Source organism: Gymnogyps californianus, chromosome 15, assembly GCF_018139145.2.
Source record: "Gymnogyps californianus isolate 813 chromosome 15, ASM1813914v2, whole genome shotgun sequence".
In the NCBI taxonomy this organism is placed as follows: Eukaryota; Metazoa; Chordata; class Aves; order Accipitriformes; family Cathartidae; genus Gymnogyps; species Gymnogyps californianus.
In genome coordinates this window covers 14,639,799-14,783,977 of record NC_059485.1, presented here as the reverse complement: position 1 = coordinate 14,783,977, position 144,179 = coordinate 14,639,799, and the positions used below count along the sequence as shown (strand labels likewise).

General features: G+C 38.2%; 2 long non-coding RNA genes across 2 annotated transcripts; both read left to right on the top strand.

Annotated features, from left to right (window-relative positions):
- The first annotated feature begins 965 nt into the window (after window positions 1-965).
- Window positions 966-4,401, top strand: LOC127022493 (uncharacterized). Its single transcript, XR_007767352.1, has 3 exons — window positions 966-1,078; window positions 1,985-2,097; window positions 3,871-4,401. It is a non-coding gene; the product is annotated as an uncharacterized LOC127022493 (long non-coding RNA).
- Window positions 4,402-38,194: 33,793 nt separating this feature from the next.
- On the top strand, window positions 38,195-125,054 carry LOC127022411 (uncharacterized). The gene is made up of 3 exons (XR_007767338.1): window positions 38,195-38,405; window positions 115,263-115,379; window positions 124,551-125,054. It is a non-coding gene; the product is annotated as an uncharacterized LOC127022411 (long non-coding RNA).
- Window positions 125,055-144,179: the final 19,125 nt, after the last annotated feature.

The window sequence follows — 144,179 nt, the reverse complement described above, 5'->3', positions numbered from 1 at the left end:
CTTTAAGAGCTTCTTTGCTCCAGGGTTGAATTCCTATAATCTAAGCTGTGCATACACGACTATATACCAAGATCAGTATCTTTTGAGTAAACTGCTTTCTTGTCATTAAGACTTGACATTTCTGTTCATTGTGGCTGCCTCACTGCAATAAACTTTCCCTGGAGGATATACAAACTCTATTTTCAGACATGAATACCAGGAAGGAGCTGCATATGAAATAGGGAGAAGAAATCATTCTTGTTCACAGATGATGACTGGAGAGGAACACAAGTTACTGACATCTGCTGCACATTTTCAGACAAGAGGGGATACAGAAATCAGAGAAACAAGATGGACTGTTAAGTTTTTGATCTCGTGTAGTCCCTCACTGATGTGGGTTCATTTTCCTATGGAAAATTCTCTTAGGTTTTGTATAGTCGAGTTTTAAATGTCTCAAGTAATAGGGCATTTGACACTTTCATTGTGAGATTGTACTAGAGCCAGTATATTTCACCAGTAGGTAGTCTCCTAATATTCTATAAAAAAAAAAAAATTGGAAAAGAAAAATTTTCTTTATGGAGAAATACTAATGAAATACTGCCACTGCAGAAACTGAGCCTATAAAGATCCTGCAAGAAAAATGAATGGCAAAACTCCAGAGACAGAAAAAAGATAAAATTCAAAATGGCAAACAATGGAAGAAGAGAGTCCTTTAACGAGAACAAATCTAAATTGCTTGAACTTCATTGTGTAAAAGGTCTCAATTTCTGAAACCTGTTTTTTTTTCACCATCATCTCTTAATCACAGTGAAAACGTTCCTTGAATAACTGACATCATTTATAAGCGGATATCATTCATTGTTGCTGATGATACTCTCATCATTAAAATTGCTATTTATATATATATGTGCATGGTTTTAATATTAAAAAAACCTGTGAACTGCAAGGTCTAAGTTGTAATTTACTTTTTTTACTTCCAGTTGAATGAGAATATGCATAATTATCACTCAGAATTCCCACACCAAAAAAAAACCCCTAAGACCAGCAAACGCCACCAACAAAAATCCTTCAAATTGCCTTTCTGGAAAAGAAGAGTTAGGTAGGTTATCAATGTGATTTCACACTGCCCTCTAACCTTTCCTCATTTATTTTAATTCCCTCTAAGTTGTAGTTACACCTTTATCTATACCCTATGGTTGTCAGGGATGTTGAAGCTATATTTGCTTTCCCATGGCCATATCCTTGATCCTGGCTACTGGGGACAGAAAGTGGGTATTTGCTTCTCTGTCCAGCAGAGATTACTTTTGCATGAGAGGAAGTAAAATAATCAAGTTTCCTCCTTTTTATGCTTGGATCTTCCACACAGTATCTCAGGGCATTCTCTTTCCAAGTTATTTAGAATGAAGCAAGCTGTTGCTATTTTAGTAAAAACACTATAAGAATTTTCGTTCTTACTTTTCTTTTTAAAACTCTTGAAAGTTCAGAGCTCTGATGACTTTTTTTTCATATAATAATTTCAAAATAATGATAATAATTTGGTTTAATTTTGTATTGATCTTTGCTAAACTAAGGAATAGCTGAAGAGGTTACGATCTCCAAATTATTTGAAATATATTTTTAGTTAATCTTCATTACTGTAACTCTTTGCAATGGCACAGTAAGAAAAATACGCTCTGAGGAAGGTAGAGCTCAGAAGTGGCAATAACTGCTCATGCTGTGCGTAGTGTTCTTTCAATTAGCAATCCTTGTAAGTAAGTTTTCATCTACTATAGAATATCATATTAATTGAGAGAGGATTGTCCCATGAACCACTTAGATATAGTAAAACTTTGTTATGCATTCTTCTGCATTAACTCTTTCTCTCAGTACTGACTGAAGCCTGCTCATCTAAAAATGTCAAAAAAAGGTGTAAGGGGGAGCATTATGGACTCAAGTGTCAAAGTGGAAATCCTGACATTTTCCATTGACTGCTGTCCGTCTGAACGTTTTGCTTTTGTACACGCAGAAATGCCTTCACAGGGCTGAGCATCTTGGAGACTGAGGCAGCCAGGTCTGAATGGAGCAGACATTTCTCCAGCTGAGCCTCCCAAAGGACTCCTCCTGGGTGGTATCACCAGTGTAAGTGTCCACTCCTCCCTATCACTTAGTATTTAAAAGCAAATCAAAATAGATGCTATTTTCTTTAAAAACATGATACGAAATGTCTTCAATGGCTCCTTCTTTTTATGTTGTAGCATTAGAATAAATTTACCCTAAGTGTAGGATGTCTGAAAATTTGCATTTATGAAAACTCAGGCTTTTATAATAAGCATAGTCTTCCTACCCAAAGTTATGGCATTGCACATTGAGAATCAAAGTTTATGTCATGTCTTTACCAAGTGAATGACAGTGTCCAGCAAAATTAGAGCAAGCATACCTCACCTTGTCAAACCTCCCTGGCTTCTGAAAGTGCAGTGAGATGAAAAGGACTTAGATGTGTCTGATTACAAACTGTTCTTCCTGAAAATACATTTAGGTTAGTAGAGATGAAAACAAACAAACAAAAACACTCGAGCACTTTTCCCACATGCTTCAGATATCTGTGGTAGAACTTAGAAGGCTCAGAAGGGATGTCTGAAGCCAGAGCAGTACAATTTAGTGTGACCTGCCAGCTTGGTAATCGAAGACTGACTATTCCTGCTCTCCATCTGCTTCCATTCAGATTCTGCATGGAGCCAGTTATGACTGTTGCTTGTATTGAGGTGCAGTGATATCTCTCTCTGGAAATAATTCCTCTTCTTTTCAAAGGTGCTAAGTGAACAAGTCAACACTGTCTCACTCAGGCGTATGAAGGACTCCAGTTATAAAAGGAGGGATAGATGTCTCAGTTGTAACCCACTTGCTCAGTTAACAGCCTCCTTGGAGGCTGTGTTTCAAAATAAGCACACCCATCGGTGCAATTCCTCTAGACTGTTGCCACAAGAGTCTTGATCCAGCTTTTTTACCTGGAGGGGACAATGTGCTGTCAACACTGCCTTTGGTTATCTGATTCTTCCGCTCATTGTCTCCTGAAGAAGCCTCACCTGTCTCTCCTACAAATGATGCGCAGCATTTCTAATGCCAGTAACATTGGGAATCCTCGCACAGACAAGTCGCTAGCTTCATTCCGTGTAGCTCAAAATAGGTCTAAATCAAAGTGATGTTTGAATTGCCAGTGAGAGCCTGACTTTGCTCAGCTTTCAATGCTACTAACATCAGTGAAGCTGAATCAATGTTAGTGGTGGGAAAATGATGAAAAAAAGGTCCCCTAGTGACTTAGGTCTCTTGGGATATCTGTTGCCCCGGGCAGAGCAGCTGCTTGTGCTGTGTGCTCCTCTCCTGCATCTTGTGCGCTCCTGATTGTTAGTGATGGCTGGAAGACTCTTGGCCAGGTCTTTTGCAGGTGCTGCGGTGGGGGCTGATTTAAGCCTCTTTCAGGGATAGACCATTAACTCCTTTGTCCCCCGAATTTGTGTTTCTGATGCAGCCTTGCCTGGCCCTCACATTTGAAACAGCACTTCACAATTGGCTCTTGTTTGGGTGATATTGATCAGCTCACTTTAGCTGTCAGTCTTTTAATTAAAACCATGAAAAAGGGGATCATCAAATAATTCTGCGTTCCCTGTGCATGTTAAAACCCTAAGATGTAATATAAGAAGATATGTGGGGATAGGGGCTGATTGAAACAAGACCTTACTAAAGGTGCAGATTAGTGAAAAAGAACAGATCATGGTTACAAAATAAAAATGGTAATAAAACAGATAAGATTATTGGGGTAAAGTTACTTATTTGGATTCTTTGATCTTGGAAAGTAATACAGTGAAATATTCTAACATAAACTCCTATTTTTCTTTTTAAATATTTATTTTTCAGAGCCCTGTAAAAATAGCACTCTCCTTTTCAGAAAGGATTTGGTATAATCACAGAGTGTTTGCAGTTACGATTAAGGTACGTGTTGTACTTGCTGCCAATTAGTGTAATTGATGTGAAAGTCTGAGTACATCTTAAGAGGACAGGATTTCCCCACCTGAATTGAGCCTTCTTCAAAGACCAGGAGGAACAGCGTGTGTGGAAGAGGGAAGGAGGAAGCAGGAAGCTTGAGTACAACAGAAAGCCCCTGTCTCTAATGGCACCTGAACCCAGACAGAACTGGATCTTGGGGTGGAAGTTGATACCAGGGAGCTAGAAACCAGCTTCATCATTTTGAATTTCTTTTAAACTTTATTTTTTTAATCTAATCTGCTAATTGACCTCATCTGTTCCCCTAATAGGAACAAGCTTTGCATCAGAATGTTGACTCAAATGTTTAAACTTAGTACGATTTAAATTGAATGTAGTGTGGGCCCTGATTCAGGGCAGTTTCTGTTTCTCCTGATGTCACTGCAGCGTCACAGAAAGGAGAGGAAGGTGACAAGTTTAACCCGTTATGCAATAGCTGCTGCTTTGAATACTTTTTTTGCAAATATAGAAGTAGCTGAGATGTGATTCACTCCTATAGGATTGTAAACACAGCTTGCTTGGCTTCTAGATAGTTGAAGCTGTCAGTTTAGCTTTTCTTGACATAAAGGAAGGGTTAATTTGGGGAAAATTTATTTCTCCTCAAGCTTCTTTCAAGAGTGAGCTGCATTCAGAGGTACATGTGCATACTCTTGCCTAAGCCCCTGCTGTGTTGTGCTCTCAAGGACAGATCCAAGTTTAGGAGAGCAGTGGCACTGCCAAAACTGACAGGCTGCAGCCAGGTGCCAGCTCTGCAGCTCGTATCCTCCCTGTGCAGGGCTCCACGGAGCCGCACTGGCATCGGCACTGAAAAGAACCTCTTAGCTTCGACTTTTGGCTAGGGTGAAGATTTTTGCAGCAGCTGCCAAGCAAAGCAGAGCAAGAGGAGAAGAAGTTAGGAAATCATGACCAGCAAACAGATGGGGGAGGAGAATGGGGAATTTCATGCTCTGATGGCTCATTTGGCCGTCTTCATTTTGGGCTGCTCTTTGGTACTGTGTATTTGCCCACTCCTGGCTTGAAGTGCACATATTTAAAATGCGCTCCCATTTAAAAAAGGGAGACAGGAGAAAGAAAGGAGGGGAAAATGAATCGCTTTAAAGAAATTCAAACATTTGAAATTGTAAAATGCCAAACAGTGACCGAGTGTTGCTCCCTTGCAGTATCAGACAATTCCTTTACGCAGTGACATTTTAGATTCCCTGTTTTTATTTGGCTCAGTTCTGCTTGAAACTGTAACCCTTTAGGAATTTTCTCTAGTAAACTCCCATTCAAACCACTGGGGATTTCAACAATCTGTTGGCACAGTCTTTCACCACATTTTCGAGTTATTTATAGATTAGATCTTGCATCACTGAAATATTTCTACCATATTGTTCAAGATAAAGCCAGTAAATTCAATATGCCATTGTGTATCCCCTGACTTGCCTCCAAGGCCTTGTTTTTCACAGAGTAAAAAAATACTTTATAGAAGAGTGGGAGCTGTCTGACTGTGAAATGGGCTTGAATAATAACACCAGGCTCTCAGCTGAAATTTTATACTCTAGATGAATCATCAAGTGCTCATTAAACACCTATCTACTGTAGGAATAGATAACAAATCTTTCTCTTGATGTTACCCTTAGGATCTGGACAAAAAATAATTTTATAGTGGAACGTGAAAATGGCAAACTTGACCAAACCATCAGCAGTAGTTTCACTTCCATTTGATTCTAACCTGAGAAACACATGCCTTTTGATATTATAATAGCACTAACATAAGAGCACTCATTATCCTTAGAAGACCTGGTAGTGAAGCACGGAAAGGGCTGTGTCATATTCCATCCTCCTTGGACAAATTGTCTTTTGGCTCAGATATCAAAAGAGCATCTCTTCACATCAAAATACTAAAGGGCATCAGGGCACATCATGAAACCAAAGAAACCATGCAGCCTTTTCTAAGACCCTCTTTATTTCAGTTTGCATCTTTCTCCTGTAAACTGAATTTCGTGGCATTCAATTCTTATTTTGAATAAGAAATAGCTATAAGGACTGTGATTATGAATAGGTTTTATCTTCTACAACCCCATTTTAGGAATGACAGCTGTGGATCAGGCTAAATACTTTGATCTAGTTCTTTACTACATTCTTTATATGGCATCGGTTTTCTTTACAAGTAACAGTTTTCCTGTGCTGTGCAATGACTTGTCTGATGCCACAGTGGAAGCTCTGCCATGCTATCACTGAATTTAATTCCCTCTTCCTAGTGTTATATGACCCCATATTTGCCCGTGTTCAAAACGTGCTTGGTAATGGCTACAGTAATTCTGTTCATACTGCAATCTCATTGTATTTCAATCACATTTTATTTTAACCCAAGTTTAACTTGTTGCTGCAAGGCTGTATACTGTTTAATATAACAAATCTTCAATTTTATATTTGCACAAATATTTGATTTTTAATGTTTTCATAGCCTAGTTTAACTGCAGTCTCAGCAAATAAAACTTTCAGATCTACAAAACCATGTACCATAACAGTCATGTGTTGTTTCTAAATGATTTGCTGTTGTTTTTTTTCATTCCCCATTTAAATGAGAAGCCACCAGGAACAGTTTTTAGCCCTGTCATTACTTAATCTTAATTGCAATATCTATTAATTTAGATTGTGTTAGTGCTTTAACGATATGAGAGTCAGTAAAAGGCTATTGTTCATTAGCCATAAAAATGCTGTGTGTTTGAGTTCTGTTGCTTTTCTTTTTAAATCTACTTCATGTCAGTTTTGTTAGCTGTAGAATACTGTAAGGATGAATGAGGTAAAGATATTTTAATTCATAGCAAATTAAGATATCTCTAAAGCGATCTTAGTGGAATCATTAATTTGCTACGATCAAAAGTCTCTCAATTAAAGCTGCTTTTACATTTCTTCAGCATTCTGTGATTAACTATTAAAAAGGTGAACTTAGTTTTAAGCCTCTTTGGCAGTTCATGTTTTGTTTACTGGACAAATCTTCCTGTCAAGTTTGTGTTTGTATTCCCATGGCTGACACATCCTTTTGGATAAAAAGGCAGACACTGGGTGAAGAAGGTGGCCAGATAACTTGTCGACAAGTGACCTGTCCTGTGTTGCATCTGCTATTACTTTGCAGTGTGGCATCTTTTCTGTGCAGGTGAAGTTCAGCTGGGGCAAAATGGCTGTTAAAAGCATATGACTGGCAGAGGCCAAGAAAGCCCGGAGGTGTGTGAGTATGTGGATTCTTACTTTAATTTGGGAGAGCTGTGGTTTGCACATGTCACGTTCAAGGGAGAACAGAGAAGGAACGATGAAGGAATGATTGACGTGACATGACTGCAAATACAAGTTACAAACCCCTCAACTTTTACACACTGACTGGTAGGTCTCTCCACACAACACTATTTGAGTTTGATCTCCCGCTAACCTAATGTTAATTTTACCCTGAAAAAATGTAATATGTGAATCCAGTAAGTATTGGTAACCCTGAAGCTTGCTTAACTTCGTAAAATATTCAAGACGTGTCAGATCCAAATTGGGCAGTAGACATTTTTTATTGAACTGTATGGATTTCAAATACTTGATAAAAAGTTCTGCTTCAATGCAATAAATACAAAGAATTAGTGGTGGAGGCCTACATTTTATGTGAATAATGGCGGTTTACTACCAACTTGCTTTTGTTGAATACAAGGCGAATACAAGGCCAAAAAAGGAAGCAGAGAGGAAGGAGTTGTGGCTGCAATGAGCGATGATACTTGTGAGATGTTAAAATTGCAGAATTGACAGGCAGCCCCACTGTCTTCCTCACTTTGTGCTTCATCCTAGAAAAAGTGCTAAAGCTTATCTTTATTTAAAGCTGTTCAGTCCTGTGTGTAATTTGCAAGACCTTGAGGTAGTGAGGAAAAAGAGAAATGGAGAGGGTTTTCTGTAGGATGAGGGGGTGGGAGGCAGCTTGCTTTTCCCCGCTCGGTTTGTATAAGGGAAAACGAGTTACAAAGAGCAGTTTTGCATCACAGAGGATATCCCATTCCTGTTTGGTCCTCTTGACCTAGAAAAGAGAGGCAAACGGCTTATTTTTCCAGATTTCTATTTGATGTCTGGAAGGAAAATCAGACTGTAAAGTAAGTTAAGGTTGTTAATGTCCCCCATACTAATCCTTTTGAGCTGCTTAACAATGTGCACTCTACCGTCAACAATGTTACACTGCTGCCTTTGGAAATTCTTTGAATTACTCTTCTGTTTTACTACGGTAATAAGATCTTCTGAATCATAATACAATTTATAATATTAAAAACAAGAGAGATAATTTAGGTTCTGATGAAAATGTGCATTATGTTATTTTAAACTAAAAAAGAGAAAGTACTTAGGAGTCAAGACATATATTCTCGTTCACGTGGTGCAGCCTCTTAATGAATTACTTGTCTTTTTTAGATAGGTTCCATTATGGCCTGGATATCAGATCCAATAATATGTTTGTACTAAGAACAAGATGTTATTTTCATTTATATGAGTACTCCAAAAATCATTCTTTTAGATGATAATAATAACTATGATGACACTTCCCATTTAAAGAGAGCACTTTGTGTTTTCAAAGTGCTGTGCAAGCATTAACAAACGGGTCAGATCCCGTAAACTCTTGTCAAGTAAACAGCTGATGGCAGTGGAACATCCTCTGTGAGGGGTTGCAGGAAACAGATCCGTTACGTGGATGTATCCATGGCTTCTTGAGTCCCTGTCCTCTCGGATCTTAGCTCATCTTTTCAAATGAGGATGATATGACAGAAGTCATTTACCTGCTTCCCGTTGTTAACGTGGAGTGTATTACTTGATAAAGTCTGGACCTGTCTAGAAGACAAACTGTGTCAGACACCCTTTTATATTCTGTCATGATAGGGTAGAGTTCACTGGTAAAGGAAAATACTTGACGCGGGAGCCTTCCAGGGAACTATTCGGGTTCCTAAAGGCATGCAGTACTGATGCAATCTGGAAAGACACCTAAGTTGTTTCTATGTAAAAAAAAAACCAAACCAAAAAACCCAGCCAAACAAACCAAAAAAAACCAGAAAAAGGAGGTGGGGGTGCTGGCCTAATGTGTCTACTGACTAGTCAGTATTCTGACTCTGAGAAAGAGGACCCTAGAAGACAACTATTTCAATCACTAGAGACCATATCTTTGTAATCTCTTTATTCTGACACCTGAAGTAACTGAGTTCAGCTGCCAGGCATCACTTGATGTAAAAACAAACAAACAAACAAACCACTTTCATCTTTCTGTTCTTCTCTTGATAGTCCTGGGTATAAGGCTGTCAAATAAATAAGAAACCCCAGCTGATTGCTACATGTTGTCTGCACGTCTCCATCTTCTATTCACAGGACCACTGGCAGCTCCTTCTTTTTGCCATTACGTCATCTTCAATTCTTTTTGCAGAGGGTGAATGCATTGACGGTTCTCAGATCCTGCTTATAACTGATGAAACTGATCATTTAAAAATAGACTATGTTGGCCCTACTTTTTAGTGTTTTTACAAAGTGAAGGTAGGTATGGAGTAATGTAGTGCTACCCCCCCCCCCCCCCCCCCAAAATTCAAAACAGCAAAATAAAGGATTGTAAAAGAGAAAAAACTACATTATCATTAATTGTGACTGTGAGATTATACATTATGTTTGTGACTATGAGCATTTCCTGTTGTTATAGAATAACAAAATAAAATAAATGACTTGTCCAGATAGCTCTGTGATAAAGCCTTTGGAAATATTTCAAAGGAAGCTTGGTAACAAAGGAAACATGACTTTTAGCGTCTCTGGTTTGACTAGAGACTAGTGCTGAGATTTAGCTGAAAATATTTGATTTTCCCAGACTATTAAGTCCACTGACGAAAAAAGAAACACCAATACAAGTGGTGGAATCAGTTACACAGTCTTTTAAAAATGTTTTTATGCTAAAAAGATAAGATCTAATTGCAACAGGTTTTGATGTTAATTTAATGTACCTCTTTAACGCTGTGAAGAAAATTTCCATTCTAAAACTCAGGATTACTTTGTGTTTTATGAAAAGGTACACAAACTATAATTCATTCTTCTCTACAAGTGGCAGAGAAAATTTACTTGAGTTTGGGTAGTTTAACTGTCAAATTTGAATGAGTTTATTTGTGCAAAAAGTATTTGTAGCCTCTGTTGTAAAGGTTAGTGGTAATGCCTACTCTAAGTGAACTGATAAATAAAACAAGGTGCAAGAATCTCCTCAGCAAAGCTTAAAATTGAACTTTTATACTGACTAACTGGTGGCTGTTCTAGGGGATGTTCTTGAATGGCTGTTCGAAAGGAATCTTAAGAAAAATTTGTGCAAATCATTGGGTTTCTTTCATGAGGAAGGTCATACCAAGTGAGATAGAGACTTCACATTGTCCTTTATTTGTGCTTTCCCTGAAAAATGGAGTACTTTTATATTTCAGGCCTAGTTTCTTAATTGATGCAACTTTCCTAATGCCTTTATAATAGACAGTAGGAAAGGAAACCCAATCAGTGGAGAGCTCTTAATCACATGCATATATTACACTCCACAGGATTTTTCCAGCTCATTTAATAGATTCCTGATGCCCCAGTAATTCTGTCTTTCAAATAGTGCTTCTTTTAATCAGCTGTTAAGTAAAACTCCAAACATTCCTCAATCATTTCACATCAAAGGTAAGTAAAGAGGTCAGGAAAACAGGTGAGTGATGATTTGTTAAAATATGAACGGTTTAAAAGAACAAATTATTATGTCGATAAGTAAGGAATCAATACATAATTCCATCAACTTGCTACTGAAATGGTCTACAAAAATGTATAGTACAGTGCAATTGCATGTGGCAAATCAATCTTCTGTAACTAAACTTTTCTGAAAGAAGCTTAACAGTTTTGTTACTATTTTGTTATATACACTGATGTATGGGGATAAGATTTGCTACTAGATTGATTTGAGCAAAATATTTATTTTTATTTAACAATATGCCTTAGATATGTGTGTTGATCTCTTGAGTAAGAAACAGTATCAAATCTTCAGCAGCATGGATTTTTCACAGCCAACGTTCATTTTTTTAATATTTTTTGAAGGTGGACTTGCAGTTGCAGAAATATTGATCATGCACCTTCATTGAAATCCACAGGGCCAGGAATACACCGGTGTTACCATCCACTTGCCCTGGGGATCTCTTCTGTTTGGTGACTGCATTTCAAGAGGTATGAAATACTGTATTCCACATTACTCCGTAGTGAGAAAGACTATACAGCGAAACCTGGTTAAACAAGTTAAACACAAACTCACTGTGGGCAACTAAACATACGTATGACAGTCACTTAGTGACAACCCAATTTCAGCCACACCTACTAACTCCTGCTTTTTGCTTTCAGCCAGTGAGGGGGTAATACAGACTTTGCTTTCGTTGACCAGGTCATCCCCACCATATAGTTGCCATGACAAGTGGTGTTAAGTTTTAGTGACCATTTTCATTTGTACTGTTTTGATTCCCGTGATTCCTTGCACAATTATGAAAACAGATTCAGATTTCTCTTTCTTGTAGATTGGAATATTCAGGATAGCAACAAGTACGCACAAAACAGAACTGTTGCTTGAATTTTAAATTAAGATTTCTTGTGTTGTGCTGATGAGAACTGTTAGACTGGTGCTCTGCAAAATGTCAGGCTGTATGCAAGTAGGTAGTAGCACAGGTGCCCCAGAGGCTACAGTATCGTCATCAGGTGGTTTGGGCTAACTAAAATTTGTTGTGGAGCTGTTAAGTTCTCCCCATTTGTATCTGTTTATAATTGCTTTTATGCAAAACTTGTCTTTAACTTCTGCCAGCCTGATTGCTTAACTTTACAGTAGTCCTGTCGTGCTCGTTTACCACTGCCATCAAACCTCAAATCAGAAGGGATCCGTCTTTTCCTGATGTGCTCCTTAGACACCCAGAGAAACTTTTTGCATGGATCTTTCAAGTCCTGATGTATTGGTGGGAATCCCAGTGACTGAACCTTCTAGAGCATGTGTTGGCAGTAAGAGCTCCTCGTTTTCAGAGCCCTCATTCTGGAGACTTCCTTCTGCTCACGGCTATTTCCTTTCCTGTTAAATTATATGCAAACAAACTGAGAAAACAAAGCAGACTTGTGAATACAAACAGTGGACCCCCCCATGCAGGTTGATAGCTCTCTTGTAAGGATAACGCACTACAGAAAAACAACAGAGTAAATGACACAGACAATGAAAACGAAGCAGTTAATCACCTTCAGTGTGCCCTTCACCAAAGGCAAAACCCTACCCTCCACCTTTGTGTACTGCCATCTACTATACAAACAAACAAAACAAAAATCTAATTGTCTGAACTCATGCTGAGTCTTTCCAGTGCTACAGTCGCGGGAATGTTCGGTTGAAACAGTCTTTTCCCTGGCAGGTTCATTTGTCAAAACCAGAATGTGTTGTAAAACATTTTGATAAGTTCTGGTGAAATGTGGATAGGTCTCTCAAAAATCCATTCATCAGGTAACTGGTGAGATGCTCTGGAGGCATCTTAGGTTACTGTTGGTGGGGTATATAAGGGCAGGGAGTCAGAGATAAGCATTTGGGAGGAGGTAGCATTCCTAGGTAGCGGTGGGCTAGGGGAGGGATAAAGGATAAGTTATGGATTGTCTGTCTGTCTGTCTGCAAGAGCAAGTTAGATGCCTGGAAATAAATAGCTGGAAGCTTTCGGTTGGCTTAGTGCCAAATATTATGATAATTTTTTAAGTGATTTCAAACTTTTCTTTCACAGAAAATTCTAAAATGTAATTCTTTCTCTTGTAAAGCTCAGTTTAAAAGAGAAGAAAACAGCTTCTGAGAATTGGAAAATGTGTGTTCATGAACAGAGCTTTTGTTACAATATGTTGCTGAATTTCAGATGTTTGAAATGCTGCATTTTAGAGGTAATTCCCTGATTCCAAACACCTGTTTGTACCAGAATGTTTTTATTTTCTTTTTCTGAACCATCCTGGTTTTCGAAGATGAAAAGAGTGTGTCTGGTGTGTAAAACGCTTTGATTTATCAGAGGTAAGGCATGTTGTTAGCAGAGATAAAGGACCTTGTTTACAAGGTGTCTATATCCTTAGAAAAAAGGAGTTTCCAATAATTGAATAAGATGTCCTGAATGTATAGATTAAACTAGAAGGCCAACAGCAAACATGATGAACTTCAAAAGAACAGCTTCTCATCTCTCTGGGGACCTTCATTAACGAGTCACCAGATAGGCAATTACTGTACAGTTCTTGTAATGACCAGGATCAGACACAAGCAATCAGCACAGTAGGCAGCAAGAAAGCAAGCAGAAAAAACCTGTGAAAATATGCCATTAAATCTTAATTATTCTTCAAAAGAAAACAAGCACGACTAGGGGGCAAATAACTGTAAGGGATATACAGAACTGTATCAAAACCTGCTGGCTCAGGGCAATGATATTTAGTTATTAGCAGCATCAACGTTTGTTTAAAGCTAAGCACTATGTTCACAGACCATTCAGAGGTATATTTTCCACCTGTTTGTTAAAAGCCTGAGTAAGAGCTAGTCTTTGCTACCACAGGATTGTTCCTCAAATTAAGACACCCCCCCCCATTATTTTGACCTCTATTCTAATAGCCTCTAGAAACCACAACAAAGCCGAGGGCCCCAGCCGGACATACAGACAGTGAAAGACAGCTTTTCCCAGAAGAATGACTTCAATTGGTAAAGGAGGACAGGCCATTATGGGAGAATAAGAGAGGTCATCAGGGCTGCGCAGCATCACCAGGTCTGCTGAAGTCGCATCCCAGTGTCGTAGCCACTTCAACATCCTACGAGTATTTGTATGCAGCAGATTTAGTACGGGTCCATGGGGCTTATTTACCAGTGAACACTCCGCAGAGCCTGAGTTGCCTAAGTGGTTTCTTTGCAGCTAAGCGGTCCTGTTGAGCTCACCGGAATTCTCTGGGGAAATCCTTTGATGATTATGGGAATCTGAGTTTCCTGAAGAGTTTCTTCCCATCCTTCTTTGTAAGAAATAATTATGAACTTATAAATAAGATAAGCCCCATACACATACTGTTATTGGGGAGGAGGAGTACTCAGAAAAGGAGTTATTGCACAGTAACTCCTGTACCAGAAAGTCCCATGTCTTTCGTCTGCCCTGAATTGCCTTTTAAAACGAAATCTTATGCAGTGGGCAACAAAGATCATCCTCATCACTGCCTTGCAGCAAACAATTTCCTTTTTTTTGTCTCTGTCCTCCAAACTGTCTTCATACGAGTAAACTCACTTTGGTCTGTCTTCAAAGGCATAAGTAGTCTAGTACAGTGTGGATTTATTACTTGACCATCCTCACACAGTATGTGAGCCACCTGTGCATCTTTTTTTTTGTGTAAGTTGTTTCAACCTTTCAAAAATTAAAGCTGTTTAGGATGAAGAGGACAAAAAAGCAAAACCAAAAATTGTCCCACTGTTAGCATAAGGTTCACCTGTCTGAAGTCCAAAGTACTCCAAGGTTGAGGTTTGGGAAATGGACTTGGACTCATTTCTGCTTCTTGCAAAACATATCAGCAAGAAAGATGGTAGAAAACCTAACAAAGGAGTAATGGTACTTCTCATGGCTATACAGAATTGATCTGTTTATTTGGTAAGTGCACGTACGTTCTATGAAATTTACTGTCTGCCTCCACACCTAGGGATATTTGACTTTAAAATTGATAACTCACTTAGGATAACCTTCCTTCACAGAAGTACATTGAGGAAGTTACTTATTTGCACAGTATTGTGGATTTAGCTCCAGAGTATTGTATGAGTAATTGTCTAATGACTTTTTCCTGAGTGTGTTTTTCATAGTGCACCATATTTTCCCTGCAGAAAGAATAATTATGTAAATAACTATTATCAGAATATAGCATGCAGCTAAAAAGTGTAAGATGCCTTGTATGATCATATATTTGTATAATAAGTCTGGCTCTGTAAAAGATAAAAGTGAATATTGCAGCTGTGGTAGTTTATCTATATCTATTTCTGTGCACTTATCACCTGAAGTATTTTAACAAGATTTAAAGATTTGTTATATCTGATATAGGCTATTCAATGTGGGAAATTACCCAAAGGAAATAGTAACATTTTGCATTCAGAGCTCCCAAATATGGGGGCTGAAACTGGTGACGCATCAGTGCTTTTGATTTCAGTGTTGACTGTCACAATGATATTCCCTCAGTAAGGATTCCTTTAGTTTTCTTGAGAAATCAAACAAGATAACAGGAATAATTAATCTGTTGTGCTTTTTAGCATTACTGATCCCTAAAGCACTAAAAAAAAATAATTTCCTAATCTTTCATCTTTTTGTATTCTAAATCGCTGTTTAACTTCATTCTTTAAAACAATATTTAGTTATCAGTCTAGAGTATGTGGTATGTCCTCAAGTTAGTTTGGAGGAAGAAGGATGCATTTGCCAGTGTTCTGCTTTCATCAGCAACTAATATGAAAAAAAAAAACCTTGAGATAACATGTGACAATAGAACAGTTCAGTCAACTTACAAAACCGAAGTTCATCCTACTGTAATGTACTTCAAAATACCTTGCTGGACATAAATCAAACTTGTTCCTAAAAAATTTTGATCAGCATGCTCTATTGAAGCCGTTTTAGGATGTCTGGGTTTGTTTTCAGTAAAACTAGATTACAAAATAAGAAATTTAATTTAGTAGCTATTCTTGCTAAATACATTTATCAGTTATTTTGAGCATAACTATTGAGCCAAATAGATGTCGTAGACTAAATCTCAATTCTAAACATTAATTTTTCTAAATAGGAACTCACGGTACTTTCCTGGATCCTGAACTTTTATGATTTGATAGTATAATTATGTAGTAGTCACAGATTTTATTCTCTTCCTTTTTCCCCTCCCCCAGCACGCCTTTAAAATATCTCTTGCTACTCTTGCTTTTTCTAAAGCAGCCAAAAGTGGCAGTTGAAACTAACCTGCATAATTCCCTGCTGATTCAGATTGAGCCAGATGATTGCGGTGTCCTGTGGGCTACTTAATGAGCAGTCTGTCATGCAGCCACACCATGTTTATGAGTCAGACTCTCGTGAGTTCTCATCTGGTTTTGGCATGGATTGCTGATGCTTCTTGAATGACCCTACCCATCTGAAAAGTGAAAATAATGATATACATGAATACTTACTTGGTTGTTATCTAATGCCTTGGCAATGGTTTATAAGCTGCACTTCTGCGGTAGCGGAAATAGGATAAATTGCATGCAACCTCAGAACATCATTCACAGCAAGTCTCATCTACAGTAAGCCTGAAACATAGCTTCTCTACATAATTCTTCTGTACTAAGCAAAACCTAATCAATAGATTTGCACGATATTCCTGTCTTCCTTTAGCACGTGCAACATTTTATTGAGTTCTCCATGAATCTAACCTGGATTAATCAATATAAATAAACAGGTATTCATAGGGCGGTCATGTTTCTGATGGCAAAAAACAACTGAAACCTCTCACTGGCCTTCTTTGACTGCCAACCCCGCCCCTTCACATGGCTCTCCATATGTTACTCTGGTTGGCTATAGGAAACGTCTGAATCATGAAGTACCTGAACACATTTACCAAAATTACATCTGGAAAGCACATTGAGTACATACAAAGATGATGTCCATGAAAAAATAGATTTATAGTAGCTGTAGACACACTACTGCATATCCAAACCTGTAAATGTTATTTCATATTCTGTGTGGGTCTATGGAACAATGAGGGCAAGTGACTTGCCAAGGTCACCTAATGAACTCTCACAGTTGACATTAAAATTCAGGAACTCATGGCTCCCTACATCTATATTCAGTTTATCATCAGTGCTATCCGTTAATTGTTATACAGTCTTTATTTTTGCATCAGTGTGCTCTATTTCAGCAATCAATATTGACTATCCTGACTATGCTTCATTTCTGTGTGAGGTTAACAGGTATTTATTGCCAGCTATCATGAGACTGTGACGTGAGTTCATGACCTAAGCAGAGAGGTCCTCTATGGCAAGACATTTTCTTTCCAGGTCTTCCTTTTTGTTACTTTGTATTTTTTTTTCTTTGCTTTCCTTTTCACCCTTTTCTATTTTTCTTGACAACTTTGATGTCAATTGGGCTGACAGGTCAAAGTGAGCAATAGCCTTTCCTTGTCTTCAGATGAAGCATGTCACCTATGTAATATTCTTAGATGGTGGTGTGACCTGGAGCAAATCTCAGTTCACTCCCAAATGAAGACCTTTGGCATTATGTTAAAACTGATCAATAAGTTTGTCTTGAAGTATATATTATTCAGAAGATAGTTTTTACTATTTAACTTCGATGGCTTTATTTGTTTCATTGTTAATGTTAACTTCTTATTTTTTCACGTTTTTTGTCAGACTCTCTTTTGATGTTTGCTTTCTGCTTATGTGTCAGTACCTGAGTTCCGACAAGTTTCAGATCATGGTAAAGGGCTGGGTTTTTTTGTTATTGTTTGGTGAGGTTTTTTTGACTGAAGATTTTGCGCAGGGCACGATGCATGATAAAGGTATATGTTGCTGCAGCAGTCTGACCGTGCATATATACTTTCGAAAGCAATTGAAATATCAAGCTGTATCAAACTGTAAGAGAAATCTAATGAGGGAAAAGGAGGACATGCGCAAGGTAACTGCATAACAGTGTTGCTTTGTTTATGAAATCTCAGTTTAAATGTAAAATTAGTAGGTAACCTCCAGATGGATACCTACTAAAAGCCAGAGCCTTTAAAAATAGCTAGAAATTCTTTAAATATCCAACTTGAGTTATTTTAAAGGTGTTTTATTTCTACTGGGATATATTCTTAGCAAATCAAATCCTTTAAAGAGTTCTGACAATATGGTTTGTAGAAATGGAAGTAGTTGAAAAAAACAGGCTAAAAGCTCTTGATTCTTGCAAATGCTGGTGCCTCTTCTGGCAGCAACTCACTGTTAGGTGCTTCCCTCATGAGAGAGTTGAACATGTGTACATGATATAATGATAGGATTTAGAATATTTTCAATAAACTTACTGTATCATGTATGTGAACTAATGATTAAATTATACCTTTGCAGACTAGCAATGATACCAACTCTTTCCCAAAAGAACAAATTCTGTCAAGATACAAAGGAGCTTGTGTGTAATTCCCTTTAGTCTTAATAGCAGTTAATCTACGTGAATGGACACTCTGGGGAATATATTTCTTACTGTTGTGGTATTTTTTTTTCCGAAGAATAGTAAAATGTAAGTTTGAAAAATCAGTTTAGGGAAGTTTTTCAACTAATTATTCTATTCCACTGGTTTCTTATTGTCATATTGAAGTTTCATGGTTCATTCAATGACTTCCTCAGTTTTGTGCCCAGTGTCTTTTAGCATGATGTGCTGTGCCCAGCCTTTCTAGGTTTAACAGCTATTCCGCCCTTGGAGAGAGTCTTGGATTAGCCAAGTTTACACAGCAGCGTAAGAGTGTGCTGGGTGTCTCCAAGTCTTCTCTCTGGGAGCTGTCAACAGACAACTCCCTTAATAGAAGGAACAGCAAAAATAAGAAACACAACAGCATGATGAACAGGCTGCATGTTTAAATAATATCTTACCTCATGTTTGATTTTTCCCCTAGAAGTTCAAAAAGAGTTAATTGCTGTGCATTTTGTACTGTGCATGTGTGTTTTATTTTGGAGATGCAGTGAAGTCTAGTTTGGCTGGCTCCTCAAAATACTTCATGGATTTCTTCCACTCCCTGGACAGGAGGAGAGTTTTTGCCTGTTTGTATTCTGCTCAATCTCAGCCTGGCAAACCATCCTAACTTTACCACAACTAATGGGGCAAGTAATTATTGTTTTTAACAGCTTGTTTGCCAGGAGATGTCTTATCTAGATTCATCTAAATTATTCCCTTTTAACTGCCTTTTCCTAAACCAACCCACAGAGCAAATTAAGTTTTTGATTGTAAATATTCCCATGACCTGGTCTAACCACAAAGTATTATTGGATTAATGAGGATCGTTCCCATGTCCTTCATTTCTGTTTACATCATTAGAAGTATATAAGTAGCAGATAAAGAAAAAAAAATCTAGTGCATTCTGTCTGAAAGTATTTAAATTTAATTTAGAAGATTAAGCGTACCTGTTTCAACAGCAGAAAGCATTTTGTAGTAGTGAATTGTTAGCAATAGCTAGAGAAAGACCAAAGGAAACATTTTTACTTGATTCACAATAAATAATTTTGCCTTACTGCTAGTTTTCTTCTTGAAATATAAGCCAGAGATATATTTCATCATTAACCTTTTGAACCGGACCAAGTATAATTGGCAATTCTCCTGCAACATCCATTTGTCTGTATTATGCCGTTCCTTTTATAGAAGAAATAATTGTCATTTTTTCTGTGTACAGTTTTTGTCAGCCAACTTTTGTAAAGGATCAGAAATTTTATAAAGCCCCAAATGATATCCTATTCCATCTAGGTTTGCCTAACAACAATTTATGGTTGTATATAAAAGTATTTCAATATGTTCAATATGAAAGAGGAGTACAATTGAGAAATTCTGTTTAGCAGATTGGATTCTTACCCTTGTCTCTGGCAACAAGGTTCTTCGAGATGCTTGTGCTACCTCTTACCATACCATAACACACAACAGAGGCTTGAAAGTTGTGCTATGAGATACACCTATCTTGTCTGAAATCACCTACTGTCAGTAATAATGCCCTTTGTTTACTGAAGAGCTAATCAAAAATTTGGCCAACTGTAACTGGAATTGCCTTTTAATATCTTAGCTGTCAACTCACAAGTATGCCTTTTTGACAGTATATTTTCAGGAATATATATGACATAGTAACAGATAACAGAACAGCCTTAACATCTGGAGACGAGACTAGCTTCAATCAAAATGAAGGATGATATGTTTCAGTACTTTTATGACGAGTGGGAGAAGATTTCAGAGAAGGGCTACACTAAGAGTTTTAATGGTCTTTACTTACTGAATCAGTATCTTTTTTTCCCTGTTGGTTGCTTGCTGATTGCTGAATATTTGCCCTTTGCCCCTAATCATTATTTAATACATTAAAAAATACACCATCAGGGACATCATTTTTATTTCTTCTATTAGTTATGCTTCTGCTGAGTGCACTGTTCACTAGTGGGTACTAGCATGCTGTTTTACAGTAGAAATGACACAAAAGGGGCACACATTTTCATTAGAAATGCAATTATCAGGCTGGTGGTTGATGGTTTACTGCTCCTTTGGCCCACAATTTATTATGTAAGACAGAAACTGGAGTAATATGTTTTGATACATCTGCTTCAGTCCAGCAAACTTTTAAAATCCATGGGTGTTCTGCCCTTGACCTCCTCCTGAGCTGAATATAGAGTACTTAACTGGTGGACTATCACTGGCATCTTGAGATCTACAGATAAAAGCCATTAGAGTGGAACTGGATATTATCACTTTTGGCTTTGCTTTCATTGCACAGTGAAATACTCTTTTGGTAGTATATCTGCCCACTTTTGACTTCTCAGATCTCTGAATTAAATCCAGGCTAAATGGTTAGTCCTGGAAAGCAGCTGTTATAAAGACACTGTATCAGTGGCCTCTGAACTTTACCATTTTTTCTTAAAAACCTGGAGTGAAGTGACTTAGTGGCCCATAAATCTATCAGTTCGAGAACCCTAAATCTTCATATAGTTTCTTTTGAGATTTCAGATTATTTCCCAAAAGAGGGTATATGCATCCAAAAGATAAAATGCTATGTCATCGCAGTTTCAGTGATTGCATCAACAGGCACGCTTTGTATTGGATGGGTGTGGAGACTAGACAGTTTCTGCTCTGACCCACTAGAAGTGATGCCTATCCAAGCGTTGTGGCTTAACCCCAGTAGGCAGCTAAGAACCACACAGCCATTTGCTCACTCCCCGCAGTGGGATGGAGAAGAGAATTGGAAGGGTAAAAGTGTGAAAACTCGTGGGCTGAGATAAAGACAGCTTAATAAGTAAAAAAAGGAAGCAAAGAAAAACAAAACCAAGAAAAACAAGTGAGGCAGAAAAACCAATTACTCACCACCAGCTGACCAATGCCCAGCCAGTCCCTGAGCAATGGCAGCCCTGGCAAATTTGCCCTCCTCCCAGTTTTTAATGCAGAGCATGACGTTATATGGTATGGAATATCCCTTTGGTCAGTTTAGGTCAGCTGCGTCAGCACTGTCCCCTCTCAACTTGTGCACCCCCACCTGCTTGCTGGTGTGGCAGTGTGAGAAACAGAAAAGGCCTTGACACTGTGTAAGCACTGTTCAGCAATAACTAAAACATCCCTATGTTATCAGGGCTGTTTTGGTCACAAATCCAAAACATAGCTCCATGTGAGCTACTATGAAGAAAATTTATTCTATCCCAGCCAAAACCAGTACAATCTTCATCCCGTATTCCGTACCATTTACATCATGCTTGGGTTCCATGCTATCCAATACATCCTCCTTGCCTACCACTTCCCTTAGTCTTTGAGCCACCCCTGTAAAACGTCCATAAAATGTCCATTGAGTTCATTTACTCCATGATTTTGGGCTCCATCTGTTATGGTGGTCACTCAGGACAGGAGAGGTGGTGTGTTGTGTGGAGTTAATGGACACTAAAGCCAGCTCAGGTTGGGTCACTGCTGCATTTGCACTGCTTCTTGTGAGGCTTACCCTCCAAGGGTTCTGGTGGAACTCCTCACCTCAACCCTGCTTTGGCATGGACTTATCCATGGACCACAGTCCCTTAGGGGAGTACCTGCTCCAGTGTGGACTCATCCACAGCCACAGTCACTTCGAGGTGTACCTTCTCTGGTGTGGCCTTATCTACAGCCACAGACACGTTGAGGATACCACGAAACGCGAGTCTCAGTTTACAGTGGCCTGCTGCTTCTTTCTCCTGGAGAAGTGGGAAGGCAGGAAGGAAAGGAAAGTTTTATTTTCTGTGTTTTTTGTCAGATGTCCTTTCCTTAGTAAGGAAAGTAAGTGTTCAGAAATTGAATTAGCTCATCAGTTACAACAGTTCTGTTTAATCCATGAGAATAGTTGGATGGTGGTATAATGCTAATATAACATAGTGCTGTACTACAAAAAATAAGCTTCCTATTTAGTACACTGTTGTATGGAAAAGAAAGAGTTTTCTCAAAGATTTTAACTGTCTGAACAAATCAGGACTTGATGTGTGAATCCAGGTTGTTGGCCTTGATATGCATCTGACTTAAAATGCCAGTGGGATGTGAGAATAAATATTTTTTATCCATCCAATTATGTCCCTTTTTTGCTTTAAAGCTGTAACTTGAATCTGTTAGGAATTAATTTCTTACATTAATAGAAACAGACTTTCAGCATTTTTATGACCCTCTTTTCAGAGGACTTTGTGTTTTGTAAATCAGATTACTTCTGCCTAGTATTATTAGAGAAATCAGAACATTAAGATTTAATATCAATTTTAAACTGATTAGATTAGGAATTTTAGATTCTTAACTTTTGATGACTCATTGCAATAAACTTCCATTCTCCTGCCTTGTGGAATTCCAACCTTTTAAAAGGGTCTGAAATTAAACCTCTAGACATTAAAGCATTGGTTTGGCCAATATGGCACAGAAAGTCGATGGCCAGATTGAGAAAAGAAATTATAATCTCACTTGTCATCTTCAAACTACTTCATCATTGTTAGAAAGCAGTTAGTGTTTCAAAAATATTCTGTCAAATTTCTAACACAGGAAGAAACGAGAAAACAAGACATTATCTTAATATCTTCAAATAAGGATAGGGACACAGGCTATTTTTTTGTTAAAATATGTCGTTTTGTGTTATTGTTGATTTCAGTTGTATCTGTACGAGAGTGATACAGATACATTAAGATTATTAATCCAATAGGCATCCTACTGTACTACATGCCTGCAAACAATTAATGTTTTATGCAAATGTAAATATGCAAGCAGAAGTACCAGGCTGTGTGCTTCTCTGCCTCCTAGGATAACCCTGTGCTCCTCAGCTGGCACTTACTATCTAAAATGCTATGACAATTTCTCGTTGTGTTACGTGACAAAGGCAGAAAGAATACTTTCAGAAAACGCATTAGAAGACCTTTTTCAATATGTTTGGTTCCAAGACAGCATTAACTCCACTGAATAGTGAAAGTAATAGGGATCACTCAGCCTGCCTTAAGGCCATGACAAAACTATAATCTGTTTGTTGATAATTCTGCAGCCCTGTGAAGCGTTCTCATTTGCTCCATAAATTGTACTGAAGAAGAGCCTTTTTTGGAATAACAATATACTAATTTCTCTATGTTTAAATAGGGTGTAAGTAGTTAAAATAGAAAACAGCCTAAATACAATAGCTTCTTAGGATATTGCACACCCATCAAAGTAAACTGGAACCCAACAGATCAATAGTTAAATACCATTAAAAACAGTTTTGAGAAAAAATCATAATTGACTTTGCCATATGCTTCATTTTCTTACTACACTATCTTCAGAGTGAAACACAATCACTGTTCATAGAGAAGCTAATTATCCACTGTCAGTTAAGCCCTCAATAACTGATCTCTTGACAGCTGGTAATAAGTCCCAAACCCCATTGCAAATTGCATTAAAATACATGTTTATCCACTGGAGAAAGATGGGGAGCACAGCTCATACGTTCACCAAACACTACAGCTAGCAACGATTGCCTTCTTCAAGATAGCTTTCCTTGCACGTTTCACTTCAATTTTGGATTTTCCTCTTTTGTGACTACTTAAGGCTTGCACATTTCAAATCCCAAATGGTGAAAACATAGCTTTGGCTTTTGAATTCTGTCTTCAGTGAATGTATGAAACTACGCTTAGACAACCTGGTGATTTTTGCCTAAACATCTGTTTAAAGTTGCCTTTTTATATAGTTTCACTGAGAAACTACAGGTGTCGACTAAATTTTGCATTTGTTAAAGCAGGTAACAAAGGATGTAGGAAATGGGAGAAGAACTAATTTGAAAGTCCAATAGTATCCTGGTATCAACTCTTCCAGGTTCTAAAACTGTTCCATCTCTAAGGTTTAGACCACAAAGAAGCAATCTATTTCCCAGATGAGCTCTATTTCACCTCCCAACTTTGTTTTCCTCATGCTTTGATCTGCCCTGAGGGCCAGTATATACTGGTCTTAAAGCTTTTTGCAATGTAACTACTGTAAGAACTACTTTGTAGATGAAGATTTGAAAGTCAAAACTCATTTAGCTTTGTTCCATTACCACAAAAAAACCCAAACCAAAAAGCTAGTGAGTGACAGCGAGAGGAAAACAGAAATATGATGAAAAGGTTTTTATGGCTGTTCTTGAATATAAATAAATATACAGTAATAGTGCTTGATTTGGGAGAACAAGAAGGACAAAATCATGTTACTTTAATTAAATAAAATCGTGATAAAATTAAAAGAACAGAATAAATTCCATGCAAGTTCTAAATGGCAGGTGAATGTGACAAGTCTTGGCCGACTTTCTGGTGACTGACTGTATCTGTTCCTGCAGTAATGAATTCTCTTAATAAATACACACTGCTGAAAGGGTTCCTCATTGTTACCTTTCCAATCTTGGCTCAGACAGTTTTCCTCATTGTGTGATCTAAAGACCAATCTACTGCCCAATTCTGTAACAGCTCAGTAGAAAATTTACCATTCAACTTCAAAGGCTGAAGAATCTAAATTTCTTTATCCCCTAATTTGTTCTTTTATAAAATTTGTTCTAATATTTCACAGGGATAGTGTGAATTGAATTAATTAATAGGTACAAAGTATATTTGTATCTTTGCATTAAAAGACCTGCTCCGTATCTATCTTGTTCTCCATCACAGAAGTATTTAAGGACTTTGACATTATTATACACAAAGGAGGAAATTAAAATGTTTCTAGTGATTGTTCCTCCTTGTTAGGCAACCCCATTTTTCAGTGCTTTCGGTTAGTGATAAAGACTGTTGTATAGCAGTGAATCAGTAGGTGACTGGTGTAGCCTTTTCTTTTAATTGTCACTGTCCCCACTATAGATAAATCGAATCTTTTTTCTTTTTTTTTTTTTTTTAGCGCTTAAGAAAGGAATTGCCATGTAAATGGAAGAGTCTTTAGTTCACTTCCTTTTTTTTTTTTCCCCTCATCACACTGGCATGCGCATCCATCTATCACTGTTGTAATGTGCTTTTGAGGTGTAAAAGGCTATTTAGTACATCTTCTTAGTAACTACCTCTGCATAATAGGAGCACCAGAATTGAGAGTACTTTTCATTCTCTGAACAACTGGAATACTTCTAAGTAGATGAATAAATGAGTTCTGTAAGCAAGAACATCAGGAGACTCAGATAAGATAGCGATATTATGAGAACCAAGAGAAAATAATTCTCTTAATGCTCCTTTTATATTTGTTTAATGAAACTATAGGTTCTGATGACTCTAGCTATTCAAGATATTTTTAAATACTTGCTTTCATGTTTTTTACATACCCCAAACTCACATGCTTTCTTGCCTTTGTACCAAGTGCTGTGCTGATTGTCAAGATAGTCGCAACGTAACTCCTACCATCTTGAAAGGTAATATCAAAATAATTGTGTCAGTTAAGTACTGGCTTAACAATTTTGTCCTTAAGGTCCAGAGAGTTTCTGATAATTCCTCTGGAGCAGCATATGCTTCTATGTAAGATCAAGTGGGTTATCTAATCTTTTCCTTTCCTTGTCTGATCCAAGACAAATTTTGCTGTGCGTCTGGATATTTTTGTGGAGTGCTCTGTGTGTTCAAATGACAGATCTGTGATCTTTCTGTAAAAATTACAACCTATGAAATCAAATGTCTGTGGTGAAGATTTTAATCTTGTGCACTGGGACATAAGTAACGTCTGTCACTCTATCAGCATAAATGCCTACGTTGCAAAGATTGTGCTGACTCATTACACAGATGTATCTATGCACCGAATGGCAGGCAGCTGTGCTCTTTGAATATGGTGCCAGAAACAGTAGGAAGGGGAAAGGAGGGGCGGAAGATAGCCCTCCCATCACATTGTGTAGGATATGGGATCTGAACATTTAGTTATATGCCTAAGTATTTAGTATTTTGCTAAGTAAGTGAGCTCTTCCACCCTGTTCTTCTCTTAGGATCCATTTAAGAGGAATGCTATGTCTAGAAGGAAACACGTTTTATTCCTGAGAAAAGAAGTGCAGCCTTACAGTAATATGCACTTTTCATTTTGCAAGTATAGTGCTGTTTTTCAATGTTTGGGATATAAGAGAGAGAAGTCCTAGGCAAAGAAAACCAAATTCTTTAAAATACACATTGCTGTGATCCCATTCTTCCACAACTGCATATTCCCCCTTTCTAGCCAAATTCCTTTAATGTATTTTAGTGGTTTGTATAGTTCCTACTGCTGTTTTATCAAAATGGTGATCACTTACTGAGAGATGAGACTTGCTCAGCCAAGAGGAGAGCCTATGTGCCCATTCTTGATGTGGCCTGCCCAGCTGGGTGGCTATGAGTAGCACCCTTCTGTGCTTAAGTTACAGAAAGAAAAGGACCAACTTTAGAAAGACTGGAACTGCCCAGGTGTACTCAAGAATTTAGTGCAGGGTGATGTGACTGCCACCTCCAAATCTAGTTATCTTGAAGTTCATCTGATCCTGCAACTTCCCAAATCCTAATCCAGTAATGCTACCTGGATCTGTTTGTCCAGCCACAAAGGAAGATTACTCTGCTTCACTGTTTTACTTTCATTCCTATACACTTAAGTGCACAGAGGTTGAACCCATTTCAGTGAAAAACACACTTGGTTTAAACTACACGCTTGTGGCCAGTGCTTCGGTAGTAATATCTTACATTTTATAAAATTTCTTTCATCTGGAAGGTTTTGAAAGCTGCCTACATCATGAAGGCTGCAAATTATTTGTAAACAAGACCTTACTACTTGCAAACTTAGATGTTGTTTTGTAAAGTAAGATAGATTGAATTATTACAGTCAAATCCTTAATGTTACTCTTGTTTACAGCACACTTCCCTTAACAATAAATCTCCAAGCCCGTGGGCATTTTCAATTACTGCATCTTCCTTGCTTAGTGAAGGAACTCATAAACCTCTCTTTCTGTCATACCATTTTGAAAGATCTTTGTATGTAACAAAGACTGTGTTGTCTGACAATGCTTATATTAAGAAAGATTTATTAAAAAGATAACTTGTGTGGTTCACCTGTCTTTGCCTGTGACCATGAGAAAGAAGGGATACACAGATTACTACAGGAAACTTGGACCTTCCTTCAAAATTTATTCCTATGCCATGTGAAAAATGGGTAGGAAATACAGTGGAACTAAATCTTTAAAATTTATTTAAGATTTTTGTGATGTATAAAAGAATTATTCTTGGTATAAACTCTTTCAAATGTACAGCACCAGACTTCTCAGGAGTTCAGGTTTTGTGAATTTTAGAGAAACCAGAAGATGCAGCTGTAAAGGCATAGATATCTCTCCCACAGAGGATTTTATGGCATTATTTGAAAAGGTATCATGTTTACATAGTTTCTTGACCTACACAGATGGCAGAGGAAGATTCACTCTCATTTACAGATGTAAAAATGAGGTGTGTGCAGGAATAAAATTCAAATTTCCCAACTGGCCTTCTTTTCTATTCACATGTAGAAAAACCATGGAAAATGTAGGAATCACAGCTGACAATCCTAACAGTTTGTCCTTATAATCTGTGTCTCTTTTCATTATAGATGAAAATTGTAAGAGGTATGGTGTGTTTTGAATAGAAATCATCATTATCTACTCACCACCAGTGAGTTAACAGAAAAAAGTGGGGGGAAAAAAACCCCCACAAACCCAAAACCTAAGTACTGAGAAACATCATGGTCCAAGTTTTCTGAACACAGATAGCTAAAAGTAATTTCTGAAATTTGTGCTTAGAAGTATACATCGATACAGTAAATAGACTGAGTTGCTAGTGGAAACTGGCAATGTTCATCATTTCTGAAAATTGGTCCAGCTACCTAAATGTCTGTTAGAAAACTAATTTTAGGAATGATAGTTGGAAACCGTTGATGAATATTGCCAGTGTCATATTTAACTGTTAAACAAGTAATAGCATATAATCTTTTATGCCTCAGTGTAAAAATATTCCTTAAAATAAATAACAATAAAAATATATGAAGCATACAACTCTATCACAAAATAACTGTAATCCCATTTTGTAACAGTAATGAATATACTGCAGCAAGCTTCATTGATTAAAAACTTTGTGCCAAGTTTGTTTCCTGTTTATCAAATGGGATGTAAAATGCAGACTACCTTTCTATATGGTGTATTAATATGTAAGCTTTACTTCTGGAAAGAAGTCCGCATTCCTTTATCAGTTTGAGCTTCAGGTTTAAATGCCTCCAGCTCTCAAAAGTTTAATCTGGGTCACCGGCAGGCCTCCGACTGCTGGGAGTAGAGAGAAAACAGAGCAAAAGGCAGGAGGTCTGCTCTCACCCACCATGCACTCATTTGAAGAGTGAGCAAGCTCTGGCACGGTATGTTGATCACAGAAAATAGGGCTCAGGAGGCCACAAAGTCCATTCCTCTGACTTAGGACAGAGGGAGAACTGTGTCGATAGCTGTATCTGTTCTCTTCTTTGCCATCCCAGTTTCAGTGTTACTGGATAAAAAGCCTTTCATTTATATTTGGCTTGCTTTGGCATATTGTTGTATTTTCCAAAATCTAATGTGTTGTGAGATTTGCCATGTACGTTTCATATATTGACCCCTATAATACTGCAGGTATTTAGTGTCATAAAGTGATACTAGAAAGAAATGACACATCAGAGTAAAGAATTATAGTATTCTGTCATCACTGAGAAAGGAATAGTGTTTGTTTTGCTGAAGTTAAAAAAATAGAAAAGTTAATATAAAAAATTCTGGAATCTGTGGAAATGGTAATATTAACAGTTACATCTGCAGTAATACACATGCACTTCTGCCATGTGGAACTATAGGACTTTCTTGTGCACAAGTAATGTCGTTAGCTTGCTTTTAAAGATTTGACTAACACGAATGCTTCATTTTCCCGTTCTCTTTGTTACATCCTTTGTAATTGAATTATATGGACAGATGAGCCTGTCCTAGTATATATAGATTTCATAGAATATCTCAAGTTGGAAGGGACCCATAAGGATCATTTGATACCTCAGACCTGGCAAGGTGAGTCAGATACTCCCAATAAACTGTGTGAGTTGAAAAGTTGTCACCGGTTCAGATCCTCAGACCTATTTGTGAGGTGCTTTGGGGATGTAGAGGGGACAATTTGAGAAAAACTGTGGCTCCAGGGACAGAGAATTTAAAGAAATAAGAGGACAGGTCCTGCAATTAACTGTGTTTGAAAGTGTTGATGCTAGAAGCAAAAGTTTTTGTAATGTAAGAATTAAAGGAAGATGAAGACCTGAAAAGAGATTTGCAATATTCAATGTAAAATCAGACTGACTGTTTTAGTTCATCATTGCTGCTGTGGTGTATATGACCTATTTGTATTCTTCCCCTGCCTTGCTCTGCTCTCCTGCTGCACTGTTCGGGCCTCCTGACAATTCTAATCTAACATCAAGACAAATTCTGAAAGTATTGGGCCCCAGTCCTTTTGTCAGTTATTATTTATATTAGCGTTCCAATGAATTGAAATGAAGAAAAAATACTTTCTACTCATGTACAAAACAAACGTATCATACATTCAGGGAGCCCCCAGTTAGGGTACTACCTGGACCCCAACAGAATGTGATGCACCAGAGCTCCCTTTCCTGCTTGAAGACCCTTCATCCCAAATGACTCTGAATCAGCCACGAAAAGCCCAGCCACAGTTGTCAACATCATTTATCCTATGCTTAGGAGCAGTGCCATGGCCTGTAGGCAAAGGAAATTTGAGCACTTTTTCTTGTTCCTTCCCTTTCTTATGACAAAACTGTTAAAACCCGTGTATCTCTATGAACCACTGTAGTTTCAACGAAGTAACATATTTTAGCAAAAGATAATGTTGGTGAAATTTTTCAACCAGCTGATACAGATTGACAGTCCCAGTTACTAAAAGGGGGCCACAAGTAAAAGTAAGGGGTACAGGATTTGAATAACAAGTCTTTGCAGTGAACACTACTTTGTAGAGACATTGCTTGGAAGGTTGTCTGACCTCTAAAATACATTAATCATCTGCCTCTGATGCAAATCCATTCCAGAGGGAAAACATTCATACATGCACTATTGCCTTTCATGTTGTACATAGAGTAGGGCAATGATAAATTTTGTTCTTTCCCACTTATTTAAGAAAATTGATTTTGTGTGGAACTAAAGGTGTTTTATAGAATTATTCTTTGTCAACAGAATGTCTCTTACAGTATACTATCTAAGGTACGTAAACTTGTTAGTTTGGGGGGCCACACCTGCTAAAAATGCTCTCCATCTAAATTCTTGGATGGAAAAATGACTATTTTCTAAGGCCAGCTATGTGAGTGAAAATGCAAAATTCACCTTAATAAGCAGATCACGTTATGACTATAACTGTTGAGGGCATTTGGCAAAATTCTAAATTGAATGTTAGAAGAATTAAAATTCCTTTGGCATTAATTTTGATAATATGGATTAGGATCTATCACCCATTCTAGAAAAAAAATCAAAAGATGGAAGGTGTTATTCAGTGCCACAGAAAATAACATTGTATTGCAATAGATTAAATAGAATTTTTAAACAAATTAGCAAACTGGACAATAGAGGGAAAAAAAAGCTAAATCTGTTTTTACCAGAGAAATTAAAATGCTGAAACTCTTGACAAAAAATATAATCCAGATATCCTGCAACCTTCATGCTCATATTTACCCACAGCTAGCAGCTGTTAGGACAACTGAGTGACATAGGACAACAGTTCCAGCTGTAGAAAGCTGAAGTTAAGCCTTCATGAAATCAAATCTTAGCCATTTCTTCTTCTTAATACCCTTCTAAGGAACAGCAAGACATTTGCCTTTTAAAATAACTCTCAGATCCAATTATTTAATAGTAAGAGATGAAAAAACATTAAACAAATCTAATAACTGCCAAATTAATGCAATTTCCTACACTTGTGTTTGGTAGCTGAAGACAAGCTAAACAGCTAAATATCTGTCTAACCTAAGGAGAATGAAAAAATAGTGTGCAAAAGCACCCTTTAGAGAAAATGTCTCCCATCAATATCAGATGTAGTAGTAGGAATCAAAACTGAAGTAACTAATTTAAAATACATTTCAATTTATTCATATTAGGAAGTTCAATGTTCTTGGATTTTAGGGCTTAAGAGTACCTGAGTGTATGAGTGGTCAAAAGCAATTTGCTGTTGACATTACTGGATCAAGGCAGTTTTGATGTCACATGGCATCTTTTTTTCCCTGCTTTAGATATCCATCTAATGATCAACTATAAAGAACACTGTGGAATTAGTTTAATTTTTGATTACGCAGAAAGAAGTCAATTTGACTGCGATAGGCTGTCTTGCACCTGGAGGGCTTAAATAGCCAGAATTTGATTTAACCAAGTGAAATAAGGAAGCCTGTCATGGTAGAGGGAAAAGACTATACACTAGTTTGACAGCATCCTTTTTCTGCTAGAGGAGCTTTGCAAAATAATAGCATAGTTCTGGCCACTTTAAGACTCACACTCTTCTTGACCGTCTTCCTCAATCTTTGTAGCTGTAGGTTACAAATTATTTTTTTCACATACTCTGTTAGCCTCTGAAAATGTAATAGCTGTGTTTGATATAATTTCTGAAATGAAAACAAAATCTTTCTGATTTCTTAGAGTCGGTATCTAATTTGTCATGACTCATACGCAACTGCCAAGTCAAAGAGGTAACTACGTGGATCTGAATCATTATTAGTGTTCTGGACAATACTTTCTCTGATTTTCTGAAGTTTACTGATATTTAAAATATGGTATAAAACACTGGCTATGGGATCTTCCACTCTAAATTTCTAATAAGCTATGAAACCAGTGGGAACCATTCCCTGGCCAAGAAACTCTTTTAGAACAACAACATTAAAAACATGCCTCTATCTCCAATGAATGGATGCAACATGGACAAATCACAAAAATCTGATATACAGCCTCTTTTTCTGTAGAACATTCTGAGTTATGTCATCAGCAGCAGTACACAAAAATACTGTTTACAGTGAGGATAACAAGTAGAGTAAAATCAGATATTTTTTTTTCTTGAACTGGAATTCTGCTAGCCATTTTGGGCTAACTCTTTTGGGGAAAAGGGTTTTAATCTTTAGTACACATTGAGTCCATTTATTTTATTGTGGTAGGACACAAATACAATAGGACATTAATATTATTATGCCAGATAAATGTTTTGTTGCATTACATGTCTTTTGAGTCATATCAGTAAATAGTGCAGTAAATATAATAATCATAAAACATTCCACAGGCTCACAATCTTATAATGAACTTAATTAATATAAAATCAAAAGTAAAGCTCAGCGAACTACTCATCCAGCAACAAGATCATTTTCACGGGTAGTAAGATACAGATGATTAGCTTTTTGGTATTCATTAGATAGAGGATCTGTTTTCATTCTGGACCTTAAGTCTCTTATCAGCCTTCTCACAGAGAGAGCACCTGAGGAAGAATGTCAGTGGGTCTTCTAGGACTTACACAGATGTGGCCCTGAAAATACCCATGGGAGGGTGTTATCTAAAAATCTAAATATCTGAAAGCAAGAACCTAAATTAGTCACTCTTTATCACTTGCTTTTTGGGTCTCCTGTAACTATAAAGCAAGCCTAGGGAAACCAAGCAGAATTGGGCAGTGCAAGTACCTCCCATTCACAAATTCACACTGAGCTCGAATTTGACCAATAACCAATGGATTATTCTTTTTCCTTTGGTTGACAATTTGCATACTCAAATAAAAAATGAGGCCACTCATAGAAAAGAAACAGAAAATCAGATAATTTATAGACTGACTGACTGGGTTGCACAGAAGCCTATCAGCTGTTTTTAACCAAGTAATAAAAGCTGTAAGACCATTTGACTTTTGGGTGTATGTTATCCCTAGGCGAAGTATCACACATGCATTCAATTAGCTTTTGCAGCACACTAATTTGAGTTTATGAAGCATATTGTCCCCACAGCAAAGAAATGCTGCAGGGCTATTGTAGGGTAGCGTGCACCACAGCCTTACATGATTAATGAGTTTTTATTATTACTGCTAGCCTACACAAGCAGATTTACAAATTATCCAGATTCAAGGTCTAGGTGGCCAGTTCTTCCTGTGCTTTATGTCAACACTTGAGCTTTCCTTTATCTGAAATGTGAAGTTTATTTGAATAGAAACCAACTTTAGCATTTAGGGACAAAGGGAAATATAAAAGAGCTTGGGGTAAAACTTGGGAATGGACAATACGTTTTGTGAAAAGGATTCTACAAGAAGTATAATTTTCTAATTAGGAGGAAAGGTGTAATTTTCATTAAGCAGTTCTATATGATGGGATTAATCATGAGGAAAAAACTCTCAATATTTATTATGTTTATTTTAAAGTGAAGATTCTTACTATTAAAATGGTGTTGGATATTTTAATTTCTTTTTTTAGCATTTCATACTCACTAAAGCTGTATTAGCAACATCTTTCACTTTACATTTAAAATACAAGTTTAAGATATATTCTTTGCTTGCATTTTTTTAAGCAAGTGGAGCTTATTTCTGTTCCCTTTCTCCTGTTCCTGGAGTTTTTCTTGATTTCAAGAAACATAAATTGTCTAGGCCTACCAGAAGAAAAGCCCATGCCCCTTCCATACGTAATAGAAGACAAGCATTTCATATACTGTTATATATGCTGTTTAATATACTCTTGGTAGTACTGTGTACCAACTAGGCATCCTCCTCAGAATAATACAATACTGGGAATCTGTTCTATCGTGCACCAAGAAATGCAAAAGTCATTTTTTGTTCCTTGCATATACACGTGAGCAAATCAAAGTCTAGATCTGCCTCTGGCTCAAGTTATGAAAATCTAAGTAAAATAAAATATTGAGTATTAAAGTATAAATAAAAAAGAAGTGTTGGTTAACTTTGACAGTTACAGAAATATGCAAAGTATCTCCAGAAATTATATTTTATTGTATGTAGGCCAAGTATGACAAACTCAAAAATTAACTCAAGGAAGATATCAAACTGTGCAGTCACATTGCCAGCTCTACTGCACTCAAAATGCAGCCTTTCTCTTTTTCATCACCTGTTCTTGCATAGTGTTACTAAACTAAAGCAAGACATGGAGAGTAATATTCTTTTTCTTGATTATTTTTCTCTTCAGCTAATGTGAAGAAGGTTAAGTGGAGTTAAAATATAGTTAAATACATAAATGCAGCTTATAAATAATATAAGCATAACATAAACATAACACAAGCATAATGTAGAAATATATTATGCTAAATATAGTTAAAAAGTAGACGAGGTTGAGGTGGACTAGGCAATAAAGTCCTCCATTGTTCCAAGCACATCAGTCATTAAGTGTTTGTGGTCCCCACCCATGCTGGGCCTGGCTTTATATCCAAGCTCTTCCCTCTCCCTACGACGGGAGGTGTTAATAACTCACATGTACATAATTTACAGTGTCTCAGAGATTTGTTTCGTTCACTGAGAACTTCAAACCATCTAGAAGTCTGATCCTTTGTCTTCTGAAGTCTTGTCATTGATTTTAGAGATAGCAGTATCAGGGCTTCAGTAGACATTTAACTGACATAGCTGCTCTCTCATTTATTTCTTCTGGCTACATTTTAGAGCTAAGTAAAAGCCATTCTTGAACACAAAAGGAAAAACAGGAAGGGAATGATAAAGTCTCCACGGTCCAGAAAAGACGGGCTTCTGGCTTTGAGGCTCAGCCACTTTGGTAAAAGAACAAAAGCAAAGGACTTGCTCATGTTTACAGGATGTATATCCCAGAGTGCACTTTGCATCCCGACTGCACAAAGGAAACAGCTCATCAGCAAAAAGCCTTCTAATAAATCTATAAAGGCCTCTCAGCCCTTTCTATTTTGTTTCAGTGATTTTTCAAGCTGTAGGAACTGTCTAAAACCTTTCCCCCTCCCATCTTGTAAAGCAATGGTCAATGTGTAGCATGGGGGAATGCCATTTGTTTTGCAGCCTTTTCACTGATGTGTAAGTTAGCCGATACAGAACTCCTGCTTTATTTATCCCGAATGAACGTCAGTCGCTAGTGCAGGCTGGCTAATTCATACCTTAAATGAGGCAATTTCGTTTGAGAACATTTTGTCCTGTATTACAGCCTTATTCTTCCTGGTTGGTAGACTATTGTCCCCTCCTCTTTCCCCCCATTCCTCAAATCTTTCACATTTAACTGGTTACACAGCTAGGAATATAATGTTTCAAAGATATAAATAATAATGAGCTCCTTTAATAAAATCAGACATAAGTTATGCAGCAGACGTCAATTATAATGGATTTTAAAGGTTTTGATCTAGAACCTGGGTGGCATTACATTTAGACTAATAACTGTAACTATGATTTATGTGTTTGCAACTGAAATGGTTTCAGTGCTTCTATATATGTCCAAAGTAAAATTTATAGTCTGCTACAGAATGTATAAATAATGAACAGCCATATGTCATATTGCATTTAAAAATTTGACTTCTTCCACAGCCAGCATAAGGTAAAATGAATTAAAATTTTAAGTTCATTGGGGATCAAGTTACTTTAATACTTTAAAGCAGCTCCACAAATACAAAATTGATTTAATTACTTTTCCTGCAGTAAAAAATAAGATACTTGAAAATTTGCAGTTGTATTCAAATTAAGGCACAACAAAGAGTAAAACATATGCTGAGAAGAAAGGAAAATGATTCACTTTTCTCCTAAAAATAATTGTCACTAATTTTTCGTTAGATAGCAAAACTAGCATAACAACTATTGTCAAAGAAATGCTGCACAAAGAATTTAAATGGAAAGAAGCACAATTACTATAATTTTCACATTAACCCCATTCCCCAAATGCCCATCTCATGTTGGAAAAAAATCTGTAATCTATTTTTAGTAATATGAGCTGTATGTGACTATATGAATACACACTGCAATTTTCCAGTTGGTCATCTGAAAATTAAAAGTGCACCCGACTAATATTCGTGGTCTGTTTGCAGCAGAAAGACCGCCCGACCCTCCATTACAGCAGGGTTTGTTTTTCAGAATGTATCTACCTTTTCTAAATCTTGGTTTACACATTTTAAATCTGGCTGACCAAACTATTCCTGTTTTTTTTCCCTTCTTAGCTATCTGTTGAAATTTGTCATTGTCATGAATGGACTATGTACAAAAATCAGATGACAGCTACTATTTTATTAGTGGCTTATAAGATGCTTTCCATTTTGCCCATAACAAGAGATGAAGCGTAACAGGATTTCAATCCTATGGGAAACAGGATGTGCTAAGATTTGACTCTGGGACCCTGTTCTCCTTATGTCGTCAGATCAATTTTGCAGCAGTAAATGTTTCTCAAAAATTTTAGGTAGCTCTTCTGGTATTTACAGCAAGCAAAGTGCCCAGTGTTCAGCATTGCCCATGGCTTGAAGCTTCCCTTTTCCTTTTATATGGGAATACTATTTTCTTTTATTCCCTGGTGTGTTGGTACCAGGACTGAACTTAATGAGCTCTCCAAGAAGCAGAAATAAATAAATGAAATATTTGTAATGAAGCCATCAGCGGAGATGACATCTATTCCTCAGCAGACCCTTTTGTATTGTTGAGAAGTTATCTAACTTCTCATAGAAAATGCTATTGATTTTTAGCCTGTTTTGTCAACTAGTCAATAGCCACACACAGAGGCTACTCGGGATACGCTACATTTTTTTTCCCCCGTTAGAAAAAGTGCAACTGTATGTTGTGTTACCAATGTGGCCAGGTTGGTGGTTTTTTTTCTCTTGAACTTTAGGTATTAATACATATGCTTGGTTTATAAATGTCGAAGTCTGTTTTATCATCCCTCTAAAAAGGTGTCTTAGCTGAGACAGATGCTTTTGCTAAGAAATAGTACTGGTGTCTTAGAGCTAACATGCCTTTGGGCTCTGACAGACATTTGGCAGCAGATCGAAACTGGGTGTCTGAAATGGTTACTGCTCTCACCTTGTCTATCACAGATTTAGTTTGTCTTGCTACACCAGACTGGAGTCACGGAGCTGGTTTATGAGTACCTCAGACGCCCCTTTTCTCAGAAATGGCAACATCTGTCAGAGAAGGGCAGACGACTGGGAGAGGAAATGAGGAAAAAAAGCACAAGTAGCTTGAAAATTCTAGCTAAATTTTTAATATTTTTTTGAATAATATAATCGGGCAAGCAAAAACATTAATAGAAAAATAAGTAGTTCAAATTCTACAATTCTGAGTGAACAACTCTTTTTGAATATTGAAATGTCAGTTCACCTGGAGTTACCATGTGAGTTTAGTCTCGGGGAACATGACATACCATTCAGAGATCGGTTTGCTGATAGTTATTGAATATTAGGTAAAAAGATGGGTTTGCAGTGTTCAATTGGAGAAATTTGATTCAGACTTTAATAGCTTTTAAGAGATCAGTGTTTCATTGCTGGATGAAGTCGTGGGGTGTGATCGTGGAAATGGATGCTCCTCTCTATAAAATATTATTGACGAATAAAATTTGAAAATTTTGTTTCCAAGATTGTGGTAACACCCAACAATGACTGAAGTACATTTATTCAAGACATGGAATTCCTGCATCAGTTTGACAAGCCCAGCTCTCCATCTGTCCCTTTTCTTGCTTGAGTTTACCACTCCGATTCTGTCCTGCCATATTTATTCAAGAACATAATGTTATAATTTTCTTGTGCTTTGGCAAAGTCCTAGTGGAAAAGATACCCAAGTATCAAAATTTAATGTTAACTTGTGGATCTCCCTGTGTGTGGGCACCTGTTACTCATGATATCCAATAATCAGACAGACATGTTGCCAGTTTTCTGTCTACAGGAACAAAGGCTTTAGAAGAGATTCTATTTGCAAACAGATAAGCCTGCATTCAGGTGTATCTTATCAAAAGGGGCTGCTGACATTTTCTGATGATAATCAAGAGCACCTTGTCTCAACAGGAGCTTGTTTCTTTTCTGTTCCCTTTAAACTGTTGCTACAGCTTTTCAGAGCAATGGTTGGTTTTACCTTTTTAGGTTTTTTTTTAGGGATTTGTTACTAGAAATTAATTTTAGCAAAGGGCTGTTTATGAAGTTAGGTGAGTTTAAGAAAAGGTCAGGAGACATTCAGAGCACTGAAGACCTGGGGAAATTCAGCAGCAGATGAGGTCTGCTCTCATGATTTAATCAGGTTAAAGGAAGTATAAATAGCTGGAATCATCTCCTGTAGTCCAGGCCTTTCATGACCTAAGAGTAAACTGGTAAGTATTTTTTGAAAATGTATATGTTGCTTTCTTTAGATGGTACTATATCCTTAAATAAATATCTTACCCATGTAAAGAAAACTGTGCAAATAGTGGCTACGGTATTAGAGACAGACCATACAATACTTTTTGTGGCAGGTCTCCCTGCGCTTACCAACCTAGTTAGGTCTATTATCATCCAATAGCTTCAGCTTGAAAACAGCTCTTGTCATTGAGTTGAACTTGCACATTATACAGGTCTATGACTTCAATCATGTCACTCAGCAATTTCACTGTACTTTTTTTGGTGCTTAGAAGATGGGTAAAAAAAAGAGATATTTGCAGCTATTCATGTCACTGATGATAGATAAAACATTACTATATCTCTTTTCACTTGTTGTCACTATTCAAACTGTGCCAGGATTTTTAAAGGTGTTTTGTTTTACCAGATATATCCTTACAAGTTCAAACATTTATTAATTTGTGACTTACGATCAGTTAAAAGACTTTTTTTTTTAAGACTGCAATGACTGGACTTAAACTTCTCATAGAAGAGAATTGCCCTAGCTCATTTAACCTCTGCCTTTTTTTCTTAATTACTATTCAAACTGATTGAAAAGTTTTGGGGTGGTTTTTTTGCCCCTTCCTCTCAACAAATCTGCAGATAAGTAAGTAAGGGTCTTCAGCTCACGAATATCTTTGAAGTTGCTTTTCAGCTCCTTGATTGGGCTCAGGAGACAAGTTTCTGTATCTCATTGGATTGGAGTTGGTGGTTTATATCATGACTTTGTGAGACTGGTACTGAAAGTAGCAAGATGAACATCAAATTATTTTACTCCATTCCACGAATTTTTGAACACTTCAATGATTTTCATATTTTAAAAAGAAAACTTTCTGTATTATTAGGTACTTAAAGAAACTGAGAAAACAATAGTTTATAGAAATTGGCTTTAAAATTACCATGTTACTTTGACTATATTGTTATCAGTTGTTATTATTGTATTACCTAATCTGCATGCCTCAAGGTTTGTTAAGAAATTAAAATTTTTTTTACACCAACATGCTTTTAACTAAAAGAGGGAGAACAAGCTTTCAGGAGTCTTATTGTTAGGGGGAGAAAGTGAGCCTTCAAATAAGATAAAGAAGCAATAAAAAATGACCACACATTTTGGTTAAAGTTCAAGTCCTCAGTGAGACATCGTTTTGACAATGTCATTTACATGACAAATTAATGCTTCATTCAGACATTACATTATTTTATTATTATAAGCATAGGATTGTGGTTTTTTTCATAATTTCCCCTCTTGGTTAGTGTTGCTTACAGATATTTTCTTTTGGGCAATTATCAATCTTGTCTTTACTTAAAATGTTTATTTTATCCTTTCCATAGTGTTTTGGAGAAAAAAAAAAAAAACAAAAACAAAATCTTTCTTTTATTCTTACATTCCCATAAGATTTCCTTTTATAATGTAATATACCCACCTCCAAAGGATTTGTGATCTCCTGTGATTTGATACTTGTATTGTCCTATACATGTGAAGACTGAGAAAGATTCTGTGGGTGTGGAGTTTAAGCTGCTTAAAATCCAGCTAATTATATGCAGTGTTTCCAAGAGTCTGATGACTTCACAAATATGAAAATCCAAGTCAAAACTCCAACAAAGTTGCAGGATTTTTCAGAACAGTAATTTTTATTCAGGGTTATCTCAGGAACAGAGATGTGTGTTCGCAAGGAGAGAGAAGGGGAGATGTTGATTTCTTTTGTTCCCTCATAATATTGAAGATCCAACATCTATTTGGAAAGTTTATTATTTCTGTTTTGTTTATGAATTATAATGTCTTGTTACATTTATCCTTGAAAATAGTTACGTTTAAAGAATAGGTAGGACTGTGGGATCTCAGTAACTGAAAACTGAATCTTGTGATTCAGTTTGTGAGGGAGATGTTTTGCAATAAGATTAAAAAATCAGAACCTTTGATTTTTTTAAATTTTTTTTCCAACCAGCTTTTTTAAATGAGATGGTGTAGAGTCACTCTGGAGGAAGCAGGCTATTTTAAAACCTGGTAAAGTTTGAGAAAATTGTCATTTCCTAGATCTGAGATCTCCAAGGTGTCCTCAGTGAAAGCATGAAAAAATACATACTGCATTTGATATTTCTGAATTAAGGTGTGCATGTGTGCCTCCATGCAATGCTAGAAAGGGTTTTCAGGAGTTCTTTGACCTCCAAAGAAAAGATGACCAAAGACTTCAACCATCTTCTCAGGTCAACTTAAAGTAACTTTTGGTAAGTCTGAATAAGCGGTTAAAAGCAATGTGTATTTAGTGCCTGTGACTGACTAAACCCTTAGGGGGTGAATGTGACTCACTGACTAAATGCCTGCAAGGGCAGAAGGCTCAGTGGCGGTGGGCAAGGGTGCTGTGCCCACGAAGCTCCGAGTAACGCAGGGCGTGAGTGACCACAGCTGTTGCAGAGAAGCTGACAAAGGGTGACTTTTGTTTGAGAGAAACAGCTGTCAAGAGTTGAGTGGAAACTGGTAGTGTAAATGTTTCTCCCTGAGTTAGCCAGACCAGTATGGGGAGCGTGATCAAGTGGCTCAGCCCAACATAGAGCATAAAAACTTGGCAGCTAGCAAAAGAATTTTGAACTGGCTTCAACCCACGTATTCTTTCCCAGCAACTGGGGCCACGTCATGATGGTGAGCATATTATAGAGACTGGTAACATTGGTATTGTGATTGAACTGTGTATTGCAATTGCTATATTTTTCTAAGTGTAACTACCATTTGTATTGTGTTTTCAGTATATTTTGTATCACTGTGCTAAATCATAAGTCCTGTGTAGCATCGAGTATCTTCAAATAAGTAAACTTCATATTAAATGTTACACCTTCCATGTGTGGAATATCTTAAAAGAACCTAGTCAGAGAGTATTGGACTCTGACAGTGTCCCAGCTTCCCCCACACACCTCACAGAGGAAAAACTCACACATGGAGGCAGTTTTTCAAAGGCATGGAAGAAATTTAGGTCAGATTCAGTTAAAACATGATCATTCTGCTTGTATCAGCAGTGCCCCTCTAGGAACCAACTTGGCATTAGTCATACAGGAGAAAAATAGTTTAATCAGCATTTCTGCCTTTATGTTGAAGGGCCAAAAGTTATTCTGGTGGTGCGATTGCCTTTAGAACGGTCTGATGTGCCACGTGGGAGTCCTCACCAATATTTGAGGGCCCCTGTGCTACAGATTATAGTATGGTTGTATTACAGTCTGTAATACTGTATTTCATACTTGGGCCAGATCCTTACAGAGTGACTCAGTTTTTCTTAGGTTGAACCATTGACTTTGGTAAGATTATTAGCAGTCATGAAAACATGCCAGGAAACACAAGGGCTTTGCTAATAGATTTTTTTTTTGTAGACTTATTATGGATTCATTTTACCAAATTGAAATAAATATCTTAATGAAATTGTGAGTAGTTTTCAAGTGTAGTTCATTACGTTAATTTGCTAAAAACTTAAATGGTACTAAAAGATTATTAATGCAATATTAGTGGAATATATGAAACTAGATTTTGCCAAAATGAGTAGAAAATAATAAATGCTTTAAAAAGGATTCACACTATAAAAGATATGATAGTGTGAAGTATATTGTATCCACTGATAATTGTTCTGGACCCAGTCATAAATTTATCTATGAACTAAATAGGACTAAGATGTTTAACTTCATATGGAAGTGTTTATTTGAGTTGGTCGTTGCAGTAAAAGAAAGATATATTATCGATTGGTATAGCAGAGTGCATAACCCCATAGCATTTGTGAAGTGCACTCTCATCAAATACAATACTTGCTAAATTGTCAGTGAGGTGACAGTTAGCTATATTCACTATTGGCCTGAATGAAAGCCCACTGAAGTCGGGGGAGTCTTTACATTTATTTCAATAGACTAGCTTCAAAAGCCTGTTCTATGGCACACGTGGCAGAAACAGGTAAGCCTTTGGGCCATCCTTCCTCACCCTCATGGCTGAAAAGATGAGTCACTGAGTTTATTGTTCTCTTCTATTTATAGAAGCCTGAAAAAATGCTAGTTTTCCCCCCAGCATTGAGCTTCAAGTAATCTTAATTATGAACCAAATTTTATATTGTGCAGGGAAGCTATTATTCACTGGTTTTGCAACGGTTTTGTGCATTAGATCTACAAACATAGGCATAATCCCTATCTTATTCTTTATTCTCGCATTCTTATTTTATTAAGTGTTGCTAACCAGGCCCTTTGTCATGGGTGGCCCAGGTGAGCGTGCTCATCCCAGGTATCATCACAGCGTAATCCTACTGTGATTTGTAGTATGATCATCACGTGCAACACTGAATTCAGAGGTGTCATTGGATTGTGGCTGAACATCTGTTTCACCATTGCACATGCTTGCTCAATGAGAGGTATCCCCTTAGAAGCTTGGTGCTGTAGTGCAAAATTGAGTTTCTTGGTCCATGCTAACTTCCAACACAGTCTAAAAGACTAGACGTTTATTTAATAAACAAGCCTCTCCAGGGCACAGGTAACTTTTTTTAAGTGGTTACATTAGCATTTGAGGGCACTGGATGTCGCCAGAACTTTCTATAGAGTTTTCAGGTGACCAATATGAATGTTACTGTAAGCTATGGTTTCCTTTCAAGTGAGGATATGTCACCAACCGATACCGTAAACCAGATGGGCGATGATAGTTTCACCACCAGGGATTTTTTACCTCCACAGCCTCCTTAAAACTTGGAAGTTATCCCCAAATTTTATGTGACTCATGGAATAGAGCAAATTTATTTGTTACTGCTATTTCATTTTTTGGCATTGTGGCTTGAACTCTGCTACTATACGTGATCCATGGCTGTTATAAAGTCTTCATACGCTTGGCCTGTCTGAAGGATACAGGCAGACAATATAATACTTGCACAAGAAAACTACTTCTAATGTAACTGTAGATTATTGTTTTCCCTCTTTAAAAACTGTTTTTGAAAAACATTAGAATTGTATGCTGATGCTAGATAATCAAGAAAATCCACAGTTTAGGGAAAACATGCCATATGTCTTGTAATTCCAGCACACAATGGGGTATCTCCTTAATGACTTCCTCAGTACCCCCAATTGTATCTCGGTGTTAGAAGACATATGGAGCCTTTTCCCCTTAACTGTGAATTTCCTTCCTGCCACTGTTTTTTCTTACAACCTTAATCTGCTTTTAATGTACTGCAGTTGTCTTTTCCTGCCAATAATCTTTTATCCCTTGTTAGGTGACTTCACTACAAATGACAGAACTAGAACTTCTACATAACTCAATAACTGAGCAACAAGAGAGCTTTGAATTAAACTTGCTATTCTGTGTTAGGCTTCACATTGTAAAACCTGTGCATATCTCGTTGCTGATGGCATAAATGGTGGCATTCGGTGTTCTGTAGTCTCTGTATGCATGTGTATATAAAAGCTGCTAACATGGTGCTAGTTGTTGTTTCCGAACACTTTGTGAAACCCTAGGTATAGAAATACACTTGTTTTGCAATCTGATAAGTTTTAATAAGTTTAAGTGTTTCACAGGGTACAATTTGGCTCTGGCTATATAAGAAATGGCATGAACTACAGTCCCTGTTTACAGGATGTCTGTGTCTTTTCTTTTAAATCTTTTATATTTTACAGTACCGGTATACAGAGTTCTTTCTGAATCATGGAGTACAGCAAGCTACTCCGTGCAGAAAGATCAGAAAAGAATTTTCACACATTTTTTCAAATTTAGAACAACACTGTTCAAATTCTACTTTAATAAATTTATGAAGGGCTAGCCTTACTGATCTATGCTTTTATTTAAAAGATTTTAGACAGAAATATTTATAATTGGAAATGTCCTTACTTGATTCAAAGCCTGAAGAGATCAACAAGACTTCTTATAAGGCTTTGAACCTAGATTTAAAATGTCATGTATGAAAGGAAAGATGATATAGGAAAATGATTTACATTCTGATATTGAGAAATTTTGTGATACATGAAGGCAAGAGAGGCGGTGCAGCCATTGGCTTTCCAGGACTCAGGAGTCTGAGCAGAAACCAGTATCCTTCCCACCCAGATGGGGAGAGGCTGGACCCTGAATTCCTCTTCAGTACAGATGCTTTATTAAATGAGAGTGCTCTGAGAAGCAGTATGCATGAGAAGTAGAGCTGGCTTAGGTTGCTTTTCTACTACCTAGAACAACGCTGGAAATAAAATTATGACACTGATTCACAGTCCAGTTGATAGTCTGCTCCTGAGGCAAAGCAGATTTTGATGTTGCACAATGCTGATGCCAGAGCTACAATTTAGCTCTTAAAATTCACAGAAATATTATTGATTAAACATGAGAAAATAACTGTTGATTGCTCAAGGTTTTTACTGCTTAGGAGGGAGTGTATTCCCAGAGACAGTGTAGTAAGAGTTATTTTTTAACCTAAGTTTGAATATTGTGGTTGCAGTTGAAATTTATTACAAGCAAATCTGAGGTTCACTGTTAATGGAGTTGGTAGAAAAATTTTATGATCACCTAATTTTTATAATTTATCTGTGATGGATGAAGGCTTGTTGTGAGCCTGTGGTGGCAGAACACACTGAGGAACACTTCGTTGGAAGTAAAGGATTATCAGTAACTGTAGGTTTGATTCAGACTTGAAAACAGGCTAATTTTTCAGTTGGTGAAATTCTTGCAGAAGAGAATCCTCCCTTTTGCATTTTGCATAGGGTTGTCTGATTTCCAGCCACAGCACAGAAAACTCCTGGTCTCCTGAATTGTGTGAGATTTCAACATGCAGCAGATGAGAGAGGGTTGGTTATTGTCCAACTGTGGAGTTTGGAAGGCTTCCTAGTGGTCTGCTGAATGAAACATTTTTAGATCAAAGCTGGGGAGGGGTTGGCAGAAAGACCTGATGGTCCATGAAAGTGGTAAGCAGAACTGTCTCATAACCTTCCCTCCTATTGCCAGTAGACTATTTGGATGAAAACAAAGAACTGAACAAATTCTACAGATGCTTGAGTAAAACCTTCCTAAAAATGTATCATTTATGAGAGCTCATAAATGAAAGCTTGGGTTTATCACATTCTTAGTGCAGGGAAATATTTCTTTTTGTGTGTGTGTGTTAATATGTGTGGGTTGGTTGTTTTTGGTTGTTTGTTTGGTTGGTTTGTTTTTTCTTTTTTTTTTTTTCCCCTCCTCCTGCCTTTTATGTTTCTTTCTTTAGATTGGCATTTTTAAATTGGGGCGGGGGGAGGGAGGCGGAATCAGTTGCTTATTGTTCACTGAAGTACCGTTTACTGAAGAAAATATATTTCCCTCCCCTTATAGTTACTGGCTGGTCATCACAATTACCAGATGCCAAGCTGTAGAACACTGTTTTCCAGAAAATGGCATCTGGCTTCCTGGCAGAGTCCACAGGCACTTGTGTTGATGGTTTTGGAGCTGCAGCTGGGTCTGGGTGGCTGCTGAGGGAGTATATGGTCCACCCTGTCATTCTAGATGCTATTTACCTTTGGCTCACCTTTGATTCAGAATCATTTAGGCATTTGTGCCTTTCTATAATGCTGTCAAACATCAGTCTTTCAAATGGCTTTATGTAGATCCATTCACAGTTAGGAAGAAGAAAGCCATTTCACATGATCGCTCATTTTCTGCATGTACATGTAAACTATAAACCCGCTCATATACCAGCAGGTGGTTTATTTATCCACCAGGATGCATAGTGCAAACATGTGTATTAAGTCATTTATTTAAAGGGAAAAAGAAGAGAGGGAATCTGATAATCTTTCTGTGAAAGCAAACATGTAATCACACCTGATTGTGTTCTACAGTTAAATGATGCAAAAGACTGAACTGTTGTGTTAAAATTACTGCCAGTGCCATTGTGTGGCATAGAGGCACAGCCCTCCATTCGGGAGCACCTGCGCTCCTTGTATCATGCAGGTATGCACCACACTAGGTCTGGATGAGGATTTTGCCCAGTGTTTTACTGTTTCCTGGGATACCCAATACCCTCCAGAATGATCCAAAACACAAGCACCTCGCTAGGGATCAATAAAACTGAGTTCTGGTCCAGCTGCCAACCTCCTGTGATGTGTTAGAGGAATCATCATCTCACCTCACTGTATTTTGCTTCCCTGTTTGTCCACATCTTATCACACCTCTTGGATGTACTTTAAAATAGCAATGGTAGGCACCATGGGTAGTGTAAATAGTATTTGTACTGAGCAGACTCAACTTCTGGAGGCTCTCCCTACTGGCAGAGGAATTTCTTTTTGGCTGAAACACCAGCATTGTATCTCTGCTGTGATAGTGGTGGGGAAACTGGGCTGGGTATGACTGACAGCACTTTACCCTTCTTTTCTTTTTCAGACTTGGGACTACCAAGTTTCTGATCACATGACATCACTCCTTTCATTTTGTCTGCGTGACTAGTACCAAGATGGCAACCCCCATAGTGATGTTGCTGTATGAAAATATGCAAACAGTCCTTGTTCTGATTTTAATGACAGCATCTCAGATGCAGGATTATTGCTATTACATCTAATTGCTAGTCCACACTGGTATTTAAAATGGAGTGGTGGCAAGGATTCAATGTACAAATCTATTTGTTTATAACCAAGTGACCTTCTGTTCAGCGATATTATGGATTCTAGCTAGGGAGAGGGATTCAGCTTCCCTGTGAATGTCTGGCTCAGTGTTGACTAGAACGTGGCTTTTGTTCCCCTGCTGGTAGTGACAAAGCCTTTGACAGCATCCTGTGGGAGATGGTGCATGCCTGAATTCAATTTGTTTGATGTCCTTTGACCAAGCTGTAATTCACTGACTTGGTATAATTTTTGCTAGGCAATGGCTGGGGATAAAATCCCATATGGCCTTTTACATCATTCTGCTTGGTACCTGGGAAAGCAGAAGACTATATCAGTAAAAGAATCTGCAATGTTCTGAAGAACATGAAAAACATTAGAAATGCTGCACCGTGAGAAACCTTGCAGTGAACTTAACAATATTGCATTTGATTTTATTTTTCTTTGGTTTTCATATACACATGACCTTATTAAGTTTCTAAACATAAACATATTCCTTTTAAAATACATCTTCAAAGTATACTTGAATTCTAGCCCTATAGGGACTTGACATATCAAAAGAAATTTGCTGACATAAACTGGTATGTAGAGCTTGATCTATTCTAATATATGATTTTAATGTTTCTCATTTTCTTGCCTTGCCAACTCACATCTATCACACACTGTCACATTTAAGTTTCCTAAATTACTGCTTTTAACTTTTTGTCACTTATTCAGCGAAGAGATATATTCTAAAGCTCAGCTCAGCTTTTTTTTTTTTCCTTGTGATTGTATCTTAATATTAATAGTTTGAGGGGAAAATGGAAATTTTTGCTCAGTTAAGGAGACAGCACTTTTTGATAGATTTGGGATTCAATATTGTCCTGGTTTCAAATTCAAGACCTGATTTAATTTCCAAGCAAAGCACAGAATTCAGTGAGGCAAATGGAATAATGGCATGTGCGAATGGGGAGGGTGTTCTGAGCATTGTAATTACGAGCAAGACAAAATATATCTCCACTACATCTGTTTATCAGTGATGGATAGATAGATTCATTTCCTATTGTTTGTAGCACATGTGTTGATGACAAAGTGCTCTGGTAAATTCTGTTGTTTGCAGGATAAGAGGAAATAATAATTGCACTCTTTAATCAAACTGCTTTGACCTCAAGCTGACAATTTCAAAGTTGCTTCTTTCTACGCTTACAGCTGATCCTAAGCACCTCACCCTTTCAGCCGATGAGTGTATTTTAAGAGCTATGCACCTTTAAGGATTCAGGAAATACGAAAATATTTCCAGACATGCCAAATTTTGAAATTACTTTTTTTTTTTTCAAGTCCAGTTCCACTTTAATATTGCTTGTGATTTGAAGCTTGCTTCTCATTTAAATAACATTATCTTTTAGCTTCTTATGATACTGGAGACTTTAGCATCATTTCTGTTATGAGCTGGCTTTCTTCTGATGACCATTGCTCAGAGCTTATACTGTAAACATGAGTTTGACATTCGGTATGATAAAATGTAAAAAAGTAGTTTTAGGATAAAATAAAACAATTTTTCCCTTCATAGGGTCTCAGAGCCTCTCAGAAGCTGTTTAATTAAACTTCCATATCCTTACATGAACTCTTAGAATAATGAATTTAAGACCAGGGTGAACCATTGTGAACCTCTAGTTGGAGCTCTGACACGGCTTGGTCAAAGAGCCCAACACAATCACTGCCAGCGCAAGCCTGTGGCTTTGCGTGAAGTGATGGCATATTTTCTAGAAAGATATCCAGAGTTGATTTCAAAACATCAAATGATAGAGAAACTTCCACATGCCTAAGTAGTCTGTGCTGGTTGTCGGTTACTTGGTAGGTAAAAAATACATGTCCTTTTGCTCCTCTGAATTTGTCCCATTTTAACTTGTGAACAACGAAACTCATTGTGCCCCTCTGTGCTAGAGAAAGAGCTGCTAATATAAATATCTTCCACAGGTAATTGCAAACTGTGATCAGCTCAACCCTTAACTGTCTTTTGGATAAGCTGGGAGAGTTTAGTTTCTTAATCTTCTGATCGTCACATATTGTTTCCAGACCTGATTGCATTCTAATTGCACTTTTCAGCTTATCACCAGCTTAAGCAAAGAGTCAGCCCAAAAAAATGCTTATTTTCAGTAAGGATGAAAGCTCAGTAAAAATAGATGGAGCACTTTGGTTTTGGTGGGGGTTTTTTTGGTTGGTTGGTTGGTTTTTGTGGTTTGGGTTGGGTTTGGGTGTTTTGTTTTGTTTTTTTTTTTTTTTTTTTGGTAAGACACAAAGGAAAACCAAAATAAAGTAGATGGGTGGGAAAGATGAAGAACAAAGTAATTCAAGTTTGCCATTTGTCTAACTCATGGAAGACTGAACTGATCTGTAGGCTCTGTGGCTGGATTATTTAAAGGTGTATTTTCAAAAGAAAAAGGAGACATTTTTATGAATATTGATTAGAAGCCTTTTGGCGTCCTAGGAGCAACATGCGATTTGTCAGGAATGCTCACTGTACACATTGGGATTATTTTTTTTTATTGTTATCTTCACATGTATCTCTGTCTGTATTAATGTGTAAGGAATTATAATAGCAACATTTGCAATGCATGTATGAGAGGTTGCCTGTTTTTCTTTGTAACAGATATATAGATGTCAGAGGGCCATCATTTGTAATCAGTTTTACACTGGCAAAATAGAAAAAGTATCTGTGATGGACAGAAAATATATCAGTGAAACTAATGTCTGAGCTTCTGAAAAATTCTTTGTCATAAAAGGTGAAAAAATACATTGCTAAAATTGTGGCAGATGATAGCTTGGTTTCCTTTTTAAAATGAAGCTTTTGCTGCCAAGCAACTGTTCTTTTACCTGTATTTAGATGGAATAACACTTAACATTCAGTATACCTAGTTATGCTGGGTATCCTCTGCTGCGGCTTTCTTTTTCAAGGGTATCATTCGATCACCCAGAATGTGAAGTGTTTGTACTTCTGTTCTTTAAGGGGAACAGCACATTTATATTACATAGAAGTCACACTTCGGTGATTTATTTTCCTCTGCAGAAGTGTGTATGCAGCACCAGATTAGTTTGCAATAGTATAGTCTCATCTTCCTCTGGTCACATAGGGCAAATGCATATGCATTTGCTAGAAGAGGAATAAAAATTGTAATATAACTAATCTACATTTAAACAAACTGCCCATCCAGCCAGGAGAACCGGTCAGGGCTCTGAGCTGTGATAGGGAGCTAGGTCCTGCTTTGCCTTTTCTTCCTCTGAAGCACTGGGTATGAATAATTCTTGTATTCATACCTGGCCCTTAAGTGCACTGTGCTGGGAGGGTCAGCTCTTTTTCTGTGCCATTGGCCAAAGAGAATCCAGAATTTAACATTAATCAGTTTAGCTTAATAACAGCTATCAAGACTTGAAGGTGATGCTGTTTGTTCACCATTGTAACAAGGTATAGATGAAAAATGTGCAAGATGCTAGATGGGTCCTGTTTCCATCTCTGTCCTTTTCTATCACGATTCATCACGATCTTTGGCAAGTCCTAATGTATTTCAGCTCTTGTTGAAATTAGTTGGGCACCTTAATAATGTGCTTTTCAGTTCTGTGGCAGTCCTGTTGGGTTTTTTTTGTTTTTTTAATAACCTGTAGAACTTGAGTAATTTAAAGATTAGGCAATAAATGAGACCGTATAAGTACATTGAATTTTCTCCAAAATGTTTATGTCCTAACCTTTAGAATGAATCTTTACCATTGCATTGGAAAATGCTCTTGGTTCAGGCTGGATCACATTGCTTGTTCTGAAGGTGAAGTCTGTTAAATATCCAGTCTGCCATCCTCCCTGATTTCCTTTTGAAGTTCACCACTGCAGCTCCAGTCACTTCAGCTGAATTGCTCCTGATGTACTCCACTGTAAAGAGAGAAGTGGATCTAAGAATTTATTTCTGGTCTGTGAAAGAAGTTTAAAGGTATCCACTGGAAACGTCATGATGTCAACTCTAAGGAAAAAGTTGAAAGTTGAGCCTTAAACCCATAAGGAATTTAGAAATTTTGAGGAACAAGAATCCTGCAACTTCTGAATCAAAAAAATCACACTTCAAATAAGATTTGCAAAAGCGTCATTTGCAGTAGCATTATGACACTTTTTGGAACAACATTTATTTAGGTTAAACGAGCTGAAAGTTTAGTGAAACCAACATCAGACAAGAGGTAGCAATGACCAAAGTGGCTGTCAGTTGAACTCCCTATTTAGTGCTGGACCAGAAAAAAGTATTACTAATATGCAGTACTACATGCTAACAGTGAATAGCAATCTCTAGTTCTTGTGTGTTTGAGTCTCCTTTTAAATATTTGTTAGTATCACTTATTTTTCTTCTCTGTTCTCTTGATCTGATACTCTCATGCCTCATATCAGATATTGGGGTTTTTTTCTCATCCTGATTACTTCTCTTCCTCTTTACTTATGGCATTGGCTTTCACAGAATTATCTATGACTGATATTTCTTAGTTTTGTGGGAACGCAAATACTTGAAGAGCGTTACCTTTGGGGATAACTGAAAATTCCAGTATATTTGTGTTTTGTACTAACAGGTAGAAAACAACTAGACTTACTATATGAACTGTCTTGTACGAATGCTGTGAGTCTTTGGATTTAATATCCTCCACCCTTTATCTAAGCCTACTTAATCTAGTAAATTTGTTACTGGTATTTTAATGATCAGATAACCATGTTTGTGTCAACCATGAATTAAGTTCTAAATCTTTTTGTCACATGAACTTTATCATGCCTTCTATGATTAAAAACCTCTACTTCTTACCAGATTTTTCTTCATCTTTACTAATACTACAATGTGATGTAATATGGGTAAAGTTCAGTCCAGAGTTCCTTGATGTATTTTATGAAACATGCCATGAAGTAATTCATTTTAATTTTTCCTTCCAAGAGCTAATTTAATTTTGACTTAATTAATATGATGCATTTAATATAAAATTATCATAGAAAAGTGCAAATTAATATGTAATCCATCACTTGAAAGTTTGCCTCAATTAGTAATGCATTTACAGTTTCATGCGGATTGAATGACAGTGGACCTCTTAGTAGGAAACCTGTTTGAGAGGATTGGAGAGAAATTTTCAGCAAAACTAGATGTTGAAAAACCAGAGAACTTCCACCAATGAATACAGAAATCCATTTTTCATTATTCTGTGTCAAAGTAGAGCTTTTTTTTTTGTGAACACAGAGCTATATATAACAAAGGCTTCAAATTTAATGTTTTAATGTAGTGATTGTCTGGTAATGCAGCAAACAAAACACTTCCATTTTAGTTATGTGCAGTGGTCTTTGTTTCCCATCGCTAACTGTTGGACCTGTGGCCAACATGCTTTATAGAAGACTGAGAGCTTTTTAATTTCAATTGTTCTACCGGGATTTGGGGCAAAGGGAGGGGGAAATAGGGTAGTGTGTTGCAGCACCTGTATTCTAAGTTCGAACGTTTGTCTTGAGCTCAATGGACGTCATGGCTCCCAATAGGAAGGAAGAGGCTGATATTGAGGCAGAGGGGTACAGCTCTCTTATTCTTTAATTTGGAGAGCTATTATTTATATAAGAGAATGACAATTGACACTTCACAAAGGAATGACTTCTACTTGCTACCGCTGGGTTGGGTGGAGGTTTTTGTTTGTTAAAGGTTTATAAAAGGTTTAAAAAACCTAAAAGGTTATTTTAGGTTAAACCTAAAAAGAGACTTATTTTCCCCTAAATGAAGTCTGATCCTCCATCAGCTTAGGAGAAATGTTCATCAGCTAAAGTTTTGCAGTATTAGTCCTCAAGTGTTTAAGACTGTGGAGAGTGCAACCCATATAGCTTGTATGACCTAGTTACCCAAGTCTTAGATGTGTTTTCTAAGATGCTTTCAACAATGTCTCTTCCCTTTGATTCATTGATTTCATGACATCTTTTGGAAGGTAATTACAGATCTGTCAATGAAGTCATAAAAGCATCGTGAAAATTCTCATGTGCAACAATTAGAGTACATACCATGACCTCCTTTTGCATTCAGTTTTCTGAACCAATTCTCTGATCAGAGATATATGGTCAAATGTATCTTTGCAGTAGTCCAGGTAATGGTTTGGGTGAATGCTAGTTCAAGCCATCATTTAAAGTCTCCATAATAATTTGAAATACATACACCTCTGTCAAAATTCCTCACAACTTTTTTTTCTTCCATGTTTTTTTCAGCTATATACTACCTTTATGTACTTAAAGCTGCTGCCTCTAAAAAATATGCTAGTCATCTTTGTAGATTTAGGAACAGAACTAATTAAGGTGATATGTGTTCCCTGCTGATTCCCTTCTGCAAAGAGGTGCATAAGAAAACGCAAGTAAACTCTGAGACATCAGTTGAACAGATTTCTTTTTAATTTCTGTTATATCAAGGATATCCTTGTGGTTTTACCATGCAGGCCTTAAAAAGACCTTTGTTATTTTGACTGAGATAGTATGAGAGCACTGTGCCATAGCAGTGTTACATCATTGTTCATGTGGTACCTGAGCAAATGAGGATAAGTGATTTTTTTTTTTAATTATTATTATTTTTCTCCAGAGGTGATAGTCTTTGTTTTAAATAGTTGGCTTGAAAGATAAGGTAGGCAGTGTGTTTTGATACACAGAGTGATACTTCCACTTTTTAATTGAATTAATCTGGGTTGTGAAACTATTATTCAGATAGAGATTAAACAGATGAAATAAAATAAAGATAAAATACTGTGCAAGGTGAAATACAGCAGTATGATTTTCTCCCTCTTCTCTACACCTGGAACTTCAGGTGACCTCTTTGTCTATAACTGTATGGGTGGATTTTGGGGTAGTAGAAGACAAGATGTGGCAGTACTGCCCATTTGATAACAGCTTTGGACCTGAGCTAGTTTGGCTGCCTGGGGAATGTCAGCAGAAGGGGACATGGCACAGCCCTCAGGTTACCATCCGTCAGATTTTTAAGCATTCTGTCCTTCTAAGCCAATGTCTGAGTGCTTTCTTCTTCCTTTTATCAGTAGAGTTGGAGTCCAGATACTGAGTGTAATTTTTCTTTAGTTGTTGATGTTTCCCCAATATCAGCATTGCTTGAGGCTAAATGATTCATTTTAGTAAAGGGTAATGTGAGTAACTGTATGAGATTAAATTATTTAGCTAATTCTTCAGAACTTTGCTCTTTTAAAAAAAAATCTTTTCACTTACACAGTAGAAAGGGATGGTTCACTTACCAGTTTTTACTTGTGAAATGTTTTAAAACTGTAAACAGTTCCTATCAGTGTCAGTTTAACAAAGCAGATAACGTGAAAATATTTTCAAGTTTGTGATCACCTCCATGCAAATGAAAGTGACGTTACACTCGGCTGAGTTGTTTTCAGCACAAGAGCAGTTATAGGTTCATTGCAACTCTGAGTGGTTCAACACTACAGAGCAAAAGGATGACAATATGAGTGTGATCTTTGAATATATGTAGAATAAGCAAATACCGTTGTTTCGGCGCCTTAGTGTTTAAATGGTACTTCTGGAAAACTTCTGCACCTTATTAATACAAAAAGATAACTTTGAAACTTGAGAAGTTTTGGCACTGCACAACTGTCAACCGAGCAGCCAGAAAAAAATTCAGTATACTAGACGAACAAATCTCAGACTGTAATAGATGCTAAAAAAATACGTTTTGACATATAATTTGAGATTTAAAATGTAAAGAATAAAAAAACCACCCTATGTTTTAAACTGCTCTAGAAAATGTGGAGAGAGAATGGTCCCAATTCCTTGTCTAATGAAGAAAATTCGGGTATGGAACTGGAAAAACCCCCATGGTTTTCTGTCATTTTTCAGATCTGACCTGTGGACAGTTCAGGCTGTGCTGGTAAGTGCTTCCGTAAAGGATGCTTAGCTGCCTACGTTGTAAAGGACCTCTGCAGTCTGGAGATCTCGGTGGTCCTGCAGTGGCATCTGCCTTAGATCTAGCCTTTCCAGGTGCATCCTAGGCATTCCTGCTGTGAACCAATCCAGCTTTTAGAAACTGGTACTAGATAACAAATGGATTTATTTATATCACCTCAAGATATCAACCTATTATCATTTTATTTTTAAGCAAGAGAGAGATAAAGAAGACAGCCAAACAAAGAGCATTCTAGCAGGAAAAAACTTGGTAATAAAAAATATTAATTTTTATAAGAAAACCCCCCACAACCCCTTGTTTTGGAATATCATTCTTCTACCTTTTGGAAAGATGCCTTAGGCCACTGTAGGAAGAGACCTTAGATTATTGTAGGTAAGCAGTGTCCTGTTAGATGCACACTGAAGTTTTATAGCTATTCCTTTACAGATTCTATTTCTGCTTCTACTAACTGGACAGTTAAAAACTGTTTAGCAGTTTCAACTTTATCAGGAATTATATATTTTTTGCCCTTTTGAGATGGCCTATAGTTTAACAGAAAGTAAAACTGCCATCTCAGCACCAGTGGTGGATAATTCTGCACTAAGAATCAGAAATGTACATGTCTGAGTTGCAGTGTAATAGCCAGATATATACAGGTGAAGTCATATTCTCTTGAAGACCATCACTTTTTGGCTGTGGACTTTAAAGAGAGACTTTGTTAAGCAAGCAACTCCAATAATATATAAAGAGCAGTATAGAAATATTTCAGGCTCTGTACAGAGAGCTCTGATGTTCTTACATTTCATATGAATACAAAACGTGTTATCACTAAAGTCCTATCTGCCTGCCTGCAGAACTTAAGAGCAAAACTTGAGCTGAATGGGATAAGGCCACGCTTTCTCCCTCTCCAGCTATTCTGATATCTTAATGTGACAGAAAATGGAAACCAAGGGTTCTCCTGATTTCTGGGAGTCTTACAGGAACTGTGACTCAAAACTACAGTTTTCGTATTGCTAGGAACTGTACATACAGCATGAATAATAACACGATGACATGATTAATTTTCACCTTCAAAACTTCATAAAAGCTATCAACATGTTAAAGATGAGGAATCTTGGGCACTTTTAGGAAATAGAGAACCTCAGATAAATTGATGCACAAGACTTTCTTTTGTGTGGCCACCCATACATGCCAAGAATAATCATTACTTTTAGCCTAAGATTGTTAGCAAAGTGGAATTGCACGTTTTATGTAGCCAATCTTTACTTTTCTGGGTCTTTCAAAACTGCATAAAAAGTGAGGGTATCACAATGAAGAAAGTCCTTGTTTATGTTTTGTGATGGTTGCTGTAAGTCAAAAAACCTAATCCTTACAAGTAACACATTGATAATTTTGATCTGATCCCAGGCTGCTTACCAAGGATCTCCATAATTTTTCTTGCTACAAATATAATGTTGTTCCTACCTTGCAACACAAATTTCAAAGCAGTCCTTCCCAACAGGAATGCCTGTATATAAATGAAGTCTTTTCCTCGTTGATACATGACAGGGGGCATGATAATACTTGAGCTAATGCAAACGTTTTGCAGAGGTGAGGATAGCAATTGTCTTGCAATCACCAGGTAAATGTAGTAGCTCCAGCCACAGGTATGAGGTAGAGGAAAGGAAACGTCCCTCTCCTGTCTTTGTGTCTGGAAATGGAAAGAGTTTCTCAGCAAAAAAAAAAATTGCATCTTCATTTTGTAAACAGAACCATTTAATAGGCCAACATGGCCCAGATACTACCAGAAGATCCAGATGCTATCCTGGCCATGGAGGAAAATTGTAGCAATAGGTCTTACTGCTGTGCACTGGCTGAATCCCTATGACAGCTATTTTTGACTTGTGTTGTGCACTGTGCAATTTTCTAGTGCCTTCTGTGGGAGAACTTGATCACAAGAAAATGATAGTACGGTGTCTTTAGAAAATGCTAGTGGTGCTTTTTAGATTTTTTTCTAGAGGCTTCTGAAAACAATGCAGTGTAGGATGGGCTACCCATAGCTATCTTGAAGTATGGTAGTGATCTTAAGTCATCTTTTATCTTTACCAAATTGTAGTGTCAACTGTAGACAGCAGAAAATGCTTCCAATTGGTGGTGGTGTTACTACAGGGCAAAACACGAAGGCAGAGACATCTTCTTGTGTAACTTAACCATGAACTAAATATGGTAGAGCAGGCAATTTACAAAACCTCAACACAGAAAGGAGCCCTTTTTTCTTATTAGCCACTATGATGCAGTAGGTAACAATTTTGTTTGAGTAATAGATGAGATTATTATAAGATTATGCAGTCACTCAGTTTTAATCAGCTGAGTGGGAAATCTCTGCTTTCTTATCAAAGGGCAGTAGATGAAAAGCGACGTCTCCACAGATCATTATGAACGTAGCCTTGTATGAAGGGACCACTCATCTCCTCTCTTTCTAACTAGAACTGCTACTGAGGGAGTTATGTACTGGATGAAAATGCCTTGATTAAAACAGACTGAAATCTAAATACAATTAGACTGAGAGGATGCAGAAATGTTTTATATTCATTGGACATCATAACGAGTGCATAAAGTGAAACAAAAACAGTAGGAAAAAAGCTCCATTTCCTGATGAATTGTCCAAAATGACAAATTAAAACAAATCTGTGCTTACAGGCACTGGATGGAAACTTTGTCTTTTGGGATGTCCATACAGTCCGTGCAATTAAAAAAACAACAAACCGTTAATGCAGTCTGTGCACTTGTTCCAGTATGGAATTTGTCTTTTCTTACTAAGAGATCAAATATTTAATTGATGGGGCAGAAAGAGATTTTAAAAGTGAAAGCTTTGTCTTCTCATAGGCACAAACTGATTGCAGAACTACCGCATATGGCGATTCTGTTCCAACACAAATCAGAACATTTGCATCACATATTTGCTCTTAGAATTGGACAGTCAGACCTATGTACATAACTTTGGGGTCTGCACTTCAACTAATGTTGGGATAAAACATTCATTTAGAGAAGAGACAATATTTCAGACAATATAGGCCAGAGTATGTGTATTTTACCACTACCATTCAGTTCAGGGGGGAAAAAAAAAGGGACATACAAAGCCTAAAACATGTAAATGTAGTGGTTTTAAGCCCATCTCTGGCCACTTTCTATGCTAAATAATGACAATTTATCTACAATACCAAACTGCTCCCTCACGTTTGGGTTTTTTTTGTTTGTTTCTTCATTTTCATATAACAGACAAATGTCTTTCTCAATTACAGCTGACTATTTACAGTGACCTCACAGTAGTTGTTTCAAATGAGTACCTCTTTAAGTGAAAACATGAATTTAATTGAGAATCATTTTCTTTTGGTCCTGGATTGCTTATCCCTAGTTGACTTCTCTCCCTAGTAAGTTGGCTTCTTTATATTATCTACAGCCATAGTTTCTAAATGCCTTGTGGAAGATTGTTGTGTACTTGTGGGCAGCTGTTGAACAAAGCATCAAAACTCTTCTGTGGCAAGAGTTGCCAGGCTGCATTATAGCACAATGTTTTATGGAAATACATCCCTTGTATCAGATGTATCCAGCAGCAGACATGGATGGTGGGTTTTGCATCTCTTTCCATAGTCATACGCCCCACCAGGTTGTGCTGCGGGAGTATTTCGGGCCCTTTATTCTCAGCCATTCTCCTCCATGCCCAGCACGTGGCATCTGAAGATGTAAATAGCCGATGATGTCCTGTATGCGGTCAGGATTTAACTTTCTGTGGAAGTTAGAGGATGCACTTATGTTGGTGTTTTATTTGCTGAAGGACCAAGAGTATTCGTACTAAAGGTTTAGGCCAGGGCAGTCTTTTCTTAATAAACACAAGAGAAGAAAGAGATTTTCAGGACAGGGACTTGTTTCTCACTTTTTTTAGTTCACACCTGGTGCTCTCCATGCACCTCCTGTGATAACATTTCCAATATGAAAACTAGCTTCTGCAGATAGTTTCCTCAATCAAGATATTCTGATTACAAGAAGTTAAGCGTGCATTGTACACCTCTGACAGCTGCAGAAGCAACAACATGAGAAAGTGGACTTTTCCTCTGCTTTCTGTGCAAATCTGCAAGAGATGGCTCTTCTTTTTTTTTTCCTGCTAGGCCTCTCAGGTAAACCATAACTGTATAAACACCAGAGCAAATGCTACTGTCATATTCCAGGCTATACAGAAAATTATTACTTTATTCTAAATTGTCAGCCTCACTGTAATAAGCAATAATTTCTCATAGTGTTTATTTTTTTTCTGTCTAGGCCTGTTCCATATGATAGTGATATGTGTAATTGCTACTCTTCCCCAAAGGCCTAACAACAGCTTCCACTGACTTTTCACTAAATCGCACTAACTTCTCTTGGAAACTCTGAGACTGATCACTTCTTGGGAGCTATTACGGAGTCAGGAAAATCATGTTTTGGAAATGTCAACCATTTCTGTTTCACTTTCTCATAGTATTCTCAGTAAAACACTAGATGTTACCTTTTACTTTACATCTTCACACAGACCAGGGATTCCCATTTTGTAATCTGTACTCCTTCCTCAACAAAGCTCATGAAAACATGTGGATGGAGGAAGCAGCGCAAAGGCATTTTATTTAACATTCCTGTTTAACTGCACGGTTTATCAGTTATGTGGTAGGTTGACCTTAGCTTTCTGCCAGATGCCCACCCAGCCGCTCTCTCATTTCCCCCTCCTCAACAGGACGGGGGGAGAAAATAAGATGGAAAAGCTTGTGGGCCTGGGCAGGGTTTTGCCCTTTCTTAAATGCGTTTTCCCAGAGGCGCCACCAGCCTCGCTGAGGGGCTCAGCTGTGCCCTGCGCTGGGGCAGCTGGAACCGGCTGTGTCCGGCACAGGGCAGCCCCGGCCTCTCCTCACAGAGGCCCTGCAGCCCCGCTGCCAGCGCCTGGGCATGTAATGCAGTTACTAAGCGATAGTCACACCTTGAGTTTGTTTTCTGTCCTTGGCAGCCATACAACAGGCAGTTCATTTGGCACTCATAAACCTTCACTTCATCTGGCTACTTTGGTATTAAAAGTTGACACTTTGCACAGGGCCTGTCTGTTGCATGGGGGTTCCTTGTAAGCAAATACTTTTGCTTAGGCTTTAAGGCCTTACACGTTTAGCTTTGATGTATTATTTAATTAACTTACCCTATAAGATTTCCAAAGAGCTGCCATTTGAGCAATTGCAGCCACGTAAGTTTTCCTCTGTGTCTGTGGCAGTATCTTATTCCAGTGCTCCAGAGCTGGGAAGACAGACTTGTATACGAGGTAATATTTCATTTCACAGGTTCTATAACTTGCATTGTTAATGCTTCATAATGTAGGATGTGCTGTACCAGCCTACAGCTAATGAGTTATACGCCGCAAACTGTGAATCTATATTGACTTGCAAAGCATAAAACAGTGTGTCATTACAAATGCTTACGTATATCTTTTTGTATCTTATGCAGAGATTGTAAACAAACTGTGTGGATATGTTCTTGAATGCCAGAGGAGTCGTCATTAGCTTTAACAGCAGACCCTACCATCTTTGAAAAGAGAATTTGAAATCGAGTCTATCTGTCTGACTCTGGCTTTGCTTTGCCCTGAACAACAGCTGTAGTGCCTTTTAGGTGTTTTATTGCTGCAAAGATGCCTATTTTTGCTTGCCCATTCAAATTGCTATAGCACTTTCAAATAGATGACAGAAATAACTGTTCCAGGCATTAATTTGGTAGGTTAAGAAAGAAATTTAAAAAATTTCCCCGCATAAGCCAGGGACAGAGCAGCCTGCAGCAGAATTGCCACAGTCCAGTGACACATGGGGCTGCAGGGTTTGAGGTGCCTGTATTGCTGCTGCGTTCCTGCAGCATGTTTATGGGCTTCTGATTCCCTGCGATGTCTTGATGCAGAAGCATTTCACTTAATAGGCAGAGATGGATGACAGACTTTTGGGACTGGGGTAGGAGATTGTTACTATGTAGTTTACCAACTGATATTCCCTTCTTGCTAGTGATAATTGGTGAATGTTTCTGCAACTTTAAAGTGTAGTCATTCTGCTACTACAATAGGGTGTCATTTTGCTGTAAGTGGCAGGGTGAATCATGGTAAGTACAGCATATCCAGCAGAACAAGTAATTTGCTGACTTAGTACTATCTGTATCTCATGATATGCAGGTAACTAAGGCAATTTTTCCTAAAAGAAGGAGTAAAAAGCTAAAATTGCTTTTTCTTTATTCCCTTCCTCTCTGTCTCGCCCCCCCCCCCCCCCCCCCATGATGATTAAACAAAAGCCACCTAAAGACAAGAAAAATAATCATTTCTGGTAGACTTAGTACTGCCTGAGTCATCAATCCTTCACAAAGACCTAGGGCCCACTTCCTTTTCATTTTATTCCTTTGGCTTTTAGATTTATAATGTTGTTAGGAAAAAGAGATTCAGCCTCTTGGTCTATAAGAACCTGTTTAAACATAAAGAGGCATTTACTTACAAATAGCACTGTATTGCCTATGCATTTATCTTGACAGTCCAGTTTAATTTATAAAGCATAATGTGCTTGTAACTCAGCCTGAGAAATGTAGTTTAGCAAGCACTATTGACTTACTAAATCTCCCTTCTCCCTCTTATTGTAAATCTGATAAACTTAAAGAAGCATTCTGGGTACTAGAGAATCTAAATATTAAAGCGGGGTTCTTCAAGATGATCTTGATAGTACTTCACTTAAAACTGCAAGTTGAAGCAATAGTTTATCCTATTGTGAAGTGGTTTAATCTTTCCTTGATCATTTCTCAGAGATGTGGATGGGCTGTACAGTAAAATTGCCAGATTTGTGCTGAATTGCAGCTTTAGAACCCATTATTCTGAAAAGGTTATCTAAATTGAATGGCTTTAAGATGACTTGTAAAGTCATTAGAAGACTTCTAGCCCTTTATGTGTTTGACCGCACAACCTGATGTGATTCATATGTACTCTGAGATGTAAGGTTTAAATCTGTTGTTTGCTCGCTAATTTGCAAAATGGAAGTGTACGTTTTCCCCTTTCTGACAAAGGAAGTGCAACATTTTATTTTAACTTGGTGCTTATATACAGATCAGTTATGTAAATCCCATAACAATGATCTATTTGCCATATAAATAGTGCCAGGAGGATAGAAGGTTGTAGTTGAATCATAGGTTATAAGCTTAAACACAGACGTCACACTTTGAATGCCTGAATCCTCTCACCCTAATGCTTTAACTACTTTTCAATTCCCAGAGAAAATGTAGGTTCCAAGTTTCAAAGAAATGTGGTTCCAAAAAATATATGTATTTTTTAAAATATTTGTTATATTTCTTGTGGCAACTTAACTCTTGTTTAAGCAATAGAATTACATTTTGTGGTGCCTTTTTTTTTTTTTTTTAGTATGCTTAGAAGTGGTTTAAAACTGATGCCTTCTCTTATTCTGCTTTGTGATACGGCAACAGCTAATGAGAGTTTTTTAACAAGTGATTATGGCAAATGCTTTACTCTGCTTTTCTTACTAGGTCTTCTTATTTATACTTTGGTAACTTTTCAAAATTCCACAATATGTTTTCATTTAAAGTTTGGAGTTTTTTTAATATTTTACCTATTGGCTAATTAATGAGATGCAGTACTTTTTCTGTGGTGTTCAAAGAAAAATTTCCAGCTGTACTATCTCATATAAATATGTTCTCTCTCTCTGAGTATGCAAGAGATTAGGGAGGCACCATTTGTATCTGTCTCTGTATTCTTAGCATCATAATATTCTCTCCTGTGACTGTCTTCTCTATTAAGGTTTTCTCTTAATAACTTTCTTCAACATGACTTTTATATCCAGTTCTTTCAGTCAGTTTTTCATTACCAACCTTGATCTAGCAAGATGTTGCAAAGAGATTATTCCAGCAAAAATGGGAGAGGATGCTATCTGTTCATGGACAGATGGCTGAACAGTCCCTGCACTAAATAATACTGAGTCCCAAGCCTCTCCTTTCTCCAACTGTGCACCTTCCACTAGAACAAAGGACGAATTTATTTATTATCTGTATTTATTATGGCAATATCTTCTTCATGTTCAGGTAAAGCTTTTTTCATTACTGTGATCACGGAGAGAAATGCCTTCAATGTTGTACGCAGTTTTTATTCAAACTGTGGACCCTACAACTTTAAAATGAAGAAGCAATTAAACTACCATGATTTTCTGGTGTTATTCTTGGTTAGATTGATGTAAATTCTGAAGGACTTGGAAGATCTTAAATGTGTTATTCATATTTACACAAATGACACTGAGGATGAGGATGAACCTTGTGCACTTGACCAAGAAAGCAAGCCGGGTTCTGATCTCTGCTATTGATTTCAAGCACATAGCAGCTGGCTAATAAATATTTTTTTCAGGAGACTCTGCAAGTCAGCAATTTTCTTCCTGAATCAAGTAAACAGTAGTCTAATTCTCACATAAATCCTGTGCTGTAAATAAGTAGAAAAAAATCACAAGATATTCAACTTTATTGATTGCACCATTACTTTTTAGGGGAATTGGAGACAGAATTTTTGTGTTGACTATAATGTAAGAAATGCTCTACAGTATAGAAAGGGTAGTTGCAGGTAGTAAGAATGTCGTGTACAAATGCAGGACTTCTGTGAAGAGTGATAAATCCCAAGGTGTCTAAAGCCTTGAAGAAAAGTCTGTAGCAGTGGTTTGTCATCTATTGCTCAAGCCATTGATAGTGATTTGTAATCTCAGTATGGAAAGGAATAGCTGTTGTTTTTTCTTGAAGCCAGTCAGGCAGAGAAAGAAAGATAACAAAGGAGTGATTATTCAATTAAAAGTTATCTTAAAGGAAAAAGTATCAACACTTTGGAAAGACTTAAGTTCTGAATGAAAGATTCAATAAAATCTTAGACAACTTCATATCCGGAAAGTAAAGTTTAACGATTGCAAACAGAAAAACAATTTAAACACAAATTGTATACAAAGTAGATTGTAACTTAGTTTGAGTGCAATGTCCATCTCGGTGGATACTTTAGCGTACAGTTGCAATGGGTTAAATTGCGACTTGGACCGCACTGCAGCAAAAGGTAAGTTCTTGCCTACCGGAATGGTTTGCATTAACATGTCCTCTCCTCTCCAGTTACCAATAAAAGATGAGCTTGAGAAGAAGAGAGTATGAAGAGTACTGATGTTAGTACTCTTGCAGATTGGCGACACCCCCCCCCCCCCCCCCCCCCCCCCCAAATCCTTTCTAGTAGACTGGCTCCCTTGTATTTTCCCAACTCCCTCTGGAAGGAAAAGAAAGAAACTCTGAGATAGAAACATAATTTTATAATAAGCCAATTCATGTACACATCGGGTATCTGGTGATCTGTGCTGGTTGTAGGTAGGAGCAGAACAAAGATGAATTTCTGACTAGATATTTATATAAGGGCTGGCCCCCAGAGGCTCTCATTAGGCAACACAAACTGGACAGGCTTTTGAAAGCAATCAGCTGATGCTTAGGGGATTTGCAGATGAAGCAGAGATAAGATTGACCAGCGTTAGCTCTCAATAAACTAGTTCCAGCACGAGAAGCACTAGAACTGTATTAGTGCTCAGCTTTGTATGGGCTAATTGAACAAGCTAAAAAGCTATTGCTTGTGGAGCCCACCGTAGCTCAGGTAATGCTGCATGGCACTGTACCCTGCAGATACCTAAATTAAATCAATGCATTTCCAAAAGAGCTCAGTAGCAGGGCCAGTAAGAGCTGCTGAATGCTGAGCACTTAGGGAAATTTGGTCATTTTATTTTACTGTGATTTACTGGACTTAAGATCAAGATATAAAATAAATCACTTTTATGTTTCCTTAGCAGTACAGCTGGAATCTACTTGTGCATGTTATCCATGGCTGCTCTCTGACGTTTGTGTGTTTATTATGCACAGCAATTAAACACCCCTTTTTCCTAGACAAATTAGAGCTGTGCAAGTTTGTGATTCTGCTGGCAGGCTTACAAATCTTGCTGTGCAGAGCTCACAGTGTTTTCTAATTTTTCTGTGTCATGATGTATCTTGTATGACTAGGGTTGTTTCATTTTCATAGCAAAGCTATAATGATTTCATACTGATTAAGTGGAAATAATGCCAACTTCTGTAGCTTCTTTGCTTTGCACCCTTTGCTTAGTTTTCAGAAGGCTGCACCAAAAATACCTCCTCTTATGCAAGAGAGGATGAAATGTGTTCTCTAAACTTATATGCACACGTGTACAAGGGTGTGCATATTGGCATACATTTTTGAGCAAGAATTTGCATGTATATATGCAAGCTGTAGTACATAGGTAATTGCTGGAGCTGTTAATAACAATTTGTGACTGCTTCTCTTGCAGCATGAGCACCAGCATACCTTTATGCTGCAGTCCTTTGCTGTGTAACATGTACACTTCTCAGCACAGTTACATAGCAGCTGCCTGGAGCAGGGCAAGACATGTCTCTGTGTTATGTGCCCAACAGGTTTAAAGGTGGAAGAACGCCTTTTGTTCCCTTGTGGGTAAGGAGTACAGTGTTGTTTGATCCCCACATACAACATGCGGGCTACTCGGGAGCTCGACTCTGGAAGGCCACCAGGTGGACAGCTGTTGGGCTTAAACAACAGACAGTCAGGCTGGCAGTACATCAGATAGGAACTGGGCAGATTTACAGGAGAAACCTATCAAAAATACGTTGAAATCAACACATTCCCACAAAATGTTTTTATTTTTACATGCGGAGTGTTTTTCCATCAGAAAACCCGTTGGAAGTGTTCCAGTCTCCCCCCCCCCCCCCCCCCCCAGTTAGATTTCCTAGCAGAACTGAAGTGAAAGTAATCATCATTTAGTGAGCATTTTCTGTTATAAAGTGTGAGATGCCTCAGAGGGAAATTCTCTGTGTTGCAGAACAATGCTACTGCTTGGTATCACTGATAATCCTCTTGCAAGCTTCCAGTATCTCTTCGTGGCCACTTTGCATGCTTGGTTCCAGAACTTTACTCCCATAACTGAAGAAATCTTTTCTGGTAAAGTTGTATGTGCATTTCACATTGCATAGGTGACTTACAAGGAGAAATTCCATGTGTTGCAATAAGAAATTAGGTCCTGCAGACCAAATGATAAATTTGGCATACCACAAAATATTTTCAGAAGTTAAATTTTACCAGTGTGATGTGTATGTTTATGGGGGTTATATTCATCTTATGAGACTGTATAAGAGAGGAAAACTGGAAGGAAAAAGCTGCAAATGAGTTAGTGCAAAGATGGGAAAGTGGAGAGAAAAAAGACATGAAGAAAAAGACATTTTCAGGAATAAAAGTCTGAATTCATTTATGTCCTTTCCCCCACTTCAGATGGACTTGAGTTAGAAAGTAACAGTTTTGCAGAGGGAGGAGCATAAAGAGTAGGGATTTTTGCAAGCTGAAAACAAATGACAAAAGGGTAGATGAAAAGGGGCAGGAACTGTACCACCACCACCAATTGCATCCAGGAACCGTTGTTCCGTTTAGTTTAAATTCCCAGAGGCAATTCAGGAGGGAGGGGGAAATGCGCTGTGTTTACGTGAAGGGCAGAGGAAGCAGTTGTGGAGGGGCCAGAGCCTGTGTGGTTAATGGCTTGTGAGGAGCACCACGGTCTGCAAAAGCACCAGCAGAGTTTCTCCTTTTTCTTCTTTCCCAAAAATAAAAGCCAGCAGCAGAGGGGGCAGATAATCTTCTCCAGGCTTAATCCTCTGGAGGAAAATATTATTTTCCTTTCTGTAATGCACCAGCTGAAAAGCTGTTTTTCTTCTCTAAGTTGTAATTATGTATGCCAGTGTTATAGCAAATACCAGAGCTTGACCAAAATGTTTTGGCACTAAGTACTGTGACAGGATGTCAGTTTGGCAGGCTCTGTGATCCTTCCATACCAGACTAGGGCCGGATACTTGGGGCTGGGAGACTCTCCTACACAGGCAAGGTGAAGCTTGGATGTGACTACCTAACTGCTCAGCATTTAGTCTGTGCATAACAGGGAAAATTGGTTGTTGAAGATAAGATATGCTGAAGCATAATGGGGGCTTGGCCGAGGAGCTGTGGGAAGGGAAAGCACATACCCGGACTGCTCAGGAAAGAAGTCGGTCATGGGTACCAGCTCCTGACAGAGAAATGAAAAGCACAGAGCAGAGCCTTCTGCCTTGCTTCGAGGAAAGAGCTTTGCCTCCTCCTGGAACTTCAGCCTTTGGCAGAAATTAGTTGAACCAAGATGGTTCAACCATACAATGGTGTCCCTGCTGCTTCCCTGCCTTCAGCTCATGGAGAATGTGTTGCTGCTCTTGCTGTGGCTGCACCTCCCTTCTCCTCTGCCCTGACCCTACTGCTGTCAAAATCACACACAAAAATAAAAGTGCTAAGGAAAAGGCAGGAATTGCTTGAAAACTTGCATTTACTGAAGGACTGATTCAGTCTGAATTTGAGCTAAAATTATGGTTTGGAATCAATATAAATTCCTAAAATTAGGTTGTCTGGTTTTGCTGAACTTCACTTGTGTTTATGGAGCAAAATGAAAATCCAGAATAAAACAATTCAGTGTGCCACACAGAACCCAAATATAGTTATAACTGAGGTGACTGTGAAGTTTATAAAAAATACTTGGTCACTTCAATATTTATAAAGAAGGTTTGATTAAGGTTCGCTGCATTCAGAGCCACAATCATTATGGGCAGGGGGGAAAGGAACAGTGTTACTTTTCCAGAGAGGCAAGGCAAAGACTGTCACTTTTATTGACACGGATTCTGTGAATCCCAATGCCTTAAAATCTGCAGAAGTCTAAAACAGAGATTTCCATTTTGCAGCTCTGTGATGAGACAAAAGTAACCTGCAATGGATTTCAAATCTAATGAACGAATATTTTGATTGTGAATTCAGCAAGTGTGACGCTCATGTTTAACCCAGAACGTTTTTTCCTTTCACTTTTTCCCAGTATTGTTTTGGGATTTGGCTTTTTGTGCAGAGATTTTTCAGAAAGACAGTAGAAAGTGATCTTTTTTTTTCCCCTTCTTGGAAAAAGTATTTTCTTTCAAAAGAAACATTTAAACTTTTGGCTAATTCCCAGGGATACAGAGGGATATTCCGCAATAAGCTTCCCTCTGAAAACAGGTTGGCTGCTGCCCTAATATTAAGAACGGCAGGATTCCTTGGCTGTGGGGAAAATGAGATGGTCCAGCTGATTGAGGTTATGACTGAGCCAAGATGAGTCAATTACCTCGATGTGCTGAGCAGCCATCCAGAGTACAGCAGAGAGGAGAAATGCCAAGGCTCGTACTTTCCGCTCTGACAACAAACAGCTGCAAAGAGCTGTGACTAGGGAGAGAGAGGAGCTGCAATCGTCACCAATCTGGGAGAGCGGTAACTTTGGTTCATTTTATTTTTCTGAAGTTGGTGCCATTGGAGCTGTTTTGTTTTTAGGTCTGGTAATAAAAATTTGGAGGAGACATTTGAAATGCATACATTTTCACGCTGTGCCTTTTCAAATGTTTGTCAGGCAATGCAGAAATTGCTGGTCATTTGGTGACACAGGGATATGACACAGATGCAGAAGGCCTTTGGCATTCACCAGAAACAGTAAACTCAGAGCACTAAGCGAGCTTCATGCCAAACAGTTAATGGGTTCTCTTACAAAAGGGGGTGTTTAACAGCCTCATCCTTTTGTGGACATTTTATCTCTGTGTTGTATGGACTTGAGGCAGGCTGTACAATCATCACTTCGACTCGCATCTGTGGGACTCAAGGCACACTCATAACCATCTGCTGTCTACAGTTCACAATGATACCACTCTCTGTAGGACCTTACTTATTCTGGTTTGTTTTCCGAGCAAAACACAGGCATTTTACATCACATTTTATCACTTTGTGCTCACCCTTGCAATCATTAACAACCATTTCTTTATGACTTGTGCAACCTGAACCTTTTGCATCTTTTGTCTCATAACTTCAGCAGAAAAAAAACCGCTTATCCTCTGTACATAGCTCTTGTCAGGCAAAAATGCTTTTTAGCCTACTGCAAAAGAAAAATAAAAAATGGATGAGTACTAATAGCTCTGAGCACAATGACATAAAAGTGGTATTATTTTTACCTTTAGGATTCAATAATAACTGATTGCAAAACTATAAAGCCATCAAATCTGGTTTATGATGAAAAATTGCTTAACAGAACCCTGGAATTAAAAATGAAAAAAAAAAAAATCTGTAATCTCGCAGTTCCACCTCACTTCCATGGGAATTATGATTTTTACTTTCCCTTGAAAAGCAATTCAGAATTACAGGTGGAAAACAAAGAGTAAAGCATTGCAATTTACTAAGCTACAAAAGCTTGAAAATGGGAATTAAGTTAACACTTGATACTTTCAAAAATTTAGATCAATATGACTAAACAGTACATGGGTACTTTTCATCAGCTTAGATCTTCTTGTCCTTCTTTGAAAGTTTTTATTTTTCACAGTATATGCTAACTTCCCCCTGCTAGCTTTGCAAAGCTTCCATTCTCTCTAGCAAAATACTGAGCAAATATCCCTATAACTTGGTGTATTCATTGGTCAAAAGGAAAAGACCTTTTACTTCCACCTTGTCTGATGCTAAACTAACGCTTCTGTTTTCAGATTGCTAGTCCATCAATTTAGGCCAGCCATCACTACCTTCTTCCTTAGCTTCAGATATTCAAAGTGTTCACCTAAACATTTGGCGAGTGAGGTTTTTCTAATACTCTAGCATCCTTTCCTCTAGCTGTGCGAGATCAGCTTCCCAAGCAGATCTTGCAGAGACCAATCTGAAAAGACCATTGTTAAGATGATAATAGCATTCAGTTTTGCTTTTGGTGGGCTGCCAAACCTGAAAGATGCTATTTTGTTGGACAGATGAACTTTTGTGTGTCAAATTGTTTCAGATCCATGATCTTCCAATGGCTTTAGGATAGTATTTGTTTCTGCAGTGTCTAACTTTCTTCTGTAGTCAATAGATGCCAAGTTTAGCAGCAAGTTGCATTTGTCTCTACATTCTCATTAATGTGACGGATGTTATATAGGTGTATTTATGCAATTCTTCTTGATCTTGTTTTTGTAGTAGTTTGTAGAGTATGGTATCATTACTCTAGTCTTTCATGTAGACACCTTTGCCAAGAAGATAAATACTGGCCTTAATCCTGAGTACGAACATCTTTTTCAGCTGTCACTGTGTTCCTTTTGCATACAAGGTTATTGAGCAATTTTGCAGGCCTGCCTATGCATTTTAGGAATGTAGCACACAAATCCTAACTGACAGAGCTCTTCCACAAAAAAACTTTGTATAGATTCAGGAATGGCAAAATCCTTTTCTCCTCTCCCCTGGCATTGCTTGCATCTCCATAAGTGCCTACTAGTTTAAATTTTCACAGTCTAACATAAACAAGGCAATATATAGGTGTTGAGAATTTTATTCCACATCAAACAGTGAGTGAGATTAGGCATTCATTATTTACAAATCTTCAGATTAAGCTTGCATCATTTGGTACTTTTCTGCTAGTGGAAGAATAAATAGTCTTAGTAAAGAGACAAATGGATCAGTATATAACCCTGCATTAACCTGTGTTCATGCTGGTTTGACAAGATTCAGAGTCCTCTCTCTTCATGACAGGAATAAAATCAATACTTATTAAAATTCCATAGTTGTACAATTAAATGTTTTCCATCAGTGGAGCATCAGCAGGACATAGACACATGCAAGTTTTTGTTTTCATTGTTGAAGAGCTGCCGCATTATGCAGGAGAACTTGCTGTTTTTCAATAACGAGTGAAAGAGCCTAGTCTGTGGGAGGGTAAAAGAAGACTACCACATGAATGACAGCAAGCTTTCTCTGACATCCGTACCCATAGCGGAGGGTGGGATGGTGGGATGTTAGTCCTTAGTGGGCCAGGTGAAAATCCATTTCCTGCTTTACTTGCATGTTTACATTACCTTGTTGTATTGCTCTAATAGAAGTTGCTTTTGGCTATATTTTGACTTGAAAAGTTGTCAAAAATCCCTTTTGCCAGAATAATGTTAAATATTAAAAGAATCAAAGGGCTTTGGATAGCCATTTCCATATTTTGTTGCAAGCTTATCAATCTGGTCTAGCATTTTTCTATTTGTTTTTCTAACCAGGAATGTTTTCCTGGGTATAAAATAGTGCAATTTCTAAGGAGTCATTTTCCAATAATCTTGTTTCCAAATAAAAACATCAATTATTAAAAATCAGCTCTGAAATTAAACAGATACTTGTCTGACAGATATTTATGCATATGATTATGGTTGTGCACGTAAACATCACCACTGGGGCTGTATACTTAGATTAAATCATACATAAATATTTGCAACATTTGTTTGTGCAATAAAGGAGAACTTCATAGCCAATTTCAGACATTCAAGCATTTAAACAAAAATCATTAGATGGGTACAGAGATAACAAAGCTTAGTGAAAAAATAAAGATGGAGATATGTTGTTTGCTGTATATTTTTGAGTGTTTTAAGCATATATGAATATTTTCTTATTCTCTGAGGACTAGCACTTTAATGAAAGTTCAAAATCTTACAGGATCTAGCTTTCAAGTGAAAGCCAAGTGTAGTGACAGTTGCCACAATGATGAGGGATGACAAATTTGCATACTGCACATCTCATACATTCTATGTTAAGCACTTTTATTTTAATTATGGTATTAAAGGTAGGGGAATGAATAATTGTCTATTACTTTAGTACTTCAGATTTTTAAATGAAAAAATTAAAAGATAAAAGATCACATCACTTAATAATAGATAGTACCTATATCTGATTGGGAAGGGGGGAAAACCCAAATCCTCTGTAAAATCCAAAGGCTGAAAGCTGAGACAGTAATGGTGCTTTTTTGACTTTAAAACTTGAAGATATCTTACCTTCTGTCTGTAGGTGGTATTAATCTCATATGAGATTCATATTAATCTCATATGAATAATGCTGGCTGAAGAGAGGGTGAATTGGGCTTAGTTTTTTTAAAAACTAATTTGACTTTTTGCTGCATCCTTATCAAAAGCACAGCAGAGCTGACTGCAACAGCTATGTCTGCCTGACGCAGCACAGTGCTGTGAAATGTTACCCATGGTGTTTCCAGGATTGTTAGCACTAACACTGGTTCACTGCAGCAAGATGCACCGATCTCCTCTAGGTTGTTTCAGCATGTCAGCATTGCACCCTGTGCTAATGATCTTCTTGTCTCAGGAAGACTAAGTACTTCCGTGGTGTAAAGCTCCACATTCCTGCTGCTTCTGGCTCCAAATGGTCTTATTTTGGTGCTGTCTGTGCTGTGCTCCACTGTACCCAGTAGAAATGCCCAAAGACTTCAGGACTATGGTACTTGGAAACAGGGCGAGGTGGGGGGGAGAGATTTTGGTGCCCAGATTGCAGCCCTGTGGCCACCCTTCAAACAGCTGTCAGTATAATCCATGAATCCATGACCATCTAGGAAGAGTGTTAAAACTTATTGATTGATACTTCACTGGCTCTGATCTAGTTCAGACTGAAATATAAATACCAGAAAAACAGCATTTCTCAGATTTAGGAAAATGTTCACTAAGCTTCATTTGGAATAGTGCACAACTGTGACAATAACGTGGTGTAAACTTGGGCTTTTTATAAATGTCCCTGTGTGACAAAGTAAAAACAGATACAATTTCCTTTAAATCAGTGCTATGCAAACATGAAATACTTACGCTGCTTACTTTACTAGAGCCTCAGTAAGCAGATGGTGCAAGCCTGCCAGTGAGTACTATACATCCCAGGTGATATTTCAGCAAGAAAGATCTGTTAGTCAAGAACATTCGTTCTCCAGTCTGTGGGGGAGAAATTTATAGAGCAATGTGTTATGGGACTGCTGATTTCTGAAACAGAAGATGGCCTTTTTATTTATTCGTTTGGGATTTTGGTTTTATAGCTTTGCTCGCTGGTTCATCTTGGTGTCTTTCAATGGAGCTGAGGCTCTGGAACAGATATGCTTTCTGAATAAGATTGTCTGGTTAATTTTTTTATTTTTATTGTTAATACTTATGATGGCACTGAGATTTCTCTTCTCAGAAAAACATACGTATTCCTTTCTGATGATTTATTTCTGACTTGTGCTGTCATAAGGATTCTCCCAGGACATTTGTTGTTCAGTCAGTAATTTAAACTTTGTGAATTTCTTTAAACTTTGTTTAAGTTAAATCCCAGTGTATTTTCCTCTGAATAATTTTTTGTACTCAATCCCTGAAAAACGGTTTGTGCTTTATTTATTTATTGCTATCTTTTTAGTTCCACTGACAGTTTTCCAGCTCTTGCTAACAGCCCTCTGGTCAAGTGTCCTTGGAGAAAAGCAGACAAAATATTCTGTACTGGAATATTTTTGAATTTGGAAGCACACTAATAGATTCAAAAATTTAGCATTCTAGGGAATGACTACTGCAGAAGTTATTTGAACATGCACTATTTTCAATACCATTTTCCCAGTCCTTGATGCTGCAGTCTCCATTTAGTGTACCTACACCTGTGGGAAATACTGTATGAATACTTTGTTAGCATCTTGGTCACGTAAGTGGAAAACAAGTTTGAAAGCAGGAGGAAAACTTCAGTGGAGAATGAGCTCCTCTAATGTATAACGTACTTGAAACACAGCAGTCAGGATGGGCCCATTCTTCCTGCTGTAGAATAATTATGCGTATATTTGAGCTATATTCTGCTTTGATGCAGGGATGCCAACAGTGAACTTAGAACTGAGTCTTAAGATTGTTATTAGAAAATGTTCTTAATAAGCTAATTTACCTATTAAATTATGTTACAGTTACTAAAATCTTGCAGCCAGTATGGCACAGCCAGATGTACACTGAAAGTAGGCGGAGAGCCCCAAATTAACTTTCTTCACTTGGAACTTAGTCTCTTCTTATGTCTCTCTGGATTACCGCATTCAAGGATGGAGAGGCAGCTCCCTCCCATGCTGTCTCCCAGCTCTCCCCAGTCAGCACGGTACAACCGGTACATCACAGACCACTGGGCTGTGGTGATGCAGTACTGCAGGGGCACGTTGCATGTGTAATGGAAAAGGGCATACCGTCCTTCTGTGCGTTACATGAGTTGGTGTAAGTTTATGCTAAATCTTACACTATACAGTATCTTTGATAGAACCATTATAATGAAAGAAATGAGAGAAAACATTTTGTAGCAATTAGTAAAGTTTGTGAAACCCGCTTGCCCTAATAATTCCTTTATGGATGTATCCTCTGTGGATGTAACCCAAGATCTTCTTTAATAGTTGTCTCAGTCTATCAGGAAAGAAACCTCTGTGGTGGAAATAATGTTTCACTAAAGCTTGGCAAAGCTGGAGAAAATTATGAAGAACCTCAAAGGCAGGACATGTGGTCAAAGCAGCTAACTGCAGTGATGGTTTCGTACTGAACTTTTATAACATTGATGCAATACAAATACAGAATATATACAACAGATGTGAAAAGATTTCTGTAGAGGACAAGTTTGTAGTGGTGAGAAGTGGCACATAACAGTAACTGAGATAAGAGGTGTAAGCTGTTTTGAATAAGAACATTTTGAGTTTCTTTTTTTGAGTCATCGTCTTTCCTGTGTGTATAGGAAGCCAAAGGCTAGATATTAGATCTTTTAGGAAATAAGGTGCAATGCATTGATTAGGTTTGGGTATCTTGCCTCCTGCAAGATGCTAACTTTGTAAATGAAATGGTAGAGATCGTTTCAGTGATATCAGGAGATACCATGTGTCTTGGGTTCAGCCCGGATAGAGTTAATTTTCACAAGAAGCTGGGAGGGGGCACAGCCAGGATGGTGGACTGGAACTAGTCAAGGCAATATTCAATACCATATGACATCATGCTTGGTATGTAACTGGGGGAGCTGGCTGTGGGGAGGAGGGATCTCGGCTCCGGAATGGGCTGAGCATCAGATTCCGGGAGGTGAGCAATGGCATTGTGCATCACTTGTTTTATACATTCTTTTATCAGTATTGTTGTTATTATTACTTCTTCTCTTCTTGTGTTGTCCTATTAAATGGTCATTATCTCAACCCATGAGGTTTTACCTTTTTCCTTTCAAATCTCTTCCCCATCTCACTGTGGCGGGGGGGAGGAGTGAGCAAGCAGCCAGTGGTGCTTAGTTGCCAGCTGGGCTTAAACCTTGATATCATGAAATGTCTAGCTAAAGCAATTTTCAGAAACTCTATCTCTTGTTACAATTACATAGTTTTAAAGTAGAAATAACAATAAATGCATATTAACATTAAATCATACGTCTGTTTTATCAATTAAGCATACCCACAAAATTGAAAATCTACCCAGGACTGCTTGGGTTATCTTTTGGCTTTGTGCTCATAAGTGAAATACCTGGCTCGTTATTGAGTTTATGTGAACTGGATGCACTGAAATGTACAGAATCACTATCCTTATTATTGCCAAATAGGTTTCATTATATAGATATACAACGATGTTGGTGGGGGATATATTGTTTAGATTCACCCTAAAATACAGTATGGTCTCCATGATCATAAATGATAACACACATGTCCCCAGAGCTTGTGGCTATGGTTGGAAACCAGCAATGACTCCCTATGAGCTGCAGAGGTCTCTTCCTTTAGAAAGCACAAGACGACTGGGGTTTGTGTCTCCAAAATTAGAGCTGTCAAGCCTAAAGGTACCAGAAAGGTGTGTTTGACATAAACTGAGATCACTATCTGACCCTTCCCATCAATAAAAGGCACAAAACCACACTCCACAACTATGTTTTTCACAAGTCTTCTTTGCTTTGCCATCTGTGCTGCCAACTGTTCTTCTACTGTATATCGTCTGCCTGAAGAAGTGCTAAGCAGGTGTGGCACATGTTTGGCTCATTCCTGCTTTGCATGTGTAATGTAATTATGTTTGACAGACTTGGTTTGATTGAGAGAAAACTATGAATTGGATTAAATGTTTTTTGTTTAGACTTTATTAGCTAAAGATGCCATTGCATAATTAATTTGTGAATAAGCAGCAATCTTGCAAATGAGGCAGTGAATCAAAAGCACAGGAAGACATTATAGCCTCTTCTCAGGATGAGTTTACACATTTCTTATTTGTAGTATTCATTAAAAATACATAAAGGAAGGTTAACAAAACATTGCAACAAAGAACCACAAACAAACCAGCCAGCCACAGAAGCCTTCATATATGCATAAGTCAAAAAAACCTGAAAGCAAGCCAACTCAAAAACATGAGCCTGTGCTAGACAGTAAATGCTATAACAATATTTGAATTCTGTTCCCAGATGCTTTCTGTTCAACCCCAATGCTTTGGAGCAAGGATGTCAGTAGAACCGTATACTTCTAGTTTCAACATAAAAAATTAAGAGTATTTTTTAAATGCAGGGAAGTTTTTAGTGTGAACCTCTTAATTCTTACTTAAAGAAGATGCTATTCTTTACATTTTAGGGATGGAAAGTGGCTGTTTCCATTCCTGTGCCTTGGAATATTTGCATTTGCATCTATTTCTACTTTATGTTTAGGTCATACAAATCATGAAACCATACAAACCATACCACTCAGTTAGAAAGTGAAGAAAATCTGTAGGGTGCAGTGATTTGGTTTAGAACACACTTTGTTGCAAGTTATTTCTCTTCTTGTAGGGCTCCCTACACCGTATCTCAAGAAAGGATAGGGTGCGGGCCTGACCCTAACTGTTCTTCTTGGCCCATGAGCAGAGGGTGTGGGTAGGGGGCCCTGGTGAGGCTGCTCAAGGACAAGAAGGTCTCTTTGTGCCCTCAGAGCCCTGACGCCTGATCATCACAATTTCACGTCAATTTCTCTACCTGATTTCTTGTTAGCCAACGCTCGTCTTTGAGCATGTCTCCTTGTCCTGGACATGTGCTGTCCCAGTCAATCTTCCTTCTCAGCACTGTCACTATCATGCATACTTCATACATTCCCTTTGGGTGCAATATACCAGTTTATCTCAGTTCAGCAGAAAACAATACATCTGGCTCAGATATGCAAGGATGTTTTCACTCTAGGGTACCAAAGATGTAGGCTTTACTTGAACCCATGACAATAGGTTAAGGTGAAGGTGTCCGAAGGTGCTCCTTGAAATAGGAAAGCTGGATTATGAGGTTCCTTATTTTCTTCTTTTTCTTTTCCTTTCTGTTTCTCACTAGTAAAGAGCAAACTGTTATTACAGGTATTTGTCATATATTTGTTTATTGTGTTGTAATAGTACAAATAATGATTTATAATTACCAATAAAGTTGAGGTACTAACTTCCTTATTAGCAACATATATTAGTGAAAGTTCTTAGTCCAAACAGCAATCTTCAAATGCTACCACAAGGCAAATGTAAGAATTGGTCCTCTGAAAGTGCAGTTTAAGAATTAGATTAATTTACCAATAAGAACTCACCAGCCTTATAATGATTTATGTTAATTAAACTTTTGCATTATTTTAGTTAAGCGTATTCCTTTATGCCAGCATGTGAGAGTAAAATCACCAACGCCCCACATACTGGGTGAGAGGGCAAATAGTTTTTTCCAGAACAATCATGTTCAAATGCATCTTCTGTGGTAAAGGAATGAAACAAATAGGTTGGAGAATTTTGGATAGGTTTAGCTATCTAACTTCTTCCTGCTGCCTCTTTTTCAGTTCTACGTGAAACATTGTGCTGCTTCTGCTTCCCAGCAGTGTTGCATTTCTTCTCTCAAGAGTAGTAATTGCAATCTGGTAGGATAGAAGATTGATGTAGGGTCATTTAGTAAAAATTTTTCTTTCTTCAAATGAAGTTACTTCCTATCCTTTGCCAAGGGTTTATGGAGTGGTAAGATGGCTGATCTCCATTTTTATTCTAATTCTTTGGCCACTGCTCAAACCCTTCAGTCACACGCTCTCTGTGATTAGTATGTTCTTCCTATGCAGCACTTTGAGCCTTGAACATTCATGCAGATGTATTGCTTTTGCTACTCCAGATAATGGGTTTTCTTCATTATGTCTGCTTTTGATTTTTCCATAAATTTCCAGCCGTCTTGGATCTTTCAGAGAAGATGCTCAGAACATTAAGTACTATGACAATGCTGTTGATTTTTCCAAAGACTCTAATCTTCTTTCAGGAGTTCCATAATGCTTTAAAGATAGTTTTTTCTCCTTTGTGATTTTTATTACAGAATTCCTCTCTTTGTTGTTTGAGTTTCAATTGACTCCATTGCTTTTCAAATCCCTCCAGCCTTCCCTCAATTTTATTTACCTTAGTCTCAAAGGAAGCTCTGGAAGCTTGAAGGTTATCGATTTTTAAATGAAGAGATTGAAGAAGGTTTTTTTACTGGGGTGTCTTGTAAAGTGTTTGAAGGTGGAGAGGCTGTGCTAGGCATGGAAGATGTTGTGTCTGCAGGGTGGGCTCACTTGACCCATCATGCAACAGGTTTTATTGAATCCACATGCTGCTTCTAAGCACCTTCTGGCACATTTTTGTTTGGTTGTCTGTCTCAATGTCATAATACTTGAGGAAACTGTTATCATGAGGGTTTCAAAGACAGTAATGGGTTTTTAGGCTTGTGAGTGTGTAATAGGAGCTATGACCTTTGCAGCAAACCCAACAAATGACCTGTGTTGTTAGTGCTGCACAAACCCACTGTGGTCGGCACGTGCTTTGTGTCAGGATGACTTTGCACAGCCTCTGTCTGTCTGGGGTCTTAATGAGACACTGGGCAAACAGGGATCTCACCTCCTCAACTTGTTCAGAAATGTCCAGAAACAAAGTGGGAGGAGGAAGAGAATCACAAAATAACAGTTGGGAGTACAGTGAGAGGAAAATGCCTTTGCTAATGAAGAGAGTTTATCACCAAATAAACTTGTTTAAAGCAAAGCAGACAAAGATGTCTCCTTTTTGCCAAGTTGAAAAAAGTGTGCTAGAATCATAGTCCATTCATTTAGCAAGCTGTTCTTTTCCTCCCTTTACTTCTTTCTCTTAGGCTCTGGGTTTGAATGAGGATCCTCTGGGTCACAAATAACCAGGTCACTTCCCCTGTCTCTTACCTTATTTTTACATCTTTCCTTCATTAACCAAAAGTCACTATTCCAATGAAGCTGTAAAGCCTCTGGCCATCTTAAGCAGTCAGATCTGGCAGTTCAGTAAATTATAAATGCCCAGCATCCCTCTGACCAGCTTCATTTCTGGCATGTTGCTTGGTGATTTAATCCCCATTGGAGATTGTATGCTGTCATTATTAATAGATTTTCTAATAGTATTGGTAGAGAATGGGAAAGATGTGAAATATTTTGTGGTGAGGTTAGGGCACGCTGAAAGGGCATGAAACAGATTGCAGTGGTGTGAAACTTTTCCCAAAACATTGCAATTTGGCTGGTGGGCAAACTTTTAGGCTGGATTTTGCATTATTCAGTTTCATTTGTATTTTCCAAGGAAGAGCATTAATATTTCCAAACCTGATATACAAAGTACGTTCTCCTTCAGAAGAGTAGTTTGTGTAACAAGCTAGCCCCTCTTTCAGCAGTGGTTGGCTCTGACAGATGAATGAGGGGTTTCCATCAGAGTACCTGAACAAAACTCCCAAACATTGAGGCTAGGGAAGCTTGGACTGGGGAGCAATTATTATGTTATAGGATTATTTTTATTTATTTTAAATATATCAGTGATGCACAAAAATAATATTGTATGCTTAAAGAGGAGTTTAGAGAAGTCTCATTAGAAAGCACTGACTTCTCTGGGGAGGGACAAAACTCAGCACATTTCAGATTCAACTTTGACACATTAGAAGATGATACTGATTGCTTCACCATTGTGTCCTGGTTTCGGCTGGGACAGAGTTAACTCTCTTCTTAGTAGCTGGTACAGGGCTGTGTTTTGGATTTAGTGTGAGAATGATGTTGATAACACTCTGATGTTTTAGTTGTTGCTAAGTAGCGCTTATCCTAAGTTAAGGATTTTTCAGTTTCCCATGCTCTGCCAGCAAGCAGGTATGCAAGGAGCTGGGAGGGAGCACAGCCGGGGCAGCTGACCCGAACTGGCCAAAGGGGTATTCCATACCATGGAACCTCATGCCCAGTATATAGACTGGGGAGGAGTTGGCCAGGAGGGGGGATCGCTGTTTGGGCATCGGTCACTGAGTGGTGAGCAATTGCATTGTGCATCACTTGCCTCTTCTTGGGTTTTATTTCTTTTGTTTGTTTGTTTGTTTTGTTATATTCCTTTTCATTACTATTATTATTATTATATTTTTAATTATTATTATTTTATTTTACTTTAGTTATTAAACTGTTCTTATCTCAACCCACGAGTTTTACTTTTTTTTTTTTCGATCCTCCTCCCCATCCCACTGGGAGGGGGAGGAGTGAGCGAGCAGCTGCGTGGTGCTTAGTTGCTGGCTGGGGTTAAACCACGACACATTGATACAAAAAACTTCCAAGAGATGACAACTTTTTAATTTTTATTTTTAATTTTATTTTCATTCAATGGTGAATCCATGTTTTAGCTTCAAAATAATGTGTTTCGAAGTTTTCTAAGAAATGATGAATCTACAGCAGAGCCCTCTTTTTTACATGCTTATAGTCTCTATAATGTCTTAAATAATTTTACCTACTTCTTTTCCCAATCAAATATTTTGGATCAAAGGAGAATTAATTACTGTTAAAAAGAGCATAAGCAAAATTAGTCATCTGTGTGTTTTACAATAGGTATTGTCTTCTAAGGTTCTTTGATTCTGCAAATTTTTTGTCACTCAAGACTGCAAGGAAAGTCTCTTCCATCTGGCAAACCTTGCAAATAGCACCACTGAGTTCAACATGCAGCATTTACCTCCTTATGTATAATGTTATCAAGCTTTAGACCATGCTGATTATTTAAGTATTAAATGCAACACTTGTGACTTATGATATTACATGTGACAAAAAAAAATCATCTATGAAAATTAACTATCTAGTTTATTTACTGACAAGCGTAACACTGAAAGCCTTCTGAAGCTGCTAAATGATAGAAGATAAGGATGTTCTTACTTTGAAGTAACTTATTCAAAGCATGCTTGTAATGCTGTAGGCTGGAATTTTCAAAGAAGCACAGGAAAGTTAGATACCAGGCTCTCATTGAGTTTCAGTAGGGTGATCTAGAGAACTGAATTTAAGAATATCCTTGGAAAAAGGAGATTCAGTAGGTCTAGAGGGAATCCGTCTGGCAGTTTCTGAACTTCCTTTTAACAGGGAAGAAGAAATTTATGAGTACATGTTCTGTTTTGTGCATCTTAATCTTCTTTCCCAATTTAGCAACACTAAAAAGAGGTCCTGAGTTACTCTTACATGTGTTCTCTTTTTTTTTTTTTTTTTTTTAACTTGGAAAATAATTTGGCTTTGTAATATGTAAGAATTTTAACACATATGACAATGAGATTTCTGGGCATAACATGTAATGCTGAGAAGCACCATTTTCTAACTATATTAACTGGTATCAGCCATATCTTTCTTGTCTCTGAGAAGGAACCTGTATATTTAGCAGGACCAGGGTACCTGCAGTTTGGAAATTACCGTTACAGTACTGGCTGCTAGATTTCTGCACCTCCTCTGGTAACTGGCAGAAGTACACTAACTGCCTATTTTATTTCCCCTGCCTCTTTTCTATCTTTTAGTCTAGAGGAGGTGACCCACAACACCAGTTAGGGACCAGATTACTTTGGCTATTTGTATCACGTGCACTAAGTGCTTGAAGTGTTACAGCTATCAAAGATGCTACATGGTGTTTTTAGAGAAACCGGGGGATAAACAGACAATGGTGGTGGAGGACGTTTTTGTTTTGCACAACAGACATATGTAGGAGGGACAGAGAAAAGTCATCTGGAAACAGATGCTATTTTCTTCTCTGCTTTTCTTAGGAATCCTTGTTCAGATGCAGTTTTCTGTCTCTACTCTTCTCCCATTAACACTAAGTTTTCTGAGGTTTCAGACGGGGCTGCAGAAGATCAATGATGCCTTTTCTCCATAAAGAAAAGGATTATGTTGTGTTCATCACAAAGAATACTGAACATTGCTGGCTTCTTTAGACGAGAAATCAGTATAAGGCATAGCAAGTAACTTATGTTTTGATGTCCAACAGTTGGGTTTTTTTTCTTTTCTTGAAGCATGCTTTTACTATTGGTCATACTATCCATCTCATTTGAAAATCTGATTATAGTGTTCAGTTATGATCTCCTGAGGCATTGCAACCTATAGGATTCTTCTAGACAGTTAGAAGTGCATTTCCTTGTTTGAAAAAAAACCACCAAACTTATCTGTGCATCTGTTTCAAACAAGTCTTCTACCTATCAAAATGAGAGTTTGTGTGTAAAAAGTAGGATAGCTGTTTTCTGCCTAACAATTCTTTCTTTTTCTTTATGAAGCCAGCCTTGTCCTATTCTGCCACACAATATAAATACAATAGGTCAGATTCTGCTGTCAGTATTGTTTTCCTGGATAGACCGGACATTATATGTTCCATGGATTTTTTTTTTTTTTTTTTTGCTGTGCCTGAATGAAAGCCAGGATGTTATTGTATCACTTCATTTCATATCAAATTACATTGTCACATAATGATATAATTGCCAAACACAAGCAGATGCAATTGTTATAGTGCAATAAAATGTCACAACTGAGAACACTGTTTGTATTTTCATTTAAAAGTTTGGTTTTCAATATGAAAGTTTTTAACACAGTTGGAATGTGAGTTTCAAGATGTCTATATTTGTCTTCAATTGATGTGGTTTTATTTAGGTTTCAGAATTAAGAAAAAAATGGAAAATATCAGTTCCCAAACTGTAGAAAATACAGAGGTTGTGCTGAGGTCTCCTCTGTGTAGCAAGCACTTCAACAGTGTGAGTGCTTTCCTCAGTGAGGACCGATTTTTGGGGCTGAGGGACTTCCCAATGGGAAGGGGAGATGCTGCCATGAGTCATTTTCAAACATATTTTGTGTACAGCTAATCACACATTGCACCATAAGTTGCATTTTCATTAGGCAAGTTGACCTTTATTGAAAAAGAAAAATGTGGTGCATTACGACAAATTAATCTATATGAAACGCAAAACTATAATGAGAATTTATCTTTTTTAAAGTCTATGGAAAGAAAATCGCAAAAGCAAATATTCTGGAAAAAACAGAGGCCCCCAAATTCCTTTTTACAGTTATTTAAGTATTAAGACTTAAACTAATATTTTAATTGTTTTTTCTGAATGATTTCTTTCAATTGATGCCACTGCAAGTGGAAAACTTTTCAATTTACCTATGTTTTAATGGATATGATCTCTTCAAATTTTTTTCTCCCCCATCCTGTCCGCATTCATTACAGGCAAATCAATGAAAATTGATAAAGCCATGATGGAAAAAAGGAATGTATTTGTATTCATTACAGGGGATCGGAGATAATAATAAAATGAAATGTTGTTATAGTGAGATATAAACCCAACCTAAGGAATTGTTCAATATGTGAATAGCTAGATACATTTCATTACTGTGATATGGAGCAGCTTGATAGCGGAAGCCAATAATTTAAAAAGTCTTGAGCACAGGGTTATGCTGACTATCCAGTTCAATACGTTAATTGACAATAAATCCTGCTTGCCTATAAAAAGCACTTGACTAGTCATTTTCAAGATGGTCATGATTTTTTATGATGCGGAACTTTTAATTTACAGGGATGATAAAAATAGATTTACTTTCAGCCACTTGTATTTGATTTAATTACCTAATCAACTATAAATCATCTACTATTGAAAAAGTAATTTAACAGAGATGATATTTTGTCGTCATTTTTTTCTTAAGTAGGAGAGTCTTTTGTAAAGGAAGGTGAAATAGGCTTTAGAGGAATTAAAAAATTCTATCCTTTTGAAGAAAGGTTTAGAAGTTCAGAGTCAAGAAGTTTCGATTTACTGAATGGCGGCCTTGATTTTTGGAAAGACTTGTTTATGGTTACCTAATCTCCTGTTAAGAAAGCAGATAGTAAAAAAGCTGTATGGCAAAGGACTAGCTACGGATATTAGTGATCTGAAACGGGCCTTGCGCGATGGAACTTCCCTCTGTCAGAGACCTGTTCGGGATAATACCATGCCATTCAATAGTGAGAAACATACAGCGCGGCCATGGAGAAAGAAATTACTGTACCTTGTCCAGGCAAGGAACAGAGAAACCAATCTAAGTCAGAATGGAAGTGACTTGATAGAGGATTGTGAAGCTTTTGATTGTGAATTAAACTGCAAATTTTAATCCCTAAATGAAAACCAGATGATAAGTTTTCCTATATTTTAATGGCTATCTCACAAAACTGACATAGTACATGAAAAAATCTACACAACTAAAAGAAAGTGTAGATTTAAAAAAACAATAATATTTTGAAGGAAGAAGGATGAGGTTTTATAAACAAAAGGTAACAAGATTTAGAGTTTTCCATGTACAGGCAATATTATTAGAGGCAAACTATATACTGAGGTGAAAATATTTCATCCTATAAGATGTAGGCTCCTAAAGTCTAGCTTGAAAAATATTGTGAAACTCATAAATGCCATTAACAAGAAAGCGGGTATGACATCCCCGAAACCATGTTTACACAATGCTGATAGTGCTCTAGATGAAAAACGTTCCAGATAAAGAGCTTTTGGAATATATTCAGAGAGGAATTTTTGGTCAGATAAATTACAGCTGTCAAAAAGGGACTCGAAGACTACAAAATAAGAATTTATTGTAAAATTTTTGCTGTTTGGTATTCTTGTTTGTTAATGCCTTATTTTAAAAACAGATAAAACTACAAATTCACTACAGACATGCCTCCTACTGTTGGGGGCTGGTGGCGGGGCAGAGAAAAAGGAAAATAAAATTCACATAGCATTATTACAAGAAAAAAAACCTGTGTGGTCTAGATGAGGAAAAAAATAGTGTGTTAGTGTGGGATTATGAAAATAATAAAAGCTAAGAAAGTACAGAAAGTAAAGACAGGAACAGTCGTGCCATTAACATCATGAATGGAGAAAAATCAATGCTAGAAAATATCTCCTGGAGAATTCGGGTCACTTTATGAGTTGGGAATAAAGCCAGCTTCTATAATAAGGGTAAAAGAATCATGTGAAATAATGAAAACTGAACTGGAAAGTGGACATTTGAGACTAAATTACCCTGATAGCTAGAAGGCTTTATTAAATCTAAGGAAATAAACACAAAGAAAAGTATGTATGTTAATAAAAATGTACATTTTTCTTATGGGTAACAACAGGTTTTAAAAAAACTGAAGGAATGGATATATTATAAATCCTATAACTCTTTCCAAGAAAGACTTAGGAACTTTGCATTTTAATTTTCACAGTCAAAGGTTTTATTCTGGGAAGTCCACAGTCTAATTCACAACCAATATGAAATTAAATCTGCCTTCACAAAATTCCTCAGAATTGCCATAGGTAAATGAAAATTGCCATATTGAGTTAGACTGGTACATTTTTATCAGATGAGGCTGAGATGAGGTACTTGGAAGGCAGTATAAGAAATGCTGAATAGGATAATTAGGATATAGCTTACCTACACAGAAAAGTTGGTTTTTTTGTACTCGGTGAGAGGTTGGATTACAGAGACATGAAGATTATGTTCTCTCCAACTGTTCAGGGCTTCTTTATAACTCCCCTTTTACTCAACTGAGTGTTAGAATTCATGGGATTTTAGAACAGTTATTTAGTACAACTACTCATGTATCTTGCTAGGGATGAGCTTTTGAATTACCAGCCTTGTTTCAGCTCTCATTGACTTATCTTATTTTGGGTTTGGGTCTGGATACTAATTTCCTGAGAACAGATTGATGTCTCGACCGTATACGTCAGTTGACTGTGTGGCTTTGCTCAGTATAAGAAATTCTAAATTGAAGCTGTCCTGATGTCAGGCCTTGTGTCTGCTGCTTTGGAAGTGGACACGGCCCCAGCCTAAAAGGAGGTGATGGCACAAATCGCACAGTCACATGGGGCACTCCAACGTTTCCATCCAGAGTACAGGTGGAGGTGGTGACTTAAATGGCCAGGACATGTGTGGGAAGTGTGACTAATCTGGATGTGTCAGACTTGCTGCAAATGGGCTTACATATGCATAGCTGATCTACAGTGATGACATACATAGCATTTTCTGTTGCTGGAAACCTACATACGTGACATAAAATCCTTGCACAGGATGATACTAATGAGAAACTGAAAAGATATAGAACCTCAACAGCATTTTTCTTCTAGTTGTGTGTAGTTACTACGCCTGTAGTTGTTTTATTCTTCTGTGATTAGCAATAATTCTAATATTGGTTTGCTCCAGGAATACTCAAGTTTATGAACTGATCATGCATGAAGTCCGTTTGACAAGTCTACAAACCAGTAATTAAGTTTCTGAGTATTTCCTAGGGGAAAAAGAATGAGTCTCCAAAACTGTTCTTTTCAGTGGTGGTTGAATGCTCTTTTGGCCTAGAAAGTCACCTAGATAACAGAAGTCTAAACATAATGTTGTGGCTATACTTTTCGTGTGCTAAGTCCTGCCAGATTTTTTGGTGTGAAATTTAAACACAGAATGCAGTCCCAAAATAAATACCCTTATAAGCAGTATGCAAAATGTGATCACACTCTGAAATATTGAAGAGTACTTTATTCCCCGATGTATTGGGTTTGCATGGCAAGGTTTTGGTAGCCGGGGGGCTATAGGGGTGGCTTCTGTGAGAAGCTGCTAGAAGCTTCCCCTATGTCCGATAGAGCCAATGCCAGCTGGCTCTAAGACAGACCCGCTGCTGGCCAAGGCCAAGCCCCTCAGCAATGGTGGTAGTGCCTCTGGGATAGCATATTTAAGAAGGGGCGGGGGGGGTGGGAAATGGCAACTGTAGCTGGAGAGAGGAGTGAGAATATGTGAGAGAAACAACTCTGCAGACACCAAGGTCAGTGAAGAAGGAGGGGAGGAGGTGCTCCAGGTGCCAGAGCAGAGATTCCCCTCCAGCCCATGGTGAAGAAGACCATGGTGAGGCAGGCTGTCCCCCTGCAGCCCGTGGAGGTCCATGGTGGAGCAGATATCCACCTGCAGCCCGTGGAGGACCCCACGCTGGAGCAGGTGGATGCCCAAAGGAGGCTGTGACCCCGTGGGAAGCCTGCGCTGGAGCAGGCTCCTGGCAGGACCTGTGGCCCCATGGAGAGAGGAGCCCACACTGAAGCAGGTTTGCTGGCAGGGCTTGTGACCCCGTGGGGGACCCACGCTGGAGCAGTCTGTTCCTGAAGGACTGCACCCCGTGGAAGGGACCCACGCTGGAGCAGTTTGTGAAGCAGCCTGTGGGAAGGACTCATGTTGGAGAAGCTCATGGAGGACTGTCTCCCGTGGGAGGGACCCCAGGCTGGAGCAGGGGAAGAGTGTGAGGAGCCCTCCCCCTGAGGAGGAAGGAGCGGCAGAGACAATGTGTGATGAACTGACCGCAACCCCCATTCCCCGTCCTCCTGCGCTGCTCAGGGGGGAGGAGGTAGAGGAATTGGGAGCAAAGCTGAGCCTGGGAAGAAGGGAGGGGTGGGGGGGAAGGTGTTTCTAGGATTTGGTTTTTATTTCTCATTATCCTGCTCTGATTTGACTAGTAATAAATTAAGTTAATTTTTCCCCAAGTTGAGTCTGTTTTGCCCGTGACGGTAATTGCTGAATGATCTCTCCCTGTCCTTATCTCGGCCCATGAGCCTTCTGTTATATTTTCTCTCCCCTGTCCAGCTGAGGAGGGGAGTGATAGAGCGGCTTTGGTGGGCACCTGGCGTCCAGCCAGGGTCAACCCACCATACCTGAGTAGATATTGGGCTTGTTCAAACACAAATGATGCTTCTAAGTATTTTTAAAGGTGACAGCATCTACTCTAAAATTTACTGTCAGAAAAGAAGAAAAAATGTTACCTGTTTTGGTGGTTCAGATAGTTACCTGTATTAATTTGCCTCGTTTATCTGTTAGTTCCCTGGGAGCTCTTAACAAAAAACAGAGCACTGCCAAGTAGGTTACTTTGCACAAATCATCTTCCTTAGTGTATAGTAACTTTTCATATTAATTAGCATATAATCACTGAAAGGTAAAGGATACAGAAATGCATTGCATTAAAGGAAGTAGGAATGGGGTTGCAATGGGAGGAGAGCAAGAATTACTGATGTTCATACTACTCTGAGCATGAGAGAGTTCATGATATGCTCTCACAGGTCCATTTTAACCAACAACCTTTTGAATTCATGTATATGAATATTTCTGAAAGATTTGATAAGTTTCCCTTTTCCTGACCTCACAGTGCAGGGCAGTTGCTGCCCTTCCAGGAAGCAGAGACAAATGTACAGCCTGTGAATAGCAGCTATATAGTTCCCATAGCATCAGTAACTCCATGAACACCCTCAGAAGTTTCTTTCCCCTTTGATATTTATTTTGCATTTGTATACTTTATCGGGCTAAACGTTTTAAAGACAAAATTTTGATTAATCCTGCCTAAATTACTTTGGAAAGGAAGAATAGCAAAAAACAGCAGAAAGAGGAGAGAACATGGCATCTGTAATTACTTTGGTGACTGGTTGTTTTGATGTATCCAGAGATAAACTTGCTTGTATTTATTTTTTCTGTAAATTTTTGCCTTCAAATAGTCCTTCTCTTCCCAAATATGCTCCGATAAACCCCACTGAAGTCAGTTTTATTGGCTATAAAACTGAAGGGGGGGAGGGGGGGAAGTGTAATATATAACAGAGTATAACTGAGTCCTCAACTTTTAAGATATTTCCACTAAGAATTCAACTTTTTCACTATGTCCAAGGACCACTACTCAAAGTTACATCACAGGTATGACATTTACATTTAGCCTTATTTCTACCCTTCTTCCTATCACAATCTTAACAAACGTATCCCTGTCACACATTCTCAGGCAGAAGTATTACAGACAGACTTGAGGAGTTCCCTTGAACAAGTGTAGGTCACAACATTTTCATCTTTTTACTGTATGTTTCCAGGTATTCTGTCCTTAAAAGGCACTCCGTTCTCAGATAAGGGCTGTGAATGATGCTGCGCTGTGGCTGCTTCCATAGAATTAAGGCAGAATTTTGCTATGGATTTTTCTGAGGAGGACTGAGTCCATTCCAAATATCTGACTTTTTTTTTAGACTGAACTAGGTGTGAAATAAGTGTCAGATAACTGGCATTTGTTCTAACATAACAAATGAATAACAAAGCTTTTTTTTAAACAGAGAAGAAACTGTCAGAATTATTTGGGAGCTGTTGATACTAACAGCAGGGCAGAAAGAAAGATCCTTTTCATTATTGTAAGAAGACACTGACTGCCTTTATTTAAAGGCAGTCCTTCCTGAAGGCACTAAGTAAAAGCTATAACTTCCTTCTGTTATTACTGCAAATCCAGGTATAAACTGGGAATTGACCCAGACAGCAATTCCTTTTGCTTTAACTTTTCAAACTCTAAAAAGGTGTATCTTTTTCTTCACTCGGTGTTTGCTAAAAATGGTGATTTATTATTTTTCACATAATGATCAGGATGTTCTCTGAACTATCATTTAAAGTGTTTCCAGGTTTCTGACTTAGTTCTCTAATACAGATTCCCTAATTCCCTCTCCCAGAGCAAGTTTGTCTGTCACATCTGTAGTGTTCCTAATGAGTTGCTAATGAGGCTTTGCAAATGTGGAGGCACAGACAATGAGGTGGTGGTGCTAGGAGGCTGATCTAGAGCTGGTTTGGTGAGCAAGGATTCAGCATCTGTAAGAGTTTAGTTATTATCTCTCTCCCTGCACTTTTCCCCATGTAACTCTAATGCCCAGAGCTTTAAGAGAATAAGAAAGATTCCTGGCTCTGCTCGGATGCTTTCTTTAGTCGATTAGCTCTGCTTTGTATACCCTACTTAGAGTAGGAGTCTTGTAGTTTACATTCCTAAGTTCCGTAGCTGAAAAGGGAAAACAAAATCCTCACCCAACAGTAAGAGAATGCCTGATTTACCAAAATTAGTCTCACATTCAAAATTGATGAGGATCACATTTTGAATTGGTAACAGATGGAGTAGTGCTGAGTTTTGCCTTAGTGTCTATAACGCTAGAATGTGTTTTTATTTCTTGCATAGTTCACTTGAGTCTTATAATTCTAGTAAGATCCCCCATAAACAAAACAACGCACTTTTAGAGTCTACAGCATCTACTGATTCCCTCCTCTGAAGAACAGCAAGTCTGACTTTGTTCAAATGAAATATGAGCTAATTAAGGTGAAAGTATTTCATGCTTTTCATCACTTCTTTTGGTTAGTCAAATTATATTAATTTAATCCGCTTAGTCTGAAGTATCTTTTTTCAAGAATGGTGGTGAAGAGAGTAGGTTGGTTGGTGAATTCCCCACTTCTCAAGAAAATGAGCAAAACTGAAAGACTTAAAGAGTAAGTAGTTGGTGCGCTTGTGTTAATTACCTTTTTTGTATTGCTATTTTGGATCAAATTAACCTTTTGGTATGTGTCTCGTATGTACAACGTAGGAAGCTACATTACTCTGGGAACAGTGTATGGTCTGTTGCCATTACAGAACACGGCCACGGACCATTATTCAACATTTCTGCGAGTTAAGAAATAATTTTAATATGCTTTTCCTTACTGCTTAAGCTGCTTACTTACCAAGTTCAATCTTCTTTCTAAAAGAGACTCTTTATTTGTGAAACTATTTATACAAAGAATACTGGCATTATTTTATAGTGACTTTCTAAAGAACCAGACAAGTCTATTTGAAGCTTTTCTTTGGTATTAACTAGATGTTTTATCATAAGTGAGCAGGGCGTTTCTGGTTCACTAGTCTTTATTGCTTTCTTGAATGCACTTCAACCTCATTCACAGTTCAAGTCTATATAATCCTTATGCCTTTCATACTTTTAAATCCTCCACAGTGTTTTCTGTATATCTGACTCTGCTAATATCCACAGAACTTGGGTCTTAAAGCGCTCTCCTGAGCTAGCATAATTCTGCACTGAGAGTGAAATACACATTTTCACCAATCCCTTTACTGCTCATAAACAAGGGCAACATTTTCTTTAATGCCAACGTCCCCTGACTTCAATTTTCCCCTCTGAAACCCCAAATCCATTCCTCACAATGAAAATGTGAACTGTAGCTTGCTCATTCATTTATTCTTGCTCTGAACATGAGTTATGAATCTGCTGCCCAATTTTCTTGAACTGAGTATGCTGTCAGTTTGCTGCCTGTTACTTTATTCCCCCCAATACTTTCTCCTTGAACTTGAAATGAAAACAGAATTTGTTTTCTGTAAATATGCAAACAAACTTGATAAAGGTCAGTGAGGTTATAACTTGTTTCCTGGATTGGTAAAAGCTTGTCTATCATTGTTGTAAGATAACTTTATATATTTCACATTACACAGCCATGTTATTCATAAAACCAGTTTGATTTGTTGGAAATGATTTGGTATTCTCTTGCATTTTACTAGGCACACTTGGTGTATATGTTATGATAAAGCATGCGTGTTGCTACAGTAAAGTCTTCTATAGCTGAATACCTGTCTTGGAATAATTGTGGATGTTTACCAAGTTTCCTGACTAGCTTCACATGCTGTTTTTCAAGCTACCTGGAATCAACTGTGATATCTGACACTTTGAAATCATAATTGCCAGTGAAACGATGGCACTCAGGTGTGGGCCTTTGTCATCTGAATCCCTGCTGAGTTAGGACTTGTGTTTCATGCGGTTGATTAATGAGCACCGATGCCTCATGCATCAGTCGAGTGTCATACAGAACAATCTTATGTCATTGTCTTCTGGGAAAGCAAGCATAGCTTGGGCCCATCGGACCGGCAGCTGTTGTACTGTGTTATGTTACTGTATTGGGTGTCCGTGCCCAGGAGCTGCCTGCAGGGCCCTCTGTGAGGAGAGGCCGGGGCTGCCCTGTGCCGGACACAGCCCGTTTCCTAACGGCCCCAGCGCAGGGCACAGCTGAGCCCCTCAGTGATGCTGGTGGTGCCTCTGGGAAAACAGATTTAAGACAGGGTAAAGCCCTGCCTGGTTGAGTGAGGGAAACAGGGTGAGAAACAGCCCTGGAAGCACCCAGGTGAGAGCAGGAGAAGGGAGAGGGGGAGGAGGTGCTGCAGGCACCGGAGCAGGTACCATTGCTGTCCAGACTGATGGTAGCACATCAATTAATAAGGAGGGCGTTAAATGAAAACTCTTCTACAGATGCAGACACAAAATTAAATAGAACGTTTGTTTTTATCTTGTTTACCGTTCTTTAATTTCATATATTTCAAGCAATATGAGGTGTTAGGATGATGCATTAGAAAGGCCGTGGGACACAAATGTATATTTTAAAAATGTATTGTAAGGCCCTCTACAAGACTGGGTTTGGGCTACTGCAGGATAGCCTTGTTTTGGTTGGTGGATCACCTGATTTGCAGTCATTACAAATGAGAATGTAAGTTCAAGATGATCTGCTGTGGGTTGCTAAAGTAATTGCAGAACAAAGTCGTGTTCTCTGCTCTGCTCTTACAGCTCAAGGTGTCCGTCTGTTCTTCTGTCAGCTCTCTTTGCTTGGTTTGCCATTTATTTTAACAGAAACCTGTTCAGCTTCAGGGAGCACAATCAGAAAGCAGCCAGGTCTCCTCTTTTGCTATGCAAAATGTTCAGCAAATCTGTTACCCTCCATCTCTCAGCCAATCACAAAATTCCCTCTCTGAGGTTAGAACGTTGTGTCAAAGCAGGAAAGCCTCAAGTAGATTGATTTATAAAGCTAAAAAGACATTTTCTGACTAGACTCTGAGCAACAGTTGTGTTCCTTGGGCTACACTATTTTAACCCTGAAAGTATAGGGAGAAAGCATACGGAGTTTCTGTTTAGAACCACAAAAATTCTTTCAGCAACAGTATCTACACATCACCTTTCCAACCAAGCAATCAGAATATTTTAGCATGCTATCATGGCCATTATGTTTAAAAATCTTTTTTGTGACTTTTATCCTCCCAGTTAGAGAGCCTTTCTTCTGGGGGCTTCACTATGGCATTGACTATGCTGGTGGACCTCTGCCTTGGAATATACCCACTAACCTCTTCTTTCTGATTCCTCTCTCTTTGCAAATTACTTTTGCAGGTTTCATTATATTGGTTTAAAGAGTTGTATAGTTTCAGGCTCATCTGAGTTGCAAGTGTGCCCCAGTTTTTTTCTTCAAGCCTCGTTCAACAAAGGCTGATGACAAACAAGCTTAACAGGTTGTTGGCTTTGTTGGAATCATATTGTTTTCACATGGAGCATGTGGGGCAAGCATGTTTCATAGACTTGCTCATCAGGAGTGAAATCACATGGATTGTTAATCAAAATAATCAAGAAGTATTCAAGTAAATATGGATCTTGAAGCTGTCATGCTACATGGGTCAGATGACATGTCCTTGTTCTTTACAAGCATTAGACTCTGGGTCAGTCTGTATTTGGATTTCAGGATGGGTAGGCCCCTTTAGCCTTGTATGGTTTGAGATGCTTTAAGAGAACAAGATCTCAAAAAAACATGACTAGATATATAATGCCAAAGTGTTTGCAAGAATGGAGTCTACTTAGACAGCAGTTCTGAGAGAGTCAACGCTGTTTGGTCATCTATTATGGTATAGATTTTGCCATCACTATTCTATCCCTATTTTGAAGTCTTTGTCAAAATGAAGGAACTGTTTACTGTACATATAGTCATATATGATATTAGGGAGAAATGGAAAAAAGCAGAAATGTCATACAATTATTTTGAAGCTTGCCAAAGATCTTTTTATATTGCAAAGTACTTTAACAAAAAATGAATCTTTTCTGCTGTGACTAGTTCTGTCATTAAGTAAATGAAACTGTTTTGGCTTTAGGTTTTAAAACTAAAATGGGAATAATTTTTCTCCTCTCCCACATAGCAACTGAAATCAATATGAATGTTACTAATCAAACTGCCTAGACCCATTCTCATTCTCACCCTTACCACTTCAACCTTCCTGTAAGCACCTTTAGTTAGCTGAAATACCTTGTATTTTGAATAACTAGAGAGAACAGAATAAACAGTCACACATGCCTTTTTCTCCTGTCTCTTCCTGTATACTAAGGTGGTAATATTTTTACATTTACTTACCTGAAGATTACCCTCTGCTGCACTACCCTTTCAGTGAAAACTGAAATATCACAGTTGGCTATCGTTAGTTAAGGAAAACTTTAGTTAGTTTATTTTTCAGACCATTTAAAGGAATCGGTGAAGAAGAACATACTTTTATTCAGGTGAACAGCATGCTAATTTTTTCTTAGGTTTTAAGGCACTGAAGATTATAACTTTGTAACTATACTGGAATTAAACAAAGAAGGGCATGCAATAAAATATCTTAATTGTTCCACATTTTCAGGCAGTAGGCTTGATCATGTGTTTGTGTATTACCTGCTCTCTTTAATAGTCACTAGCTGGAGGAGAGACATATATGTTTTATAAGCCACCTGTACAAATGCAAGGCTATTAAATTGCCTTCTGCTGAGAGTATGTCACATTTAGATTCAAAAAACAAGGAGTATAGTTTGAAATGGATTCTTCATCCATGTAGTATAACTCTGCTTTTTTGCAACACCATGTGAGGCTCTCACAGCAAACCCTCATGACAAGTGTGAGTGCAGAAGCTCTTCGTCACAACTTTGTGTCTCAGCTTTGGAGCCCAAGAGGGCTTCAGAGGGACCGAATTTAGGTGGAACTGAGGGTTGGGAGGTGTAGAGGAGGCAGAGTCCTCTTTTGCCCTCTCTCTGCTTTGCAGGGGGAGGAACATTGTGGTGAGAGAAAATCAGCTTCCCTTGATCCTACAGGAATTTGCAGTGTCTAGTTCGGTAACAAGGCCTGGTCCTAAAACTAAAAAGTAGATGCGTCTCTGAATCTGGCTAGAGTCCCAGTAATTTTGCTAAAAGTCAGCAGCAATATATGGGTCCAGCTACCTGCCTGATCCCTCAGCTGCAACAGTCAAGCATTTGGCTTTTCCTTAAAATATCTCAAGATAGTGTTTTCAGTACTGATTACATTAATCAGCAGCTAGCTTTCTCCTGTGGTCTAGCAAATCCTGAATCTACCGTTCTGTATCGTAAAGTAATGCAGAAAGTCTGGGAAGATGGGCAATTTTTACTTTTAGAGAAACAATGTACATTCTTTTGCTTATATAAATTTTTTAAAAATATATACCATTATTTGTAATTATATACATAATGAATGTTATAAAGAAATTTAAGTATGGAGCACATTCTTTTAAGTATGGAGCACATTCTTTTATGGTTATTAGTTATATTTTTTGCTGAAAATCAGCCATCTACAGTGTGATGCAAATGGATTTGCAAGACTTACTACTGGTAATCAACGAGGGGGAAAAAAAAAATCATTGAATGATTTGAGTTTGGGCAGATCTTTCTGTGCTTTACAGCCTTTAGTAGGGAGCCAGATTAACTAGTGGCTTGGATGGTGACTATGAGTGAAGTGGGGTGGGAAATATTTTCAGTGATATCATTGGCTTTGCACTGAGGCTAACATCAGCTTTTTATGTATAGTCTGATATAAGACACAGAATCAGAGAAGTTATAGAAGTAGTGAGTTCAAGGAGTAGAATGTGCTGTATTCTAGATCACTGCAAAACAGCTCACACAGAAATTAGGAAGCCAAAACAAATCAAGCACATTAAAGTAGTTCAACCAAGAAGTAACAAAAGCATCCATCAGGATTTCAGCATGCTTCTTGAATAAGACAGGGTGAATTTAATGAGTGACTTCAAGGAGTAATATGCTAGTTACGTCCTGAAAGTGAATGGAGATTAATTCAGAATCTGGAATTACACCAGAGTTGTAGGAATTAACAATCAGCTGCATAAAAAAGACTCATCTGCAGTAGATGAAGAGACCCATTAGTTCTTTGAAAATGTCTGGTACCTAAGAAGACTGTTAACAAGGAGACCTTAACAGAAGAGAAATGGGTTTTTTTGTGAACAGCAGAAAATGAACTCTGCTTTCCTACACTTTTTTTGCATCTTGAATCCCCTGCATGTCTCCATTTCAAACACTTTTCATGTGTGCATTCTCCTTGTATTGCAACCTCCTTTTCCAGTTCCCTCCAACACTGCCAGCCCACCCCACGCTTCCCTCAGGAACCTGATGTCCCCAGTGTTCGCACTCCAAGTCTCTCCCTCTCCTCTGTGGTCCTGACAGCACCCTGACTCCCTCCGCACTTCTTTCTAGCATTTTGGTCAGTCACCACGGTGAAAAGCTACCTGTGTATCAATTGGCAAGCTAGCTGCTTCTGATAAAGATGGACTCTCCTGTCTTCCCTTTGACAGGATATAGCAAGGTCTCTTTCCTCTACCCAGATGTCAAGCTTGGTTAAAACTGATCAGGGAGGTGCTAAAAATCTAGTGAGTATCCGAGAAAGAACCATAGGCTCAAGAACATGTGGTGTCACTGGATCAAATACTGGCCTCTACCTTTTGCTAGGGGAAACACCGGTTCATGTTGCTGGGTCCAAGCAGCATGTCAAACCTTCAAAGGCCCACAAACAAAAAAATGAATAAGCAAGTCCTGGCTCCAGCAACATTACACTTGGCACCCCGTCACCAGGACCACAGTGCTAGCAACTCCCTGGGATTAAAGCAGCAACAGGAGACATCCTGGACTGCAGTCCTGTTGTACTGATTGACAGTTAAAAACTGTTATAGATTCTGATACTTTTAAAAAATATCTGTATCACCACTTTGCATTGAAGCAGCCTCTGGTAAGAGAACAAAAGCATATCCTCTGCTTTTCCTGAATTAGGCTGCTTCATGAGTACAGGTTAGCTGATCTGATGAAAGGATTATGGCTACACATGCATGTGTTTTCCACAGCTCAACACTTTCCCCCACACCTCTAAATTCCATGCAGACAGAGGTGTGGGCGATTGTGTGACTTTTGAGCGTATGATATCCTTTTCATGACAGCACCATTGGACCTGGTATGTACACTCACAGTGACTAAGCAGATCCACAGATGCCAGCAGCAAACGTGCTATGTGGATAAGGCTGATCTGAGCAATATAACAAACCTGAATTTCCAAAATCTTTGTCAGCAGAGGTGTTTTTAAGAGGGGCAAGTTTCTTCTGTGAACTAATTACTGGTTAAAAAATAGAAACAAAGGATAGGCATAAATGCTAAATCTTCAAGCTGGAAGGATGTTATTAATGAGGTCTCGCAGGGCTCTGCTAAACTTTGTGCTCTGTATTTAGAGAGAGTTTCTCTGACAAAGTTTGCTTGATGTAAATTTATGCAGGACAATTTAATCTATAGCAGACATGGAAAAGTTACAGGAGGATCACTTAATATTGAGTTATTGGACAATTAATTCAAAGTATTGTTTATAGAAAGGAAAGTAATTCTAACTTTACTTATGTCATTATGGGCTCCAAATTAAATGCTGCCACTCACGAAAGACATCTTAAAGTCACTCTAAATTGTTCTCTTAAGACATCAGGTTAGTGCTGATTTGCTGCCAAAAAACCTAAGTAGGACATTAGGAATTGCTAGGAAATCAAAAGAGAACACAACAGAAAATACCTGTATGAGGAAAGATTAAATAAAAAAGGACAGCTATAGAACTCTGAGAAGTTACCTGAGGAAAAAAATAACTTCTACACTGCGGTTCATCAATGCTCTGATCTAGGGACTTTATACATTTTCTGTAATCAGACAGATGTCTTGAAATTTTCACTTAAATGAAAAGGAAGCTCAAATAAATCAGTGGGGGATGACAAGACAAGAAACAGGAAAATCTTGTCTCTATTCAGCTATCAGCTGACTTCTGATTTTGTGTGAACAGTTAAAGATGACTACTTAGCTTCTGAAGTGAACCTAGCTCTCTGACGGCCAACATTTCCAGTCTCCAGACTATGAAAATAGACCCGTTATCCTCTCAGAGCTAGATTTACATAAATTCTTGTTTTTTCTAATGGTGGTATGCTTTTGCATTTCTCACAGGTTTAAATTGGTATAGCTTTTCTGCCTTTCTTACAAAGTGTTGCAAAATTTTAAAATTCGATATCACAAGCATGTGAATACCATGTTCTGTTCCTCCTAGGTAACTAAATGCCCTTTATTTTTCTAAATGTGGGGAAAAAATGATGTTGTTTTTATTCTTGTTCTATAGGGGACTATTACATTAATTTTTATGAAATAAGTGAGTCCAGAAAGCTCTGGTTTGCCACTGCACAGAGTTACATAATGAGAAAAGATCCAGATTTTCAAGTATAGAGACTTTGACCCATGTCCATGGCAAACAATCACCTCTAAAAATATTTCTAACCTTTTTTTAAAGTTGCAGGAAAAAAGGGTAAGTGGTTTAAAGCATTTGATGTATAAAGTAAAGCATTCATTCTAGCAAGGTCCCTTATTCCCTTTCCCTTTTAGCAGCAGATTTTATTTTTAAAAACCCACACCTTTTTAATAATTTTTCAGTTGCACCAGTGATGGTATTATTTGCTCTTTCCTGGGGAAAAAGAAAAAATAACTTGATAGTGGCTCACATATGCTGCTTATGTTAGAACTCAGTGTTGCTTCCTTGAAGAGGAGATGAGACAAATGCTTGTAAAAGAGGAGAAAAGAGCAACACAGATTGTAAATACAATTTCTGTTTGTGAGCTGGATGTTTGCTTGCAGCCGTACTGGTGGGACTGACAAGGAAAGGGCATGCTCTCACTTGGCACTGCGGGACCCGGCTGGTAGGGCTGGAGAAGGAGGATGCCAGGAGACGTTCTGTTTGTCAGGAAGAAATCCTTCCTGACACTGCTGAGGCCTCTCCTCTATTTTTCCAGCACAAGCAGCGTGCTAATGCTGTCAACTTTCCCTGACATTGCACGCACATGAAAACCCTGCTCTTTACCTCTTATTACTGTGCTAGCAAATGCAGTTATACTGCAAAATGTCACCATTACCAGTTTGTGTTACTTGCAGGGTGGTTTTATGCTCTGTCTTCATTTGGAAACTGCTTTGCTGGCAGATATATATTTCTCTCCATAACGCATTCCTAGCAATCTGAAAAATAACAGTTTGATCCATAGTGCTGTGTCTAGCTGACAGTGCAAAGAGGCGATGCTTCCACGTGTTCATGCACTATGCATGAAATGCAATTACTCAACCCCGAATGTGATCAGGGCATTAGGCCCCTCGTGTGAAAAATTTCCTTGTATCCTTAGTGATCCCAAGGGTCTTGTTTGATAACTTAGAAAGTAAGATGAGGGGAGAAGAGTGTCTTTAAAATATGTTTCTCACAAAGGGTTAAACCAAATCAGAAAGCTGATTTGCCAAGCTGGCAATGGGTGAAGGGATTTACAGTAACATTTAAAGGCAGCTAAGAAAATTTAGGGAAATGCAAAATCATGTAAAACCAGAACAACCCTAGAGGAATAAAAATATTCAGAAAGTCCCAGGGAGTAGAAAACACTGGTTTGGGGTTTTTTTTCCATTTCAAAACCAACAAAAGTGGATGGGAACTAGGTACCCCAAAGGCTCATTTCTACTGCATAATCACTCAGATAACAATCTGAAAAAACCCCCACCCACAATCTCCACATCCACACATAAGAGCTTACTATTCAATAACACCACCAGCAAAACCTAAAGAATGTCTGGTCTCCTTATTCATGGATCTGTTCAGCCTGTGATTTCGGATTAATGGAATGAGCACAAAGAAGATACAGAGCCCCTGGCTTCATGCAGAATCTATTCTGTTTCATCTTGTCATGCTGACATCCTGAACTCCTTGCTAACATCGACTCAGTAATTGCCTCTTTGACTACTGAATGGTCATTATGTCACATGGATCGTATCTTCTCTACCAGCATATCTTTCAGATTTTAAAAGACAGATAAATTTAAAAGGAAACTCTTGTGCCAGCATCATAACACAGTTTGCTCCTTCAATAAATATCGAGTTCATCGAAATAGATATGAAGAAATAGACTAAAATACTACTTTCAGCAATTCTGAAATAAAACTAGAGAAAACTCTTTTTCTGTGACAGGTAGATTAAAATGTCTGTGCCAAACGTGATGCTTAATAATGCAGTCAGAAAATGCAGATGGGTGAAGCAAAGCATGGCAAACTCAACCAAATTATGCTATATAAACTACTTCTTTTGGATCCTAGACACTGGAAAAATTTAGTTCTAGCAATATTATAAACAAATTTCAGGTTTAAGAAGAAATATGTCAGTATAGTTATTGTCAGTTTTAATATGTTAAATAATAGTTTCTTCAGATCCAGATTAATAAATGAGCTGTAATAAAACTATGGTGTGCACGTGAGTTGGAACATAAAAGGTAGTTACTGCAAATCCTTGAAAACAGGGCCTGCCTAACCTAAATATTATCAATACCTCAACATCAGCAATATGACCGACTGAAATATTATCCATCATATTCAAATAACAAAGAATTATTAGATTAATACACGTTTTTAACCTCATTTATATTCAGTAACATATTGGATTTATATTGTTTGGGCTGACTTCTGTGAACATTCAGACAAGTAAATTTAATGGCAGTAATGTTGCCGAAACAGTGAATTTTAAGTGACTATTAGAGAATGTTCATCAGAAAGTTAATGCGGGACTTGGAAGCCTGAGTGGTCACAGTGGAAGTCAACTGCCAAGAATTCTCCTCACCCAGAGAAGAATCAGAAACAATAGGATGAATATCAGATACTCATAACGTACACTGTTGGTGTCCAATTAATAGACTAAAAATTGGAGAGAGTTTGGCAGATAAAGCAGGGATGAATAAATTACAGAATTGTAACCTGCCAACAGACAAAGATACAGAATTTGTTAAATAGTTTCCTACTCCAAAACATTCACGCAGTATTTTTAATAAAACAGTCTTATACAGGGGCATCTCACATCCCAGAGAGCCTTCCCAGCTGCAGTTGTAACAACTGCAACCAATCCAACCCCAAAGCTGAACTTCATTTTAAGCCAATTTAGTTCTGAAGGTCTAAATTGGACCCAAAATCTCCCATCTGTAAAATGAAGTTTCGTCAGTCACAGTGCTCTTGATCAGGTTCTCGGAGGACAGTTGTCAGCCAGCACCACAAGTAGCTTTCATAGTTATTCATACAGTCTCAGCAAAAGGACTGATGAATATGCAGACACAAGGCCTCCATTAATTGTCCTTCCTGAGATACATTGGCAATGAAGTGGCATAGTGAGAGTTCTCACTGCTGCTCTCCTTTGTTTGCTTTATGTTGTAATGGAAATCTTCCTCTCCACAGCTTTTAATCCATAAAACTCTAAATCCCCTCCCTGTGATGAAGTCTGCGTGCTTGCACATGTGCTGCCTTCCTGTGCAAACACAGGGGCTGTTGGGTTCTGAGGTCCTGCACAGTACTAGCAAATTTGGCATGTACAAACTTGCTGCATTTGGGAATAGGAAATATCGCTACTCTGAGATTCCAGAAAGTTTGTTTCAGTTTTCTGTTTCATTATGGATGCACTGTTTTGAAATCCATGCCTGTATTTAAGATCTGTGAAGACAGGTGCATAAATAATTTTGAAGATGCGAGCCTTAGTGTGTTTGTCTCTCCAATTCCCATCTGTAACAGAGTACAATGGCATGGCCTTACCTCGCACTTATTCTGCAAGGTACTTACTCTCCAAGTAGGCACAAGAATGTCAAGGGATTATCTGTGAGGATGTGTGGTAGCAGGTCCATGGAGGAAGAACATAAATAGAAAAAGTGAATCATGTCTTTTGTTATCAGAATGAAATGTCAGGTTTATACATGTGCAGGTATTTGTTTATGAAAAGAAATTCAAGAAAACCACCCGTCTATTTGAAAAAGTCTAAGCTGAGTAGCTAGCATATAAGGTTATTCAAACTGAAGTTTAAATAGAACATGCAAGTTAATATTTCCAAAAGTGTGAAAAGCACAGAGCAGTCTTCAATAAGCACTTATGGACAGGACCTTGACTTTACATCTATTCCAGAAGACAGTAACCAGCATACTGTTGATGCTGACTGTAAAGTAGTGTAATGGGGAAGTGTAGCCTGAAAACAAAAAGGCACTTTATTATTGTATAGTATGAAAATTACTGTGCAGTCTGGGATGATAACCAAAAATGCTATAATGGGTTTTCACTCTGTTTCCAGGGGTCAGTAATCATACCCTCTCTTTTTTTAATGCAATTTGTAAATGGCTCCATCTACTACTGCTGACATGCCACTTGTCCCTGCAGCACTAATGCTGCCATGCTGATAGTTCAAATTTTCTGGAAGTGGCCTTAACTCTTACTGATTGACAGGAATTACTGAGTTCCAGGAATGCCAGTTCAGCCTGGAAAGATGTAGAAAGAAAGAGATGCTGTAGAAAACTTTTGAGAGAAGGCAAAAAAAAAAAAAATTGGAAATAAGGAAAGGATGCTCTGTTGCTCAAATCTATCTCACATTAGCACTGAAATCCAGTTGAAGGGATTTTTGTCACTCTCATTCAAAGTTACAGGACAGACGAAGCCCATGGAATCTGTCCAGCAATATAATGTGCACAGCTGTAATATATTGAGATATATCTTATGTTGCGCTTCTGAAAGTAAAAACATTTTCTGGAAGTAAAAATACCTAAAAGGAAATGAAAATCTTGGTATTTATATTCTGAGACTCAGTAGACTAGCGGCATTTCATACCCACTGGACACTCAGTCTTTAAAATGCTAATGATCACAGAAGATGTAAGGGAAGACAGGATCAGACCTAAATGATTTAGACTCTAAACCTGGTTTAATTCATGTCAATAGGAAAACTTCTGCACATTTCAGTGGACCTAACTGAGCTTCTGACATGGTATTACATTTTGTATTCACGAGTTGTACAATTCTCTTTCATCTGTCAGAATTTCTGAGTATCTACAGTTTTTAAGACTCAGTATATGTGATATTTCTGTCTTTGTATGGGTCAGGGTAATCTTAATTTGCTAAGATTAGAACAGATTTAGATCAAATGACATTTATTAATCTGATCTATTTAATAAATGTATATGCATATATATAAGCAGGTTTATGACTCTCCAAAAGCAAGAGCAGAGCTCAGGAAAAATGAGGAAACTGCACCCTTGCACTCTGTAAGCAGAGAGATTTGTATACATGTAGTGTGACACATCTCGGGTATCATCTCTGAGAAATTACAATTGTAGGTAAGGTATAGACTGTTTATGAGCTTCTTGTAGATCTCATGGATTTATTACCTTTATCAACAACTGTACTAGTTGTGTGCCAGCATAACCTGTAGGTTATGCCTACACAGAATGGTTAGCAGGGCAGCTTTTACTGAACTGTCACTGTGGGTTTGTCTCAGAACCTTGGTCCTACTTTCCCACTTGCCTGCTATGTTTAATTGTTTGCTACTCAGAGGAACACTTCTATCCAACTTAGGCACTAAACATTTTAATATGCTGAAGGTTAACCACTGAAAAAGTTAAGTTTCTTTTTTAATGAAAAAGGAAACCTGTATCGGCTCCTCAGGAGGGCTTCCTCTCCAACAGCTAACAGGTATTAGCAATTATCCTTCCGAGGGAAAAGCTGTCTAATTACTCTATTACCTCAAGTGCAGAGCACTCACCTGGGAAGCCACCAAATCAAGGTTCAGGTCCCATCACTGACTTTAATATTAATTTATGACTTGGCATGTGTGTCTGATAATCAAATAATGATCTGTTTTACAGAGCTAAGATGGCTGTAGATTGGATTCTAGCTTTTTAGGAGACTATTCTCTATCCGAAATAGGGTTTCACAATTTTGCAAACTGTTTTTTAGGGTATGAGGTAGCAAAAGATGTTATTCAAGCACTCCAATAATGGTAAGTATAACTTAATTTCAGAGAACAGAAGCAAAAAAAACCTCGGAGTTTCTTCTTTTCTTCTTTCACAAACAAATACAGATACTTACATAAAACTTAGATAAAAGCATTCTGGAAGTTTGGGGTAACTTTTTCCTAACCAATCTCTGTCTTATTAAAATCAGTCCCTTCTTCCTGCTCCATTTACAAGGAAAATTCAGCTGTACTATGCTGGCACTGGTTATTATTTTGCTAGGGGTTTCTGATTTACCTGAAGAAATAGAGCTTAAAGATTTTTCAAAGCTACTTTAGCTTGTGCGTGGACAACCCTGTTACTTAAACATTTTTTTTTTCCCCAAAAGATTCATTAGCCCTTGCAGTCTGTCTTCCTAGTGGTTCTGCCTAGTGGTTACAGATCTTCTGTTGACATGTCACGCAAACGTCTCTCTCTAGAGAGAAACAGGTATGTCTTCACTGAGTGAGTCACGGCCAGTGATTTCACATCTTCTGCTGTTATTGTGTTCATCTGTTAACTTCACATTCGTGTAACTGCGTTGCCAGTCAGGTTTCTGGGGTGTGATGTGTGTTTGAAGAAAACAGGGGGAAGAGTCCATTTGCTCAGGAATACTCTTAGAAACATTTAGTTTCTAAACTTAGCTATGAGAAAAATTTGAGGAACACACAATCTAAAGATTTTAGATTGTAATTCCTTTGGTAGTAGAACTTTGGGGCAATTCTTGGTGCTAGTGTTGTTTATAAGGGGCAAGTCTCCTGAGCACTAACACGATACAAATAAAATCGGTAATCATTACAGAATAACTCTTGCACGAATGGGTCTGCCCTTTCTTTTCTATACCAAGTTAGATTGCAGCTGGATATCCTGTACAAGCTATTATGAGACAAGTGAAGGTAGAAAAATGGGCTGCATTGGTGATATCTATAGATTGATATTTTTAAAGCAGTTCAGGCAGTGTAGCTACCATCATTGTTAAATGAAAGACACACGTTCAACAAAATGTTTGACAACTGACATTTGAAAGGCAAAATTCTTGTTTATGATATTTAAACCACAGGCAATATCTGAGGCATTTTCGCTCTCTTTATAGCTACAGTGTTTAATAATTAAAAAAGGAATTTCAGTAAGTTTATTAAAAACATAAGAAGGTCAAGTATTAAAAGAGAATTACATCTTGCGAAACTGTAAGAAGTTATTTTGTTATTTATACAGTCATTAATATTACTGAACAAAACTGCTCCACAAATAATAATTAGATAGTCCAAGCAAATTCTTCCTCTCACTACTGACTACTTTAGGCTAAAGCAGTCCTGCTCAAGTGAAGGCTTGAAATGGCATATTGATGATTCAGGCTTGAAAAAAAACCACAACCACCTACCTGCTTTGGCTGTGTGACTGAGGTGATGCAATGACCGAAACAGGCAGGTGACTAACAAACAGAATATTTGTGAATACTGAAGAACATTGACTTCCCCCTTTCCTGTGAGCTGATGGGCATCACCAAAAGAAGCTATATCAAAAGCCATAAAAGCTAATGTGTCCTACTGAGGAACAGACCTTACGTTAATGACAGAGACTGAAGCCTGAATATATGCCTAATTAGTAGACATTAGTAGTAATTATGCAGTCAAGTATACAAAAAAACTGAGACTAAAAAAAGTCCTATAACTGATAGGAGAATGTGCTGAGATGGCATGTAGTGAACTGACTAACTGTATATAGAGAAACATCATAAACCATAATCTTTAGACTTAGGTTACCGAACAGACAGATCTCTCTCTTTGGCTGAACAGTACCTTTCGAAAAATTCAGATGAGGCCAACAGGCTTTGGACTGCCCTTACTATAATAATCTGCTTAGGGGAGGAATATTGAAACGAACTCATTTGCACATCTAAGTGCTCGTTTATGTCATTTTGTTCGTTCATCTGGATTTCAAAATACATGTTTAAGGTGAGAACTTAGCAGCTTGGAAAAATGAAATTCAGAGCTCTCATAAACCATCTTAAACCATATGGGAGTGCCAAATCATGTGTAAATGAAAAACAAACAAGCAAACCCCAAACTCAGAAATTCAAATTAAGCATTCAGTAATTCTTTATCTAATGAATGTCTACTACTGAGTGGTAAAACAGTTCGATCTACTCAAAGGAGATCTGTAGTATTTGACGTATATTGCACCCAAGTCTATAGTGACTATTAACCAATTTTTGCCAGAGATTACATAAGCAAAATCTATAAAACTTACAGTAGGAGGCACAGTGAGTCATCTGTTATTTTCAAGAAGAGTGATGGCATTTCCATATAGTTATGACGGAATTAATTTTAAAGATTTCTATAAAAAATGATATTTTAAATGAATATTGTTCACTCAGAAGCAATTTCTACTTTGCTGACACTCCCACGGAGGAGTGTCAACCAGATGTGGCAGATCTCATCGTATGCCTGAACACAGAATACTATAAAATACATACAGAAAAACAATTTGTAAAAAGAACATGCATCTTGACCATCCTGCCCTCTTATCTGCATTCAGTCAACTTCAAGTGCTCCCACCAGCTACAAGAGAAAGCTTAAATCAGAAAAAGCAAAAAGGTGAGGCACAGAGATTCCTTCAGACACTTTCAGCCTCCTCCACAAAAAAAAAATTCCTTTTTCTTCAGTCAGAATGAATTATGAATTACATTCCATAAGAAAAGCTAGTTATTCTCTTTCTTCAAATTTATCTTGTTCCCCAGAAAGTTTAGAAATGGGTTCTGTGAGAAGCTGAAGGGTATTTTATTCTCATCTTCTGTCTTGTTCTAGCTCAATCAGGTGCTCACAACATATCGCTTGCCTATCCAGCTAATCCTATCTTGGGTCAGTTCCTCTACTTTGTTAAAGCTGCTGATGTGTAAAGTCACTCCTCTGTTGTGCCTTGAAGGATCCTTCTGGGTCAGCTTCTTTTATTTTGCAATGTGTTTGACAAGACAAGTTTGTTTAAGGGGCCTTTTCCAGTACTAACCACATGATTAAGGTTAAACCCAACTACTCACCAGTGTGTTTTACGCCTTTGGAAGTAGTTATGCTTCTTCTGTTATCACGAAGATTTTTATTCAGCCTAATCATTTGTTTCTAAATTTTTGTACAAAATACTAAATGTTTTGATAACTCTTTGATCTTTTATGATCCATATGTAAGGATCGTGACTGCATTCTTGCAATGCACTAGTAGTTTCCAGTACCACCAGTGTTAGACTTCCACAGCGGGATGGCAATGGTTGTGCTGACCGTGTAAGTCACTGGAGCATGAATTCAGTTAACTCACTTGTAAAATGTGTTCCCTAAACTCTACAGTTTTCACAGCTTTTACTTTCAGAATGATAGAATCATTCAGGGTCAAACTGATTTTTGTGACCTTTGTTTTTCACTTATAAGACCCCTTTGTTTAGCAATTCTGACTGGACTGTTGATCCACTGCTGCACTTTGTTTATTGATGAGAAATCTCCTTCTGCAGACACAAATGACAAAAGTAAGGTATAATAAATGTCTCAATTATTGGCAGTACTCCTGAAAAATACAGTTTTGAGAGTCAGCTGTTAAACAGCATTGTAAGATTAGGGAAATTTTTTACTCCCAGTTGAGCCTCTTTAGCTTTATGGTTAGTAGCTTAGGTGCAAATTGCAGAAGTAGACTTACTGGAGATTCACACGGATGGCAAGCTAAAATATTTAGCCACTGCTATGTTCATTATCTTTACACACTTAGGTGGATACGCTGGCAACTCATACTGTGTCACACTTCTGTTGCTGTGTTGATAATTATTGGCTGATTACATATACACTCTCTTAAATGCTCCCCTGTGTTAATTCTGTCCTCCTAATTACTAATTAATTGAACTTTAAATGGCTCATAGGTTGGTTTAGGTTTGGCAAAGTTCCCAAAAGATTGCCTGTAAAGTTTATGTGAACTAAAAAAAAAAAATCATTTGCTGATAACCTCAGTTAAGTAGACGTTCTTGGCAAAATACAAGTTCTTCCTGTGACTGGCAGGAACCCGAAACGTCATGAAGAGATTTTTTTTTTTTTTTCATGTTTCAGATTTCCATTTCTTACACATAGTCCACCCTGAAGCTGAAGAGAATGTTATTAAATTTAAATGCTTTCCTTCTTGTCTAAGATGCTGGCTTGACAGCAGTGGAAAATAATTTTGTCTGTTTATCCATGTAAGTACTGCGTCCACTCAGAGGAAACACAGGGGATCAGCGTCAGAGTCAGGAAGATATTTTGCCCTCCATTTCCAATTTGTCTTTTGTGTATTGCAGAGTGCAGCTGCAAGGTGCTGGCATGTACTTATCTAATACCTTAAGAGACAAACGAAGGACCATTACGTTATAAACACGGGATGGATTTGAAGAGGATATATAGAATTAATGCTCTTGTGGGGGCTCTGAGCAGCCTGCAAGGTCCAACATTCATTCTCTAATCTGATATTAGCTTCTCCCATTTCTTAGCAGGCCCCAAGAGCAACTGCCAATGGATCAGCAGAGGCTAGACATTCAAACCTTCTCAAATCATTTTAAATAGCCTTGCCTGAGTTTCATGTTGACAGCGAGCCAGGTGGAATTTTCCATTTTCTTTCTAGCTTTCCAAATAAGAACAGTCCTACTTTCTTTTGACGCTCGTTTTATATAACCAACAAAAATGACAGATAGCCTTGAATTTGGAAGATTACATTGGCCTGTTCTCAGCTGAAATGTTCTGTCATCATTGACGTATGTGTTTAAATGAGCACTGAAGTGTGAATGGCCATCTGTCCGGGAAGTACGAGAGATCCTGATTACTAAAATGAAACCACAAAAAAGCTTAGTGCTTAGCAGCAGCACCGAAACACAGAGGGAGAGCGAGCCTTTTTCACACTGCAGATATTTATAGTAGATGGATGATTATAACTCAGCAATTGCCTAGACTCCCTGCCCCATATTTTTCTAAATATGTTCACTCTCAACTTTTTGCAAACATTGAGCTTTCAATTTTTGCATCTTTTGCAAAACCAAACAAGAAGAAGCACTAGATATTTTCCCTGTCAAAAGTAGTTGTTTTCTGAGGGGATGGTGTTCATTTTTCTCACGAAGAGTTGTTCTCTGCTTTATAAGGCTTTTAGCTAGAAAGTGCTCTGACTAACTTTGAACGAAGATTTGAACCTACATTCCCACATGATTGCTCTACAGCAAGGCTGAAGGCTGTTCCTGGGTGCATCTCTTCCTCTGTAAACCTGAGAAACTTCCTAAGGAAAGGCTTTTGAAAAATCTATAGAGATTTTGATCTTTAGAGGGTTGCTGTATCTGATTCAGCTCGATTTTTGGCTATGAGTGACAAAGGTTCCAGCAACAACCACTGGAATTGGGTTGGGGTTTCACACTAATTTCAACGTTAGGAAAAGCTCCTTACAGAAGGTTTTTTTTAACATTACACCTTCTGATGTGAAACCTGCTGTTTTATCAAACAATAACTTTGGGGACAGTCCCCTGTAACCTTTAATCTTAAAAATTCATGACCACGTTGTCCGCTTTCGATGTTTTTTTGTGATGGTGAACAATTGACCTGTCACTATCTGTTCAAACGTGAGTTGGATGTCTTTTTAGAGCACTCACATCATTGATTTGAATCAAAGCAATTTTTTTCCATTTCTGCATTTGCATTTTTCATTGTTCTTGTAATTACTTTTCCATTATGCATATAGTTATGAAGATACATAAAGGGTCAGTCTTTAAACTATGCTGTTGATTTTCTGAGACTGTACACACAGTTTTTCTGTGTTAAATTTAAGCCACAAAATATAAACATGTAAAGCAGCAGATATAGGTACGTCATGTTTGTAGGCAAGTCTCTACAACATTTTCACTTTCATTAGAGCATGCTTCCTCATAGTGGGGTTCTCTGTAAGTTACCAAGTCTCTGTGGAAAACTGAAGAGATAATTAGACAGCAGAATATAACTGCAATTTATTTTATTTTTTACTTTACAGTTTAAAAACTACCGAAGACAGAAAAATATGTAGGAAGCCAATTAAAATAAGGGCATTTTTTCCCTTCTTTTTGTTTGGTGGATGGTTCAGAGAACACAGCAGCTTTGTGTTCTTATTTATTTATTTATTTTGAGTGTAATCTGAGGAAATGAACCGTGAAACGCAATTAATGAAATAGCTGTGCTGAATCACATAAACTGGTGTCTGCACAGCTGCCACTCATGTCACAAATGCATCTCTTGCCTAATGTCCACCAGGAGAGTCATTAGCCAGCCGCTTTTGTGGAGGGCCTCCTGTGCTTTAATTTCAGTATATAATAGAGCGGGGAGCTGGCTGAGTAGCCTTACGACGTTTTTTTTCCAGCAAAGATAATGTAAAAGAGAAATGGCTGTTACAGGAAGAGTGTGCTGAGATGGGGAGGGGTGCACAGGCAGGGTTCAATTGCGTGAAGAAAACAGAATATCCGCCTGGGTAGAAAATATCCAGAGCAGTGTCGGGGGCTGTTCAACCTGAAATGTAAAATGACTGCCTGTAGTTTCTTGATATCAGATGGCACTCCTAACTCTAAAGCTTTTTGCTTCTATGTATATCATTGTTACTTTTATTTCATTTAATGGGTATGTATTCCACGCCAGCACCAGAGAGTGTCGCAAAGGAAAAGCCAGATGTGCTGCAGGGGCTGGTCTGAGGCGGCTGACCCAGGTCAGCTTTACTGAAGTGGCACAACGCCAAAAGCCTTCAGAGCCTCAGGAGCCAAAATCTGGTTTTAGCTTGCTGAGGAATTAAGGGGTGGGAGAGGTTAAAGGACACCTCTTCTCTGAGCATTTGCAAAACTAGCTGAACACTTTCAGTGCTGTATACTGTGTTGCCACTGATAGCGGTTTTATCAAGATAAATCTAGTCGTGCTCAGGAGGATATTAATAAATTATCTGGTAATGAAAAATGTGAGAGGAACCACACTCTTACATCAAGGCCTGATGATTACTTTGATAGATGCAGTGGCAAGATTTTCCTGACAAGGCAGAAATGAAAAACATGACACATGGACCTTTAAGGGTGACCTCAGAGGAAAACGCAAGTTGCTGAATGATACAAAAATAGAACAGGAAAACAGAAGCTTGAAGGGGCTCAATGTCAACAGCCAGACAGATAGGCTAGACTGATCAACTGATCATTGAGTTTAGTGTCAAAAGCAGAGCAGAGAGAGAGAGAAGCCTTACACTTGGCAGGGCAATAAATGTAGCAGAGGCAGCTTTGAAGAAGTGTCAAGTGTTAAGAATTTTAAGAATAAAGAGCGGGGGAAAAGTTGAGGGGAAGAAAAAAGCGAGCATTGATAAACAGTGGGCTAGTCAGGAAATAAACCCGGAGAGTGTCATCAATAAAACTGCCCACTTCTTTTGCAGGTATTTTAGATACAACGCTAATAAAAAATAAATGAATGCAATTGAAAATGTCCCTGCATTGGTTTAAGAATTGCATAGGGGGATAAAAGATTAGGTCACTTTTGGAGACACAAATTGCTAAAAATAAGGCTTGTTCAGAGCACAGGTGTTAGATATAAAATTGTAGAAGAGTGGGATGATATTGGGGTGTGACACTTGATGGATCTGAGAGTTTATTTAGTGTTTGACTCTGCTAGAGTTCTTGTGAAAATGTGCATGAGCTGCTTTTTTTTCTTTCATATACTTCAGGTGTTACTGATGCTGTGGCTGATATTCAAAATGGCCCAATATAAACTGGAAATGACACTAACACTTCAAAAATGTATAACAGAACTTACCATGAATGCAAAATGATGAAAAATAGTGGCAAAGTGGGGCAAGCTTTCCTGTATTAATTCTTCTAAATGTTCATACTTGGGACCCATTTCCATGTGTGTCTGTTTAAAAACATCTATTTAGTCTAAAAAGAGAGAATTTGGATGTTCACCTGTCCTAACCCCTACGTATTCGACAGGTCTATTTGGAACTTTCTTTTTAAAAAAGGTAGTGAGTAATGTGTGTTTTTAGAGAAATGCTCACCCTTCCAAATAAGTGACCCCTAAAGACCACAAACAGCAGACAAATCGATTGCAGATGGCGAGTGAAAGGTGAAGGTGCTGATGTGATATTTAAGTGCATGTGTGGATTAGAAGACATTTAGAAATTGTTTTTGAAAGGTAAAGGCTTGGTAAGCGTGTGCGTGCGTGCACGTGCATGCACCTGTGTGTGTGTAGGGAGGTGTTTTGGGTTTCTTTTTGTTTTGTACTGTTGTAACTACAGGGCAATCACTTGCCAGATGTCAGGAAGGTCTAGCATCTGATTTTGAAGTGGAACATAATAGGTGATCTACCGGGGGGTTCAGCAAACATCACATATAGCTTTAAACTGTCATTACAGAAAAAAATCTAGGAAGGTGACATTTGGTAACATACTGGGTGACATTTGAAATGACAGCACTTGCTTTCAGATGTAGCATTCCCTCCTGCGGTGAATCAAGGGAATCTGTACTGTGGCTATGACTTGTTTTATTGATGACCCTAATTTCTGCAAAATGTAGGCAAAGAGACTGCACACGGTCCTGTCTGTAGTATCAAGTGAGAGTTGGTGCAGTAGGAGAGGGCAACCAGAGAGCATTTACTATGCATGGCATGATCTGAATGACTTAGCTCTGTAAAGGAGTTTATAACCTCTACTCTACTTCTTCTAAAGAGTTTAGTGAGCAATGAATGAAGAGCAGCAAAAAAATAACCCATTGCAGGAGGGTATCTGCTTTACTCCATAGACTTCCTAGGATTGCAGGTTTCAGGAGCAATAAAAAGAGCAGTTCAGTGCTTGGGTTTCACCAACCCCCTGCGGCTCTCAAGAGTCATCAATAAGTGCTCACCTTCTAACACGTGTAAATGAGCTGAATGCTTACTTCTGAAAGCTCTCAGAGCTATGCGAAAACTTGGCTAATTAGCAACTACCTGAGTTCTTGTTGCCTGCTTCCTTTTCTTGTTGCATACCAGTGAGCCACAGTTTCTTCTGATTGCTCCTTACTTTTGCTCATAAAGGTTAAAAGGACTCCTTGCAGTACTGTGATCACTGGAATGAGGCCATCTTTGGGTATGTTCGGACTGGAATCTATTGAAAATCCTTGTAAACATGAAAAGCTTGTCGAGTTTGGGGTCTGTTTTGGTTTTTCCTTTTGTACTGTTACAACTACAAGGAAAAAAGGAGCTGGTTTCAGACACCATTTAAACATATTTACTAATTTTATATGAGGAAGTTTACTTTCTTGGTCTTTCTGTGTAAGTTTAAAGAAAACTCTAATGTAGAACTTGCAGAAAATAATCAACAAATGGGATGTATTATTCCCATTATATATTGTATCATTACTCAAGCCAGTATATGAAACAATTTTATGAATCAGAATTAGACTTCTGGGAAGATATTCTGCGTCATTTGTTATCAATATTATTTTAGATGCCATTAACTGGCAATAAAATTTGGATGCAAGTAATTCTAATTGTTGAATGTTATATTAGCAGATAATGCTTTAATCATAAATATTTTTTTTCCTGGTGCTTAAATGAAACTGCTGTACTTCAACAATTTTGTTATATTCAAGAAACAAGTGTTTGATTTCCAGTCTCTGAGATAGAGGAAGACACACGAGGAAGTGGGGAGAGGTAGTACTATATCCCTATGAACAGCAAATTACATGCCTAAACTTTGTTTTTAAAACTCCTATTAGTAGAAAACATCCTGTAGGATTTTAACCTGTGTAGGTGAAACAAGTACGTTATTTTTCTTTCTTTCTTTCTTTCTTCTTTTAACCTGCTCTAGAGTCTGTTTAATGACTGAACAAAATCCTGGAGCTCCTGCTCACTAATATGAATGGGTTAAATATATATCTATGCAGCACAACAGCTGTAGGGCTTAGAAGTGGCACAAAAGCCTTATATTGGTTCTCTCCACAGGGAAAGAATTTTAACTTCATGAGTGCAACTTTCCAAGAACTGGTCTCCATGAGGAATACAAGAATCACCTTAACAGATTAGCCAGTAGTCTATCTAATTTAGTGTCCCATTTCTCGAGGCGTATATAAGAAACAATAATTCTGGTTTATGAAGCAAGTGAAAAAAGAGTAGATATTGGTTGCGGGGGAAGGGAGGAACAATGTAACTACCGATCCCAGTAGTTAGGGAATTTGGATGGAAAGTGGCAAATCTACATTCCTAACACTTCTGTTTGGATAACAATGGCTAGCTTGGATAGGGTCTCTCTCTCCGCCCCCCCCCCCGATTCTGTATCAGGAAGCTTCTTATGAGGAGAAAACACAAACAAACCTTATCTGAGAACCCTGTAGTTTGCAACAAATTTCTTTTTCACAAGCAAACTTCTGGTAGTCACAATTAACGCTTCTAATAGCCCTTTTTGCTATAAATGAGTTTATGTAATGTCTTTCAAAGTGTTCTCTGCTATTTCCATCTTCCCCATGGAGACCATAGAGGGCCTTGCTGCTGTTAACATGAAGAAAACTTTCTTAGGTCTACTGTAGCTCTTGGCCTCAATAACATCTTGTGTCAAAGAATTACAGGGGTTGTTACAGCTTGGAGATTACTACTGAATGCAAACAGTGATATTCATGAAGTGGCTGAAAACTGATTTTCTTTAAACCATAAGTAACTGCAGGACTTTTCCATCAAATGTTTGTTGGTTTTATTCCTCCTGAAAGGCGGTTGTTCTCTTTTCTTCACAAGTCTTGGCTTCTAATTGTTGTAGCTACAATAAAATAATAAGAGTAGTCACTGTACTTTTCGCATCTCTCTGAAGATCCATCATGGTTAGCGTGAGAAAGGAAATAATAAAGTTGGTTCTCTAGAGAACTTGGGCTCATTATCACACATGACCACTGTGTTTGCTGTACTTGTTTTCCAGTTGTTCTGATATTTCAGCTGATGAGGTAGGAGTGAGGCCTAATTTCTAATTCAGTGATGCACCAACAGCATTCTGTTCTTTTTTTATTAAAATGTTTATCAGGTGTCCTCAATTACAGAAACATTAACCAACCCACCATTTTATCTGTGTCTAATACAGATGCGATTTAATATTTTTTTAATCATGATCAGGAGGATGTGATAGAGAGTAGGCTTATTAAACTTGCAGATGTTACCAACTAGGAGAAATCTGAATGCTGGGTGGCAGGAGATTGAGTCTGATGATTAGATATATGGTTTTGTTATAGATATATGGCACTATTATAGATATATGACTCTATTCAACAGAGACAAGAGGAAAGTACTGGGCTTACACAGGAATAATCAAGTGCCTAAACACAGGATAGAAAACAGCTGGCTAGGTGGAAATTCAGTGGGAAAGGATCTTGGGCTGGTGCCCCAGAGATGCTTTTCTTGGTAGCAGCAACATCAGGAGGAGTTTCAACCCCTGAGCTGACCTCCCACTGCCTCGCAGCCATTGATCTGCTTCAAAACTACCCAGTTGTTTTTCTCAATTCATTTTCAGCTGGATCAGCAGCTCAGCTGACAGATGTTGAATCACTGGAGCCATCACCAGGGACACAACAGGAATGTGCAGCCAGAGTCGCTGGGATCACACCTTTTGACAACAACGTCATCCTGGGTAAGCTTAAAATAATGGTGAAACTGCACATGTATTCTCCATGCTGATGGCAGATGGGATAAGAAATTCTAACTATAGAAAAGAAAATTTAGCTTAGATGTTAGGAAAAGCTTTTCCTTGATCATGAAGTGTTGGAGCAGAGTGGCTAGGGAGGCTGCAGAGACCCCGTTTGCGGGTCTTTAACAACCTCAGATAGACACACATCTGTTGGGAAACCCCATGTATGGCTTTTCTGCCTGCAAGCAGGGAAACAGATTTAACTGATCTCTGGAGGTCACTTCCAGCCCTCTGATTCATATCCCTTAATTATTTGTAGTGCAAAATGAGTAAAATGAAAGGTTTTTCTTAAGGTACGAGGACTGAATTTTGCAGAAATCACCCTTTTATTGTTAATCGTTTCAGTGGAGGCAACTGGATTACCCTTCCTCTGTTTGATCAGTGTGGGGAAAAGGGAAGGAGAAAGAACATTAATCACATCAAATTTCTCTCTCAGCATTTTGACAATAAGATGGCATTTACGAAGAACTTGGGTCATACAATATATAACTGTCTGTCATTAAAAGAACCACTTTCCAAGCAGTTTTATTAATCAGAGAGCTTACTACAAAAAAGTGTCAGTGTGACCCCACCTACGACATTAATCCAACAAAGATGTTCTTGATGGTTATCTTTATCTTGGTATCTCCCACTAGAAGATGTCAGTTTTGAATTAACATCCCTGTCTATTTCAATAGAAATGATAGGACTGCTTTTTAGGGTTTTTTTTTTATGACCATGGTGCTGTTTTGCACAGGATTACGCTTAACCATTCATTTTAATGTCTGGAATGACTAGTGAATACTGATGGAGAAAAGCATGGAGAAATTTGTAGTCACTGACTCTCCTGAACATTTTATACAAACCCAATCTCTATTCTCATTTAATTATCACAACAATTTATCATAAAAGTTATTAATTGAAAATGTTTGTCTTTAGTCAAAAGACCTGCTCAATCTTTGAAGCTGTGTGATTTCATTTTGAGACTGTGCTAGAATTTTCCTCAGTCCTCTTTGCTCTGCAACTTCAATTTTTTTAAAAGCTCAGAAGTGACACAAAAATTGCCTATCCTTTTTGTGTTTTCATTTGAATGAAGAACTGAGGGAGCTATCGGACAGTAGTAAGGACTCTTGAGGTGTTATATGCCACTGTATTTTACTACTTTATATTTAGCACAGATGTACATTCCTCAGCTTCTGAAATTGGAAGTTCAGACCAACAGATCTTACTGATAGGCCCACAGCACCAAGATCTTGAGTGCTTGCTAGGAGAAGTCTTGCTCTTAGGAGGAATAATTTGCTTGGATAACTGTTTGGATTCCATGGAGACTGATGCCTGGCTGGAACACAGAGGTAAAATGATGCTGCAAAAAGCCCTGTAGGACTGTTTATTCCCTTTTCAGACAGAATTGATAATTACTGCTCCCAGTGCTATAGCATATCGCTCTCCTTTTAATTCGTCCAGTAAACCATGTTTTGCCTTTTTTTTTTAATTTTTCTTTTTGCTAATGAATGAACAAATATATTTTCTCTAGGTCATACTGGTATTAATTCATGATGTCTTGTCTATGCACCTCCTAAAACCAGTTGAACCGATGGCGTTCAGCACACAACAGGCTCAGACTTCTTAAGCACTTTCTGATAGAATATGGGAGGTGGACAAACTCAGACGATCAGGAGGAGATTATTGGTATGAAAATCCAGAGAGGCTCCAATGTTCTGCATAGTGGTTTCAGTAGCTCTTTGAAAAGGCAATAGCATGTAGCTGATGGCAAATAGATCCCTCAATCTATGAATTTTAAAATGCAATATGCAGCATAGAACAATATAAATCCAGGAAGACTGCAATTTATCTGCACTTTGTTGTCTGAACTCATGCAAAGACAGCAGTATTACATCATATAAGGAGGAAAGTTTGGTTTAGTATTTTCTTTCCTGAAATCTCGGACCAAGAAGCAAATATCCTTTAATGATAGTAGTCCATGTAATTTCATTATGTTCACTTAATAAAGAAATAAATAAGGTGAGGAAATGTATCTGTATGCTTATTACAATTTCATAAATTTATAGATTCCAGTAAAACTAAGTGTGTGCTTAGATGATATGCTAAATTAAGTTAGACTTAAGCACTTATGGCTCTCCTTTACTGAAGTGGATCCAATAGGTGCACCTTTTGGAGAATATTTGTAGAAACTGACTGTAAAGATTTCTCAAGTACCGGACAGAATTAAAGGTTGCAAAGGTTCGAGAAATAGGTACCATATTGGCCAACAATTGAGGTATCGTGGTAAAGAATTGGTCTTTCGTTTATTTTCTGTTGAAGAAATTTCATTTTATATGCAAAACAAAATGTTAGGTCAGATGAAGAATAATTCTGTAACTTAATGTTTGTAACATTCACCTAGAATACAGGAAACTGTTCAATTAAGTGCTGTACCTGGAGCTTGCGTGTTCCAGATGTGAACTTACAGCTCTTTCCTCCCAAAAAATTCAAAAGGAACTACTTTCTTTTTTCCTAGAGATGGGGGAAAAAGCTAAATGCCCCTTTTTTGTGTGCATTATATTAAGTAGGAGTTTTCTTTCCTGACAAGCCCTATTAGATAGGAAAGCAAAGAGAAATTATAATTAATCAGGTTATTCTAAAACTCTCTATATAATGACAGACATGCGCTATATTTAAGCAAGTAAGAAATGAGTATCTGTGCTTATGGGAGTGGATTCTTGCCCTGGGAAGCTCAGGGGTGAACATGTCACTGTTGTGCCCCTAACAAAAACAGCATACAGCATTTCCAGTAGCTTTTTGTACTGTCCAAGAAAACGTTCTCTTTTTACATGTGTGTGTGTGTGAGAGAGAGACGTGAGCTCATTTCACTGTGGTGGGAAGCTGGGGTCCCCATGCAAATGTATTAGCAGAAGAGCGGAGCGAGTGAAGCAGCACAAAAGAGATGGGACTGTTGCAGCCATGGTGGCAGTAAGAGCAAGGGAGGACGATTTGTTTGTTTAGGCACAGTCTACAAATTTACCTCTGCCACTTCAGTTTAAAGAAAATAAACTGTGCTTCTGCCCACAACTACATAATTACATTGTACTCTAATATCTCTCGACTTCAAAATGACAGCTAAAGCAGATTAAAGCTGTTTACAGCCTATGGGAAGTAGTATGGTGGCTGCTGGCAATATTTCTTTCTCGCTCAGTAACCAAAGTCCAGTCATAAATCTGTATTCTTCTTCAAGGAGGAAGGCTGTGATTAAAGGATTCCTCCTACAGCTGTGGCTTGGTGATAAGAGCTTTATGTTCAGACCCTCCTAAGCGACAAAAAGAAAAAAAATCATTTTTCATTAAGTTAGCTACTCTAATTTGGGCGGGGGGGGGGCGGGGGGAAGAAGCAGACAAGTAGTTTGGTCAATGACTTACTGTAGATTTGGTAGAGAGCATTGTATACAGTATTTCTAAGCAGCAGCTGGGATTTGAGAGATAGACTACAGCCCTTGTACCAGCTCATCTGTGTCCCTGCACAGCGATAGTTTCCTCTGCAAGATGGATATTGTGAATTTAAAGAAATTTCTTTTTTGAATATTTCTTAGCTGTCCTAGTCCTGTGCCAGAAATGCAGGCTTACCCACCCGAAAAACTGCAGGCAGGAACCCATGAATTGTCCTTCCAAAACAAACACCCACACGGAAGGAGAAGAAATCGTAAAACTCAGTACTGCTGATGTGCTTTTGTCTTCAGCTGAGGCCTTCACAGAGTAGCTGTAGAGACCAAAGGAAGGACTCCTGGGGAACCGAAAGGACTTTGTTCAAAGATTTTAAATGCTCAGAGCCGTACAGTGCTGCCAGACATCATTCTATCAGGCAGAACTTAAAATGAACGTTTTTGTGATACCTTTAGCACTGGAAAAATAACAAAACTGAACTAAAAGCACCAAAACAAACCCCAGTAACCCAGAACGCAGCAATTCCAAAGCATATTTTGCAGGGTTTGAATGTTTCTGATGACAGAGCACAGCTTGATTATAGTAGGGAGGCTAATTAAACTATACACCAAAATCATTGTGGGAATAATATGATGCCTAGTACAAGACCGAAACAGGAGCAAACTCTAATCCTTCAGCAACTCGAAACATGAGTTATCTCACTGCAGCATATGCCCCCAGTCCTGCTCTTTATTTCAGCAATGACAAAGGGTGCATTCAGAGATCTAATGACATGTTTTTATATTTTCTTAATTTTTAAATTAGAATATACTTATATTGGAATCTTTTGCTGGTACTAAGTTTACAATGTTCAATGTTTGCATAATAGTGCTGTGCAAAATGGGATGAGGGTTAATCAAAGGGTTTTATCGCTCTTTTTAATTATCTTCATTATGTTGGAACAAGATGTAAATTTTAATTTCACCTTGTTAGCTAACATTTTTCACCAAAAGTTTGGATTTGCAAATCATCTGTCATTTTTAATAGGAGCAGATGCTAGTGATTTTGAAGAACCTAAATGCCTCAAGTATGGTAGATATTATTAGTTTGATTGATATACAATTTAATATAACTTAGCAATTATTAATGCCATTTAGCATCAGTGTCAATATTCAGAAAGGTAGCCTATAAGCAAGAACAGCAATGCAAGAAAAGCGAGGGTTTTTTTTCCCCCCAGATCTGCTTCTGAATAGATAGTCCTTTTAAGCTCACTACTGTAAACACTCTTTCCTCCTCTCCGTCAAATTTTTAGTCACAGCTATCACCTGGAAGGTTATTTTCTAGAGGCATATAGTTATCTCACCTTCTGAGAGGCAAGCAGTAAGCTTACTCTTAGCCTGAAGACATTTACCAACAGTGTTTTATACGTTACATTTATCAACTCTTCCAATCGCAGTGAAGCCAACTGAAAAACATACCTGCTAATGGAAAAGAACTATTAAAGTACTACTGTGCGTTCACCTTGCACTAAGCCAGCTGCATATAGATGTACCATAAATCACAGTTAAATGATTACATTCCACCAGAATAACTGCCGAAAGAGTAAACTTCCAACCAACAGGGAGACTACGCTAACAGAATGAAAAGTCCATTCATTTGCAGAAAAACGTTATTGAGGTGTATACCCTGGGTTCACGTTAAACAATGGGAAAAGGCCTTTTTGATATGCTGAGCTTGGCTGACTTCCTTCTTCTGGGGTGGGTGTGAGGTCACTATTTTCCAGTGCTCAGGTTGCCTGCTGCCAGAGGCTGTGACTCCCGGAGCAAGGATGGGCCTGGGGGTGCCCGGCTTCAAAGCCAGGGGCAAACCTGAAAGGGCAGTGGCTGAGGTTAGGGCACTAGCTGCCAAATGTGGTGGTTAAGGAGCTGCTGCACAGCCACTTTGTTGTGTAGCAGAGGGCTGGCAACTGTGGCGTTAACTCTTTAAACCATCTCGCTAAATCTGACAGAGCTTGTCCATCAGGAAAGATAGTGCAGGGATCAGGTGCTCTCCACTGAGCCTTAGAAGACTTTAATTTCCGTCCCTGGTCCAAGCACTGACTTCTGAGAGACACTGGGATTGCAAAGATGTGTGTCAAAGTGGGAAAGGAATAGCTGGTTGCTTTTCTTTCCCATGTTCCTCAGGAGGCAGATAGATGTCCTGCCCTTTCTGTCTGGCTGGGGAGCAACTAGAAAGGCTCAAGTCTAATTATAGTGGATCAAATCTTTGTGTGGCAAACAACCTGCCTAGTAACTTGGTCGGTAGCAGCTGCAAAAAAAAGCTGGGTATCAATGCGTTAGCCATTGCTTTACACCTGTAACCTCAAGTAAGGTAATGTAGTTTGGGCTGCACTATGCAGGCAGGGATGAGAAGAAATTAGAGGGATAGTGGGGAACGTGTGCCCGTTCCAGTGCGCTTGCAGCAGACCCTTGAGGATATGCAGTGGCAACAGGGAATGTGAAATCCGAATGGGTGCTGCTGGGGCCTCGGTGAAGTTTCAGCACTGTTGAGTAAAGCTGGAGGAATGCAGAGGAAAGGAAGTCACCGCATTTGCATTTTCTACCTGAGAAGGACTTGCATGAACCTGAAGTTGGAAGTAAAGTGGACGACAGTAAGTAAAGTGGACATCAGAAAATCTGCAGCCATTAACAGATGAAATAGTTTGCTAAATGAAACCACTGTTTTTTCTTCACTAAGGCATTTCTTCATAATCTGGAAAAAATATTTAATATTTGCAAATTGTAAATAAGTGCTTAGCAGCTGTCTGCTTAATATTTTGATGGAATTGATCTGAATGCATGCTGGGCTTGATCCAGGCACTGGCAGATATTTTTTCTGTTTTGTTATTCTTCAGCCAAATTCAGGAGAATAGTTGCCTGCTCCTCAAAAGCTCCTTTTTTGGTGTGTGTGTGTGTGTGTAGAAAAACAAGCTGATTGCTCCCCTGGGAGTAGCCCCAGGTAGGACTAAGGGCTTGCTGATACATCAGGATTTGTAGAAGCACAGAATCTGAGATGGGCTGCTGTAGAAATTCAATGGTCTCCATTTCCCTCCTCCCAAAAATGTCTGAGAAAGCAGAATCTGTATATCCTGAGCACAGGGGAGAGGAATAAGTCAAAGGATTTCAATGTGAAATGAGGAAGTTTAGTGGAGGTGTGTGAAGCTTTTGGGTTCAAGGAAACCCAATGCTACTAGCAAGCCTTAAGGAAAAAATGCTCTGTGGGTCCCAGGACACTGAATACCCCGAGCAAGTCCTGCTGCACCTCAGACTTGCTTTTGCTATTGCTTAGCAACTCCATCTTTAGCTTTCCTTTGCAAGCAATACAACTGAAATTTGCTGTGACTTTTTTTTTGGTGTGCCGTTGTCCCTGTCACACCCAAGGAATGACTGGTGCACTGACCTAGCAATGTCGAAAAAGGGGAAATAATGGAGTCATTTAATAGATGTTGAAGCCCAAACCCAAATATAGGATGGATAGATGAAATTTTGGGTTTTAAGTATGGCCAGGTACTTTTTTGCATTATGCTTCAATAAAGCATTTAAAGATAGTTATGAATAATAAGTAAGTAATTTTATGCTGAATGACTGCAAAGCATAGAAATGCTCCCTCTCTCTCTCTCTTTTAAGTGTAAAAATTTCTTCCATTAAAGGCCATATATTCCTTTCATTCCTGAGATGCAGCTTCCATTGATGCCAGTTTATGGTCCTGAAACTTTGGCTGAAGATTAAGAAGGAAGGCATAAAAGAGACCTTTATGGGTTTTTGTCTTCTAACAATTTGAATCAAATACTTTCCCAAGAAAATGTGTTTTACATGTATTTTAAATTCATTCTTTCACAGTAATGTCTCTTTTTCTAAGAAACTTGCATTTTGAAAATGTTGTGACATATTACATTAATTGAATATACAGCCTCAGAAACTGGGAGCACCTTTTCAATTGCACTAAATGCATCTGAACAGACTGGAGGCTCACCGCATAATTTCCAACAAAAAGAGGAAGGGAAAAACGTTTTCTCATTGAAAGCAAGATCAGTAACACAAGAAAGCAGCAGTATCACTAACTTCTATCCATTAAATGAACTCTTGTCATTGCAATTCCAAGGGTTTGTGAAAGAGAAATCTCAACCTGACAGGCTATTCCAGTTTACAGTGAAGTTCTTGGTTTCCCCTAATTATAGACCTTCTTAATAGTTATTATTTTGGAGCATAACTACGACACTAAGATAGTCACGTGAAAACACAAGCTTTCATTAAATGATTATATATCCATGTTCCTCTTTCTAAATATTTCTCATTGTTTTTTTGTTCTGTGACACCGCAGCAGTCCTTTTTTTTTTAGCTGACCACAGATTACAGTTTATGTCCCCATCTGACATTATTCTTTCCATGAAGGATATGCAGGAGCAGAATATATAGCTCAGCTACATCTCTAAGACTCTTCAGTCTCCTTGGGGTGGACACAGAGAACTCCATCACAAAAAAACCCACTTTTTAGGATTAAGTCAGGCTGCAGATGCTTCTCTCATGACGTTTCACATAAGAAGCTGAAGTTGGACTAACAGGTCACCGCCGTCTAGTAGGGCGGTCCCATTCCTGACCTCCTGTCTTGCACTTCCACTGCTTCCCTTGTGCTGGCTCTGACCCACGTGCTGCCCCTCTCTGACCTCGGGGGTAACCCAGAATCAAACGTATCCAGCCCCAGTAACAATGCAAAAAATGTGTGCGAGGTTTTTTTACTGATTTGGCAAGAGGAATCTGCTCACTGATGGTTCAGAGAAACGCCAGTGCTGGTGAACTGCAGGGGACTCCACAGAGCCTGGAGAGGGCGATGGGAAGAGGAGCAGGGCCAGCAGGAAGCCGGCTGCAACTGTGACACTTGTCTCTCTGTAATGCTGGCAAGCAAAATTCTGAATTGTGTGCTTCTTCAAAGAATGTGAAAGACAAATGGTATCTCAGTAAGATAGTTATATTTTCAACAGTGTTATCTAAATGAAAAATAGCCTCCAGTCTGCAATAGCTTGGTAAGAAGAGCTTCAATTTTCGGTATGAGTCCCTGGCAATGAATGAGCTATTTAGAACCTTATTGACAGCATTTGCATAGACATGGTGGCTTGTGAGATTGCAGTTTGTCACTTGCTGTGTACATGTTGGGTTTGTTTTTTTTTAAATCTGTGACAAAGTAAAATTATGAAGTGTGAAGTTTCCAAAGCTTTTATTAATGACAGGTTGTGCAAATTCATCTTTGTACAGAAGGCTCTCCTTAAATAATGAGAAGGCAGAAAACTAAAAAGAATTTTTGTAGGTCCCTTCCCCCAGTTCCATCCCTTATTTAAGTCTAAACAGCCCAAACCCCTCTAATATGCTAGTAAGATTCTGCTGCATGAAATTTAATTATTATACATGATGAAGCTCCCATTTTCCCACTTAAACACAGAAATACTTGATTCCTTTACACCGATATTCCTCAGCTGCTAGAAAAGTAACAAAAACTTATCTTTTTTATTATTTTATGCACTGCCTAAACACTGTTTCTTTTCCCCTCATTTTTGTGGTGAAGCAGCATCACCAACAGCAGTTTTTTAGCAGCTGAATAGGAGATCTTTCATCAGGGAAGCTTAAGAAAGGAGAGAAGAAAAGGAAAATAACTATGAGAAAATAAATCTGAGTTTGTCTCCTTGGACTAGGTTTTGTTGGAAGAAGGCCACATTCTTTTTCTGCACTATCAGAGTCTAAAATCTGAAAACATGGGATGATGAACTCCAATCAAAAAGCTGCTGTTTGCGCTAGTGTGGACATTAGGCACAAGAGCACTGGGATATACTTCATTTTGATGGTTCTCATTTGAGTACTCTGCTTATAAAATGCTTTATGATCACGAAAGGAAAGGTGTTTTACAAGTACAAATTATTATTACTTCCTTTTTCTGGAATCTATGGCTGTGTTAGTTCTAATTTTACAATCCTCATGAAAACAAGCTTCCCCTGTTAGTCAGTGAAATAATTGCTGACTTAAGGCAGGCATGGCAGGGCTTGTGCATTTGAAGCACCCGGTCTTTGCATAGATTGCTTCACTTGACATGAAATTCTGTGCAGGAGGGTGGATGACTTTTTCAACATCTATTAAAATTATTTGAAATAAAATACAATCTCTGGTGTTTAACAAGATAAAATCATAGCCTAATTATTGATAATTCCTTTTTATATTTATGATACTATATTAATAATGTAGAACTCATTTAGTATTAATATGGATGTTCTAAGTGGTATTTCCTCTGTAATTTATTGTTCATTAATGTATCATTATTAGACAGTATTTTCCTCTAATGTTTTAGTGTTGCTATAAAGCTGAGGATATGGATAAGGTGAGATAAGAATTTACCTTTGCAAGTAGCTAAAGACAGAGTGAAGGTTATTTTCATATTTCAGGTCTTACTTATTTTGCAACTTGAAAGGGGATAAGTGAAGAGCAAAATCTAATACTTCTCATATGTGCCTGACACTCCTGGTAGACACACAAAATGAGCAAACCTCATACTGACCCTGGAATGAATCAGCACTGTAGAACTACATACAAAATAGTGTAGCAATTAAATTTGCATTACAGTTGCTATACAATAGCTTCTAATGTCAAAGAAAGTTATTGAATTTAAAATTGTGTTTATTTCCTTAGAAGTTTAACGCAATATAATCCCATATTTTAAGCAAGTGATTTGGCTAATTTATCTTATGTTCATGTCCTCTTCCCTTCAACGGCATCCACTTTTATCATCTTTGTGAGGAACTGAAAGGAAGTCTTCGTTTATTTTTCAGTTCTGTTGTGGCTATATGCATGTTCCAGCAGACTATAATAGTCCTATGTTTTGGAAGATTAACTGAAATACAGAAATGAGTATTACTTTTTCCTGTATTCAATTTGTTGTTCTGATATTGTTGCAGTTTTTCAAGCCAAATCCCTTACTCTTAAGCCCTGGGTGAGTGGCTGTGTAAGAGGAAGTTAAATCCTTCCACCTTTAATGGTATTATTTAAAAGAGGTTTTAAACCTTCCCAACTATTTGTAGTGCTCTTTTCACTAAGTGAGAAAATCACTATGATTTGCGATCATCAAAACAATGCCGCTGTCCAGAGCATTTCAGTCTTCGAGGGTCAGTAAGAGCTGTGAACACACGGTTGCTGGAAAGACCAGTGTGTTTTATAGGAGCTGTGAAAGTGCTGAGGATGGTTTGAGCATAAAGTAGCAACGCTTACGTCAGCTGTGGGAGCCAACAGCAACCACATGTGCTCCCCACCGCAAACAAGGGTGCTGTGAATCCTGAAGTGTAAGTGTGTGATACAAATAAATCATTAATATCCCTATGAAACATTCACACATATCTTTTTAAACAGCACCAGGAGTACTCTGAGTTTGTCAAGTTCAAGGGGACGCAGTTTATCTTGTCCAGATCAGAACCTGGTATAATGGCTGTTCTTGATACTAGGAAGGATGTGTGTATAGTTTAACATTGGGAATCTTTTCCTTAAAACACTTGCTATATTATTTATTATTTTCTGGGTATTTCTGTGACAGTAATAGGTTTTATCTTGTTAAGCTGTTGTCACTATAAATGAGATGGCATTAGCTAAAAATACTAGGCTGGCGCCATCTCTGTAGCACTCCTAAGGCCTGTTAGTCAGCTAGGGCTTCGCTGGGTACCTTCCACAGCCGTGCCCTGAAGCAGTGGACATTCAGCATCACACTGCATGGGAAGAACCCTCAAGCTGCTTTTTGACCACAGTGGCTGTCTGGAAGTTATCCATGCTCTTGAGCCTTCAGGTTATCTGGATGTGATAGCTAAGATGCAGTCTTAATAATATGACTTGCGAGAGATTTGTCAAGATCTAACCATGTATTTGTAAGTATGCTACAGTTAGTATACAGGAACACACAAAGATCTTACAATATATTCCCAGCAGAGAAGAGTTTCACGTCTCACTATAAATGACTTATCAAATGACTACGTATCATTTATATCTGTGTGGAGTTTAGTATGAATGGTTTGTTAGACACTTACACTTTGTCAACAACCTCTACAAATGCATTTACTTTAAGTGTTGAACATTTCATTATAAATGGCTTACAGAACATATCTATAACCTTGATAACTCCATTCACTTTGTTAGTAATGGCTCCTTGAACACTTAAAGCATAACAACAGCCAAAACGCATATAAATATTTCATTGCAAATCTATTGTTACTTATTTATAACATGCTCACCAAAAGCATTACAGAATATTTATTAAACATTTATAGATTATTTTTGCTACAACTGGTATGTGATATAAATGCATTATTCATCTCACAGTAAATCATTACTGGGCATCCCTTAAAAATAAAGTGGTACCAAGAGGATTTTGGGTCTCTAGAATTTGAAGAGATTCATTTTAATCATGTGCAATTCAGATTCTGCTTTGTGTTTATTTTTGTTGAATTAAATGAAAGAGGAAATAAGTAAGCAGAAAAATAACTCTTAGTAATGAAAGACAGAATGAGGAAATGGTTGCCTTGAAACCCCTGGCCATTTAGCATGCTCCGTCTTTAATATCTGCCAGCGATTGCACACCAAACTCATGAAACTGTAAACAACGCTTCTTTCCTCACACCTATTCTGGTGGGTTAGATGGCATATTTTCTGGAACTAATAATTTGGAATGAAGGCTGTTCTCTGTAGCCATAGTTTTTATTTGATCTGAATTACTTTTCTGCTAGTTTCCAGTACCCCAACCTCATTCACTTACTGGAATAGTGGACAAAGCACACAGACTCGTCATGTGCATGTGAGCATGTGTGGGTGCGTGTATTCAGGCAGATCAAATGAAGCTGGATACGTGTTGGTTTTTTTAATGCTTTATCTGATGCCCACAGTCTACAGACAGGAATCAGGACACCTTTTAAAGTCAACATATAGTAAAGAAATTGCTCCTATCTTACAGAGAGCACAATGTAGGCTTCTGGTCCAGAATGCATTTATACAATGGCTCGATAATACATATGAATAGTTCCTTTTCCCTGTGTAAAGTTACTTGAATGTTTAAGTAAGTGCAAGAATTCATCTCAGGTTGGTGACAAGATGCTATCAACATTTATCTAGCTATTCTCTGACATAGTTTCCTTCAGCACTTTGCTATTCAATAACTGTAAATAGATGGAGTAATTTAAACTCTTACCTAGCCTTCAGGAGAGCTGGATTCCCCCAAAACAAGTACATCATGTTACTGAAATGACTATGGATATATGAAAGGCACAGAATTTTAAACCTGTTATATTACTCCTTTTTTGTATGCATCTATCCATCTATCCTCAAGTAACATTTCCTCATTAATTGTGGCTTTGTATTACCGGTTATTTCTCCTCTTTTGTTCTAAATTATAACCTATTTAATTAATTTTGCTCTAATATAAAGGGAGGATATAGCTGAGTGTTTCCACAAATGGGGGCGTGTAAGTAAAGAATTAGGATAATCTCTCAAACTCATTTTCTCCTGGCCTTGTGATGTTTGCAGAACATTTGATTTGTTGCGAATATAGTTGGGTACAATACTTCTTATTTCTTTAGGAGAAGATGTTAAGAATATCAATGAAGTGGCAGAAGTATCTATTTTTATTCGGTACTTATCGTCTCCATTTCAAACTCATGTAAAGACCTTGCAGACTTGTCTTGTTGTTTCACTGTCATACCCATACAGCATTGAAACCTAAGACAAAGAAATGGGCAAGATGGAGAGAAGAGCACAGGGTGTGCAGACCAAAGGAAATGTATAGTAGAGTCACCATGAAGCCAGCCTCTTTGACCAACGTATGAGTGCATTATGCATTTGTTTTCTCAACAATGTTTATTTTGCAGGTATGGAGTTATTTTGTATCCTTGTCTTGATGACATATGTGGAACAAAGACCACATAGGTGGAAAGCAAAAACTACTTTCACTGAGGAGGGAAATTCAGTAATGGTTGCACAATTTCTGACTTCTCTGTATAGCTGCAGACACTCTATGGATATATAGGTTGATGCAAGGCAAAAAGTGCAGTGCCTCTTTTGTGGCTGAGAGCATTGTTGGTTTCCATCAGCGCAAGGACAGGTCCAGTGTAATTTCTGGAGGAAAAGCCACTTCTCCGTATCCTTCTTCACTTACAACTGGATTCACGGGATCTCGGGGAGGGGGAGGAGATATGACTGGACTTTACAGCTGTTGTGTCACTGTACTTTAGTCATTATTTTGAAGCTATTTTGGTTTGGAGGTGATATTTGTTTAGCAATTCTTCTCACATACTGTTCTCTTAAGCATGTAACAGAAGCAGCACTTTGTAAGAAATCTTTAATTTGGCTTTCAGTATTTCAAGCATCTGTTTAAATGTTTGTATTTTGGATGTGAGATTCAATATGAATCTAATAACACAGCCTGGCACAGTTTGTTGCAAAAATCTATTGGTGCAATGGCCATTTTTAACAGGTGTTGTTTCTTCAAAAATCAGTGAACGCTGTTAGATTTTTTTGGCATTTTCAAATGCTCATTAGTGTCATCCTCAGGGGTCTAAGATGGTCATTATTAAAGAATGAGTTCTCCAGAGAAAAAGGCTCTGCTAACAGAAGCCAACAAGTGACAGAAGTTCAGTAGTTGCTAGGCAAGTCACTTATTGAGGTGCTGCTTGGATAAATTAGCTTTCAAAGTCTTAAGTTGAACATGGAAAGAACACAGATGTCATGTGGCATATTCTCCAGAGGTTAAATTTAGGTTCCACAGCTTACACTGCCAATTTTAAAAGGAGGGAAATGTCAGCTAGCGCAGAGCTGAGGTTGAGGGTTTGTTGCTTGTGCAAATTCCACTGACATTGACATTAACTGACTCTGGAAGATAAACTATGGATCTGCTTCAGCTGTCCATGATTTCATCTGTATTGCTTGTTAGTTCTCCAGTTTGTTCCAGCACAATACCAATTTGCTCCAGTTGACTTGACAAGCTTATGTTTTGTGCCTCTTATTTGTCTGGAGGTAATTTATAATCCCAGCTACATCCCCTGTGTGATTGCACAAACAGACAGGTATTATTTGTGCTGTTTGCCAACACTGGGAAGTTACATAATATTGAAGCAGTAAGTACATAAACATGGATTTTGGCAATGTGAAGTTTAGGAGCGAGTGTCTGTAATACCAACAAAAATGTTAAGCTTCAGAATAGTCACAGATATTTTGTTTGAAGAGAAAATTTTTCAAAATCAACACAAAGATGAAATTATAGAAGAACACTTTTTTTTTTTTCACTTAAAATCTTCCTCTCTTTTTACCTGAACACAGTGTACCTCTGCATTTTGTTTAGATAGAAGATTCTTTGGAAAATAGGAACTTCTTTGTAGATGACACAAAGACATTTTCCTATAAAGGTGACAAGTAAACCTCTTAATGCTGTTTTGAACTCACCCACCGCTTGACCCCCTCCTTTTCTGTTTTGGGCTTTGTCCAGCTCCCAGCTTAGTCAGTGGGAGATGTCACATTTACTTAATTAGGAATTGGACCATGCCTTGCCACCCCCACCAATTGCTGTTTTAATTGAAAGCATCCCTAGAGCTGCTTCCCATCAATGGTGTTCATTTGTGTGGTATTCTCAGGAACAAATAATTCTAGTTGTTTAATTAAAGCAATATTAAAATAAAAAACCCTCTAGGAGTGTTTGGGGGCAGCTTGTGATGAGCCCTGTGCAAGCGTTCAGCAGTGACACGGGGTGAAAGGCTTGCTGTCCTCTTTGTGGCACTGTCACCAAGCCAGCCCATGTGGGTCATTGCTGCCTGCTCTGCCAGAGGCACCGTCCCAGAAGTGGGATGGGAGGGATGTCCCAGGGCCTCCGATGCTGGCATCAGCTAGCTCAGTTGCAGTTATATGGGAATATGTGTATATTTTCTGTATTCTTCCATGTTTTTTAACTCTTTTGCTCTGGCTTTACTGTCATGGTATCGTAAGAGATATGGCCTGTCTCGAGCACAAGGCCTCTGTGACATTTGGCTGAGGCAGTACGTTCCCACATTCTCCATATCCAGGCTTACGTTTTGCCTGGCACACCGTAAAGCATCAGCGGCATTCAAGTAAGTGAGGAGGTACAGAGTCATATTAAAATCCAACAATCTTGTACGACAGCTATCTAGATACAGCTGCCTCTTCCCCGCAGTCTGAACCACACCAAAAGCAATTTTAATGCGGCTTTTCATTCTCTTAGGTAATCACAGACCCATGGCTGCCTGCAACCCAGCAAGTAGCAAGCGAGTGAAACCTATTCCAGTATCCACAGAGGTCACCTTTTTGATAAAAGCACAAAACAGCTAATTAAATTAATGTAATAATTGTACCTAGCCAATTACCTATTTCCTACCTGTACTGTGGTCTTAATGAGCTCAGCTAATGAACTATAATGTAATTAATACCTGGGGAGGGAGGGGGAGGAATAAAAGAAACAGTAGTTTTCATATATGCCAGCCCCTAATATATTTTATAATGGCAAAGGGAAAAAAAAAGTTAAAGATTGTTGAAAGCAAAACATTTAGTGAGGAAGGGAGGTTTCAGGCTTGAGTCCTGCTGAGGCCCTGCCTGGAATTCTGCACCTGAAAAATATCCCTGTCATTACAGAAATACTTAAAAAATACTCATTAATGTTTTTCTGAGACCATCCTTACAAAATCTGTGAAGGAGAATGAGAATTTAAAGGAAACTGCAGATCTAAGGTGTCACTGAGTAGTACATTGTCATAATGTGTATCCTGCAAAAGCCTGATCCAAGTATCTGATGTATTACAAAGGCTGTTTGGTTTGGGTCTAACTTTGCCTTTGGGTTTGTGGCATATTTGGACGTATCCTGGCCAGCAAAACCAGGCTCCCCGTGGGCAGTGGTGAAGCGTGTGATGTGTCCTCCGACTCCCACCGGGTGAAGAGCGGGTCGGGTGGCGCTTGGCAGACATGGAGCTGTACCAAGGCTCTGGCTTTTATATCTGGCGGGAGAGAATGACACAGGTTACTGAACCTAGTGATGGAGCTTTTGTGTGGAGACTGCTCTGGTAAAGTACTAAAGTAAAGTAAAGTACTGAGAAAGTAAAGTAAAACTGAGAATCCTGCTGTGAAAATTCAGGCTTGTTTTCTCTGAATTAAGTTATGCTTAAGCTATTAGGGAGACAGTGCAGTAGATCTATTAACTGTACCATTGTAGAGCCGCTGGAAAGCAATTCACATTTCTACTTTAGTATCTTAAAAGCCAGCACTAGTTTTAATTATTAATAGGCTTCACGCTATTATTATTTGCTTGCACATATACATTAATCATTACATGGGTTTGCTCATTTTTTATTTCATTCAAAAATAAATAAATAAATCATGACAAGATGCTCAGAGTCCTCAAGAGAATATGTTCCCCTCTGATGGGCAAGTAACATCTGTGGGCATTTTGCTGGCTTAACAGTGTGTCTGTCAGAAACTTGGTGATTCAGAAAATTTACTAGCACTCACCTAATGATTAATTAGCCTTCTCTATAAGGAATGGGGTCTCTTCATTATGCATATTGTCACCAAGAGTTTCATCTGTTTGCTGTAACACGTATGCTAGGGACTTAATAAGAGGAATTCCAGTAGTCAAGAAATGAGTTAAGATTGTTTTTGTGAGCAGAATTAAAGTTCAGCTCTAAATATTTAACAAAATCTCCAAGGATTTTAATCAATATAGGTCCGTGCGGTATTATAGAAAAATTGTTTTGTATGAATGAAAATACTGTAGGACACTAATTTTAACTAAAATTAATTGGCTAGAAATACATTATATTAGATCAAAGACAGAAGTAGAAATTATTTTAACAGAAATCCTATTTTATCTATTTGTAACATGTACTATCCAAAAATGTTTTTTAAAGACAATTTCATTTGTAACATATGTTAAGAGTTCTGCTTGGCAAACCCTACATATAGCCTTCTGTTTCATAAAGTCTTCAGTTGTGGAGTATGGGGTCTTTAATGTGCTGAAGGAAAAGGTCAAACTGACGCATTAGGACTTAAATCGAAATAATTTATCATCTGCACAGAGGTAAGTTAAAGATTTGTTCTTGTGGGTGAATACATCTAAATCTGGCATGTTTCTTATGAAAATATATACTTTGTTAACCATCACCTCAGTTTAAAATCTGTAACGTTTAGCAGATGACGCACATCACACGTGTCTCATGAGCTCAGTTAAGACTGATTGTTCACATCTCCTGAGATGTCCACAGCACAATTCCTCCACCTCAGGTGGGTGGGAAGCAGATACAATTCTTGGCTGTAAATTGGCAAGAGAATTGTCAACTAACTTTAACTGATGGCAGCAGCTCAGTTCCCTCAGGTCATAGCAAGTAATGATTACAGCAATCATAGCTGCTTCTCACTCTCCCATCCCATATGAGATGGTCTGCTGCCATCTCCTCTGAGAAACAGTAGGCAGTTGTCAGTAGTTCTGTGTTTCTCTCTGAAATACTCTATGCTCTGATAGACTATTACTTGTCATCTTAACTTCTCCCTTTCCTCTCACCCTGGAGGGAGTGGAAGTGAACATCTCCCGTTTACGAGCAACAACAGCTGTAGGAAGAAGAAAGATGTGCCCAAGGTAGGTTGGGCTTGGGGGGGGGGGGCTGTGTGTTTGTTGTTGTTATTAGATGATGCAGGGAAAAATTTCCTTTGCTTGGCTTTGGAAAGCTGAAAGGCTTTTTATATACCTTGCCTCGGTGTATACAGATGATTCCCCAGCCATGTTCATTGTTATTGACCATGTCCTGGTTGCTTGTTGTAGTTGTCTCCTATTCCATCATTCCCTTTTATGCTTGTTACCATCACATCAACCAAGCAAGATAAGGACGTGTTTCTGTCCTGGTGTTTGTAGCTAGGGAACAGAGGCACAGGTGGCTGAATGACCTGCCTGGGTGCACTGTAAGGAAACAGTGAACCCAGTGCTGAGGTATGATTTGAATCAAAAGACAAAACTTACTCTACGTGGTCTTTTTGTTTATCCCCATAAATATCTCAATTTCCTCTGGAAAGTAGAAAAAGAACCACATAGCCTCTGTAAGAGCTTCCCCACAGCCTGCTAAACCTGGCCATGAAATGACCTTCTCCTTGGATGGAGACTAAAGAGGAGACTCAGACATCCTCTTGACTTTATTCCTACTGGTGGCACTGTCATTCTTCCCTTATCCAGATTCAGAGTAGGGAGCTGTGGTGGAGGTTTGAGTCTAGAAGAGGACCTAGACTTGTAGGGGAAGCTGAAGCAGCTAAAGAATAGATGCATGCAAATTGTGTTTTACTTTTCTAATTTAACATGTTTAGTTCACTATTTTTTCAAAGATTAAGACAAAATCATTCTATGCTATAAAATTAATATGTTCAAGAATTTTCGTGGCAAATAAATTTAAGTCTTGGAATGGGTTTGTTTGCAGGAGATATCTGTGTTTTTGTGTCTGGTTTTTGTTTTTTTGTTTTGTTTTGGGTTTTTTTTCATATATCCAATAAGGAACCAGAAAAATGCCATGTGACTTGTATGTCTAATTAAAACTATTCAGCACAGCTTGAATTTACAATTTTGATTTCTTGCAGTAATCTGCTTGTGAACAATCTAGAGGCAAGGAGTTATTCATAGAAACTGTTGAGTAAATAATTTTCAGATAATGAAAACATTCAAAAAAGTCAAGATAGTTAATTAACGAGCAGAAGAAATTAAATTAATTGAATGAATAATTCATAATGAATTATTCGCCCAGCTCTATTTTACATAGTGTGGAAGGTCTGAAGAAGAGCCAGTGTTTGAATTAACTCCAAAAAGAAAGCCACATCTCTATTTCTGCTGTGTTGAGGTTATTTATTGATGTGTAAAAACAAGCTGGGTGAGCCAGTGTATTTAATCATCTTACTCTTTTTGCTCTGTAACGTGAGTCATGCTGGATTTGAGACCATAGATGCTTTGCTTGCAAATGTGCATCAGGGAATATGTGTTACAGGGCTCTTTGTTTTTTAAAATATATTTACATAGTGTGAGAGAAGCATGATTAGAGCTGAAAATGCTCTGTAAAAGCTATAAATTAGGTATATGCTACAGTATTAATGCTTGCAGTTGACATATGTCACAGCCTTGGCAAAATACTTCTGGTTAATTTTATCTCGCTACTGAATAGAACTGTATCCAAAAGATAGTTTGTTGAAGCTGTATTTGTTTTCTTGGGGTTGGAGAGGGGGTTGCTGCTGTTGTCTTTTTTTTTTTCCTTAAGGATTTCTTACTTTGCTGCTTATCCTTCAAGGAGGAAAAATTTTTAATGGCAATTAAATAGTGAGATATTGGAAACCCAAATTAGTGTTGAAGGGTTGAACGTGGTTCTGCCCTGAGACGCAGTGGGCAATGAGTGATCAGAGCTCACCTGTGTGTCCTTTTGCCCTTGTTTTCCTCCCACAGTGCTATGGAGAAGAACAACACCTCTTATAACAACAGTGTTACAGGACTGCATGAAAAGAGAAAGGGCTTGCAAAGTGATTTCTATTCCTTGTACAGCCGTAATGAGAAAACCAAACTCTCGGTGTTTGATGTGAGTGTATGTGGAGAAGTGAATAAAATAATTAGATAGGAGCTACATCTACTCTGAGTCGTAACTTCTGGTCTCAAGGAAACCCGACTTGTGGTGGAATTGCATCTCGGTGCGTCACTGCTTCATGTAGCAGTGATTCTCCTACTCTGAGATGAGCCTGATGTAAGATTATCCCAAGGAAGTTAGTACTTCTGTTATCATCTCTACAGAGGAATAGGTATAGATTAAGTGATCTGTTGGCCCACGTTATCTGCAGCAGGAGTGGAAGTGACTGAGGTTTTTTTGATTGAAACTAAGGCTGTGCAGGTAGAGATAAGATAATTACAAAGCTGAGTAATACTACCCAGCACCACCTAATATTGTCAGATAGTCCTTTTTTATTCAATTTGCTCTGTAAACTGAGAAATGCTAAATTACAGATGTAAATCCCCAGAGAAACGGTATGTGTAGATACTGATAATATATGCATAGACATAAGGAAAGGAAGAGATTGCACATTTAGTAAAATATATATAAAACATTATTTTCCTGGGTACTTGAAAATGTTGGAGGGATCTGAATAGCCCTGGAAACCGCCACTGTGGTATAACAGATGGGCATTTCCAAAAATGGCTTTCTGTTTGGGTTTAAGATAATTAAAGGTAGTTCCCAGTTTACCCAGAGTGCCTCACTTAAGCCACAGCGTGGACAGATGCTATGCTAGAATTGTATCTGCCATTTTTCTGCTTTTCTCTACTTCATATCAATCTGGTTAATCCAATGTCGGGCTTCTGTTAAGGAGCACTGCTGGGCTAAATTATGGGCTAGTTTCTGCAATATTAGTAAATTTGATACTGACTGTGAGGTGCTGAGAAATTCTAACTAAGGTAAAGGTAACTGAAGTGCCGAGACAGAAAATCTAGGCCAGTAATGACTAAAATCAGACCACAAAATGATCCTTAGTTACGTTTTATTTCTGTGTACTTCCAAAGGCAGCTCCCAATTGCCAACATACTTAAGCTCTTGAAACCCTTCCGAAAGCTTATTCAGTACAGGAATCAGGCTGGAGGTGGGCTGTGCCATCCATTTACTTCAGGTCATCTCCACATCAGCAGGTACAGAGTATGAACTGGCTGGATGAAAAACACATGCTCTGCCTGCAGGTGGTTGGAAGGGATGTGGAAAGAATGAAAAATATAATTGTAACTGGTTGTGTTACAGAGACAAAGCAGGCTAGAATTTAAAAGAAGAGGTTGTTGTGCATCACTGAACAGCCACTTAGATTTGACTGCAATAGTACAGAGTTTGTCATGGTGGTTTAGTTAACATGTTCGGTTTTGATGAAAAAGAAAGTGTCTTTGATCGCTCCGCAGAGAGAACAGTTAATATTTGGAATTGTGCAGGTAGCTAATTCTATAAGGTCATGCAGTTCAGTGCCCCCTTCCACGGCAAAGTTGCTAAGTGGAGCAAAACCAGAAAACCCATGGAACTAGAGAGAGAAAAATGATTAAGCTGTTCCAAAGAAAACCATCTATTTGCTTTATGTTCAGAATTGTGGATTCTGCCATCCTATTTTACATGATCGTTGCATAAGATGTCATTGATAGCTCAATGGAGGGAAGAATACCCTAAATTGCTTTAGACAGCACAAGACTCATCAAGGTGAAGATTTCACAGCCCTTTTCAAACCATGGCAAAATTCAGCTCTGGTATTATAACATTTTAAAGAAGAATGTTGTCTTTGTCACTTTTTAAATGACTTGTGCACTAACGCAGCGGCCAGGAGGAGGAGCCCTGCAAACAGATTTGTCTAGCTCCCATCAAACACAGCTGGAGTGATTCCACTGACCGTCCTCCGGCTGGTAGCACGCTCTTCAGTCCCCAGCACTGGCCAGCCCTGGTCTCTCTGCAGACAGCAGTGGCATCACTTAGTAACAGTTGTGCCGCCGACATTTTTAATGGCGTGGACACCTGGCCTACTCCACACTGAAAACAGACCACTTTACTTTCTGCCAGCCAACAAACAACTGTCAGATGGTGACAACCATAGGTTGTTGCCAGCTTAACCAATTATGGGTCTGTAAATAAATATTTTGGGATGCTAACCATGTAGTTCAGTGAGACACCCCTGAGAGACAGAAGGTGGCATAGTAAGGTGGGAAGGCATTACTGGAGGGAAGCTTCAGTAGTCACTTTCCTTTTACACTGGGTAAAAGAGACATCATCTCTTTCTGAAGACTGAACTCTCCCTCAGTTATACAGCCTTCTCCAGTAGTTATACACCTACTGCTCCTTCTTCTTGTCTGCTATTGCTACAGCTTTTATGTGCTGATTTCAGCAATGCCTACTTGTCCAAACATACCCTCCTCCTGTAGTGCAGAGCCACAGGACACAGAATTCTGATTTTATGACATGCTGAATCCTGAATTTATGATAGACAGGAAAATAGCAAATGGGCTTGCAAAAAACCCCTGCTTGCTGGTGTCAATCCTCTCCACTTTTCTGCACTTTGTAAATGCTAAGTATTCATATATTTGGAAGGTCATCAGTGCTGTGACAAAGTGGTAGAGTATTTTGGAGCCATCCTTCTCAGAAGGATGGACAGAGTTTGTTTGTCAGGAAATCTTGCATCACTGCTTCTCAAGAGATGATCTTGGACATGTTCCAGCATCAGGCCGTAGATGCAAGTTTTGTGATGGTCACCAAGGCCATTCACAAGGGGGAAGATGCCATGGGAGCTTACATGCCCCCCATTGATCAGTCTTCAGCCATGTCTGCAAAGAAAATTGGCTGCATGCTCAGCATGCTATTAGCAATCGTATTTTTAAGATAATTGACCCTCTTGGTAAGTTGGTCCCAAAGGGAGGACATTGCTTCAGTTCTGCTGCTCTCACAAACTGTTGACAGCATCTGGTCAACAACAGAGACCGATACTGCCTCTCTTTGTATCTAGCCTTTTGCAAAACCAAATGCCCAACCCATCACCAGTGAAACCTAGATGGATCATTTCTAATACAAATAGATAATGCCAATTCCTTCCCTTTTTGTGTATCTCTATTCTTTTTTTTTTCTTTCTTGGATCAAGTCACCAACTTGATTCAAGCTTAAGTTTTGGGTTGTTTTTTTTTTTTTTGAAATCTACAGCAGGACTAAGCTGTAAGAACATTGTTTGAGCTGAATTATTTTAAAATTGTTGGGAAAGGAACAGCTAAGCAGTGTTTCATGGCTTATATCTGCCAATAGTGTCATTAAGTAGTTCAGGATTTCTAGTATGCTGCATATAGAATATATCTATTTATGTAATATTATTCCTTTGTTGTTGTTACTACAAATGTCTTAAAAATAGTACACCAAGTACACTTGACACACTGTAAAGAAAGAGGTATGTTTATTGCAGGTTTGAATTTCACCAGGAAAGCTCAGAATTGCATCAGGCTCTCAACAATAATAACTATTGTAGTTTTTCTCCCACCTTGATACATGTCTCAGAGGAACGTCTGCGCTTAGTATTTAATGTTCTCTGTTTTGTTTTTTATGGTCTGCATTGATTTAGTAGATCCCATAGATGTAAATTACAAAGCCTAAGTGACTAGGGCAATAGGACTATTGTGTAGTTTTGACGTTCTTTTTAAAAAAAAAAAAATCCTGTAGTAAGGTATGTTTTCCTAAAGGAGTGTAGCCAGGTGGGATGGGGAGACAGCAGGGTTGCCTTGGTCTGGGGCTGCTGGCGTCTGACTCAGGGTGGCAGGAGGGGAATCACTCCTTCTCTGTGAGGCACACAGGGCACCCAGCCACAGGCAGGGTTGCCCAAATACAGGTATCCGATACCATTTCAGATGCTGCCTGGTACCAGCTGCCGCTCCAGAAAGGTATGTGGTACCTGTAGGTCCTGTGTCATATTCAGTCTTGGGGAAATCTCTGAGAGGGTGAGATGGAGGAGGAGAAGGAAGAATCTTCCACAAGTTCTACAGGGTTCACATGGCAGGACTAGAAAAAACGGGCAGCTACTGACCTAAGGCTGCGGGGTAGATTTGCTCTCAAACCTTTCGGTCTGTCTGAACAGAAACAGATGTTTCCTTTTTCTCATATATTTGTTTTTCCAGAGACTAAACTTCATGTCTCCAAAATGTGTTAAAAAGGTAAACTTCATAAAAAAGGAAAAAATTACTAAGAATAAAGGCTTTTGCTCCACTACGGGATGAGAGGGTGGGGGTTTTTTTAGGTATCTTAAATGTTTCATGTACTAGTTCTCGATGGTTTTGACTGCAATGGCAGTCCTACTTATCTTAGCCTGTCTGGAAATTAATAGTGTAAAGGCTTCACTCTGGTGTTTGCATCTATTTATCTGCAAAAGCCCACAGACTAACACAAGATTCCACGCAAAAAGCTGCTTTCAGAGTCACAAAGTGCTATTTATTATTTGTCCTAGGAGTTCCAAACAGTCCACAACTGTACCATTTTTTTCTCAGTTGTCCCAATAGCCTGGTACAAAACTTTCTGCTGGCAGATCTACCGCGTACTATCTGACATGGACATTTTTCAGAGAGACAGATTTTTCTCTCATTCATTTTCATAGCTTCAGGAGGGTCTTTTTTCTTCTTTTTTTTTTTTCTTCCCCCGTTTTCCTTCTTGTTTGAATGGGGCTGTTAGCTGCAGGTGGGCACATTTGCAGATCCACTGCACAGGTGAATGGGGAAGTGGGTTGAACTGACAGTTAATCAGCAGCTGGTGGTGTTCCTAGTTCTCTGCTCTGTAAAGGGCACGATGCTAAATCAATTAAATACAATTTCAAATTGGTTTCAGTGAGCAGTTCATGTAGAGATATGGACTCTGCAGACTGTATTCCTCCAGCCTTGCAAGTTTTGGCTATTTACTTCATGCCTCTTTTCCCCAAGAGGTGTGAGACTGAAGTGCTATAGCTGGTGCTGATACAGTGAGTGGAAAAAGAGACACTGCAGGATACTTCAAGCAGGGGAAGAGTCCAAGCAGTGGCAACGTAAGTGAAGAATCGCTATGCCTGGCAAGATAAGCCTGAACATAATTTTGGGACTCACTTGTTGAGAGTGAAACAAGGCTAAAGCACTTCAGAGTTTCCTAAGGGAGTGCGTACTTCATCCTGAACACTTTGCAGAACCATAGCCCAGTAAAAGTAGGTAAAGCTGATGTGAGTTATGAATGTTTTAAGTGTTTAAGGTCTTTCTCCAGTAAATTTTGACATTTTCTATGGGACTTTAGAGCACCATTTCTGCATACTTTTTCAGCTTACATGCAGGCTGACCTGACACAGTGGTAAGAGGTTCACATTACATTTGCAACAGTATCTGAAAGGATTTCAGTGTTCTCCAGGTAATTCTGCAATGTCTCCAGGTGAAGAAATAGTGTATTATGTCTGGATAATCTATATCGAAATCAGCTGTGTATGGTGGCATAGGCTTACCAAAGTGGGTGCCTATGTTGGATATGCACATAAATATTTGCTCTTGAAAACTGAGAAAATGATTGACCAGGCATCTGCCCAAACTTCTGGGGTACAATCAGCTTGAGGTCAAAACATGTTCATATAAAAGCAGCTGGCTTAGTGTTTGGCTATTATTTCATTGGTCTTGACAAGGTAGTCAATACAGAAATGAAATGATGGAAGTGCAGTGGAGAATGGGGTCTGTCTTTCTGATGTTTGGGAAAACAGGAGTTCCTTTTTGAAGTGTTCAGCAATGCACTCTGATAGCAGCACTTTTGTTATTCATACAAGACATACTGTACACATTTCTCAGACATTTTTATGTCCCCCTTTCCTAACTGAATAAGAGTTGTTTTCTCTGTATCTACCATATATTTGACTTACTAAAAAAAAAATTGGTAGTCTATTACTAGGTATTTTAATGACTTGATAAAGTTTTGAAATATAGCATCCCAAATGCCGTGCTGTATATGTAGTTCTTAGTACCTCTGCTATTCCCTTTTGCTATTTGATGATCAGTTTTTGCTGGAATATGTTTTGCAATTACAATAAGAGATTTAATGTTGTTTTGAACTCTGCCAAAGCCTGATTAGATTTTCTGTTTTGGCCTAAGTCATTTCTTTGTGCTTCAATTTTCTCTATATAAAATGTTTAGATTGCAAGGCTTCAGATTGCAGATCCTGGTAATTACCTGCAAGTCTGATTTTTAGTTCAGCTTAAGGTTAACCAGCTTCCATAAAGCAAAATCCTATTTATTCAGAATGAAAGGATTATAGGGAAGACATAAAGTAACAGAAAAGCAGTTTACATACAAGTCTGGGTTACCAGGAAGTCATCAGCACTGACATGGAGCTCCTAATAGAAAAGCAGTACGTCATACGCTCTCAGGGGTTTTAGGAGCTTTCGTAGCAATCCCATGTCACTCCTAGATCATGGAAGAAACTTCTCCCCATAGGTAAGAGCACTCACTGTCTACATTTATCAGACATTGTGTGATTTCCCCAGGACATAAACTCTGCAGTCACCTACATCATTGTAAAATAACAGTTTCCATTAGTTAACTCGCCACCTGTACTAGTGACCTGAATTCCTGCAGGACATCCTCCTTAGCTGAAATATTTAGCTGGCATCGCAACATCTAAACAAAGATACCAGTATCACTGCTGCTGGCTTGAAAAGTCGATGAGCTACAAAGCTGGGTTGGGAAGAGAGTATTTAAGGAAATATCCCTGAATGTTTGCCCTGTGCTTATGCCTTCTCCTGGACCACCTTTGGCAACAGGGAGGTCAGTCGAACCATGCACTGGGCTTTGGTCTGACCCTGTATGGACATTCTTATGCTTTTAGCAATCAAGATACAACTAACACAGTTGTTCATCAGTTTTCAGTGGTACTGCAGGTATCAGTATTTTCGTACCAGGCTGCCCAGAAGACCCGATACAGACTGTGCTTGGTATAGCATAATAAGAAACAAGCCCTGGCCTGAAGATCTTTACAGGCCAACTACACAAGACTGACAAAGGTTAGGAGGGAAGTAAGAGCCAAGAGAAATGATGTCATTTGTTCAAAGAGACACAGCGGGAGCTGGGAGAAGCCTCAGGGTCTGGCTTGATTGTTTATCCTGTAGGTCAAACAGCTTAGATTTTATTTTTCTGTTGCAGCTTCTTTTATATTTATTTAGAGCTTTATTTCAAAATTTTAATGCATCTCCTCATGTAGCCATCACCTTTTCACATTTATTTATTCTCTTCTGTATTAATGAAAGTCATAAAGTTCAAATTATATCATCCCAGTCAGGATGGGTGAGATAGCTAAACATTTTTCTTCTTAACTTGGATCCTGATTCAGTTCTAACTATCAGCATGTGCTTTAATCTTAATATTGCTCAAATCCAGTATGTTTTCAGTGCTTTTTCCAGATAGAAGGCTTTTGTGAAATTGAAGTATTCCGGTATTTGTAGGACTGAGCAGTTACCCAGCCTCACTGCGTATGTCAGTGGTGAGCCCTAGAGAGGCTGAAAACTTGCCTCTTCATTCAACGTTAACATCTAATTCTTCAGGGGTCCATCTTTCACTGCAGAGAGGTACAAACATTTTCAGCAATCCTGCAAACAAGTATCGAATAGATTGAAACTTTCTAAAAAATTGGACAGGTTCTTTTGTCAGTCTTTTTTTGTTCTTGTCTTGATTTGTTTCTGTTCTCCAACTACTTGACTTTTTCTGTTTATAACTCTCTTATTCCTCCTCCTGTGGAAGACTACCTGTCCGTCCCCTGGTAATTGTAGAATTTATGCTGGAAGCTCCTTCTTCAAAGATATATCTATACAAAAATTCTCAGGTGGGTATTGCTCTCCCTTGATGTGTGTAGTCCTTTGTGCAAAAATAAGAAAATCGCACTCTGTCATGCCCAAAGACTAAGTCAGATCTTTCTTTTTTTGAAGAATATATTTTAAATCACAGTCACTTTGAATTCCTGTATTTCCTTTGTATCTACACGCTCCCCAATTCTCCTGTTTGACAGCAGCAGGTAAAGCTTCTCCCCTCTAACCTGTGAAGTTAGTGAAGGAAGAAGTGAAGATGAGAACTGAGACAGTGACAGGAAATGGGAGCGATGAGAGGACAAGACAGCCATGGTTTGCTTGGGAGACTGTAAAGACAAAGCAGCTCCATTGCAGAAGTCTTGTTTTCAGTATTGAGCTCTGGTGGAATTCAAAGCTATCCCAAGCACTGAACAGCGCTCAGTACAGCAAAGATGCACGTGTCCTCCTTTCAGGCAAGAGGCGGCAGAGGTCTTTGTGACTGGGCGTGTGGACAGAGCTGGTTCTCCCTGGGTGGAATAAAAAACTGGGTGTATGCTAGGGCATGAATCAAAATGGTAGAAACACTTTTTTTCATGCTGTCCCCAATGCACATTTGGAATATAGTTTGAAATAGCTGGGAAAGCACTACTTCATAGTAGTCATAATGAAAAATTAGTTCTTAGGACTGCCATCTGATGACGTGGACACGTTGGGTTTGGTAGCGATCTACTCCAAGCTGACTGAATACAGAGTAGTGTTAGAACAACTCTGGCAATTCAGCAGAGCTTGCAAGCATCTGGGTAACTGTAGTTGTAAAATTAGTTTAATTTGATTTTTACACTGCTGATCTTGGTCCACACTTGTCACCTGCATAAAAATGGTAAAAAGTGAAATTTAGATCCTACTACGAAATTAAGCGCTTGATCAAATAGAAATACTTCTGGCCTCTCTTCATATACACCAAAACCCCAGCAGAGG